This window comes from Marmota monax, unplaced genomic scaffold, assembly GCF_021218885.2.
Source record: "Marmota monax isolate L192 unplaced genomic scaffold, Marmota_monax_Labrador192_F-V1.1 WCK01_AAM20220418_F8-fsc00417, whole genome shotgun sequence".
Taxonomy (NCBI): Eukaryota; Metazoa; Chordata; class Mammalia; order Rodentia; family Sciuridae; genus Marmota; species Marmota monax.
In genome coordinates, this window is record NW_026693442.1 from 1 (window position 1) to 126,785 (window position 126,785).

The window sequence follows — 126,785 nt, forward strand, 5'->3', positions numbered from 1 at the left end:
ATTGCCAATTTTTTAAAAAATATGTATTTCCTAGCTCTCTCCACCAAAAGAGCCTAGAAGTAATGATACCTCAGCAACAATGAACAGCTGTGGTGTTCAGACTCTCATTTCTAAATACCAATTTTCACCAGAAAAAACTAGTCTCCCTGGAAAAACAGCTGACTCCAGGTGAGGGGTAAAGGAAAGCACAGGTGCTTCTGGAATAGTCTGTGCCAAAAAGCAAGGAAGCATTCAAAGACTGATTAGAGACATGCCAAAAAGATATGAGAGTCAGCTGAATGGGGACCCACAGTCCAAAAATGAAATAATTTGGACATCAAAATGATTGGTAACAATGAGGGGGCTGGGGATATAGCTCAGGTGGAAAAGTGCTTGCCTCAAATGCACAAGGCCCTGGGTTCAATCCCCAGTATTGCAAAAAAAAAAGGATGATAACAATTAAATCATAACACACTGGATTTTTTAAAATCCATGAATTTTTGTCCATCAAGTGGGCTTCTTTGTAAGTATTAAAAAAATAATAAAATATTTTTAAAAATCCATGAATTTATAGTGACATCAAGGAGGCAGAAAGGGGGGCTGGGTGTGGCTCAGTGGTAGAGTGCTTGCCTAGCATGCATGAGGCACTGGGTTCGATCCTCAGCACCACATAAATGTAAAATAAAGACATTGTGTCCACCTAAAAAAACTTAAAAAATAAATATTTTTTTTAAAAAAAAGGCAAAAAGGGAAATTCTTCTTCATAAGAGAATGCCAGCAGATAATTGTAGAATGAATGATATAATTACAAAATCACCATTTTACAATCAGCACTGTAAGAATTCATTAAGGCAAGGCTCATCGATGGGTGCTGATATCACTGGGCAATTGTTTCTTGGGGAATGGCATATTCCTATGAGCTCACAGTATCACCCCACAAATTACCTAATAATTACAAAGAGGAAAAGGTAACGACAATGGGGAGATCTGGAGGATACATTTACAATGTGATTAATCTAACCTGTCACCGGCAATTCGACATTATGTGTTTCCTGAGGTGATGCAATGGGAAGTCACATCAGCATCAATGCAACAGTTTTGCTAAAAATGTTTGAGATAAATCTACTAATAAAAGCCTGGAATGTGGGGCATTCCATAAGAAAACGACCTTTTCTTCTTCAAAAACGTCCATGTCATGAAAAACAAAAAAGAAAAATGAAATGACTGTTGTAGATTAAAAGAGATTATAATCTACAGAAACAGGACAATCGAGGCAATGTATGTACGTGAACCGGATGTCTGTGCAAGGCAGAGGTGGGGAAGCCGCTATGCAGACACCTGTGGAACTGGGGAAACCCGAGCACTGACTGCACATTAGCTGACAATATGAAATCAAAATTAAATTCTTGGGTGTGATAATAATATTCTACTGAAACCAAATTTAAGAATATAAACATACGGATACTCATACGCAAAATCTGCACATACATATAATCCCAAAATGCTGTTTTAGAAGGCAGGTTGAGGATGATTTTTTTTCCCCTTCCTTGTATTTTCAGGATTTATCTATAATAAATACATATTGCTTGTTAACTATAAAATCAACTTAAGTTACATTTTAAAAATTTGCTTTCTTTTCCATAATCTTTTATATTTTAAATTATATCATGTATGGGTATTTGTTAGTAAAATAACAGAAACATGTTAAAGGTAAAATAAAAGTTAGAAAATATAGCTGAAATATATTTGATAAACAATAGGAAAAAGTCCACTACATAAGAATCTTTTAGGAGCATGTCAAAATTTTAAACATGGTTATTTCTAGCAAATAGGACTATAGGAGACTATGTAACATATATTTTTGTTGCTTTTTACAAACATATGTAATAACACTATTTTAAATAAATTACTCTAAGATATTAACAAGAAATAGATTAAAACTCCAAGCAAAACAGGCAAATAAGCAACCAAAAAAGAAAAAGAGATCATTTTATAATATAATTTTCAAACTTGCTAATGCTGAAGTAAATTAAAATGATATATTATTAATTGTATAAGAATCTGACAACGATGGAAGAGGCAGGAGCGACCTGGTGCCTTTATTCACTACTATACAAAAATTGGCAGAAACTTTCTAAAGAGCAAAGTAGGAAAAACATCTTTCAATTTTCCACTTCTTCATGACTACAATTTAAAATTTATCCTAAGGACCAATCAGAATTAGGTTTAAACATTAATGGGTAATATAGTTCATAACAGTTGTACTTATAATAGTGGCTAAAAAATTATAAGCCACTGCCAGGTGCGGTGGTGCACGCCTGTGATCCCAGTAACTCGGGAGGTTGAGACAGGAGGATCATAAGTTCAAGGCCAGCTTCAACAACTTAGTGAGACCCTGCCTCAGAAGAAAACATTAAAAAAGGGTTGGGGATATAGCTCAGTAGTAAAGTACAGATGGGTCCAATCCCCTATACAAAAAAAAGATTAATTTAAAAAACAATTAAATATAATTGTTTATAATTAAATATATAATTTTTAAAAAATTTAAAAATACGTGTGTGTGTGTGTGTGTGTGTGTATACAATAAAGGTATTGTGTCCATCCACAACTAAAAAAACATAGATTAAAAAAACAGATCTTGGGCTGGGGATAGAGCTCAGTTGATAGAGTGCTTGCCTCACATGTACAAGCCCTGAGTTCAATTCCCAGCACCATAAAAATATATAGCACATCCTAAATATTTTTATTAATGCTTAAAACAACGTGCATTTACATTTGAATTACCGGGAAGAAATGCAATGCTGTCAGTGACTCTGAGTGATGAAGCTATGGGTCACTTTTAGCCTCTCTTTTATTTTTTGTGTTTCCAAAGTGTTTTTCAATTAAAAGTAAAACAAAACATTATTTTGAAACCTTCCACAGCCATTGTCACAGATCTGTACTCCCATGGCCGATGACAAAGCACTCCTCTATCTGACTCTGCAGAGGGTGGTTCTCCTCGCTTAGGAAAGTCCATGGCCGTGGGCGGAATGCAACCTGTCCCCTGCCCTGCCTTCGTCCCACTCTGCTCCAGCAGGATCCACGGCCTGCACACTCTGTAGCCACCTGCCAGGGCAGCGTGGTCCTCTGGAAGCCACCCACATCCACCATGCCTCTCCCACACCTAAGGCGAGTGTGCCAAAAACACCTCTGACTCATCAGGAACCTGAACAACAAACACACTCCCTGGAATGTCCAGGCAATTAAGCACAAATGTCATTAAAGAGAATCACTATTAAATAAACGCAGTGAGTGACACACAGCAGCCACATGGCAGAACAAGGCCTTCCTCAAGCAACTTCCTGATTTGACAGCAGCATGTGTCACGAGGTCTATGATATCTAAAAATTGATGATGGTTTTAACACAGGCGGAAAACAGCTAGGAAAATGCACCATCCCATGCATCATCCCCCCAAATGGGAATGAGGAGTGAGTGCTTTTCTCTCAGCCACCAGGAGAGCCCTTTTCCACACAGCTACCTGTAGTCCTAACACAGCTCCGCTGTCACGACAAACTTGTTGTTGCCCCTTCAGAAGCCCCTACAACCTAAGTGTCCCCTCAAACTTACTTTTGAGGTTGAACTGTCTAAGGTTTCGTGACTCGAAATGAAGAGAACACTGTCCTCCCAGGGAAGCCTGTTGCCAGCTCCTGCCACCTGTGTCTACCTGCCTCTTTCACATGCTAAGCCACAGCAGAAGGTCCATCAGTTCCCAGAGCTGAGAAAGCACTAGACAATACCTGGGATACTAGACAAGTATATTAAAGCCACTTCCCTAAGGGCAGTTTCCGTGGACAACCTTCCATATGTGTTGGAATCCTCCCCTTTCTGCACAGTCCCCTGCAAAAGAAACAAACCCAGGCCCCAGAAGCTGCAAAACAGCAAGTAAAGACAAGTCGGAGAAGGGAGGAAGGAATGCCTACGTAGGTGGGGGAGCAGTGCCACCTCCAACCCCTTGGCAAAGTGGGCAGTGGTGTCGTAGAACTCCAGCAGTTTGGTGAGCTCCAGCTCGGGTCCCGCTCTCTCCACGCCAGCGCTGAGGCAGATAGGCAGGGAGGGCACCAAGGCCCCCAGGGTCTGGATCAGCAGCACTGTCACAACCTCATGAGGGTTCTTGAAAACCTGCAGTGGGAAACAGGCAGCTGTGTCAGCTCACGCCACCAACAGGACAGAGTTCTTAAAGAAGCTGTTTTCTGGATCACTCGAAGAAATCCCCTTAATAGGTAAAAAGTGACTAGTCAAGAGCTACAAGCCCAAAGGTCCCCTCATTGCAGAGTGAACGTGCTCAGAAAGCACAGCAAATCTGCAGGACCTGGAAGGCGTCCAGAATGATGGGACAATGTCCTGTCCTGTCTACTGCTGCCCACCCCCCCAGTGCCTTCCTATTTACAAATTTACTAAATGCTTTCCTGCGGTGTTTAGATGGTACCAGAAACTGACTGGAGGGAGGGCTATGAAGGTGCCAAAGGAGAAATGGCTTTGGGGCAGGGGTGGGGGCACCAGTGAAAGAAAAGCAATCCACTGAATCACAACTGGAAGGATCTTTATGCAGATTCAGTCTGGCTGCAGCCTCTCCTTGACACTGATCTTGATGGATTCTCTTAAGGACCACAAGGAAGAGTGTACCTAGACCCGTTAAAATTATTCATTGATAGTCTTTTCTCTCTCATTATATGTACTTTAGATTTCTTGGGAAATTTTTGAATAATGTACATAGTTCACTTAGAAGGGGGTTCTCTCTATACCACAGGGCTGGTTAAGTACTTTTTTGTTAAAACATAACCTAGATATATACAAACATGAGATGATACAAGAACTTTTTTTTAGGAAAATCCAAGGCCAAAAAAAGTACAAATTTAAAACTATAAACCCAAAAGAATTCCAAATTTCACTACAAAATACTCTGAGATAAATGAAAATGAAAAGAACAAAACAAAACTTACAGGATGCAGCAAAAGCAATACTAAGAGGCCTGCAGAGCTGCAGGTGTGTATGATTAGAAAAAGAAAAATCTCACATGCATGACCTAAGCGCTCACATTAAAGAACTAGGGGGGAAAAGATCAAATTAAACCCAAGGTTAGCAGAAGAAAATAATATGGATTAAAGTAGAGATAAATAAGAGGATAGAAAATCAACAAAAGTAAAGTCTATTACACCAGAAATTGCAAGGTGTTTTTGCAAAAATTAAAAAAAAAAACTGCTTTTACCTGGACTGATTAAGAAAAAAAGAGAAAGAACTTAAATTACTAAAATCAGATATAAAATTAAGGCATTGTACCAATTTTACAGAAATAAAAAAGATTATAAGGGAATTCTGTGAACAACTGTATGCCAACAAACTGAATGAAATGGACATATTCCTAGAACACAACCCACCAAAACTGGCTCAGGAAGAGAGAACTGGAATCCTCCTCTACCTATAGTAAGGACATTGAATCAATAATCAAAACCTCCCCTCAAAAAAACATCAGAATCAGGAGCTGGGGATGTGGCTCAAGCGGTAGCGCGCTTGCCTGGCATGCGTGCGGCCCGGGTTCGATCCTCAGCACCAAGTACAAACAGAGATGTTGTGTCCGCCCAAAACTTAAAAAATAAATAAATAAATATTAAAAATTCTCTCTCTCTCTCTCTTTAAAAAAAAAAAGATCAGAGATGACTTCACTGGTGACTTCTACAAAATATACAAGAAGAATTAAGGCCAACCCTTCTAAAACACTTGGAATAAAACTGAAGAAGAGAGAATATGCTATGGTCTGAACTGTGTTCCCCTGAAATTTGTACGTGAAGTCCCAATCCCAATACCTTGAATGTGACTATATTTGCAGCAAGACCTTTAAAAAGGTAGCAAAGGGGAGCTGGGGTTGTGGCTCAGTGGTACAGTGCTCACCTAGCACATGTGAGGCACTGAGTTCAAACCTCAGCACCACATAAAAATGAAATCAAGATATTATGTTCACCCACAACTAAAAAAAAACATTAAAAAACAAAGGTAGGGCTGGGGATGTGGCTCAAGCAGTAGCACGCTCGCCTGGCATGCGTGCGGCCCGGGTTCGATCCTCAGCACCACATACAAAGAAAGATGTTGTGTCCGCCCAAAACTGAAAAATAAATAAATAAATATTTATCTCTCTCTCTTAAAAAAAAAAAAAGTTAGCAAAGGTACTATGATGTAATCTGGGTGAGCTCTAATCCCCTATGACTGGTGTTCTGATTCAAAGAAAAGATCAGGACAACAAACACATATGGAGTAAGGACACAGGGAGAAAATGGCCTTCTGCAAGTCTGCAAGGAGACTTCTGAAGAAGCAATCCTTATCTTGGACTCCAAGACTTTAAGAATTTTGAGGAGATTAATTTCTGTTGCTTAAACTTGCCAGTCCAAGATACTCCCTTACAACTAACACAGAACACTTCCTAACTCATTCTGTGTGGTCAGCATCACCCCAATATGAAAAGCAGATAGAAACTGTTGGGAAAACATATAATGGCAGCAGCACTCCAGAGAAAAACCCCAACATGGTGCCTAACAACCCTCTTTCTCCTCTTTTTTCTTTCACTGGCGCGAAACGTTCCCGCCGGCGCCAATGTTCAAATCCTGCGGGTGGGAAACCTTAGCCCCAATAAGAATTAACTTCTTGGGCTCCGGAACTGACATATGGAAGAGCTTGCCAATAAACGGGTGACCTCAGCCCTGCTACCTCTCCTTAGACCTATATAAACCCACAGCCTTTTGTAATAAAGCGGAACCTCTCCGGTGATCTGTGTCATGTGGTGTCTCCCATTCGTAGTGTGGTGCGGCGTCTTACAGAAACACTGCAAGAAAACCACAGACCAATATCCCTTGTAAATGTATAAGCAAAAATCCTCAACAAAGTACTAGAAACTGAGTTCAGCAGCACACTAAAAGGAGTAAGCACCGTCGTGAAGTGAGATTTACTCCTGGAATGCAAGAACAGTTCAATGTAAAAAATTAATCAATTTAATATATCATGCCAACAGAATGAGGGGAAAATACATATGACCACCTCAATTAATGCAGAAAATCCATTTAACAAAATACCCTTTCATGACAAAACATACAACAAACTAGGGATAGAAGGAAACTTCTTCCAGATGCTAGGGCCATAGGTGAAAACCCAGCTCACATCAGACTCAATGGTGAAAGACTGAACGCTTTTCCTTCTAAGTTCAGGAACAAGTCAAAGAAGCCTACTTTTGCCACTCTATCCAACATAGTACCGGAAATTCTCGCCAGAGCAACTGGAAAAGAACAAGAACAAGAAATAAAAGGAGTCCAAATTGAAAACAGAGTGATCTCTGTTTACAGATGACATGGTTTTATGTGTAGAAAATCCAAAATAATCCACAAAATACTGTTAAGAGTTAAAATTCAGCTATGTTGCAGGTAATAATATCAACACACAAAATCAGTTGTCTGTCAACACACTAACAATGAACAATCTGAAAAGGAAATTAATAAAACAAGTCCATCTGCAATAGCATCAAAAAGAACCAAGTATTTAGGAATAAACTTAACCAAAAAGCTGAACAACTATACACTGAAAACTACAAAACAGCAAGAAATGAAAGAAGACAAATATGTGAAGACATCCCATGTTCATGAATCTGAAGACCTAGTGTTCTTAAGATGTCAACACAACCAAAGTCACCTTCAGATGGAATGCAAGCACTGATCAAAACACCAATAGTATTTTTTTTTTTTGAGGAATAGAAAAATCCATTCAAAAATTCATTTGAATGCATGGGTTTGGATTTATGTAGGCTTGTCCCTGGGCCTCTCATAGTGTCCCATGCCAGGGCAAACTATGCCCCCAAACCGTTGCCTGGCCTCTGTGTCTACAGGCTGCTGGCACTGAAGTGGGTCGCACAGTGCATAAAGGAACAGCAACAAAGACAACTCATCTGGAAGCTCAAGGTACCCCAAGTAATCAAAATCGTCTTGAAAAAGGAGAGCAAAGCTGAAAGACTCGCCCTGTTTAGTTTCATGAAGAAAGGGGAATATTATGGTCTGAACTGTGTCCCCCTAAAATTTATAAGTAAAGTCCTAATCCCAATACCTCAGGTGTGGCTGAAAACTTTTTCAAAAGTATAATGATAGCATAAGGACAGACACAGACCAGTGGACTAGAACAGAAAGCCCAGAAGCAGACCCAGACATCTAAGGCCAATTGATTTAAACCTGGGTGCCAAGGCCATTTCATAGGAAAAGCACAATCATGGCAACAAACGGTTCTCAGAAAACTGGATGTCCGCATGCAAAAGAACAAGGCAGGCCCCGGATCTTACACTGTGTAAAAAGTTAACCTGAGAAGGATTAAAGATCCTTAGCAACTGGTTATAGGATGGCCATGCACATGGTCCAAAATATGTATATATTTTTTTAATTCTCAGAGAATTTACAAAACTGCAAAGAACATTTGTTTCCCTTGATACATCCTACATTAGACTCCACATAGTGCCACCCTGCTAGAGTCTGGGACAAAGAAATAGGGGGGAAGAAACAATCAAATCCAATAAATTATAAAATGACCAACTTGTGGCAGATGCTCCAATCTATATTTCCTGAGCCAGTCATCCAGCCATCTACTGGAAGTCACGGTTAGACTGACACTTGGGAACTTAAAAGCACCCATAATTAGAATCCATCATGTCCCCACTGAACTCCACAGGTGTTCCCTTCAACTTCCTACTTCGGTCAATAATGTCTCCACTCACCAGGATGAAAATCTCCCTTCTGACTTTCCTTTCTTTGAATCCCTTTATTGGTTACTAACAATTGTTTCAACGATTGTTCCTTCATCAACTTGAACAGCACCACATCATCCCTACCAGGCAAAGGCTGTCTGTCTCCCAACTCTCCTTAGTAATTCACCCTATGTATCACCACCAAATTCTTTTTTTGTGGAGTGGGGGTAGGGGTGGGGGGCAGTACCAGGGATTAAACTCAGGGGCACTGAGCCCCACCCCCAGCCCTATCTGGTATTTTATTTAGAGACAGGGTCTCACTGAGCTGCTTAGTGCCTCACTTTTGCTGAGGCTGACTTTGAACTCACGATCCTCCTGACTCAGGCTCCTGAGCCACTGGGATTATAGGCGTGCTCCACCACGCCCAGGTCCACCAAATTCTTTATTTTAAATTTACTTCAAAAGTTCTCTTATATTTCGTATTTTTAAATATTGCGAGACTTGCCCATTATTCATAGTTTGGTATTGTTACTCTTTTTATTGTAGCCGTCTGGTGGGTGTGTGCAGCATTATCCCACTGTCGTTTTAATTTGCATTTCCCTGATGACTAAGGGCACTGAGCACCTACTTGTGGGCTTACTGACCATTCATATCTCTTCCTTTGTGAAGTGTCTGTTCAAGTTTTTTGCCCATTTAAAAAACTGGGTTGTTTGCCTTTTTGTTTTTTAATTGTAGGAGTACTTTATATATTCTGGATATAAGTCTTTGTCAGATATGTTTGTAGATGTTTTCTTCCAGTCTATGACTTAAGCAGAGGTTCTAATTTTGATGAAACTTAATTCATCAGGTTTGGTTTGTTCTGGTCTGGTTTTTGCAGTGCTGGGGATCCAACCCAGGGCCTCACACATGCTACGCAAATGCCCTACCACTTAGCTACACCTCCAGCCCAGTTTTTCCATGTCTAGTTACTATTTTCTACAGCTAAGGGTCATCACTGAGCCCCCAAGTTCTAAGTCTGTAAACTTCTGTTGTTCTTTCGAAATGGCCACAGAATCTTTTTTGTCCAGTTACTTTAAAAAAGGGGAAACCTCTAAACACAAGGGGTTTAGGGGTCTTAATTGAAACATGCATTTTAAAAAAATGCCACTAGAGGTCTAGAACATGACTTCACATATCGACCAACCAATGAGAACTCTCTGGAATACAACCATAGTCTAACTTCACCCCCACCCCCAAGTCATTTAAGTAAGACCAGACTTATCAACTTGGGCCACAGAAAGATAGTCCAGCCCTGCCTTCACTACACACAAAAGCTAATTCAGGATGGACCACGGATCTAAATGTTAAAAGCTAAACAAACTCGTAGAAGAAAACATGGAAGAATATCCTTGAAACTTGAGGACTAGCAATGACTTCTTAGGATACAGAAAGCAACAACCATAAAAGAAAAAACAAAATGATAGGCTTCATCAAAATCGAAACTCCTACTCAGAGCTAGGATGTAGTTCGGTGATGGAGTGCTTGCTCAGTGCCTGCCCAGAACCTGCAAGGGCCTGAGTTTGATCCCCAGCATTGCAAAAAAAGTTTAAAAATTAAAAATAAAACCTCTGTTCGAGCCACAGACTGGAAGAAAATGTGCAAATGTCTACAAACATATCTGACAAAGGACTTGTGCCCAAAATATATAAAGAACTCCTACAACTAAATAATAAAAAGGCAAACAACCCAATGTTTCACATGGGCAAAGGACCTGAATAGACACTTCACAAAGGAAGACATCCAAATGGCCATGAAGCACAAGAATAGGTGCTTAGTGCCCTTAGTCATCAGGGAAATGCAAATTAAAACCACAATGGGACACTACTGCACACCCATCAGAATGGCTAAAATTAAGAAGACAGACAACACCCCATGTTAGCAAGCACAGGAAGCAATCAGAACTCTCACACTGTGTGGGAGTGCAATAAGGACAAGTATTTTAGAAAAAGGCCTGGCAGTTTCCTATAAATCCAAATATACACCTGCCCTATGATCTCAGAATTCCACTCCTAGGTGTTTACTCAGGAGATATGAAGACATGTGTCTTTAAAAAAAAACACTTATAGAACAATGTTCATAGCAGCTTTATTCATAGTAGTCCCAAACTAGAATGAGATCAAGTAGATCAAGTGTCCATCAATAAGAAAATGTGCAAACAAAACGATGTCTCAGTGGTAGAGCTCTTGCCTAGCATGTGTGAGGCACTGGGTTCAATTCTCAGCACTGCATATAAATAAATGAATAAAATAAAGGTTCATCAACATCTCAAAAAAATTTTTTTAAATGATGTCTATTCACATCATGTAACAGAATGTAACAGAATTCAGCAATAAAAGGGAACAAACTAGCAATACATACAAATGAGTAAGTCTCAAAAACCCACCAGATGAAAGAAACCTTGCCACAACAACAAAGATGCTTTGCCACAGGGTGTTTTCCATCTGCGGGAAATCCCACAGCAGGCTAAATTAATTTATATGGGGGGAACATGAGAGCAATAGCTGCCCGGGAAGAAGTATGAGAGAACTTTCTAGGTGGATGGTAATGATTCGTGTCTAGAAAGAGGATAAGGTCTCATCTATTTGCATTTGTTTGAACTAATCAAATGATATATTTAAGATCACTGCATTTCATAATTTTACTTCGAAAAAACACAAATACTTGAACTCTAGTTAATAATACACATGTGTACATATACATATACGTGTTCTTAAATGAATGTTATATCCCAACTTATTTTGAAATGAATCAAAAAATATTTGATGAGTAGACAGACGACGGATAGAAGGATAAATCTGTGACAAAGCAAACAGCAAAATGTTCACTGTCCAGCTGTGAGGTAGGTACACAGGTATTCACTGTAGAATTATTTCAGCCTTTTTATGTGTTGGGTATTTTTCATACTAAAATACTGGGGGAGGGCCAGGGGTGCAGTTCAGTTAGAGCACCTGCTTAGTATGTGCAAGGCCCTCAGTTTGATCCCCAGCAACAGGCGGGAAAAGGTTCATTTAAAACCTAGGGAAACAGAAATGTGGAGGAGACACACCTACAGACCCTGCGGCCTTGGCCTCACCTGCACTCTCCTGAGCTTCTGGAGATGAAAGCCCACCTCACATGCTCACATCCCGTAAAGAAAACGGGCCACAGGCCAAAGGTATAAATAAGCATAAACTTATGCCTTCAAAACTAACAGTGAGGACGAAGCAGAAGTCTGAGAAGCCCCAGTTCTTTCTCCTAGATGATTCACAGACGAGGAAGGGCATTTGTATGTACAGGCACGAGCCGTTTTTCTCCTGTGGTTTGAGAAGTGGTAGAAGAGGCCCGGACGGTAAACGGGTGTGAGCAGACAGACCTGCTGAAAACTCGTGATCACACAAAAACCACTGAGGTTCTTTTTCTCCTCAAAAAAACAAGCAAACAAAACCTGCCTAAGTTTGAATTAGGTTAGTTCAAGGAAGAAGAAGCCAGGATGGAGAAAAGGGCTTTAGCCATCCTCAACACCATGACCCTGTGCAGGGAATCTCTCCAGTACATTTGAGTTTATTCCACCAAATGACTGATGAACATCTAAAGAGCAATCCACAACTAATGACGAGAAAAATAATAAGCCACACCACCAATAAGCCCAGTCCGTCATCACCCCAAGTACTCAGGCTGCTCCCCTTCTAGAAGAGGGTCTGCTGCCCTCCTGGCCTGCGGACGAAGCAGTGACGCTCCATTCCCCTCCGTCTGGAAACGCCTAGAGACCTGGCGAGGGTAAGTGATGGGAAGCTTCCTCCTGAACCCTCTGTTTCATTGCCCCTGCTCAGAGGGTACCTTCAACACTATACTCTTCCTCTAACTCTTGATGTCTTGTGAGAGAAGGGAAAGTAACTGCAGGCCAGGTAAGCTTTACCTGAGGTTAAGATATAAACAGCCTGTTCACTCCACCACCGCCTGACTAGGGGCCTCCTGCTTTCAGATGTGAAGATAACGGCTTCCAGGAATTCCAAAGGCTCCCTAGCTGAACCACAGGCAACACTGTCACATTAGATTCCACTTAAGATACAGATAAGAGTGATAAGAAGAGCTTTAATGGAAACCTAAGGACTTCACTGCCCTGGGTTTCCAAGCCTATCTTTTAACCCCTTGGGTGATGGTGACAGATGGGGACATTTCCCGTGGGGCTCTGCAGCTGAGAGCAGGTGCTCCCAGCCAGTTACCCATTCCCCTAAAACCAAGTAAGCTGTTACCTGCGTGGCCCACTGGATTTGCGTGTGCCAAGCAGCGAGCAAGGCGTCATAGAGGCCGGTGAGCTGGCGGTCCAGGGGCAGGTCACTCTGGCACAGCTCTTGCCAGGCTGCCAAAAGCTGCACCTGCAGAGGCACAACAGAGAGGACCTTGCTGGGTGCACTAAATAAGCTGCCTGCTCCAACTGCCCTTCCCTTCCACCACCCCAGTGAGCACTGCTGCCTGCTGTCCCGAGCCAAGTGCCCACTGAATCCATTCTTTTTTTTTTCCTAAAAAGGCAGAAAACAAACAAAAACAGTAATCTCTTCTAATAATCATCCAAACTTGAATCTGTCACCTCCAAGTACCTCTCTCCTTTTACCCTGCCCCAAAGACATGCCAGGGTGCTCCACCCAGTGCGCTGCGCTCTTCAGAAGAGACCTTAGAGGTGGCTATGAGTTGGTGCTAAAGCTTCATGTCCTCTCCTTACTGCTTCAAGGACACAGGGGCTTGAACGACTGGGCTTCAAGGAATGGAGGTCAGCCCAGGAAGCTGCTGAGTGTTTTGGTAACCTAACTTCAACAACCACACAAAACTTAAAAAAGTCTTACAGTTTGCTGAAAGGCACAATAAAGCTTAAGACATGAATCTCCCTTAAGATACAAAAATGGGAATAAATTAAAACAATTTTTCAAGTCTGTTTGAATCCATCTAAATGAATCCAGCTGTAAATACAAAAGAGGATGAAAACTGATGAAATGTTTTCCAACTGGCAATTAGATGTGTCCATACGCTGGACCAAGAGTGCCCCCTACTGGTTAATGGAAAGAAAAACAGCCCTCAAGTCTAAAACTTGCTGTTGCCAGAGCTATGAGCACTCCACAATTGTAATGGTTTGCAGCTTCTTACCTTGTGACACTTGTAATAGTATGCAAGGAGCTGGGGCATCCGGTCAATTTCAGTAAAAATCTTCACAAACATTTTGGACTGATCTAAAGAACAACATAAAACACATATAAGACTGTTACGAGGTTTTCTGATATAGCCAAGAGAAATAATTCACTAGGTTAAATGTGGTTCTAGGGCTGGGGTTATAGTTCAGTGGTTGAGCGCCCGCCTAGCACGTGTGAGGCACTGGGTTTGATCCTCAACACCACATAAAAATAGAATAAATAAAATAAAAGTATTTTTAAAATGTGGCTTTATAACTAGTATTCAGAAGTTCCTAACTAGATAATGAATTAACTCATGCATGGGGATCATAAATATGAAAAATAAGTAATGTTAGGAGCAGAGTATGTTACCCAATAATCAGACACCACAAGCTCTGCTTGTTAAAGTCAACAAGCATCCCTGACAAGCATCACTAATAGAGCTGACATTATACATCAGCAAATCAATCAGCACATCTGAACAGTAAACTGAACTAGAATCAGGGTTGGCACCGGGCTGGGGGGCAAGCCTGGGGTATGAAATTTAAAGAAGCTATCACTCTCGGGGTTGTGCAAGCACACAACCACTTGCCTCACCTAGTCCTGGCCCTGATTTGAATCACAAACTGTTAGCGACAAGTACCTAAAATAACTGATAATTGACCTCATTTTGTAGGCAAGAAAACTGCAGCCCAGAGAGTTTTAGTGACTTGCAGGACTGCAAACTACAGCAGAGGTTGAAGTGCTGGCGTCCAATGTTCTGGCCTACAAAAGCAGCGATTTCATCTGACGTGTCAATCCAGTATTTATATGAACTGAAAAACATTGGGGAAGCAGGCCATCTGTCAGGTGCCAAGAACAAACCTAGCCCTTAACTGCCTCAGGGTCTCTGTACTTACTGTATCTAAGACGATCTTCTGGTTTCTCCTCAGCCAACCTAGACTAGGTTCCTCCTGAGTCCTGTCATGCCTTCCCTTCACAGAAATAATCTCAGTCTACACTTGTTTTATTTATTACTTACATAATATCTGTCTTTATCATCCACGAACACAAGCTCCAAGGAAAGCTGTAACATTTCCTATCTTGTTTCACTGTCCCCAGAAATTAGCACCACACACAGTAGACACTCAATAACTACACTAAGTTGAAGACTGTTGAAATAGCATTGTTTTTCAGCATTATCAGTAACATGTTCATGGAAGAAAAAGTGGAAAACAGAATAAGAAGAAAAATCTACTGATAATACCATCACACTCTGACATACTAACGTTTAGATGGACATTTAAACAACACTTTTAGGAAGCAACTGCTACAATGTGTGCCTTGTCTCAAGGTATAATCACAACTTTCAAAACATCTACCCTATAGAGTAGAATTTCTTTAAATGAATAATAAAGCAGAATTTGCCAAAACAGCAAATGGCACGTGCAGAAGTTATATCAAGATAGAGAAGATCAAATAGGAAACAGGAATTGAACCACAATCTAAACCAATTAGACCCGACAATCACAAACAGCAAAATATGTTCTTCCCAGTAAACAGGGAATATTCTCCAGGACAGACCATAAGTTAGACCATAAAATAAGTGCTAATAAATTTTAAAAGGTGGAAACCATGGAAATCATACAGCATCTTTTCTCATCACAACAGAAATAAATTAGAGATCAACAGTAGAGAGAGAATTAGAAAATTAAAAATATGTGAAAATTAAACAATAAGCTTTTAAACAGCAATTAGGTTAAAGAAGAAATTCTGAGGAAAATTAGAAAATGCTTGTAGACAGATGGAAATGAAAACACAATATACCAAATTTATGGGATGCAGTGAAAGCAACTACGCAAAGTAATTCATAGCTATAAACACACCCAAAAAGACCTCAGCTGGGATGTAGCTCAATGGTAAAGCACTTGCCCAGCACGCACAGGCCCTGGGTTCCACTCCCAGCACCACAAAATAATAACAAAAATGATAATGATAACAACAACAACCTAACTCTAAATCTTAAGAAGAAACAAGATAAACTAAAACCAAAGACAGCAAAAGGAAAGAAATAATAAAGATTAAAGCAGAAATAAATAAAATAGAGAATAAGAAACTAAAGAGAAAAATCAATGATTCTTTGAAAAGGAATCTTTGACAAATCTTTACTTAGATTCACTATGAAAAAGAGAAAGGACTTAAGACAACTAAAACCAGAAGTGAAAGAGAAAGCATTACTACCATTGCCACAGAAATAAAAAGGATCACACTGAGTACTTTGAATAATTATATATCAACACACTGAATAACCTAGATAAAATGGATGATTCTTTAAAAAATGAACTTTATAGAAATAGAAAAACTCTGTATAGACTTACAACTAATAAGAAGATTGAATCAGTGATCAGAAATCTCTTGAAAACAAAAAACTCAGGACTGGATGGTTTTCTAGGTGAATTCTTTTATACATTTAAAGAAGAATTAACACCAATTTTTTCAAGTTCTTCCAAAAAAATTACAGAGGAAGGAACACTTCGTAATTTATTTTGAGACTAGCACTACCATGATGCCAAAAATAGACAAAGAACTACAAGAAAACTATAGACCAATATCCCTGATAAATATTGACACAAAAATTCTCAATGAAATCCTGATAAACTAAATACAACATTAAAAGGATTATACAGGGCTGTGGTTGTAGCTCAGTGGGCTAGGGTTGGAGCTCAGTGGTTGAGTGCTTGCCTCACATGTGTGAGGCACTGGGCTCAATCCTAAGCACCACATAAAAAAAATAAATAAATGAAACAGAGATATTGTGTCCATCTACAACTAATTACATATTTTTTTTAAAAAAGGATTATACACCATGACCAAGTGGAATTTATTCCTGTGTGCCAGGATGGTTTAACAATGCAAGAATCAATAACTACTCCACAGTAACAAAATGAAGGGGGGGGGGTGATCTCCTTAATTGATGTAGACAAGGCATTTAACGCAATTCAATACTCTCTCATGTTAAAAAACACTCAACAGACTAGAAATAGAAGGAAACTACCTTAACATAATGAAAGCCATATACTTTCTCTTTTCAATTCATTACATTTTGGGGGCACTGAGGATCGAGCCCAGGGGCACTGTACCACCAAGATCACCCTGGGTTTACATTCCCATCCCTTTTTATTTTGATATAGGGTCTGGCTAAATTGCTGAGGCTAGTCTTGAACTTGTGATCCTCCTGCCTCAGTCTTCCAAGCAGCTGGGATTAGGTGTGTCACTGTGCCTGGCTGCCCATATAAATTTTTTTTAATTTTTTTTATTTTTTACTTTTTGGCAGACACAACATCTTTGTTTGTATGTGGTGCTGAGGATTGAACCCGGGCCGCACGCATGCCAGGAGAGAGCGCTACCGCTTGAGCCACATCCCCAGCCCCCATATAATTTTGTAAAGCTCATAGCTAACAAAATATTCAATGGTGAAGATTATTCCAAGTCTTTCCTCTAAAATTAGAAACAAGAAAAGGATGTCCACTTTCTCCAATGCTATTGAATGTATTAAGGAAAGTATTAATCAGAGAAATTAGCAAGGAAAATTAAAGTAATTCAAATAGGAAAAAAGAATTATCTCTGTTTGCAGGCAAAATCTTATATATAGAAAACCCTAAAGATTCTGCAAAAATCCTCTTAGAGCTGAGTACAGTAATGCACACTTGTAATCCCAGCTACTCAGGAGTCTGAGGTTGGGAGGATCACAGGTTTGAGGCCAGCCCAGGAAGCCTAGCGAGACTGTGTCTCAAAATAAAAATAAATAAAGAGGGCTGAGAACGTAGCTCAGCAGTAGGTAGTTCAACCCCCCAGTACCATTAAAAAAAAAAAAAATTCTATTAGAACTAATAAGTTTAGCAAAGCTGCAGGATGCAAAATCAAATCAATACACAAAACCCAGTTGTTTAAAAAAATCAGTTATTTTAATAATGAGCATTATTAAATATTTTTAAAATTTTAAAAAAATATTTTTTAAAAATTTCAGTTACACTAACATCAAAAAGAATAAAATACTTAGTAATAAACTTAACCAAATAGCTAAAAGACATACACTGAAAACTACAAAGCACTGCTGAAAGAAATTAAAGACACAAATAAACAGAGAGACATCTCATGTTTATGGTTCAGAAGACTTAATATCATTAAGATGTCAATACTAGTCAAAGTGATCTATAGGTTTAATGCAATTCCTTCCCAAATCTCAACAATTTTTGCAGAAACAAAAAATCTATCCTCAAATTTATATGAAATCTCAAGGGTCCCTGAATAATCAAATCATTCTGAAAACAAAATGAAAGTCTCATACTTCCTGACTTCAAAACTTACTAAGGGGCTGGGGTGGTGGCTCAGTGGCAGAATGCTCGCCTAGCATGTGCAAGGCCATGGTTTCGATCCTCAGCACCACATATAAATAAAGGTATTGTGTGCAGCTACAACTAAAAAATAAATATATTTTTTTAAAAAACTTACTATAAAGTTTCAACAATGAAAACAGTGTAGTTCTAACATAAGTACAGACATACAAACTATATGTCTTAATATAGTTTATATAAAGACTATATTCTGTGGATTCAGATTAACAGTGGAACCAGAAACAGACCCCCATATACATGGTCAAATGATTTTCAACAAGAGAGCCAAGATCAGTCAGGCACGGTGGCACATGCCTGTAACACCAGCAGCTTGGGAGGCTGAGGCAGGAGGATCACAAGTTCAAACAGCCTCGGCAAAAAGCGAGGCATTAAGCAATTCAGTGAGACCCTGTCTCTAAATAAAATACAAGAAAGGGCTGGGGATGTGGCTCACAATGGTTGTTAAGCGCCCGAGTTCAATCCCTGGTACCCTTGTGCCAAAAAAAAAAAAAAAAGAATGCCAAGATCATTCAAAGGAGAAAGGAAATTTTTTCAGCTCAGAAAATTGGATATCCATATGCAAAAGAAAAAAGATGGACTCTTACAAAAATAAGATATTCAGGAGGCTAAAGCAGGAGAATCCCAAGTTTGAGGCCTGTGTGAGCAACTGAGCCAGACCCTCAGACTTTAAAAATTATATATATATATAAAAGCAGAGGCTGGTAATATAACTCAATGGTAGAGCAACTTGCCTAGCAAGCACAAGGGCCTGGGTTCAGTCCCCAGGGCTGAGGAAAAGAACTAATCCCACAGAATGAGAGAAAATATCTGCAAATCATTATCTGATAAGGGAGACAGGGAAGGGCAGGAGGCAGAAAGAGGAATGTAAGTACAGGAGTAGGGGAATCAGATATTACTGCATGTATGAAGTTGACAGACTGGGAAAAATTTTCATCTTACTTTTTGAAGTTAAAAATCACAAGTAAAACTAAAATGAAGTTTTATATATACGTGTGTGTGTGTGTATATATATACATATATATATATATATATACACATACACATATGTATTTCAAATTGTCTTTGAGAAAAATTATAAAGAAATCATACAGCATAGAGAACAAAGGAAATGGAAAGAAACATACAAGCAAAAAATATAAAAATAGACACATAAAAGACTGGAAATTTCTGTTTTAAAAAAATAAAACCTAGATGGGATGAAAATTATTATTAAAAGACATACAAGGACTAGATTTAAAAACAAAATTTGGACTGGAGTGTGGCTCAGTGGTAGAGCACTTGCCTAGCATGTGTGAGGCCCTGGGTTTGATCCTCAGCACCACATAAAGATACATAATACAAAAGATCCATTGACAACTAAAAAATATATATATTAAGGAAAAAAAGCAAAATTCAACTATGTGTCATTTGTAATAGACAACTCTAAAATAAAACATCTCAGAAAGTCTGAAGATTATAAACAAGGCAAAGACAAACTAAAGCAAATAGAAACAAAAAGAAAGCAGAGCTCATGATATTTAATACCCAAGATGAACTGAGATAAAAATCATTCAATGGGGCCATGGCAATACTTAATAAAAATGCTATTTAAATATTAATAGAGCAAGAAGGAAAAACATGAAGGTTTTCCAAGGTGGCTTCCAAGAAGCCAACACAGTCATGATACCACAACCCAGCAAAGATATTCACTTATGGTATCTCAATAAAAAAAAATCTAAATAAGATTAACAAATATCTAGCAGTACATTTATACACATACACACACAGAGTAAACATGCAAGGTTTGTTCTTAAAATGCAAGAATGGAGTCATACTCGAAATGTTATTTATGATTTATCAAGTTAGTAGGTGAGTGGAAATAAAAATAACAAATTAATCTTGATAGATGCTGAAAAGGCACTTAATAAATTTGGTAATAATTTTTATTTTTTAAAAATTATCTAAGTGCTCACTTTGATAGTAGAATAAATAAATAAATCTTACCTAACATAATAGTGCCTTATTTCTGCCTCTGGAGTTACTACATAACCCAGGAACTACAGAGAAAAAGAGTCTCAGCTGGAAACAGAGGCACACAGTTCTCCAGAGCTGAACTGAAGGGACAGCAATTTGATAAGGCTTCACTACCCCGGAAGGGGGCCAGACATTCCAGGCCTTGCCTCTGGAGCCAAGCGTGGGGAGAAACTGCCTTCTAGGGGAGCAGTGTGACCATGGGCACAGGCGGCTAAGCTCACTCGTCCACACTGCTAATCAACTATCCAGAGGGCCATTCTCCAAGAGTTTTGTCCCAACTTGCCCTGGACAGTCCTGGTTTATGTTGTCCCAGATTAATTAGGAAAGCTCTCCCTTCAGTCATGAAAAAGTGTTCATCTGCAGCAACACAGATGACCCTGGAGGGCATCATGTTAAGTGAAATACACCAGGCAATGAAATACAAACAACGTATGACGACTTCTGTGTGTGGAATCTATGAAAGCTGAACTTAGTGAAGGAGAGCGGACTGGTAGCTGCCAGGGCAGGAGGTGGGGGAAATAGGGGATGTTGGTCAAAGGGTACACACTGTCAATAGATGAGTCAGTTCTGGGGATCTAATACACAGCATGGTGAATATACAGCTACTAACAATGTGCTGTGTAATTGAAATTTGCTAACAGTAAATCTTAAGTGTTCTCAGCACAGTAAGAAAAAGTAGTAACTATGTGTAGCAGTTTAGACATGGTGTCCCCCAAAAGCTCATGTGACACAATACAAGGTTTGGAGGAGAAATGATTGGGTTATATCTTTAACCTAATCCCTGATAGGGATTAACTGAATGGCAACTGAAGTGGTGGGTGTGGCTGGGAGGAGGTGGGACACTGGGGGCGTGGCTTTGGGGTATCTATTTTTCTCTGGCAAGTGGTCTCTCTCTCTGCTTTCTGATCACCATGTGAGCTGCTTCCCTCTACCATACTTTTGTTCCACCTGACCTCAAGCTTCCAGGAATGGAGCCGCCATCTATAGACTAAGACCTCTGAAACTGTGGACCTTCAAATCAACTTTTCCTCCTCTACAACTGTTCTGGTTGGGTCTTTTGGTCACAGCAGTGAAAAAGCTGACTAGAACATTATGTGAGGTGATGGATATACTACCTAGGTATCAAATCCTCATATTGCAATTCTACTAGAGAACTCAACTGCTGAAAAATAATATATCATCACAGTATTCTTGATAAGGGTCAAAACTTATTCCAATGTCACATTTAAGATTTGTACATTTCTCTAAATATAAACTTTATCCAATAATTATAATCTAATTTTGAACTGTACTTATTGATATGAATACTGAAGTATTTAGGACTGAAGTGTACTAATGTTTGCAACTTTGAAATGGCATCAGAAAGACTAAGATGGGTTGATGGATGGTAGGTAGACACGTGATAAAGCAAACTGCAGCATAACGCTAATGCTGGAATTCAGAGAGTATGTTCACGACATTTGTTTCAACTTTTCTGTATGTTTGAAAATTTCACATAAGATGTTCAAAACACATAAGCATCATAAGTTATAATTTAGTTCCCTTTTTTTCCCTTTGTAGTACTGGTTATTGAACCCAGGGCTTTACACATACTACCCAAGAGCTATACAACTGAGCTATACCCCTCACCCTTTTTTAAATTTATTTATTTTTTAGTACTGAGAATTTAACTCAGGGGTGCTTTACCACTGAGCTATATCCTCGGCCCTTTTAATTTTTTTTTTTTATTTGAGATAGGGTCTCACTAAGTTGCTGAGGCTGGCCTCAAACTTGTGATCCCCCTGCCTCACCTCTTGAGACATGTGCCATGGTGCGCAGCTACTTCCAGTCTTTTTTTTTTTTTTTTTAAGAGAGAGAGAGAGAGAGAGAGAGAAAGAGAGAGAGAGAGAGAGAATTTTTTAATATTTATTTTTTAGTTTTCAGCGGACACAACATCTTTGTTTGTATGTGGTCTGAGGATCGAACCCGGGCCGCACGCATGCCAGGCGAGCGCACTACCGCTTGAGCCACATCCCCAGCCCCATACTTCCAGTCTTATAATATGATCAACATCAAGACATTTTCAAGACTGAAGACTCAGACAGTCTTACCTTTATAAAGAAATGTGCCGACACAAGAAAGAGCCATACTCACCCACAGACTGAGAAGTGAATGCTGCTACAATCTGGGGACTGGCCAGGGCCTCCAGTCTGTTCTTCAAGGCCTCTAAGTGCACACATTTTTCTGAGTAGTCTGGTGTATCCACAAGCATTGTCAAGCTGTTCTGCATGCCGGTTAGCTTGGCAGAAATCACAGTGATGTCCTGTAAAAAAATGAGAATAGAGGGTATTTATTTTAAGACTCCAGCTACCTCAATTGGGATTGAATAAAATATAGGAAAAGGCAACTCTTAATATAATAAAATGGCCAATAAACATTATGTTCAACATTATTGGTACTCAAATAACTGCAAATTAAAACAAGAATGTGCCATTTTCCTCTAAAAAAACTGGGAAAGTATTTTTAAAAATTATGATAGCTATTGTTTGGTGAAGATGCAAAAAAAAAAAAAAAAAAAGACTCTCTGGTGTCATACATGTCTGCTGACTTACTCCAACAGCAACGTGACAAGAGTCTTAAAAATACTCACATCATTTAACTTGGTATTTTCTCTTCCAGAAATGATTATTTCTTTAAGGGATATAGAGATATTGCTGTATTATAATTAATGTGATTGTAGTGTTAAAATAACAAAGCCTAGAAGCAACATAAATCTTTTATTATAACAAATAAAATATAAATTATGGGTCACTCATAATGGTATGTGGAATACTGTACAGCCACCCAAAATTATGTTTTTGAAATGTACTAAATAAAGGTATTGTGTCCAGCTACAACTAAAAAATAAATATTAAAAAAAAATTTACAACTTACTATTAAATGAAATGAACACTATAAAAAAGTATATAGACACGAGTCCCAATTTTGTTTCATATACATCAATGTAATATATGTAATACATACATGTATATTAGTTATACACAGGTATAACTAAATGTACACAGTCATGACATCTGCATACATACAAAATACATACCTAAGTAAAAAAGTGTACAAACATGTATAAAAAATACCTAATAGGGGCTGGGGCTATAGCTCAGTGGTAGAGCGCTTGCATAGTATGGGTGAGGCACTGGGTTTGATCCTCAGACCACACATAAATAAATAAATGAATAAATAAAATAAAGTTATAAAAATTATTTTTAAAAAATCCTTTACAGACTTAAAAAGTATACTACTGTGGTCTAGAAATATGGAACATTTTCTTTTCTTCCTTGTGTATTGAATTTCTCAAATCTTGTAAGATACACATAAATGAGTTTTTTAATTAGAAAAATAATTAATTAAGAAAGTACTATGTGATAGTATTCCAGCACTCAATGAGCTAGGATGTATCAAACACTGTATCAGACATCTGAGACTCCCAGATGAGTAAGGTCACATTACAAAGATGTGCTCACAACTCGGTGGGATAGAAAGATTCTGATGCAACTTCAGAACAACGGCTCACGTGTTACAGGAGCAAACAGTTTTGCCTTGGAGAGTCAAGGAGCCATCGGGCAGAGCTGTGAAGGGTGGTGCTCTGACTGGACCTAGAGGGACGAGCGGAGGTCCACTCTGATGCAAAGAAAAGCAGAAGGACAGTTCAGGCAGAGAACTGAAGAGCGGAAGGAGATGGCACGTTGGTCTGGAACAGTCACAGCGTGGACAGACATGGAGAGGGCAGCCAGGGAAACGCTGAAAGGCAAGCCCCAACCTGTCCTGAAATAGGCTGCCTTGTTCAGGGCTCAGAATCTATCCAGAAGAGAATGGGAAATCACTGAAAGTTAAAATGCAGGGGAGGGGAGGGAGACAAGGAAATGGCAGGTGCCAATTTATGCTTTAGGATATCTCGTGGTCGCATGTGGAAGATAAATTAGTGTGGCAAAGAGACCAATGGACAGCTGTCGTAATGGTCCAGGAACAAATGATTAAAAGCATGACTAGAATCCCAGCAGAGATAAAAAGAACAGATATAACTGAACAGGAAAGAAGGAGCAGTTAAGGCTTCTGGCATTTCTAGGTTAAATGCTTGGATGCAAAATGGCCCCATTAACCAGGATGGGGGAACACAAGAAAGAGTGATGGTTTATGGCTTTGGATAAAAATAAACAATTCAGCATGGTGGTGCACCCCTGTAATCCCAACTACTCAGGGGACTAAGGCAGGAAGATCCTAAGTTCAAGGTCAGCCTGGTAACTTAAAAAGACCATGTCTCAAAATAAAAAATAAAAAGGGCTGGAGATGTAACTCCATGGTAGAGCACTGGCCTAGCATGCACGAGGCCCTGGGGTCTATGCCTAATTCTGAAAAAAAAATAAAAATAAAAACAGAATTCAGTTTTTGAAATGCCAAATGCTAAGGAGAGTCCAGCTGGTCTTGTGGGCAGTTAGTTTCAAGTATCAGGAGAGTAAAGGGCAGAAAAACAAGATGTATTTAAACTACTAATTGACATTAGTAGTTAAAATAGTAAACCACTAATGTCAATTATTACAACCAGAAACCTTATTTATTTATTTATTGTAGTCCTTGGGGACTGAGCCCCATGCACGTTAGGCAAGCACTCTACCACTCAGCCACATTTCCAGGCCTTTTTTTCCTTTTGAGACAGGGTCTAAGTTGTCCAGCTGGTCTCACACTTGCCATCCCCCTGGTCAGCCTCCAAGTAGCTGAACTGCAGCTGTGCGCACCATCCCTGGCGTGGGCATGCTGGCTGAGGCTTCTCCTCCACTCACTCTCCGTGACCAAGAGGCAAGGTGTGCAAAGTGTGTGGGGAGGGGAGAACTGAGAGCAGTTTCAGATTTTCCCTACAGGACGTCTGAACATTTCTGTCTGCCGCGAATGACATCCCTGGAGGTTGGGGATATTCTGATGAGAGGCTATCACATTTGCTTTCCCCAAATCTCAAGTTCCCGCCTAAATGAATTTCCAACATCTCCTAAATAAGACGCCTACTTGAGTCTTAAATGTCTCCTCAATATCGGCGCTCAGCGTGCTCCACTTGTCCGCTTCTTGAAGAGATTCAGCAGCAAGCTGCATCCTGGACTTCACCTGGTCGATTTCCACCAATACCTGAAAGGAAATGAAGCAAAATAAAGCAGGGATTCCTTTTCCTCTATCTTCCCCCAGTGACCTGAAGCATGAGTCTCGTGGCATGCTCCTTCTTCGGGTAGTTTCTGTACCCCAAAGCATCAGTCACCTAGTCGATTTTGCTCAGCGTGCTGGAGAGATACGTAAGAGGAAAGGACGAAGCTGGAAGGTGACTAGATGATGGCTAGAATTCTGAGTTCAGGCTGGCTTTTGGCAATGCTGTGCTGTCCAACACCCCCTGTGAGAGTGAACCCCTTCCAAAAACCAGAATCCCCACATAGGGCAGGAGCCGAAATACCTGCATCGACTGCGATGTGTCCTGTTCAAATTTTTTAATGTCTTCCTTGACAAGAATCATTTGTTCTTTTAGAAAAGATGCCTCCTGTTTAAGAGCTTCAACATCACGGAGCACTTTGGGCATGTTCTGAAGGGCCTGGTGACTTGTTTCTGTAGCACAAATCAAGGAAAGCAACAGGCACAAAAGGTAAAAATTGGAGCAATCACCAGTGAAAACTTTGAAATATGAGAGACAACAGAGAGAAAACGGCCTGAAGCAGTACAAATCACACAGCTTTTAGAGCCTGCGCCAAGTGTCAGGCAGGAGACAGGATGGGTGGGGAGGAGGACTTGGTAAGGTCCATGTCCTCCTCCTGCCTCAGTGTCCTAAGTATCTTGGATTACAGGCATGTGCCATCACGCCCAGTAACTTTTGGCAATTCTTAGGATAAGTAACACTTTCCTAGGTACCATGGCTGCCATATTGCAGACCCTGAAAACAAAGTGAGTCACATACTGAATCCAGGTATTTTTAAGTTTGAGGGATTATGAAGGTCAAGGGTGACCCTAGTTGACAAGCGGAGTCCATGGCAACCAGGGTCGCAGGAGATAAATAGTGGGGAGTCTCCAGTTAATCCAGTGGTTCTCAAACCTGAACCTGTTTCAGAATTACCCAGTTTCTCACTCAGTAGGTGTAGGGTAGGCCTGAGATCTGCATTCCTAATCCATCTTCAAACAACAATGCTGGCCCCAGGACCACACATAAGAACCATTAGCCTGCTCCTTCTGCTCCCCTTGTCAGACTGAGAAGGCAAACTGTACCCCTAGAACTATGGCACCAGAGTCTAGGTGGCCACTCTGTGGTCTACACAGGGGCGTGCCAAGAAGGAGCACATGACCAGTTTCTTCAGAAAGTCCTTTCAAAAATGGTGTCCTCCATGACCAGGGGATGGTGCTTTAACACTTAAATAATTGTATGACATAGTCAAAAGTATGATGATAAAGTAGCAATGCTGATTCATGGTCATTCCAAAATGTAGTCCACCGAGCACCAGTGTCAAAGGATATGGTTAAAATGCAGGTCTCGGAGCCACCAGCCAGAGATTTTTATTTAGAAGGTTTGGTTTGAGATCAAGGAACCTGTGTTTTATAATGAATATTCCAAGTATAGAATACAATTTGAAAATCTTTGCAGACTAAGATGTGTTATCTGGATTGGGAGGTCACCAGCAGAACCCTTTAGCCCTTGAAGAGCAATTCACGGGGGAATCAAGCAAAGGAGTCTACAGTCTCCTGCTCCACCTGTGCACTGAATGGAACCTTAACATTCTGATGACGTACTGTAGAAACCTGCTCATTCAACTCTGCCACAAAATAGCAATACTGACCCAAGTACAGGTCCAAGGCTGAGGGACCAGGGTCAGAACATGTAAAGGTTTCTTCAACTGACTCAACAGGGCTGACATGGCCCCAGTCACGTCTCCCATTGGCTAAATCTCAGTCACTCATCAGGTCCTGGCTGACCCCCGGTGAACCTCTTTTTCCCTCTCCTTAGCATCCCCCAATTTAGCTGATTCCTATATCTATCTTAAAAATATTTCTGACAGATGGTAGCGCACACCTGTCCCAGATACTTGGAAGGCTGAGGCAGGAAGAATACAAGTTTGAGGCCAGCCTCAACAACTTGAAGCTCTAAGCAAATTAGTGAGACTGTCTCAAAGCAAAATAAAAAAGGTCTGGGGATGTGGCTCAGTGGTTAAGTGTCCCTGGGTTCAATTCCTTGTACCAAAAACAAAAACAACAACAACAACAAAGAAAAAACTCTGTCTTTGGGGGAAGTGCTGGGGAGTGATATTGGGTAAATCATATTCTTATATGTGTGCATGTACAAATGTAAAACAATTCCATCATTATGTATAACTATAATGTACCAATAAAATATGTGGAAAGAGGAAAAAAACTCTCTCTTCCAGTGGTTGCCTCCCTCTTGAAGGGTCAGGGCATTTTCTGGAGTGACAGCAACATTCTATGTTTTGGGATCAGTTTAAGTTATAGTAGTTGAATACACTTGCCAAAACTTGGCAGACTCGTCGGATAAGAGCCATGCATCTCACCTATGTAAATTTTAGCTAAAAGAAAACGGTAAATAAATATTGAACTCTACTGTTTCGTGTTCCAACTGAAATTTCAAGAAATGAAACATACCAATATATATACCTACAACTGATTTTGAAATACACCAAAAAAAAAAAATTAGATGGATCAATGAATAGAGGGAATGGATCAATGGACAGATTGGTGGTGAAGCAGGAACAGTAAAATGTTAATTGTATAATCTAGATGGTGAGTTTATGGATGTCCACTTCACCATGGCTTAGTTCAAGAATCTGCTATAATCCTTCATTTTCTCTCCCTCTTATCCCCCATTCCAATCCATCAGCAAATTCTCCCCTTTCTTGCTCCTAAAAATATCCTGAAGTTCCTACTTCTCATGTTTACTGCCATTACCCGAGTTGGAGCCTCATTATCATCTCTCTTTCACAATCATGAACATTCAGTGGAAGGACCCAGCAATGTTTTTGTTTGTTGTTTGGTACCAGATTGAACCCAGGGGTGCTTAACCACTGATCCACATCCCCAGGTTTTTAATTTTTTTTTTTTTAATTTTGAGTCAGGGTCTCGATAATTTTGCTTAGGACCTTGCTAAGTGACTGAGCCTGGCTTTGAATTTGCAATCCTCCTGCCTCAGCCTCCCAAGCCACTGGAATTACAGGTGTGTGCCACCATGCCCAGCTGTTCAGGGGCTCTTTATCAGTGAGCTTCCTCCCCACAATTAAAAAGGCTCTCACAAATTTCCAAATATTCCCAAAGATGAGGGCAAAGTGGAAGAAAAGGTTTTGTAGTCCACTTTCCCACTTCCTTAACACATATAAAGTACTTAGAACGTCATGTGATATACCAAGTCCTCAAAGTGTCTGTTATTATACTATTATTCATGTCCTCCCTTTGCCCGACGAAGTTCTCATTCAAGGCCTACTGCAGGGAAAGCCCTTTATGATTCTCCCAGACAAGAGATAACTGCACTTTTCTGGCAGCTCTCAGGGCTCCAGGTTCTAGTCTCCTTAAAGCCACCCTTCATTAAAATTTAACTATTTACATATTTTCCCCACAGGCAGCAAGCTGCAGAGAGTTGACTTTTCCTCCCCAGGACCCATTTCTTGATACAAGACAGGAGATGCTCCCTAATTACTAAAAAAAAATGCAAAGTACAATAAAGAATCTGCACTGAAAGAAAACCTCTAGTTCCCTCTAGTTCCTTTCCTTAAACAATGAGCTTATCTATAAAACAAAGTTCTATTTACTATTCGGTTTCAGCGGAAGCGATTTGTTTGCTTTTTCCAACAAAGCCTAGCAGAGGGCTGGTGTGCAGAACTTACTGAATCAACACAGAGCAAAATAAAGTCAAACAGAGGAAGTATTTGACGTGGCTACTGATGGATATTATTTTTTATAACTAACTATCCCTTAAAAAATGGTTGAAGTTTCCATTCTGGCCAGCCTATCTTCCCCCATTAACATAAAGATCCATTAAAATATTATTTCATCCCGGCGGCTCTGGAGGCTGAGGCAGGAGGATAGTGAGTTCAATGCCAGCCTCAGCATATTAGCGAGACCCTAAGCAACTCGGTAAGACCCTGTCTCTAAATAAAACACACACACAAAAAGGGCTGGGGGTGTGGTTCAGCGGTTAGGCGCCCTTGGGTTCAATACCAGGTACCCCCAACAGCCCCCTAAAAAAAAAAGAAAACTAATGTGCAAAATTTGCAAGTGTTAAAGACAGTGCAGCACCAGGCTGAGGCTTCCTCCTGGATGCAGTCGGGTCTGCAGGGCTATTTACTGCCCAATCCGGGCACGGCCAGGGCACAGCCGGGCTCAGGGGAGGGGCCGGGGGGCCCTGCGGCACTTTCTACAAATTCCACTAATCCCAACTGATCCCAGAGGCAGATCTGAACTTACTGCTCTGACTTCTTGCTGGCTGACCTCACAATAAGCCTCATTCTTTTTGCAAAAACCGATGCCGTAGTATTGGCCTCTATGTGCCTATGTAGCGAGCCTTTGGGCTGGCATCATTAGGAACACCCTCCAGTGCCCCAGGGATAAGATTGCCTCTCTGCTCCCAAGATTCCAACAGTTGGTGTGTTGGGACAAAGGAGATTAAGTGCTCAGGAAATTGTCCCAGCTCCTTGGCCCTCCTCAGAGCCCCACCTCTCCCACCAGGTTCTGGTCAGGTTCTGAATTTGCCAGACACTGGGAGAATGGGAAGAGAGAAAAATCCCTTCCATCAGGTCTGTAGCTTCCAGAGCTTTCCTCTCCAGCCTGGGAATCTGTATGTGCAATGGTAGCTTCCACTGACACTCTGGGCTGTGAAGGCCTGGGGAACACTGGGACAGAGAGGACTAGGATGCTAGGCAAGAGGGTTGGGGCAGATGTCCTATTTTCATGGGTCAGAATCAGTCAAAAGGAACCAGGATCCAGACCTAGGCATTTTGAGGTGACGCCAAGGCAGGAGCTGATCAAAATTCTGCTTAGGGAAGTCCTGAGGCTAGGGGTTGCTCTGTCAGGACTTGTGTTCTGAGTCCCCATGGGTTCCTTGTAGCTGTAGGCTCTTGGATTCCTGCAGGAGCACTAGACATTGTGATGTGTAGTCTAATTTTAGGAGCCAGAGAAGACAATTGAATTCAATTTCTGGGTGCATAGGTGCAGCCTAAATCCTTTCCCAGACCTAATAGTACTCCCCTAGTTCAGAGACATGAAGACTCTGAGTACATAGGACCGACTGTGGACACGGCTGCAAGGGTCTGCGTGAGGACACGGAATTGTCACTCTGAGTACAAGAAAGCTGTGCTCCAGATGATGGTGCATACGTCCTTAGCTTGAAACTTGTCACAGCTGCCCTATGTGACAGCTTTGGAACACACAGACAGCTCCAGCACACCTGAACTAGACCTCCTGCAGTTTGGTCCCCCATTGGTTGAACCATGACTGTTTGAAAAGCAGTTCTTCTTTCTATTATAGGTGTGGGAAATTATTTCAGGTAATGCAGCAGCTGCTGGGCTGCATACCCCACTGTGAGGAAAAAGGGTCTAAAATAGTTCCTTTCCCCTAAAAATGGTTGGATCCCAAATCTACAGACTCAGAATCTGCATTGCAACAAGATCTCTCGGGTGACTGATATGCACTCTTGAGAAGGGCTGGCTAGGTGCAGCCTTTCCTGGATCCGGGCTGTTAACCTGGTGTACACCTGGGTGGGGGAGATATCCAAGTTGACCGAGTCAAAATGGCGTCCCTTGTGTCAACCCTAACAACAGAAACAGAGTAAATGCAGCTGGGAGATTTCGAAGGAAGCCTTCTTAGGCGTGTTTGCCTGGTAGTAACCACCACAGAAGACTCTGCCAGAACCTGAGACCTGACGAGGCCACCACAACCTCATTCGAAAAGTACTTCTGCCAGGATGCCTGCTCAGCCACCATCTGTGCCACCTCAGACTGGAGCTGTCCTTGTTATTAATCATTTGTGATCAAAGATTATTATTTCAAAATGTTTGATATAATCCTCATTTTGTATTTAAAAACTTCACCTTCCCTCAACCTCTTTGAATATGCTCATAGTTTGCCATGGTACAAGTACTCCCACTGCTATACTTTGTTATTCCCAAATAAATATTATTTTTCTTTTTTCTTTTTGGTACCAGGCATTGAACTCAGGGACACTTGACCACTGAGCAACATCCCCAATGTTATTTTGTATTTAGAGAGAGGGTTTCACTGAGTTACTTAGCAACTCGCTTTTGCTGAGGCTGACTTTGAACTCATGATCCTCCTGCCTCAGCTTCCTGAGCTGCTGGGATTACAGGTATGCGCCACCACACTGGCCCCTACAACAAAATCATTATTCTTTAAGTGTTGAGAGCCACAGCCCGAAGGGGCCCCAGCAAACTTCCAGCTGCCAGCTCATGATTGGCTAACAGCGGCCCCAGCAAACTTCTAGCTGCCAATTGATTGGCTCCTCTGTGGTGATGCTCATTGGGTTGTTTCCCCGCCCTTTCAGACCACGGAGCTGCTCATTGGGGGACTTTTTTTGGCTCTGCCCATGCAACCCACCCAATCGGCCTCAAGAGCAGGAGGAGTGGGGGAGGTTGAGAGGCTTGTGGGAAGCTGGTGGTGGCAGTTGGGCTCTGAAGGTTTTCCTGAAGAGCTGTGTTTTTTGGTGTGTGTGTTCTAAAAATAAAGTTCGTTTCTTTTTTTTTTTTTTTAAAGAGAGAGAGAGAGAGAGAATTTTAATATTTATTTTTTAGTTATCAGCGGATACAACATCTTTGTTTTGTATGTGGTGCTGAGGATTGAACCCGGGCCGCACGCATGCCAGGAAAGCACGCTACCGCTTGAGCCACATCCCCAGCCCTGTTCGTTTCTTTTGACAAGTGGCTCCTGAATTGTGCCCAGCCAGACTGCGGCATTTGAGAATCTTTCTGTCTCTGATTTCTATAAGATTGATACCTGTTTTGAATGATACTCTTCAATGTTCTCCATAAATTTAGGTGGTTGCTCCTTTCCCAGAAAGCACCTGAAGCCCAGACAGAAGGGCATCATCTAGGAACCCATCTGCATGGGTCCTTTCAGGTCAGCCTCACCATCAGGGGTTGGCTTGCAGGCACAGTTCCAATGCCACAACTATAATGTGAAAATTCAATTTTTTTTTCTCTTTTACTTCTAGATCCTCAAGCTAGGCAGGGTGACCAGAGGAAGGTAAAGAGAAGTCCTCCCCTCCAGGTCTCACACAGCAACAGTAACTGCATGTACAAGGGAAAGGATTTCCCCTATTTTAGGGTCTTTCAGGTGGAGTTACTTTCTGTTGGGTATACCAATCAACTCTGATGGCAAAGAAAGCTGCGCTGTATAGCACAAAGCTGGGATTAAAACAGAGCTCTACAGAGGGACTTCTTATCTATCTTGGTCACCCTAGGCAGCAGTCAGCTATGGAACTTTCCATTAGTCCGTAGAAGCCTAGGCTATTGGCCAAGGCCTAATCACTTGGACCAAAGCAATAATAAAAAGCCCATCCTACATATGGTAGTATACATTTTAAGGTAACGAGGATAAAAATGCCAGTGAACATGTGGAGGAAATTTAGAAACTGCCTCTCACTAGCCTCCCCAGCCCAGCTAGAGGCCTCCTCACCAATATATGTCTTAATTGTTCCGGAGCAGTTGTATCCTCTGGGATCACTCAGGCATTATGGATAGTGCGTAGTCCCAAAGAAAGTAACACATAGCAGCCCCATTTCAGCAATCTCACTGAGTTTGGGGTTCCTTCTTCTGAAACAATGCTTCTCAAATTCTAATGTGTAATGTGCATATGAATATATGGCAATCTTACTAACATTCTGATCCAGAACATCTGGTGGTGGAGTGCTTGCCTGGCGTGGGTGAGGCCCTGGGATTAATCCTCAGCACTGCATATAACTAACTAAATAAATACATAGATAAATAAATAAAAGATCCGTCAACAACTAAAAACATTAAAAAAAGAGAAGAAGGTCTGGATTTTGCCTTGAGATTCTGCAATTTAATGTCTCTCCCAGTGATGCAGATGCTGCTGGTTCACAGGCTACATTTTGAGTAGTGAGGCTCTACCAAGTGCCAAGGAATTTAGGGCTTTCAAAATATTAACTATACAGTCTGAGGTGAGGCCAGGCCTCAATTAGCCAAACCTAGAAAGATATTAACACTCCCAAGACAACTCACTGAATCCCAGCTGAGTGCCAGTGATTTTAGCCAGACCAAGCCTTGATTTAACCCTCCCTCATTTAAGGTCTTTAGTACACATTGCCATGCTTGTTCCCCAGGATCTGCCAATGCACACTGATGATGTGTGCAACTTTTTAATGTACAGACTACCTCCTTGCAGATGGCTTTTGCTTCTGCATCTGGGCTACTTGGGATCTAACTTCCTTGTGTGTGCTGGGGATTGAACCTGGGACCCTGGGCATGCTATGTGTGCACTCTACCATTGAGCTATACCCCCAGTCCCCAGGGTCTAACTCTTATTATGAGGTAAGGCTCTGAGTTCTGAGGAGGATCAATACCAGGTTATGAGACATCTGGCCTAAATGTAGAGTCATTCAGTCAATGGAAGGCCAGTCCCCTTAGGCACAAGTGTGGCTTCCTATTTAAAGATGTTCAGGGAACCAAAGTTCTCAGCATCTGCCCAAATGTCCTTATTCCAGGCCTCAAGGTCCCACTGCTTCCACATCAGTGTCCTTCCCTTGGAGTTAGTGACCTGGTATTGTCGTAAATTTAATTGACATAAAACTCAGCAGTATTTACATTCAGGTCCTTGGCTTAGTACTCAGCCCTATCTGCCCTGCAACTAGAGGAGATGAGGGGTTCCTTCAAGACTGACACCAAGGCATTCTGGTTCCATGGAAGTTCTCAGCTGGATAGTTGCACCTTTGATCTCAATTTGTTTTTCACTGGAATTGTTTCTTAGATCTCTCAGAAAAAGTTCAAGAATCTTTATAATTTATATTGTTGCCATAGAAACCAAATGTCGCAGTCACTTGAACTCCAAGAAACTTGCCTTCCATCTTCAGTTCATTCTGATGGTAATTGGTGTTATCTGATGCCACCACATAGGTGTGTAAACTGCTAACAAATGATGTAAAAGGAATCTACCAAAGTCATATAGACCTCTTCCTGGAGGGAAGAGGAGAGAAATTGGATGTGAAAGAAGGAAGTGGAATTCCATTTAAGATGCAATGTTTTATGACTTTTAATTTTTTAAAAAAGTTTGAAGCCAATATGAAAACAGCATTTATAAATTCTATATGGTAAAGATTTATTATGATATGATTGCATTTTCCATTTTTTTTTCAAATTTTGACATACTTCATTCCCAACACAGAACTATATAACATTATGATATTGAAGGGTTTATCCAAGGATTCAGGTTGATCGAAAAATGAGAAAGGAATTCATAAAACCACTACAACAAGTAAAATACACATAGCAAAATCACTTCAAAATTACTACATGGTACAGAACCCAAACTCATAAAAAGCAAAGGGTGTCTTTTTCTCCCTCTGGCACCTATTTGTATTTCCCAAAACACTTCCTAGTCTTTTAGGTATACTTCCAAAGACACTTAATGCATTCACAAGTGCAAACATATATCAATTCTATAAGCATAAGATGGATATTATTGGGAATGTTGCATGTTCACTATACAATATACCTTAAAGATGATCCCACATTAATACATATACAAATCCCCCTTTTATGGCTTCTTAGTATTGATTTGTCATAATCTATTAGGCACTCTGGGTAGTTATTTACTATTTTGCTACTTTCTGTTACTAGAAATCAAGTGAAATTCCATACTTCTCTACAGAAGTCATTTTACCCATATTTGAGTATCTATACAGAATACATTCCCAAAAGAGAAATTACTAGGTAAAGGGATATATACATTTAAATTTCTGACAACCACTGCCAGATTGTTCTCTACAGAAGTGGTATTAATTTCTAAAAAAATATGAAGATGCTTTTCTTCCTGTCAAGTAGTATGCTATCATACTTAATTATTTTGTCAATTGGTATTTCTGCCATCATGAATGACTGTCTCCATATGTTTAGGAACTATTCTAAATTCCTTTTCCACCTGTCATTTTCTTTGCCCATTTTTCTTTTCAGGATCTTAGAATTTTTCTCTTCCATTTATAGGAATATTTTTTGGTTTTGGGTGGTACTGGGGAATGGGACCCAGAGGCACTCTACCCCTGGGCTAGATTCCCCAGCCCTTTTAATTTTGAGACATAGTCTCACTGATTTTTCCAGGCTGGCCTTGAACCTGGGATCCTCCTGCCTCAGCTTTCTGAGTCACGGTGACTGCAGGCATGTACCACTGCCCCCAGCTTAAGAAGTTTAAAATCAACAAGGAATTAACTATTTGTGACACTTGCTGCTGATATTTTCCCAGTGCATTGCTTCTTGCACTTTTTAATGGTATTTTTTCCTACAAAGATAATTTTCTACTTGAAATAGTTATTATTTCCTATTCTAGTTTCTGGTGGGAGCCACAGACTTTTCCTATGCTGAAATTCTGGAGCAAGAGGTTAGTAATATATTCCAACTTAGCTGTAATTCATTCCATAATCACCTAAGTCCGTGTTTTCTTGTGAATGTGTCTGAAAAAAATATTTTTGGGGGGTACCAGGGATGGAACTCATGAGCACTTGACCACTGAGATGCATCTCCAGCACTATTTTGTATTTTATTTAGAGACAAGGTCTCATTGAGTTGCTTTGTGCCTCAATTTGGCTGAGGCTGACTTTGAACTCAAGATCCTCCTGTGTGAGCCTCCTGAGCTGCAGGGATTACAAGTGTGTGCCACTGCGCCTGGCTGTGTCTAAAATTCTTCAAAGTAAAGTTCTTAATATTGTAACTAGCTGCCAGAAATGAACCAATTGTAGCTTTAAGTTTATACTCTTACAATGAGAAATTTAGGTTTCCTTATTAGGAAATAAAAAGGTCTTACTATTCTTAATAGAAAATTAACTGAATTTTTTAGTTACTGTCTCTGAAAAAAAATGTGGATTTATTTGCCTTTAAATATTGGGAGAGTTTCCTAGAGACCCAGGACAAATGAGGGATTCACATTTTGTAGTAGTGGCCTTTCAAAAAATAAGGATATTAAATTTACTCTATAATTTCATTGGTTATTAAATTAAGTGGAAAACAAAATATAACCTTTGAGTTCAGTACATTCATTCCCCTTTAGTCTTCAATCATCTTAAACAAACAGTGCTTCCCTAGAGGACTGTGGCAATCTTTTCTTTCTTTTTTTTAAATTGTTTCTTTTTAGTTATACCGGCAGCAGAATTCATTTCGATTCTAGTTAGAATCCCATTGTTATGGAGGTGGGATTCACTGTGCTGCCTTTATATTTGTACATGGGAAATTATGTCAGATTCATTCCACTGTCTTTCCTTTTCCTGTCTTCCCTTATTTTCCCTCCATTCCACATTGCCTAATCCACTGAACTTCTATTCTTCTCCTAACCACCCCCCCTCTTATTGTGGATTTAGTTCCCACAAACCAGAGAACACATTCAACCTTTGATTTTTAGAGACTGGATTATTTCGCTTAGAACGAGAGTCTCCAGATCCATCCATTTGCTGGCAAGTGTCATAAAGTCATTCTTTTTTATAGCTGAGTAACACTCCATTGTGTATATATACCACGTTTTCTTTAACCACTCATCTATTGAAGGGCACCTAGGTTAATTTCATAGCTTAGCTACTGTGAATTGAGCTGCTGTAAACAGTGATGTGACGATCTTACCTTACGTACCAACAGACTTATGTTCACAGAATGCCCAAGAAAATATTGTTGTGCCCTTTGTCTTGTTTGGAGATACAGATGTTGCACGGGGAAAGGACCTGGCACTGGGACCTCGTCTCTTACCTACAGGTGTCCCAAGGGCTTTGCTTTCATGAGCCATGCTGCAGTGTTCGAAGATGGTGCCAATCTGGAGGGTAGAGGGAATGCCTAACTGTGAGAAGAAAGACTCAGCCTGACTCATGCACAGATTAAATTTATTTGGGACACAAGAGCTTTAGAAAGCAGTCACCCCACCATTGTAGATCTTCCAAGGATAGGGAATAGCCGAGCCTGGGATTCATGGATTCACAAGAAATCTTCTGGGCTGGTCACCAGGTACACTTGTCAATCTCCACTCACCTTTTGAGATTGGTAATCCTTTAAAATTAAATGGGATTCCTTTAAAATTAAAAGCCCCACATTATTATTTTTCTTCATCATTTTCTAATAACCTGTATGTCCATCCCGACTTCCTCATGCAAAGAATGGAAACTGAGGAATTGCTCCCAAATCCTGGACAGGCACCAGCAGAGGTTAAACAACCAGAATAATATTCTCAGGCTAGTAAGGCCTGGTAACTCCCTGGCTTTTGTTCCAATAAGTTGTGTTTCTGTAAGACAAACGGATACAAAGTAGCTGCCTTCCCAGTTTTGGCTGAATGGTGATTACATTCATTTTTTTTTCTTTTTATGTTTCCTCTTATTTCTGATGCAGGGGGGCAACTGAATCCAGTGTACTAGAAACCCAGCAGGGCCTCTGGCTGGGGAACCAGTGACAACATGGCTGCCAGAGCCACTCTTCTGAAACACAAGTTTGATCAGGACATTTCCTCTGCTTAGAAACTGCCGGCTGCTTAGCACTGACACTGTGGTAGGCATGCTCACCGCTCTTTGGACGAGGACTTGTTGTAGTGTCCCTCCCCACAACCTCCACCCCCACGGTGACATCTACCCATTACCATCATTTTTCCATCTTCCAGGAAAGCTCCTTTCTCCCACCAGCTGGACTGCCCTTCCATGTCTAGCAGATTATGTGCATCTTCAAGCTCTCGCTTCGATGTTCTCCACTCTCTAACGACTGCCCCACACACCCCCACACTCTTTGCTCCCACAGAACTTAGTAGAAATCTAAACAAAGCACCAGGTTGTGATACGGGTTTGTTCCCCAACGTGGTTTATGTTGGCCTTTTTATCTCAACTCCAGCCCATGCCTGCCTGACAGAGGAGGTACTCAAATACACTGGTGTTCCCATTTCTTCCCTTCTTCCTCCTAGGATCACCTATTTTCCTGGAAGAGTTAAGGTACTTCGGTTGGGGTAGAGGAAAGAGAGTGAGAAATCCTGGTTCATGTCCTTGTGAATCTAAGGTCACGGTTACTTGTCTCACTTGAGCTCCTTGGGGCTGTCATTGAATAGGGCTTCTCTTCTAGGACAGGGCTATAGATAATGCAACCAGGTTGTCTTTCTATCATTTGCTTCCAACTTCTCTCTCCTGGGGTCATGCAGACTTTTGAGAGCAGTGGACAAGGCGGCATCTGTCTGCCCTAGAAAAGCCCACCAGGAACTGGTCTGCCCGCATGGAGCCCTTGACTGGTTTATACTCACTTTGAAAACAGCGTCCTGGCAGGTATGACCACAGCCATTGCTGCAGCACTTCATTCCCCTGGGACATGAATCATCTCCTGTGCACCTTTCAACACAAATCCCATAGACTCCTTCAGGCACTTCAGGGCATTCTCCATAGTCTTGCAGTTCTGAAATGAACAATGGTGTTTTTGGAACCTGGAGCGGTCACTAGGACAGAGAGGAGAACTTATGCTGGAGGTCTGAAGCCCTCACCACAGGACTCCGGCTTCTTCCTTTCCTTCCTTGGTGCTCCTGGACCCCCTCAGATTCATCAGCACCACTGTCACTCTTAAGTCCTTATGCTCAGAGTCTAGCCCTTGAGAGAATGTTCTTGGAGCTCTAAAGCCTGCAGAGACTCAACAGGAAAGGAACCTGCACTGTCATCCTGGAAAACCTCTGTTGTAAGACAGCCACCTGCCTACCCTGCACAAATCTGCGTTCACCTCAGAGCAACTGCCCCTGGGAGTCACATCTAGGGTACATCTGCTAGTTAGGGAGACCCCTGCCCCATTCTCTACACCCAGCTTCTGTTGAACTCTACTCACTCTCATAAGGATGGGAAATGCAGGGTAATCTCTCCTACAGATCAAAGGAAATAAGTCTGATTCATGCAGTGGGCATGTGCCTGCCTCCCAGACTACCTCCAGGCTCCAGACTGGGCTCCCAGCCTTCTTGCCTCTCAACTGGTATCCCCTCAGCTCACCTTGGGAAGGAAAATAAGTCCGGGCACAGACCATGTCCATTCCCAGGGTGACAAAACCCACCAGGACCAAGACTGTGGCTGCCTTCATGTTGGCTTCTGCTAAGCCGCGAAGATACACAACAATTTATACTGTGCCACCTGAGAGGAAGGCTGTGAGGGAGGCAGCAGAGCAGGAAGTTCGAAAAAACACAAGGTCTCCAGGGAGTGCCCCCAGGGGATCTAGTTCCTTTGTTCACAAGAACTTTCAAATTAAAGTGTTGTTTCTTGGCAGGTGGAAATGCCAAACTTGAGATACTCAAGAACACATTTTAGCAGGTTGGCACTAGTTTTCCCGGTGACAGGAAATGGTAACAAAGAAATGAATGGTGTAATTTAGAATCTTCAGAGTGAGAACTTAAACTTTGAAACCAGGTGTGGACTGGAAGGCTGATCTGGGGCCTCCAGGAGGTCCAGTTATGTCAGAATGTGACCAGGATCCTCCTATTGAAGTCTGAATCTGGAGGGCCCCCCAAAAGCCAGATCTGGCCACTCTCCCCCTCAAAATAAACAGGAAAGGTAACAGTGAAAAGCGGGAAAGGAACATTAATAGATCCAGCAGCTCAGCACTGTCTTCACATTGTCTTTAAGTCTATAGCTCACGTGAGTCTATAGACTTAAAGAGAGTCCGATTTGGGCCCGAGTGGAAGGGATGCAACATTCAGCAGATGTGGCCAAACTGGGGTCAGGCTCCTTGTTATTTCAGTTCTGGTTCTGCGTCTTTATTGCTTGAGGACAGTTTCCACTTATTACTCAGGATGTTTATCTGTCACACCTGAGACCCAGGAAGGTCAATTCTGTTTCTATGAGATGATTGTTCCTGCTTAGCCGGGCAGCCCCATCTTGGGGTGATTTCCTGGCAGGTGTAGAAGGACAGCTACTGAAGACTTCCAAGGTGCCATGGCAGGGATCTGAAACAGGATGCTGTAAAAGGTGACAGTTGAATGTCCCTGGAAATCATGAATTGGTCTTGAAGGTTGGGGGGCGAGCTAGGTGAGGCAAATTTAGGGTTAACAAACCTGTATTGCTAGTTTTTAGATGAACAGTCCTTAGATGATTAACATGCCCTCATGAGGAGCTGATCAGGGATCTGGCCCAATATTTAGGGTAATGAAGGGGACAGATATTAAAAATGAAGGCAGAGATGCCAAGTTTTATCCTGTTTTTAGTTACTTATTGGATAGGTCTTCTCAATGAAGAATTGATGCTTTTAGCAAAAGGCAGCCTCTCTGAGTCCCTGTTATAAGAATTCGTCACGTTTCTGGGAAATGGGAAATGTGTGCTTTGAGATATTGACAAGCCCCAAGGCTGAGTTCACAAAGCAGGGCTGAGTGGAAAACAAGCCACCTGCTGAAGGAGTGACAGGAGGGAGTGAAGTCAACCCCTGAGGGGATGGATGCTCAAAGATCACAAGCTGGCTGGACCTTGCCGGTTGGTGTTCTCTGACCTACTGTGCCCTGTACTGAGAGGTTCCTACAGAGAGGGCTGCATAGGTAGCTACCAGGGGGCTGAGCTACAGGAGAATATAGAATGTCCCAGAAACCTGAGCAGCAAGCTTGTTCTTTCCTATCCCAATTATAGAATTTCAAAGAGCTGTAGAAATCCCTATGGTTGTGGGAGAAGGGAGTGAGTAAAGTTGGCTTTGTCCTTCGTGGTCAGAACTTGGACAAGTACTGATGACCACCAGTGGACATCCACTGTTGGAGCAGAGAAATACTAAGAAAACCAAAGGGAAGAGCTCTGAAGGCCACTTTTGAACCCCTACGCAAAGAAAAGGCCACCAACTCCAATTTTAAATCAAATTAAAGCAAGCTTATATTTGTGTATACAAAGAGAGATGATCAGCAGCTGTCTCTCCTAACACAGGCTAGAGACCAGCACCCCAGCTCTCCAGGAACAAGGTTTTGTAGCACAAAGTTGCAAAGCGGGTGTCTTGAGAACTTACAGCTAACAGGATTTTGACAAGCATAATACAAAGGCAGATAGAAGGTTAATGATCTACATGACATGATATTTCGAGGTAGAGAGTAAATTCAGATCCCAACATTAGAATTTATGAGGCACCACTGAGGTTTCAGAAAGGGTTGTTATTGAAAGGAAAGTGACCACAACACTTGTAGCGACCAAGAGATCTTTATTGCAGCAGTGTAACAGAGGAGAAAAGAGAGAAAGAGAAGTGTGGGGGTGGGCAGGGGAAGGCTTTTATAGCCCTTCTGCTGTGCTACCTAAATCTAACAGGGTCTCTGGGTTTGCAAGCTGCCTTGTTGGCACAAGGCGGGTTAAGTGTTCAGCCTTGAGCATGGGGGTGAAGCATTCAGCCTTGAGCAGAGGCTTGGGCATTTGGGCTTGAAGCAAACAGGTGATAAAGAACCAGACAGAGGGTTTGAGTGGCCAGGTCATCCTGCAGCTAACTTTGTTTGGCATGCCCTGTAGACCAGACTGTCCTTCACCTAACATTCCTCCCTTTTTGTTTTCTAAGTGACATGGGGGACTGCGTAAAATCCTCTAGCTACTTCCTGCTTAATGGTGGGCAGCATGGGACCTAGAAGGGAAAGTGGAAGAATGTTCGGGGGACAGGTCTGAGAAGACCAGGGCAGCCAGAAATAACACCCAGTGGCTATAGACAACTACTTTGGTAGGGGTAAAGTCCATAAAAGTTCCTTGAAGCCACAAGTTGTAGATGGCATCAAACCAGTCCTGGATGGAGGAGATTCTTGGTATCAGCCACTGGTCCTGTAGCAAGGACTCTAGGAAGTATTGGAGGTGGCTTGGTTGAATCCAGTAATGTTAAGGGTGACAGCCCGATTGCAGCCAGTGGAAAGACAATCAGCTTGACCCATAAACTGAGAGTGGGTGGTGTCATCCTGGTGCCATGTCGCTTGGATGTTAATGCGCCATCTGTGGTTGGGATGGAAACTTAAGGGAGATTAATGATTAGTAAAAGAAGACTAGGGTTGGTGAGAAATTTTGAGTTTGGTGGGCGTGGTGGAAGTCCAGGACTGGACATTTGTAACAGGTACCTTTTTAAGGTAGGAGAAATGGTACCAGAGAGTGTCTAAATGCTTGGTCACCATTGGGGTAGTAAGTATGAGTGTATGGGGTCCCGTCCAGGGAGGTTCCAACGATTGAGAATGCAGTTCCTGAAGTAAGACTGAGTCACCCAGTTGAAGAGGGTCCAATTCAGTTTGTGGTTGTGCTGGGATTGAGGCAATGAATGGTGCAGGAAGACACTGGTCTGCATGTTCCCTTAGGAGTTTGTGTAGAAGTGTGAGATAGGACAGGTAGGACACAAGGGGAGGAGGAGTGATTGGAAAGCTTTGGGTGGTTAAGAAAGGGCATCCATAGAATTGCTAAAAGGGGCTAAGGCCTGAGGGGGCCCTTGGGGCTGCCTGAATTCAGGTGAGGGCCAATGGTAGGAGATTGGGCCAGAAAAGCCTGAGTTCAATAGCAAGTTTAGTGAGATGATCCTTGAGAATGCTGTTAGGCCTGTCAACTTTACCCAAGGATTGGGGTTGGTATGGGATATGGAGCCTCCAAGTGATGTTGAGGCCTTTGGAGACTATTGAACAACCTGAGAAGTGAGGGCCGGACTGTTGTCTGACTGGATGGAGGCGGGAAGTCTGAATCTGGGAATGATCTGCTGGATGAGGATGGAGGTGACGGTGTCAGCAGTTTCCCTGGATGTAGGGGAGGCTTCTATCCAACCTGAAAAAGTATCAACCAAAGTAAGTAGGTAGCGAAGCCTTTTTGGGCCTAGGCATGTGAGTGAAGTTGATCTACCAGTCTTCGCCTGGCTAGTGGCTCCTCATCTGATGTGTGGGGAGTTTAGGTTTGTTGCTTCCTTGTGGGGATACTGTAGAGCAGACTGAACAAGCAGAGTGGACCTGCTGGAGAGTAGTTCTCATTCTTAGGAAGTGAAAGAGGGGTTGTAAAATCTGGAAAAGGGGCTAGAGAGGGTTTTAGGTAGGGGCAGAGTCTCTGGAGCTAGAGGAGTTGGTCATGAGTGGTAGGTCTCTGTCTTGGGCATCAGGGGCTGGTAGTTTTAAAGAAGTAGTTGTTTGACTGACTGGTTGGTGAATTTGTGTATCTGATCTTGCAGGAACTTCTGTAGTTAATTTAATAGACATGGTCCTATTAGGAGAAACATAAAGAGGACTAATAGGGGTCCTGTGAGGAGGAGGAGCCAAGGCCATACTTGATTGAACATTCCCCATGGAGCCGGTTGGCCTAGTTGCTGTCTCCTCTTTTCTAGCTGTTTTTGTCCTTCATTACTCCTAGGAATAACTGTGTTTTGGCTTAACTGTTTTTGGTAGGTGTTTAAGATCAAGCTGGTCAAAATTGACTTTGTTTCTATCTATTGTTAAGAGTCAGCCAAGTTCCCATAGGGGTCGCTCCTGGGGGAACTTGAGAGCAGCTTCTTAGTTCTGCTAGTGCCATTTGCGCTAAGATGGGTCCAGGTATTGCTTGACCATGTGGCTTCCCTTGGAAGCATCAGGGATGTCTCCCTTCTCCGATGACCCTCCTCTTCATAGCAAATGCACTGATTGGCTTTTCATTCTCCAGTGGTCTCATTAATCTCCCTGATCAGGAGGTTATGTGGCCCAGAGTTGCAAAGCTCTTTAGAGAAGTTCCCTGTTCCCTAGATTCAGACTGACTCAGAGGGCAAGAGCCAAATATTGTTTTCTAGGCCATTTTAATTTAAGTTTAAGTCTTGATCTTAAATATCCAGCAAAGTCAGTTTCACCTTAAATTAAGAGTATTGGGCTTTAGCTGAAGTCTGACCAACTTTGGAGTCATTCTGACATGTAGTAAGATGGGAGGCACAGCCTTATCTCAGGTAAGGTAGGGCTCTTTATAAATCTTAGGTAAAGTGTTCTAGTATTGAAGCTGATCTTTGTTTTTAAATATAATTTTATAAAGTTTACATATATTGTTGCTTGAGGTCACATGAATACTAGCTAACAAAATATATTACATTTAAATTGTATCCATTTTATAGAACTTTATATTAATCTTATTGATAACAGGTCCAGTTATAGAAAATTAAATGATATAAATAAATCTCCAATATGTTATTTTTATAAGCCTAAAATTACCATGCAACCTTTTGGAGAATACCAGCTTAATATAATGTTTTTTTTTTAAAAAAAGCTTTTATCTTAAAGACTTATATACCTGGAAAATATGAACACATTTAATATACAAAGAAAAGTAATAGTAACACAATTACATTGATGTTTTTATATTAATCAAGTTTAGCTCTTAAAGAAATAACATATTACAATATTGCAAAATAACAGTTGTTGTTTAACCATAGTTGTATAATCCTTAATTCCTTCAAGATTACTTGCTCAAAAAACTTACATATATAACCAACATACACAGACCTTCTTTATTATTTACTTAAACCTATGTAGCCAATGTACACAGGCCTTCTTTATCACTTGCTTAAACCCTCTTATTTACTTAATCACATAGACTCTCTTATCCAGAAACATCTTTTCCTTCTATTAAATCCATACTTAGAACCTTCTAATTTCTCTTTCTCATCTGTTAACTCCTTCTTTATTCACACTTTGAACCAATCCTTGTAAATTTCTGAATTTAGGCAAGTTATTCCATTTCAATAAGAGATATTTTGTTATTTGCAACACACAATTAATCACATCTGTTTACCCTTTCATGAAAACATAAACAATGTTTAAGTGTATAGAATTATACTGTTGTAGGGACGGACAAGGCAAGGCACCTAAGATAGCAGTGAAGATAGGGAAACAGTCTTATTTGGTCGCAGCCAGATTCAGAGGACACAGCTTCGTAATCAATTAATCCCCTGAACCCCAAGTTTAGGTAGTTCCAGAATTTTGCACCCAGCATTTAAACGGAGAGGCTCAGAAGTTCACAGTCTGCAGAAGTTCACAAAAAGCAGGGGTTTTTTTCCCTCTGTTCTGGGCAAGTTAACCCTTCAAGGATACCTGGGAAGGGGAGAACTTTTTCTTTTTCTTTCCTCCCCCTGCCAGCTGTTACCATGGAGCCCAGTTAGTAACTCCCTTATCTTAGAAATGTAGTCATCTCTGTGAAGCCCAGATCAAGGCCAGAGACCTTGTTTACATATTTTTGTGAAAAATTGGTAAGGGAGTGTCCAGCACCTGGAGTGCTGATTTTCCAGCCAGTGGCCAAGTAAAACAGGGCAATATGAAAAGAGGAAGTTTATCTACATTAAACTCTTTTGTAGAGATTCTTTTGCTGAAAGTCCTAAAATCAGCCATGGTGAAGATTTCTGGAGAAGGTCAGTGAAGACTTTTCTGTGGGCCTGGGTAGGGAGGGGGAAGAGGGGAAGGCGGCTGAGAGCAGCTTGGTGGATCTGAGAATGAGGAAGGAGATGTAAAAGAATAATGGGAAAGGGGTTTGGGAGTTTCCTAGCAAGGGAAACTTGAGCAGCAGAGCAGGTAGAGCAGAGGGGAAAATGGGAGTGAATATCCCCAAAAGCCTGTAAGGGACTTTAATTCTTAGTAACCTGTTTTCAGTGATGACAAAGCAAATTTAAAGGCCATTTTCACCAGATCTCTGATAGGGGTCCAAGGGCTCTCCTCAGCTTGTTTGAGCTTTTGGTTAGCTGGTAAGAGGACCTGGTGGGACCAGGTGTAGGCACTGACAGGAGAAGAGAGGAGTGAGTGAGTGGGTGGATTCCTTCAGTAACTGCTACCTCAGCAAGGGGGCAACGGTCTGAGGAAGGGTGGTGGTGTAGGTTTTTGATCTAGTACTTGGAGGGAGAAAGCAGGTTACTGAGGTGGGAGTGACAGCGGAGAGTCTGGGGCAGAAGGCTGAGGGTGAGGACCTATTCGAGCCAGGCGATAGGATGGAGGTTCATTAGCAGGGTCAAAAGTAGTGGATGAGTCCGGAGGAGGAGAAAGTTGGGATCGGTGGTTGGGGGAGTTGGTTTGCAAGCCAAAAGAATTTGTAGAGGTTTGCAAGAGGTGCAGAGAGCAGGATTGGATCGGAGCAAGAAGAAAGTGATCTCTACCCATTTTTTCGAATGCTCACAGTAATTGTAGAGATCCCTTAGAATGGAGGGATCTAGGGACCCAAAAGGGGGCTATTTGTTTTGGTTGTCTAAGGGATAAGTGGGTGCCACAGTCTGTCTGGGCACAAAATAACCGAGCCACCACAAAAACTTGTAGATTCCAACAGCAACTCTTTATTCCCGAACTCTCACCGACACTCTACACGCACGTTCTGGGAAAAATACGCTCCCTCCAATGGGCTCTGCATACCAATTCTCTCAGAACCCCATGAGAACTCAATGGGAACTGAGGCAGTAGGATATGCCCTAATCCCAGCAGGATCTGCCCTAAACCTGGAGCCACCCTATTCCAGCAGGAGCCACCCTAAACCCGGAGCCACCCTAATCCCTGAGCAGGGTCACCTTTCAACCCAAAAATGCCATGCGTCATTTCTACTTGGCTATGGCTCTCAGCAAGTGGGCCAGGCCTGGGTGCTATATTTGATCAATTTTTTGGGTTTGATGTCTGGTGTCAAGGAGAGGGTTTTGAGGTTATCTAAGAGGCATTGTAGGGGAGAGTCGACCGGCAGAGAGGACACATTTCCCATGTCGCAAAGGTAGTATAAGGAGGAGAAGAGGACGCAAACATAGTATAGGGGAGAAGGAAGGAGACACAAAGGTAGTATAAGGGAGAGGGAAGGAGATGCAAAGATAGTATAAGAGAGGAGGAGGAAACTGATTTATTGGCAAAAGGGGCGTCCCCACTAGAGCCAAAAATCAGGAGTGCTTTAGTGGCAGGTTCGAGCTGCAGAGATTGGTTGTCACCGAATCCTGATAGTCGAAGCTCTCGTCCTAGATGGAGCCGGAGCCATGGGAGACCTTGGTTACAGCTTTTCGGGACCCCTCCTGGAGAGGCCTGAGACTCCTAGGGCTGGAAAGAGAAGAAAGAGAGAGACAGGGGAAGAGGGAGGAAGGGAAGGGTAAGCATCTCTCTAGCGGCCGAGTCTTGAAGGTGAGGACTAGGACTTTATGAGAGCCACCAAAACCGTGAAGGTCTGGGTGGGGTGATGTTCAGTTCTCTTTCTTGTGTTCCTGGAGATTACACAGTCCTTTGAAGGAGACCTACAAAGCCTATGCTGGTAAACTACCAGCTGGGAAGGGAAGGGAATAATTTTGAACCCAGGAGTCTAATCTGCCCTAGGAAGGCATCTCTGAGGGCCACTGTGGCCTTGAAGGCTGTGGTGGGGTGCTCCCTCCCTGCAGGTGGGCAAAGAGGTTTGCCGGACAATCAACGGCCAAATCCTCCTGACACCACCATTGGGTTTAGGGCTCCAGGAAGCGGAAACTCACCAATCGAAGGCCGGTGGTGGATGGAGTTCTGGCTGTCGAGAAAATGGGTTCAGGCCGTCCGGTGAGTGGCACTTCTGAAGGAAGAGGGACCCAAAAGTGGGTTTAATCCCTCTCCCGGGTTTTGGCACCAATGAAAGAAAAGTGACCACAACACCCAGAGCAACCAAGAGATCTTTATTGCAGCAGTGCAACAGAGGAGAAAAGAAAGAAAAAAAGAGAGAGAGAGAGAGAGAGAGAGAGAGGGGAAGCACGTGCAAGAGAGAGACAGAGAAAGCAAGAGAGAGAGGCCCAGCAGGAGGGAGTTTTTATAGCCCAAATCTAATGGGGTCTCTGGGTCTGCAAGCTGCCTTGTTGGCACAAGGGGGGTTCAGTGTTCAGCCTTGAGCGGGGGTGGGGGGGTGGGGAAGTGTTCAGCCTTCAGCGGGGGCTTGGGCATTTGGACTTGAAGCAAACAGTTGATAAAGAACCAGACAGAGGGTTTGAGTGGCCAGGTCATCCTGCAGCTAACTTTGTTTGGCAAGCCCTGCAGACAGCTTACTCAGCCTGTCCTGCACCTAACACAACCCATCCTGAGAAAGTGTCTACTAGAACTAGTAGGTATTTAAGTTTGCAGACAGGTGGTATGTTGGTAAAAATCTAGCTGCCAGACGGCAGCTGGAGTGTGGCCCCATGCTTGATGTGTGGGGAACGTTCCTGGTTTTAAAGGGGTTTGAGGATTTGTTCTTTTACAGATGGAGCAATTAGAGGTTAGCTGTTGCAGAAAGTAAATATCCTTGGGGCTGAGTGTGAGAAATGAGCTTGTAAAAGCTTTGAGGCTTTGGGAGTTAGTGTGAAAGACGGAGTGGAGATAGGAGAGTGGAGATATCGGATTGACACTGGGGATTTGGGTTGGGGTATAACGGGTGCTAGGGTACAATATGGGGCAAGGGCTGCTAGTTGGGCTTCCTGATCAGCCCTTGAATTGCCTCTTGTGACAGGTGAAGAGTCATGTTGGTGTGAGCGACAGTGTGTGATCCCGATTTTAGTGGGAAGGAATGAGGCTCCAAGGAGATCAGTGATGAGCTTAGCATTGGTGACTGCGGAGCCCCTAGTTGTAAGGAGTCCTCTCTCTTGCCATATGGCAGAATGGGAGAGGATTATGTGATAAACATATTTAGAGTCTGTGTATAAATTTAGGGAATGGGCAGCTGCCAGGTGATGCCCTAGTGATGGCTGTTAATTCAGCTTGCTGGTTGGTGGTGTGAAGAGGTAGGGATTTTGCCACTATTGTAGAAAATTTTGTGCTGAGTGGGTCAGTCAGGGAGATAACAGAGTATCCTGCATACTGATGACCATCTAGTGTGAAGGCGCTGCCGTCAGTAAACCAAGTGTAAGTGGCATCAAGCAAAGGCCCTTCATGGATATGAGTGGGGCAGAGCATGGGAGGGAGGTGTTTCAGTTTTGGAAAGAAGTTTTGCCGCAGTCTGGCTGGGCACAATCAGGAGCCACTTGTCAAAAGAAACTAACTTTATTTTTAGAACCACACACGCCAAACAAAACAGCCTCTCAGGAAAAACCCTCAGAGCCTCAACTGCCACCACCGGCTTTCCACAAGCCTCTCTCTCCCCCCTAAGCTTCTCTCCACCTCCCACAATCCTCCTGCTCTTGAGGCCGATTGGCTGGGTCACGTGGGCGGAGCCAAAAAAGTCCCCCAATGAGCAGCTCCGTGGTCTGAAAGGGCAGGGACACAGCCCAATGAGCATCACCGCAGAGGAGCCAATCAGCTAGATGTTGCTGGGGCCGAGGAGCCAATCAGCTAGATGTTGCTGGGGCCGCTGTGAGCCAATCATCAGCCGGCAGCTGGAAGTTTGCTGGCAGCTGGAAGTTTGCTGGGGCCCCTTCGTCTGTGGCTCTCAACAAGTGGGGCAGGGAGGGAGGTGTTTCAGTTTTGGGAAGAAGAGTCGCTGGGTTTAGGGTTGAGCAAGCCCTAAATGAAACAGAGGGATCGTGGAGGAATGAGACCAGAAGGGAAAGGATGCGGCAGGGAGGAAGGGTCTTTAAGCTTTTGTAAGTGAGAAGATCCTCCAGAGTGTGAGGGGAAATGATAATAGTTTGTGCTCCGAAAGTCAGTTTCTTTGTCTCCTGTAGTAAAACGTGTGCCGCAGCTAGAGCACACAGGCATGGGGCCCACCCCCTAACAGTTGGATTTAGTTGTTTGGAAAGGTAAGCAACAGGAGCAAAGGTGGGCCCTTCATTTTGTTTGGCATGCCCTGCAGACAATTTATTCAGCCTGTTCTGCACCTAACAGTTATCTGGTCACGGGAGCCAGGATTTATGAGGCACCACTAAGATTTTTAGAGAGGGTTGTTATCTGGTCAGGGAAAGCCAAGCATGGGTGAGTTCAAGGCATGGGCAGGAATTCCAAACAAGTTTAGAAATCTAGTAATTTATAGTAAAACAGAAATGAACTTTTCATGACTTTGTGATGAGATGGCTCCCAATCCTAAAATGGAATTAGTCTGAGTTCATCACCATACCCAGCACCTCAGAAACTTCACAAGGGCAAAAGTTGCAAACACCTGGGCACTCCTCACCAGGGCACAAGGAGAGAGGCCCAAGCAGCTCAGCCCAGGATGGAGAGCAATGACCTCGGACAGCACAGAGGACAGCAAAGGGCAGGTCCAAATCCAAGCCCAAAGTGGCTGGTTGGATTTCAGTTGAAGAGGAGGTTGGCCTTGATGACAGTGACCAGGGCAGGACAGCCAAAGAACTTTCAGACTAACCCTCTGGGAACTGCTGGCCAGGGAAGCTCTCCCAGATCCCTCTCTCAAAGTGACCTAAGCATGACTGTTATAACTCAGCTAACATGATCTTTAAAAGCTCATTTTTTTACAACAAATACTGAATTAACTCTTAGGATCAACAAATGACATGGACATACAGAGTAATTTTGAGGAGGGCATCAACATTAGCAGTTTGTTGTGTGTTTTTCTAAGGCCCTTTCCCATGCCTTTACATGCACATATGTGCATATATAAGTATATGGGGATTTTTTTTGCAGAAATGAAGCTATATTTTATATATATTATTTTGCTTTATTCACTTAACAATATGTCTTGGAGAGCTTTCTAGGTTAGTATCTGTTTTTTTTTTTAAATTACTGCTATCTAAAAATTCTTTTATATGTATAGTTCATAATTTATTTAAACAATCTCCAATTCTTGCCCATTTTGTTAGATTCCAATAGTTTTTTTCCCTATCATAAACAATGCTGCAATGACCATATTTGTATATGGTTCTTGTTTATGTACATCAGTATTTCCCCAGAATAGATGGTGTGTACTATAGAATTAGAAGATATTGCCAAACTGTTCTCCAAAAGGTCTATACACTACTAACTTACACCTTCACCCCCAGGGAAGGAGAATGATTTCTCATACTCTGATCCAATACATTTGTTACTTTGTTTTGTTCAGGGCTGGTGGGTTCAGAGGAGCTTAGGGTGGGACAAAAGATATGGTGCCACAGACCTGACCTGGGAGGTAATAGCAGGACAAGTGACACAGCAGTCATCTATGACATGGGCCAGTGACCTAAAAGACTGAGATGCACCTCATCAGACACTAACCAAGGGTTGGGAACATCAGCAGGGAAGACCAGAGAAGGAAGAAGAATGGGAGATGGAAGATTCTCAGAGAAAAACATCAGGAAGCAACTGTGTTCATTTTGTTGGACAGATGAAATTTTCTGCCACCAAAATAAATGGTGACTGGGGAGTTGTGTTCAACTGGGGAAAAAAATGAAGTTACAGTTTTGCACATCAAAGACGGTGTCTATGAAATGCATAAGCCCCTCAAGAAACAGGCAGTTTTATGAAGCTTTCTTAGGATGTTTCTAGCAAGTCCTTGTTTTGAGAATTGAATAAAGAAAAGAAAAGGTAACATTTTAAAATCTCAAATTAGATTTGTCCCAGAGAAGGACAGGCAAGAATTTTGTAAATCCAAGCTTATGTTATGGTTTAGATATTAGGTGTCTCTCAAAAGCTCATGTGTGAGACAATGCAAGAAGGTTTACAGGAGAAATAATTGGGTTAGGAGAGCCTTAACCCAATGAGTGAGTTAATCCCCTGATGGGATTAACAGGGTAGAAAATGAAGGTAGGTAGGATGTGCTGGAGGAGGTGGGTTCACTGGGGGCGGGCATTAGAGTAGATAGTTTATATCTGGCAAGTGGAGTCTCTTTGCTTGCTGATCATCATGTGAGGGGCTTCTCTCCACCTCACTCTTCTGCCATGATGTTGACCTCGAGGCCCAAGGAACGGAACCGGCTGTCCATGGACTGAGACATCTGAAACCGTGAGCTCCCAAATAAACTTTTCCTCCTCTAAAATTGTTCTTGTCAGGTCTTTTAGTCACAGCAGCAAAAACCGCTAACTAAAACAAATGTACGTCAACATCAACTCTAAAAACCAATCAAAGGCCCTATTGTTCCAGTTCCTGACACTTTTTAAAGGCCATTGAACCTCAAAATGAGTTCATGAAAGAGCCAAAGCCATCAATCAGTTAGTTGTTGCTTCTGGGAAGTAAAACTGGATAATTTGAGTGATGAGACTAGGAGGTAGGCTTAATTTTGTTGAATATCTTTTTATGCCTTTGCGTTTTATATAATGTCCACTGTTCAAAAATTCTTAATTTTAAGACCATGGAGTAGATGACATCAAATGACTTGGTGAGTGTTTAGTCTGTTGGGAATTCCAACAGTTCATCAACCAGTGAATCTGCAGATCTCAGAATCATAGATGCAACAGCCTCCTCCACTGACAGCCTAAAAAATTCAAGGATTTGTTCTTTTCAACAAATAATGGGGAAGAAGAGGACAAGGTCTTCCAGCCTCCCAAATCAAGGAGATACAGAAAGGCAGGATGGGAGGGGGAGGGGCTTAACAGTCCCAAGGTCAACACTTAGGAAGGCTGTAGAAAAGAAGAGCTAGTTTAAATCTAATTGACCTGAAGAGATCACAACTGAGAAGGATAAGACCAAGCCAGTGTCTCCACACTACAGATCCACCTCTTGACCTCTCAGAGCCTTAGTTTTCTCCTCTTTAAAATGGGAATCGTATCGACTCAAGTTTTTGCAAGGGTTAAAGAAGTCTATATACTAAAACTCATGTGTAGTATGGTGCCTGTGACATTAAAGTGTTTGTTTAATGCTTACCCCAATTCTTCCAGCCCCGTATAGAAGGAAGAAAGACCCGTGAAGGAGATGAACTCGGAGTCACTATAAGTAACTAGGCCCTTTTTGATAAGCACAGGAGGCACATGCATCCTGAGATTTAGAAGGAGTTAATGCAACCCAAAGGAAGGATTTTCCTATCCTTTTCCCAGTTGGGAGGATTTTCATAGAAAGGGAGGGTCCCCCAGATGATCCCATTACTATTAAACCTAGTTCCCTGAGGGAGAAAAAAAAAAGATTTTCTCTTTTCTTCTGAATTTATATGTTTTACACACGTATCATATATATAAAAAATGAAAGTATTTAAACAGGACAAAAATGTAGTCACAATATTCTCTCTCCATTTCTACACATTTTGCTATTTTCCCCAGGAGGAGTTTGGAAAGGTGAACAGGTGGGGACAAGTGGAAAAGAGGGTGAAGGTAAGTCCTTCAGGTCTGTGGAGGGTTGGTGTGAATGCAGCTCAGGACTGTGTGACAAGGTTGCTGGTCTCAATCACCAGGAAGAACTGTGGGTTTTTTGTTTTTTTTTTTTGTTTGTTTTTAAACCATCTTCACTTAAACTTCCTTTCTTAGTCCCTGCTTAGCTCCTGGCCCCCCAGAGAAAAATGCCCATGTCAATGGGAACATTATAGAAGGTTCTAAGCTGGGGTGGGATAAGGAGAGAAGCATAGAAAGTTTATATGCATAAGGAAACCGGCTTCCTCCCATCTAGAGAGTGAAACGTGAAAGGAAGGCACTGCAAGAGAATAGAGACCCAGGCCTGGTGTCTAGAGCTTGCTCCATAAACTCCCTTTGTCACTGAAGTCCTAGGGCAAAGGTCCCTGCTCCAGGGATTCCATCAGGCCAGGCTTGGCCACTCATCTCAATATGCCAATCAAAGAGATGAGCAGTGGTGAAGGGTAAGAAAGGAGCTGTAATCAGTGTGTCCATTCTGGGAAGAACAAAGATCTGTCTTTAAATGGCTGACAGAAGCTGTAAGATGGTATAGAAAAGGAGAACAAAGATAAGGGTTGGGGACTTGAATGGCTGTGGGGTTTGCATAGCTAGCAGAGCAGGTCATCTTGGTCTTGCTGGGGTCTGGTTGATTGTTATTGCAGAACTGGTCTCAAACTCTGGGAAGGTCATCATTACTTAAGGGCATGATTCTGTTCCCCTCACAATATGATTGCCTCCTGCCTAGGGTGCAGCCTCGATTCTGTCAGGGGGTGATTGATTGTTCCTGCTTGGGAGGGGCAGTCTCATCAGGGGTTGGTCTGTTCTGTCCGGCTGGTCATCGCTTGGTGGTAGATTTGATCCCTTATAAAGATGCTTATCAATGAGGTCTGTTGTTCCTAGAACCCAAGGGAACTGAAGAAGAAAATGACTCAGAAAAGAAGAGGCGAATGGAGTCAGAGAGGGACAAAATGGAGTTGGTTTGGTCAGTGACTGGACCCTCCTTCACCTTCGCTTGTCCTGCCTCATTTCTTCTGGCTCTGCCCCCCATCCAGAAACCAGGAGAAACTGCAGTTGAAAAATCAAGTAAGCAGATACCAACTCTCTGACCGTAGGGTAAGAAAAGGAAGTAGTGTGGCAAGAGGAGAAAGGAAAAAACACGGTTTCACATTGTGCAACCCACAAAGTCCCACATTGCCCCATGGCCAGAGTTCCACACTGTCATTTGCAACTCCTGGGTGAAGCCTTTCCTCACGAGACCGTGCGGGCTTCCTGCAGTATTTCTCATGGTCTTGCTCCTATGGAGTTGACCTCCCTCTGACTTGTCCAGGGATAGGCAGATGTGGGGAAAAGGACTTCACCTCGAGAGAGGAGAGCCAGATTCTGCTCCTACCCCAGCTCTCACTGATGATGAAACCACAGCAGGTCAAGGGACTCTTCCAGCTAGAAATCTAGGACCCCTGGAGGGCCATACTAGTCTCCAGAGGAAGCACACTTCCTGGGAGTCTTGTACCCTTGGTGAAGCCTCAGCTCTCACGCTCAGCTGCTGAAGCAGAGCCTCTGCTTGAGATGCCCAACTTTGTTATGGTCCATCACTCACTCGAGGTGTCTCCTTGGGGAAGTCTGACATCCTTTCTAGAATCTTCCATTCCTTTCTGCACTGACTCTTCAGTCAGTGATTGTTTCCGTTTTCTATGACTGCTGTAACGAATGGCCACAAACCACCCGTCTTAAAACAACGCACGTTTGGTCTCTTAAGTTTCTGGGGTTAGAAATCCAAAATCATTTTCACTGGGCTGTACTTCTCCTGGAGGCTCTATGGGAGAAAACTTTTTTTGCTCTCTTCCTTTTCCAGCTTCTAGAGCTGCTGCCTCACATCCCTTGGTTCATAGACTCTCTCCATCTTCAAAGCCAGCAGATAACATTTTTGCTTCAGTTGTCACATTCCCAACCCCTCTTCTATTGTCATATGTCATCCTGCATACTTGATAAGGACACATGGCAAGATTTAGGGTCTGGTCAGATAATCCAAGATAATTTCTTCATCTCAGGATCCTTAAGGAAAGAGCCTATCTGCAAAGTCCCTTTTGCCATGTAAGGTAGTGCCCACAGGTTCTGGGGATTAGGATGTGGACACCTTGAGGGACATTGCTCAGCCTATTACAGTGACATGCACCTTGTTTCAGGCCTGGGGATCGTCCATTCTCTCCCATTCCATCCCCTCAGAATAGAGTTGGGTATCTTTCTCCAAATTTATACTCTAACCTTCTAGGCCACCCCAACTCTCCCTCTATTCACTTCCCTTGAGACTATTCCAGGATGGTTTCACATCCAATGGAACTTTCTGTGATGACAGATAATTCTATATTTGCGCTGTCCAACCCGATAGCTACCATTGCATGTGGCTATTGAGCCCTTGAATGTGATTTTGTGTGACAGAGAAACTGAATTTTAAAATTTATTTCATTTAATTAAATTTAATTGAAATTTAAATAGCCACTCTGGCTAATAGCTAACATATCAGAGAGCTCAGATCTAGACAAATAAAAACAGAAGGTAAAGCCAAGAGGGTCCTTTGCTGCTAGCCTCTCCTCACACCTGCTTCAGATCCACTGTGCTCTGACCCTCCTTCTCCTGGTTCCTGCAGAATCTGAAGAGGTTTCCCCAGGGGCTCTTGAGTGATAGGGTGACAGAGGGCAGAATGGGACTGTGTCTACTAACCCAGAGAAGTAAACAGCCCTGTTTCTGCTTTTTCACAGAGCTAAGAACACTCAAATTATTTTCAAGGTAGTCCCTTCCTTATCTACCTTACTCAATGGTCACCCTTTTGGGGACCACAGAAATGTCTCACTAGGAAAGGTGCACAAGAAAGGGTACTAACCTGAGAACTGACACTGGCTGGAGTTCTGCTCTGTTGACTGGCCTTTGGCAAGTTACTTCCTAGCCCTTGGCCCTTAGTTTTCATAAGCTGAGAGGGTTGGACCACATGGTCTAAGGGTTCCTCTCAGCTTTAACAGACTGTGTCCCACAGATCAGGGTTTATTGTGTACATAATTCCACTTCATATCCATATTCTCTTTGACCCATATGGTATTAAGTTCTAATTAAGCATTATTAAATACCCATGACTTTAAGTCACTCCCATAGCACTTCACAACCGAACCAGACACATATTCTTTTGTCTTCATGATGCCACTTCACATTGGCTTTGGATTCCAGAGTGTTGTTCCTTGAACTGATCTGATAATCCTCATGACAAGGACAGACACTGAGGCTCAGAGAGGGAGGGAGAGAATCTTCCACAGACCAGGTCCCATGATGGGCACTTTGTACATTGTCTTACAACAGCCCAGGGAAATATTATTCCCCATTTCCCAGGCAGGAAAATGGAGATCCAGTAAGGCAAAATGATTTTCCCAATGTTTTGTTGAGAATAAGATGATGAAGTTGCTTTTCTGATTCTGATCGACTTCTCTTCCCCTACAGTGTGCTGCTGCCCCTGTCCACAATTTCCCCGTGGGTTGTTAAACTCATAACCCTGAGCATCACAGCTGTCCTTTGGGGTCATCCTTCCATGGTGCTCCCAGAGCTGACCTCAGCAAGTCACTCTCCCCTCTCTGTGCCTCTCTTTATTCACTTGTAAAACAGAGGACAACAGAGCCTTAGACTTAGTAATTGTTAAAGACTTCATAAAGGCTCAGACTGAATTATTTTTTGAAACTACAGTTTGTCCCAACTAATAGTACCAGGCAATCCCCTTCACACCACAAATCAAATCAAAACTCACAAAGCAACTGCTTATTTTTTTTAAAAAAAGTTTTATTATGAAAATTCATGGAATCAACTGTATCATCCATGTATCCACAATAGCAGAGAAGTGACGGTGGACCGTCCCCATAGGGGACATATGTCCTTAAATAATAGAAATAACTCTACATACAATAACAAAGCATCCAGTACAGATTAAATTAAGAGAAGGGAGGGACAGGGGTTCCTGAGAGGAGTCAGGAGCATGGAGAATAAGGTGCATCTTGCTGAGAGGTGCTGGGGCTCAGGTGACCTTCCCTGAAGACATCCTGCCCCTGAGACTGAAGCAGCTCAGTTCAGTTCCAGGTCATCCATGTACTCCTGGACCCAGGACTCACTGGGGTTGGCACAGACTTGCCTGCCCTTCTTGGTTTGGAATCTGTAGAACAAAGAGTGGACACATTAGAGTCCTGTGGGACCATTAAGGACATCTGATAATACACCCCCCCCTTGTCTGTGGTAGGAATCTTTCTCTACTTGACCATGGCTCACATTAGGCATCTCCATTCCACTCACATTAGGCATGTGAGTGGAATGGATCTCTCTAGAATGATGCTGGAACCATATTTCTATAACTTCCACCCACTGGACTTATCTGTGGCCTCAAGGATTTCCCAGATTAGGAACCAGTTGATTTTGCAATCAATGCGGTTATATCTTTGCTTTTCCTAGCAATGACTTTTCCATGTTTTTCTGGTCTTCTTCAAGAAATCTGCTTCTATCTCATGGTATTGATTTTTCCTGACTTTCTGGCCTCTGGATAGGTTTTTCCCCAGGAAGCACTTTCTTGTCCTTTGTCTGTCACCCAGCCACTTCCAGGACTCAAAAAGTGACCTCATGACCTGCTTACTCACTGCCCTTGACAGAGCATCAGCCATGAGAACCACTTCCTCCTGCTTGATCACCTCCTGCCCCAAATGGCTCCCTTTTTGCCTCCCCTCACCCTTGCCTCCCAGAGCAGCCCAGGGATTGATACTCACACCACAGCAGGCTGGGAGCAGAGGCTGCTGGTCTCAAAGTAATCGATCACAAAGTTGCGTGGAAGCTTCCGCAGGGCGTAAGAGAAACAGCAGGCAGTGGGAGGGTCTGAACCCACTGGAAGGAAAGGTCCATGTGAGATCAAAGCTTGAAACTACCCAGGAGCTATTCATTTTTCGATCCTACTTCTGGATCTGCATTGAACTTCCCTGGGGAGCTATCATAATCCCAATTATGGTCCAATATATTTATGCCCACCCACACAGAATGGGACTGTTATTCTAAACAGAATCCTGAGCAAAGGTAAGAAAGAATTCTAGCGGATTGGGACTGGATTGAGTCTCAGAATGTGTCTTATTCCCTTTGTCTTACAGATGGGGAAACCAAGGCATAGAGAGGGACAGGCTTAAACCAGTAGTCAGAGACAGAGCCTGTTCAGCTGTCTGACTTCTACCCCATCCTTTTCTGTGCTGGCTGTTAATTCTTAAGAAAATAGGAGCTTAAATATCATTGGCTGTCTACTAGACTCTACCTTTAATAGCAGGCCTTTTGGAAATTTTCCTAGTTCCCTTTCAACCCCTCCACAGCTCCTACCTTGACCCTAGAAGAAACAGTGGACTTACTTGGTGCAGAGAGTGCTGGAGAGCAGAAGGCAGCCACAAGCACAAGGAGAGGGAGGACAATCCCACAGAGCTTCATGGTGTTGGTGGAGGAGAGGTTTGCCTAGGGCTGAGACTGCAGAGCTCAGAAGCGTCAGAACCTGGCTGTGTCCTGTGCTGATTTGAGTTGCAAACCCCTTTTTATAGGGACTCTGAGGGCTGGAACGGAGGTGGAGGTACAGAAAAGAAATGGAATTTCCAGGGTAGAGATGATGTCATGGCACCAGTAAAGAAACCAAACCTAGCTAAGAGTGAAGAGTTCCTCACAGCTTCTCTTCCCCAGGGCTATGTCATCACGGAATAAAAGAGTTGAAGGGGAAAAGAAGTGGGCTGTGCCCTAGAGGGAAATGGTACACCAGAGATAGAGACCGAGACTGGAGAGAGCTGAAACCAGAGAGGAAGGATGACACATTGACACTTGCTAGAAAGGGTTCAAGGACAAAAAAAAAAAAAAAAAAAAAGGGCTGCTCTGGGTGGTTTGCCCCTGCAGAAGCTGTTCACATCAGTCTTTCCAGGTTGGCAGTGGTCTGCAGAGCAGACATAGGGTGTGAGCACAGAGAGAAACCATTGTCTCCCCCACCCCACCATGGGTTCTTCCACACATATCTGATCAGAACTTCATTCAGCAAAGGGGTCAGTTAGCCAGTCGTAGAACAAGGAGGGAATGAAAGAGAAACCAAGATTTCGGGGTATTTTCTTGGACAAATAAGAGAAAGAAAGCAGTAAGAATTAAGTTTGAAAGACCCAGGCAAAGACTGTGCCAGTGTATGTATAGGATGGGCGACCTAGCAATGTTTACCTGTGTGACAGACAGACTATGTAACCTAGGCATTCCCGGTCCATAGGGAATGCCTCTTGTCCCTGTCAACCCTGGCTGGCTTCACAATGCTGGAGACCTGTACAGAAGAAGCTTACCAAGGGCAGCGATGCAGAGATGCACAGAACATGGCAAATGATGGGAATTTGGATGAGTGGACAGAGATCTCACTCACCCTTAGCTCAACTACTCTGACCCACCTGCTCGCCCCTAGCACACCATTGCCCTCTGCTCTGCTCTGAGAAAGTCAAAAGACAGAGCCCAGCCCCCTGGATGCTTTTGATTATGGCACAGGAGCAGCATCCTGGGGCACTTCAGGGTCATTTGATAAAGTACAAGGTCATTTACTTTATCATTCTCTCCACCCTCTCCCCTCCAAAATTGCACTTAACTCTTTCCCTCTGTGTTTTCTGTGCTTGCCCTTTTATTTTTGGGATGGAGCTTGCCTCAAGTGTCAGAACACTTGGTTTTCAAAATGAAGTCTGCAAGACAGTGAGCTGGTTGGAGCAGCTTGTCTGTGACTGCTGCACTCCAACCACTGAACCCAATAGCCTCATTCTTTCTAAAGCGAAAGTGGACCTTCCTACCTGCCACAGTCTGCCCTTTGGCTGTTAAGGGCACAGGTAGTGACTTCTGGGGACATTACATTCTGGACATGTTACATTTCTGAGGGAAGCATCAAGCCTCACTGGGCTTTGGTGGGTCTGAGAATATGTTCAATCTTCCTTATGAAACATCTTTCTTTAATGAATGCTTTTATGCTTGTTTATAGCCTCTTTCCAAGCAGGTCACAGGGAATACTTGAGCAAAAGAAGAAACTAATTCTGTAAAGTGTTTACAGAATTATATTTCTTGCTATGTGACAGTCTGGGTCAGATGTTGGGGGTTCATGATGGTGGGTTCAAGAAAGTCCAAAAAAGGTAAAGCTTTAATTTCTTTTTAAAAAATATTTATTTTAGTTTATTTTTCTTTTATAGGAAATATACATGGCCACTGTATAAAAATTAGAAAATATAGGAAAGTATAAATAAAAATTTAAATTATGCTATCATTCTTTACCCAATTTTATATTTTACTATTAGTATGTAATATTCCTTCTTGAATTAGCATATTATTGTTACTTAATATTCTTCCATGTTATTAAAAACCCAAACATGAATCAAAGATAGCATTAATGAAGGTGTGAAATTCCATTGTATGGATGTGCCAACATTTACATTTAACTATTCTACTGTTTAGGTTGGTCCATTCAAATTGTTCAAGACTTTTCTCTAAGTTGAGCTGAGACTTAAATAAATGTGTACAATTTTCATATGTTGATTTAAAAATTTTCTTTAAAATTTTTGAAAATTAAAAAGTATTTCAATGATAATGATAAAAGCAGCTAGCATTTATGACAGCACTTACTATGAGCTGGTTATTTTTTTAAAATATATATATTTATTTTTTAGTTGTAGTTGGACACAATGCCCTTATTTATTTATTTTTATGTGGTGCTGAGAATTGAACCCAAGGCCTCAAACGTACTAGGTGAGTGCTCTACCACTGAGCCACGACCCCAGCCCCTGAGCTGGTAAAATTCTAAGCACCAACATTAATGTATTTAACCCTCACCGTGAACCTCTACGGTAAGTATTTTATCCCCTTTTACACGTGGGATGCTGAAGCATAGTGAAGTAAGTAACCAAATAAAGAGCACACAGCTGACAGACAGATTTGGAAATAAAACCAAGCAAATGTGGCTCTAGAGACTAAATAAATCAGAAAGGGAAATGTGCTTTATTATAAATTTAAAAGCCAACCAGCCAAAGTCCTGTGATTATGATGTAGAATGTCTTTCGGTTTTGCATTTCATAAACAAATGTTTTATTTTTGAGCAATAGAATCCATGGACTTCCCTTTTTTTTTCCTTTAGAAAATTTGGGGAATTGAATAGCAATTTTTCATATTTGTTCTAAATTTTAACCCCTGTGGCTGCCACAGGATGTGCCCATGCATAGCTAGCTGACTCTGCCTGTGGTTTGCACCAAGGGGAAACTGCTTTGTCAAGTTGACACCTCATTCATTAACAGTGGGGGAAGAGACGCTTTTAAGGAAACACAGGTAGCTCAGAGGGACTGGAGTCTTGGTCATCAGGAAGTCTGAAGGAGGCAAGCTGCGGGCCAAAGAAGGCAGTGGGCATCAGGAGTCAGGTCACAGAGAAGCTTCCAGTTCATGCTGGACACAAGGCAAAGTATTTGAAAAATGTTAACAGAAGGAGACAGAGACTGATTTGCACTTTGGCAAAAATCACATTGGATGCTGTGGGATCGAATAAACAAAGAGGAGAAAGTGAAAAGAAAAACCAGTTGCTTAGACAGGAACATGGTCATAGTGAGAAAGGAGGGCCTAACCTCAGACTGCAGCAGTGTGGGGATGGTGACAGGTGGATGCACCTAATTTCAAATACAGACTAGAGCTGGAGATTGAGCAGATGTAGGAGATGCAGGGAGTACGGGTGGGGAGTACGGGTGGGGAGGTCAAGGGCAACTCCCAGTTTTCTGGCTTGGAAACTCAATAGGAAAGGATGCTTTCTACTGGGTAGAAAACACAGGAGACAAGGGAAGGAACAAAATCCAATACCAAGATATGTGCCCCGAGGTACTGCTCACACACACAAAGTGGAGAAAATGACAAGGACTCAAGACAGGAAATAAAGGACTGACTCCTCAAAGAAGGGCTTCATGATAGGATGTTGACTATTGAACACCTGAGCAATCTTGGGTGTTCCCCCAAAGAGCCAGACCTGACACTGTGGCCTTTCTCAGCCTTCCCTTCCCATTAGTATTTCAACTCTGTAATGACAGGACTGGACATATATTGTTAGTTGATAGTCAAATCTGTGATTTATTCTTTTACCAAATATTTATCAAGCTGTACTGTGTTCTGGGCATTATGGTTATGTTTGGAGATACATTGGTAATAATTCAGTCAGGGAAATATCAAACTGGTCATTTCCATCTGTGTAACTGCAGGCAAATCATTTTAAACCTGGGAACATCAATTTGTCACCAAGGAATTTTCTAAGACTCTTCCAATTCAGCCATAACTCAGAGCTTCCTTTCTTTACTCATTCAACATGTGTATCAAGCACATACTCTGCGCACAAGAATGTTATGTTCCAACCCAAGTCCAAATACATGGCAAAGGGCTACTTCCTGGCTTGGGGACTGACATGGAAAATCTTACCAATATATAAACACATGGAATCATATATTCAACCATCACTTTTATCGAAGACAAGACTGTGAGGAATGGAAACTAGATAGAGATTCTTCCTGTAATCATTATGTGCTAGGATTGGTTTAGCTAGGAACAATCAATAAGACATGGTCTGAATTCGGTTGAAAATCAACAGGAGGATGTCATCTAAATTTTTGAAATAGAGCTTACATACATGACTAATCATACACTGGTGAGTGCTGTAATCCTGGAAGTAGATAATGCCCATTATCAGAAACATGGTTGATTCAGCAGTTTCCACTTCCTCTTCTCACCCTCCCCAGCTCATAGATGCCAATCTCTCAGAAACTTAATCATGAGTATGAATGTGATTCCGCCCTGGACCGATGGCTGGCAGGGAGGATGGGCTAAGTCGAGCGCATCCTCTATGATGTTGTTTCTAGTGAAAAAAGGGACAGTGACTCCTTTTTTGGAATTAATAGCAATTTGGGGAAATACTGGGTTTGCCGCCTTCCCAGTGAAATCTCCATTGCCCGTGATCTTCGCTTCACCTCCCTCGCTACCTGCATTAGCATCACAGGAAAGGAGGGTAGAAACAGAGCCCAGAGCCCATGTGTTTTTAAAAATGTGACTCTAAAGACACTGAGGAAAGACAGAATTCCTGAGGTGTGGTCTTTCTCTGCTTAGGTGGGCTGTCTTCTTCTGTTCTCTGGCTCTGACAGAGCAAGTCTGATTCCTTTGGGGAAGAATTCAGGGACCCTTCCTGGTTGGGCTCCAGTTGAGCTTCGTTATACATTCCCTGCACATCTTGCCGCCCCATCAGACTCTGCCCTTAGAGCTCAGGAGCCCTCAGTGTCACACCTGTGACTTTGTATCATTGGAACCTCCACCTCCCATCCCATCTGTGCATGTTCAAATCCTGAAGAGTTTTCAAGATCCAACCAAAACTCCATCCTTTTCATGAAAACTTCACCTGTCTTCCCCTGGAGGTTCATTTCTCCCTCCTCATAACATTTATTTCCTCTTCTAAGAGTTCTGGCGCTTTCTTTTTTCTTCTTCTTCTCCCCCCACCCTTTGGTACCAGGGATTGAACCCGGGGGACGCTTTACCACTGAGCCACATCCCTAGCCATTTTTTATATTTTAATTTTGAGTCAGGGTCTCATTAAGTTGCTTAGGGCTAAGTTGCTGAGGCTGGCCTTGAATTTGTGATCCTTCTGCTTCAGCCTCCCCAGCCGCTGAGACTACAGGTGTGCACCACTATACCCAGTCTAACACTTTTTGCTAGTGCTGTGAGTACCTCTCGTGTATCTACCTGCTCCTACCAGACTGGGAGCATCTAAGGATAAAGGCTATTAAAAAGAACTCAACCCATTTCTCATAAAAGATGATATGTGCTTTTGAATTATAAAAGAATAAAGAATGAAAAAGAAAGAACATAGGTTTGGCTGAGAGGGAAGACTCTTTTATACATCACTCTTTTTTGCATTGAGAGGAATATAAAAAGAAAACTGCTTCAAGTTTGGTGATGTTTATCACAGTTTGGTGAGTATCACACAGGATGCTGCAAACTGTTCAGAGAAATGAGAAACCAAGACTGAGTTTTAGCAAAGGTCCTAGGACAGAAATGTCAGTATATTTATCAAAATTTATGTTAAATTGAACAATTAATGACGCCTCCACTTTTCAACCAGACATTTAAACGTTTTTAAAGCAAAATTTGGGGCTGACAAGCAGGTAATCCAGTCTTACTGAAGAAAATGAGAAAAATCTGGACAAAGAAAAACAAAAGCCAAGAAAATTAAATACCATAGGCCCATCACACAAATATAAGCATTATTAACTCTTTAGACTTTTAATTCCAAGATTTTTAAAAAAATTTTTCCGTACTAGGGGTAGGCACAAAATTACAGATACATTCCCATATATTCATACAATTTTTCATGAACATTTGTACAATTTTGTTTATCTTGCTCTTTAACACTGATGTTATATTTAGACCCCTTCGCTCAGTTTTAGGGCTTAATAATAAACAATCCAGTAAACCCGTCATAACTTACTTAATCATTTCCTCATAGAGGAAAATTAGAAATGATGCTGGTTCTTTTTTTTTTTTTTTTGATGATACCTCCATATCTGGCTTGTTTCTGTAGAACTCTTTCCTAGAAACACTTTTTCTTGGTAAGTGGGCATAAATATTTTTAGGCTTCTGACATACTGACACCCACACCTAAAGGAACTTCATAATTCACAACTAGAGTTTCTGACAGAGTCCCCTAGTCATTCTATGACTGTTCAATAAGTGGACAAATGAAACGTGACACCACACTTTCCATTCCACAAGCTGGGGATTCCTTAATTCAGGTCCAGGATTTGGGGGGTGGGGTGTTGCTGCTATCCACATGTCAACCCCATATGGTTACAGAGACTGAGAAAGCACTGAGTTTTAGTTCTATAGAAAGGAACAGCACTGGAGGGGTCATCTATAATAAGTTCTTATGAGAAGGGACCAGCTAACAGCAGCTCTGGGCAGACGCACACCCGTCTCCTCCTTCTCACCATCTCCCTAAAAACAACCAGAGCAGGTCATGAGCCTAGAGCTGAGACCTACAGCTCAGAGATGCTATTCTTAGATATCATGAGTTCCTGTGGTCACCAAGGACCCCAAGTTGTGTAACATCATGACAACATTGCTATGCTTAAAAATTTCCCCATGCACCCCCAGATTCCACTTCCCCAGCCGCCAGGGCTGCCTATAAAGAGAAGGGCAGATGGCTTCAGATGGCAGAAGGACACAGGCAGCAGGGAGGACCCAGGCCCTTCTTGGATCTGCTCATACTTGAGACCACACACTGTCATCCACTGAACATCATGCAGGTCTCCACGGCTGCTCTTGCTGTCCTCCTCTGCACCATGGCTCTCTGCGACCAGGTCCTCTCTGCACCATGTGAGTCCACCCTATTGTGGCGGGTGTCCCCACTCTCTGGCCCTGGGGAGACCACATCAATCTCTTCTTGTCTCCAGAACCCAGGAGAAAAGAGAAAACTTCTTAAAGGGCTACAAAGCACCTTGAGCTTTCTCTTAAGGACTTTTCACCTTTACAAGGGATCTTAGCTCTCCTAGTCCCCAGTCCTGAGAGTCAGGGTTGGGGCAGGGAAAAGTGGAGCCCTAAACCACTGAGTTTGCAAGAGGCAGAATCCAGACCTGGGTACTTCCTTCCCAGTGATGTGGTCGATTCCCCGCTCACTCCAGGGCTCCCAGGAGCTCTGCCCACTGGATCTTGAGATAGATGTACCAGACCTCTCTTTTTGCTGGGTGTGACTTCTTGTACCAATCAAAATTCCCTGAAGGAAGAGAGGAGAATAGTCTGTTTGGTCTGAATCACACAGACAAAGAGAGCCCGCAGTAAAGAGTGAGGAAGCAAGGAGAACAGAGACAGTAGGAAGACAGAGACATGAGGTTTCTAGGCAGAAATGCCCAAATGCCTTCCCGAGGCCAGTCTCCAGTCCCCACTCTGTGCAGGGCTCTTCCTCAGCCTGAGGTTGTGACATCTGGTGGCCTTTCCTTTTGGATGATGACCTGGACTCATTCTGTCCCTTTTTCCACAGTTGGTGCGGACACCCCGACGGCCTGCTGCTTCTCCTACGTGGCCCGGCAGATTCAACGCAAATTCATAGCGGACTACTTTGAGACCAGCAGCCAGTGCTCCCAGCCAGGTGTCATGTAAGTGCCACATCCCCTGCCCACCCTTGAGCACAGCCCCACACGGGCAGAGACAGGCCAGGAGAGCAACCATAGACAGGCCATGTATATAGGCTTCAGCTCTTAAATGTGACCTGACTTGGTTGGGAAGGTGGAACCCCAAACTCAGAGAGGAGGGACAGAAGAACGAGGTGGCAGGGTACCCTGAGACACTCTTGAGTTGGTGGGAGAGACTCTCTGGAGTAACATAAGCAGAGCCTCTCTGAGCTGCCCAGGGCAGGGGGTGGGATGGAGGGACCACCGTGGGCCCCAGATACCCTGTAGGATTCCTCAGTGTTTGATCCTCTGCTTCTCCCCACAGCTTCCTAACCAAGAGAGGCCGGCAGGTGTGTGCTGACCCCAATGAGAACTGGGTCCAGGAATACGTCACTGACCTGGAGCTGAATGCCTGAGTGGCCTGGAGACAGCAAGGAACCCAGTGACATCCATGGGCCCTGTGGGGAGCAGGGGCCTGAGTCTTGGAAGCATCCCTGTGACTCCATAGCTACCTCTCCTGTGGCTGGTTGTTGCTGAACAGCCTCACTCTGAACTTAGATTTTATTTATTTGTTTATTTTATTTAATTTTTATAATTTATTTTTATATTCATTTCATTTTGTAACTGTTCCAAAAGATCCCAGGACAAATTCTTTGCCACTCATGCCCTCCAGCTTTGCTCACACTGTTTGGTGACAATCGAGTGGCTGTCATGGGCTTGTTCTAGGCAGACATGGTATCAAAGCCACCAAACTGACAGATATGTAGTGGGTCCTTTTGTACTGACCAACACATAGCGGCTCCTTTGGCTCTGAGCTGTGTCCAGCCTGGTGAAATAATAAAGATGCACTTTTTAAAAGAAAACTGGTATGGAGTTTGCTTTTGTTTGTCAAGAAAATCAGATTCACTGGTTAAGAGGAATAAGGGCAAATAATAGGAAGATGTGACATGGAGGGACTTGGGGGAGAAGAACAGGGCTACTGCAGTTATTCCACTCTACACCAGAGGTACAGTTCTGGAATATTCCAAGCTACAAACATTTTATGATTCCTAATGTACCTGGTCTAGGAAAATTCCCTTCATGAATGGGTACCATAAGCAAAACCAACCTAATGGTTTTATCACCAAAGCGAAAGTACAAATAACCTGTATGGGAGCCGACTTCATGGAGCAGCTATGCCTTTGAGTTAGTAGAAGAGTCAGGCATCAGAGGGCTCACTCTCTGGATGGAAAATGGCCCTGATCATGGGGGAGGTATGGGTTTATTTATTTTTTTTTTAATTTTATTTTTTAAATACACAACAGTGGAATGCATTATAAATCTTATTACACATATGGAGCACAATTTTCATATCTTTGTATATAAAGTATGTTCACGCCTATTCCTGTCTTTATACATGTACTTTGGGCTTTTTTTACATTACAATTTTTATTACACATATATACCACAATTTTTCATATCTCTGTCTATAAATTATGTTGACACCCAATTCATGTCTTCATACATGTACTTTGGATAAAGATGTCCTTCACATTCCACCATCCTTGCTAATGTTACCCTGCCCCCTCCCTTTCCCTCCCTCACCTCTTCCCTATCTAGAATTCATCTATTCCTCCCATGTTTCCCCTCCCTACCCCACTATGGGTCAGCCTCCTTAAATCACAGAAAATATTCGGCATTTGTTCTTTTTGGGATTGGCTTACTTCACTTAGCATTATCTTCTCCAATGCCATCCATTTACCTGCAAATGCCATGATTTTATTCTCTTTTGGTGCTGAGTAAAATTCCATTGTGTATATATACCACATTTTTTAATCCTTTCATCCACTGAAGGGCATCTAGGTTGGCTTCACAGTTTAGCTATTGTGAATTGGGCTGCTCTAAACATTGATGTGGCTGTGTCCCTATAGTATGCTGTTTTTAAGTCCTTTGGGTATAGTTCAAGGAGAGGGATAGCTGGGTCAAATGGTGGTTCCATTCCCAGATTTCCAAGGAATCTTTCCATATTGGCTGCACCAATTTGCAATCCCACCAGCGAAGTATGAGTGTACCTTTTTCCCCACATCCTGGCCAACACTTATTGTTGTTTGTCTTCATAATAGCTGCCATTCTGACTGCAGTGAGATGATATCTTAGAGTAGTTTTGATTTGCATTTCTCTGATTGCTAGAGATGACGAGTATTTTTTTCATTTATTTGTTGATTCATTGTATATCCTCTTCTGAGAAGTGTCTGTTCAGGTCCTTGGCCCATTTGTTGATTGGGTTATTTGTTTTTTCGGTGCTTAGCTTTTTGAGTTCTTTATATACCTTAGAGATTAATGCTCTCTCTGATGTGTGAGGGGTAAAGATTTGATCCCAAGAAGTACGCTCCCTGTTCACCTCACAGATTGTTTCTTTTGCTGAGAAGAAACTTTTTAGTTTGATTCCATCCCATTTATTGATTCTTGGTTTTAATTCTTGTGCTATAGGAGTCTTATTAAGGAAGTTGGGGCCTAATCCCACATGATGAAGATTAGGGCCTACTTTTTCTTCTATTAGACACAGAGTCTCTGGTTTAATTTCTAGGTCCTTGATTCATTTTGAGTTAAGTTTTTTGCATGGTGAGAAATAGGGGTTTAGTTTCATTTTCTTGCATATGGATTTCCAGTTTTCCCAGCACCATTTGTTGAAGATGCTATCTATTCTCCAGTGCATGTTTTTGGCACCTTTGTCTAATATAAGATAATTGTGATTTTGTGCGTTAGTTTCTTTGTCCTCTATTCTTTACCATTGGGTCTACCAGTCTGTTTTGGTGCCAGTACCATGCTGTTTTTGTTATTATTGCTCTGTTTTACAGTTTAAGTTCTGTATAGCGATGCCACCTGCTTCACTCTTCCTGCTGAGGATTGCTTTGGCTATTCTGGGTCTCTTATTTTTCCAATTGAATTTCATGATTGCTTTTTCTATTTCTATGAGGAATGCCATTGGGATTTTGATTGGAGTTGCATTAAATCTGTATAGTGCTTTTGGTATTATGGTCATTTTGATAATATTAATTCTGCCTATCCAAGAGCAAGGTAGATCTTTCCATCTTCTAAGGTCTTGTCTGATTTCTCTCTTTAGGGTTCTACAATTTTGACTGAATAGATCTTTCACTTCTTTGATTAAGTTGATACCCAAATATTGTATTTCTTTTTTGAGGTTATTGTGAATGGGGTAGTTTTCTTCATTTCCTTCTCAGAGGCTTTGCCACTGATACACAGATATGCCTTTGATTTATGGGTGTTGATTTTATATCCTGCTACTTTGCTGAATTCATTTACTAGTTCTAGAAGTTTTCTGGTGGAGTTTTTTGGGTCTTCTAGTATAGAATCATATCGTCAGCAAATAGGGCTAATTTAAGTTCTTTTATTTTTCCCTATACATAACCCTTTGATTTCTTTCGTCGGTCTAATTGTTCTGGCCAGTGTTTCAAGCACTAGGTTGAATAGAAGTGGTAAAAGAGGGCATCCCTGTCTTGTTCCAGTTTTTAGAGGGAATGCCTTCAATTATTCTCCATTTACAATGATGTTAGTGTGAGGCTTAGTGTAGGTAGATCGCCTTTACGACATTAAGATATGTTCCTGTTATCCCTAGTTTTTTTAGTGTTTTGAACATAAAGAGGTGCTGTCTCTTGTCAAACGCTTTTTCTATGTCTATTGAGATGATCATATGATTCTTATGTTTAAGTCGAGGTACGGGTTTATATAGGTTACACACTGGGAGATAACTTAACCATTGAAGATTTATCAGAACATATCAGTTTGGACATTCAGGAAACAGGTTGTGAGAATTTGAAATTTGTATTTACTGGGCAAGGATGGAGGGTCCAGAGTTCAGCATTCAGCACTTATCTCCTTCCCTCCAGGATCTATTGTATTGTCACAGGGAAAAGATCTGTTTGGGAAAGATCAATGTTTTCGATTCTTTCCAGATTCTGTAATTTTAAGCTTGGGGGAGATCTCCTTCCCAGGCATTGTCTTGTCACTGGTAAAGGATATATTGGGAAAGTATCAATGACATCAATATGATGTCTTCCTCCTCCCTCCCTCCTGTCAGGCCACCCTTTTTGAGGGTTGTCATTTCCATATACTTCCGATACCATTAGGCAGAGTATTCTGTAGTGATTACTTACGATAAATAAAGCTGTGTTAATAAGGAATTGCTAACGTTTTTGAGGCTTACTCAAATCTATGTGCTTTTTGTATACATCATTCATTCAATCCTATTAATGCAATAAGATAGCTTACGTAATACTATTAACATCCCATTTGACAGAAAAGTAAATCTGGGCTTGAGAAGGGTAAGCAACTTGTCCAAGATCACACTGCATGTAGATGGCACAACTGAGTTCCCAAACTAGACCTTCATTTAACTACATACTATGTGCTATTAAACACTGCCCAAGTGATTTCCCCAGGTGTGATCTACCTATACTCAAATCACAGGCAACAGTTCAAAAGCCACTCCCACCAGAATGCTCTGGATGGAACCTGAGAACTGATGTTTTTATCAAGTTTACCAGGAGTGCTGCATGCAGGTTAGTGGCTAAGAACACTGACTTAGGTAACAGGATTCAGCACTCCTTCCAAATGTGGTGTATATCTGCATAGGGTAATAGGTGTATCATATATTATTTCTCAAAAAACCATACTCCACAACATAAATGGCTAATGTTGGTGGGGAGTGGGTGTGGAAATCAGGCTCTATGTGGAGCAGAACTCTGTTCATAGGTTTGCTATGAAAGGTAAGTTATTTAACAGGTGGATTACTTGGGTTGCAGTTATAAGTACAAGAAATATACACTGAGCTAGTATCCTTTCTTCAGAAGAAGGGGACATTCAAAAGATATGTAGAAATCAAACCTATATTAATTTTTATGAGCCACAATTATTTCATCTCCCAAATAATCTGATTTTTGTATCCAAATTGTTTAGAAGCCAGGCATGGTGGTGCACGCCTGTAATTCCAGCACCTTAGGAAGCTGAGGCAGGAGGATCACAAGTTCAAAGCCAGATTCAGCAATGGCGAGGCAATAAGGAATTCAGTGAGACCCTGTCTCTAAATAAAATACAAAATAGGGCTGGGGATATGGCTCAGTGACACAGTGCCCCTGAACTAAATCCCTGGTATAAAAAAAAATTGTGTAGAATCGTAGTAATCAAACACTTTGAGGTTTATTTAAACACTACTACTTAGCAAATACTAAACCACACATACTAGGGTTGGGGATGCAGCTCTGTAGTAGAGCTCTTGCCTAGTATGACTGAGGCCTTGGAGTCAATCCCCAGTACTACAAAGAAACAAACCAATCATTAAAAAAACAAACAAAAACTGCTGTTTGACCTGATTCCATTTTCAGGAATCTATTTTATAGAAACACTGCCAAAGAATAGGAATATGTAGACACAGGATTTTTTTTTTTTTACAGTATGGCTAGTTTAAAAAAAAAAAAGGAAAACATCAGGAGGGGATTAAAAAAGGGGGGGGGGAATCAAGATGTCCATCCATGGAATATTCTACTCCGAATTCTGCACACACCTCTGTCTATGCAGTGTGTCCATCCTATTAAGTGTAAGTGTAAAAGGTGTGCCCACTTACTCTGCTGTATGCATATACACTCTACGTATATGATACAGAACTATACATGTTAGTTTTGTTTTTAATCCTAAAAATTCTTATATACATATATATTTATATAGTAAATATTCAAAAAGATGGACATCAAATAGTTAACTGTAGTTGCTAGAGGAAAATTACAAATGATGCTGGGTCTTTTTTGTTTGATGATACCACCATATCTGACTTGTTTCTGTAGAACTCTTTCCTAGAAACACTTTTTCTTGGTTAGTGGGCATAAATACTTTTAGGCTTCTGACATATTGTCAGCCACACCTAAAGGAACTTCATAATTCACAACTAGAGTTTGTGACAGAGTCCCCTAGTCATTCTATGACTGTTCAATGAATGGACAAATGAAACGTGACATCAAACTTTCCATTCCTCTAGCCGGGGATTCCTTATTTCAGGTCCAGGATTTGGGGGTGGGGATGTTGCTGCCATCCACATGTCAACCCCACGTGGTTAAAGAGACTGAGAAAGCACTGAGTTTCAGTTCTGTAGAAAGGAACGGCACTGAAGAGGTCATCCATAAATAAGTTCTTATGAGAAGGGACCAGCTAATAGCAGCTTTGAGCAGAAACACAACCGTCTCCTCTCTCTCACAGGGAAACCATTTCTCCCCCAAAAAACAGAGCAAGTCATGAGTCTAGAGCTGAGACCTACAGCTCAGAGATGCTATTCTTAGATATCCTGAGTACCTGTGGTCACCAAGGACCCCAAATTGTGTAACATCATGACAACATTGCTATACTTAAAAATTTCCCCATGCACCCCCAGATTCCACTTCCCTACCCACCAGGGCTGCCTGTAAAGAGTAGGGCAGATGGCTTCACATGCCAGAAGGACACAGGCAGCAGGGAGGACCCAGGCCCTTCTTGGATCTGCTCATACTTGAGACCACACACTGTCATCCACTGAACATCATGCAGGTCTCCACGGCTGCTCTTGCTGTCCTCCTCTGCACCATGGCTCTCTGCAAACAGGTCCTCTCCGCACCATGTGAGTCCACCCTATTGTGGCGGATGTCCCCACCCTCTGGCCCTGGGGAGACCACATCAATCTCTTCTTGTGGTCTCCAGAACCCAGGAGAAAAGAGAAAACTTCTCAAAGGGCTACAAATCACCTTGAGCTTTCTCTTAAGAACTTATCACCTTTACAAGGGATCTTAGCTCTCCTAGTCCCCAGTCCTGAGAGTCAGGGTTGGGGCAGGGAAAAGTGGAGCCCTAAACCACTGAGTTTGCAAGAGGCAGAATCCAGACCTGGGTACTTCCTTCCCAGTGATATGGTCGATTCCCCAGCTCACTCCAGGCTTCCCCAGGAGCTCTGCCCACTGGATCTTAAGATAGATGTCCCAGACCTTTCTTTTTGCTGAGGTGTGACATCTTGAACCAAACAGAATTCCCTGAAGGAAGAGAGGAGAATAGTCTGCTTGGTTTTCTGAATCACACAAAGAAGAGTCAGGAAGCAAGGAGAACAGAGACAGTAGGAAGACAGAGACATGAGGTTTCTAGGCAGAAATGCCCAAATGCCTTCCTGAGGCTGGTCTCCAGTCCCCACCCTGCGTAGGGCTCTTCCTGAGCCTCTGAGGATGTGGCAGCTGGTGGCCTTTCCTTCTGGATGATGATCTGGACTCATTCTGTCCCTTTCTCCAAAGTGGGTGCGGACACCCCGACGGCCTGCTGCTTCTCCTACGTGTCCCGGGAGAGTCAACGCAAATTCACAGAGGACTATTTAGAGACCAGCAGCCAGTGCTCCCAGCCAGGTGTCATGTAAGTGACACTTCCCCTGCCCACCCTGTGGACAGCCCCATACGGGCAGAGACAGGCCAGGAGAGCAACCCTAGACAGGCCACGTATATAGGATTCAGCTCTTAAATGTGACCTGACTTGGTCGGGAAGGTGGGACCCCAAACTCAGAGAGAAGGGACAGAAGATCGAGGTGGCAGGGTACCCTGGGACACTCTTGAGTTGGTGAGAGAGACTCTCTGGAGTAACATAAGCAGATCTTCTCTGAGCTGCCCAGGGCAGGGGGTGGGATGGAGGGACCACCGTGGGCCCCAGATCCCCTGTTGATTCCTCAGTGTTTGATCCTCTGCTTCTCCCCACAGCTTCCTAACCAAGAGAGGCCGGCAGGTGTGTGCTGACCCCAATGAGAACTGGGTCCAGGAATACGTCACTGACCTGGAGCTGAATGCCTGAGTGGCCTGGAGACAGCAAGGAACCCAGTGACCTCTGTGGGCCCTGTGGGGAGCAGGGGCCTGAGTCTTGGAAGCATCCCTGTGACTCCATAGCTACCTCTCCTGTGGCTGGTTGTTGCTGAACAGCCTCACTCTGAACTTAGATTTTATTTATTTATATTATTTAATTTTTATAATTTATTTTTATTTTCATTTCATTTTGTGACTGTTCCAAAATATCCAAGGACAAATTCTTTGTCACTCATCCCCTCCCACTTTGTTCACACTGGTGACAGCCGAGTGGCTGTCATGGGCTTGTTCTAGGCAGACATGGTATCAAAGCCACCAAACTGACAGATATGGAGTGGGTCCTTTTGCACTGACCGACACATAGTGGCTCCTTTGGCTCTGAGCTGTGTCCAGCCTGTGAAATAATAAAGATGCACTTTTAAAAGAAAACTGGCATGGAGTTTGCTTTTGTTTGTCCAGTAAAATCAGAATCACTGGTTAAGAGGAATAAGGGCAAATAATAGGAAGGTGTGACATGGAGGGACTTGAGGGAGAAGAACAGAGCTACTGTAGTTACTCCACTCTACACCGGAGGTGCAGTTCTGGAATATTCCAAGCTACAAACATTTTATGATTCTTAATGTACCTGCTCTAGGAAAATTTCCTTCTTGAATGGATACCATAAGCAAAATCAACCAAATGGTTTTAGCACCAAAGTGAAAGTACAAATAACCTGTATGGGAGCCAACTTCATGGACCAGCTATGCCTTTTATTTAGTAGAAGAGTCAGGCATCAGAGGGCTCACTCCCTGGATGGAAAATGGCCCTGATCATGGGGGAGGTACGGGTTTATATAGGTTACACACTGTGAGATGAGTTAACCATTGAAGACTTTATCAGAACATATCAGTTTGGACATTCATTAAACAGGTGTGTGCATTTGAAATTTGTATTTACTGGGAAGGATGGAGGGTGCAGAGTTCAGCATTCAGCACTTGTCCCTTTCCCTCCAGGATCTATTGTACTGTCACTGGGAAAAGATTTATTTGGGGAAGGATCAATATTTTGGATTCTTCCCAGAGATTCTCATTTTAGGCTTGGGGGAGATCTCCTTCCCAGGGATTGTCTGGTCACTGGGAAAGGATGTATTGGGAAAGGATCAATGACATCAATGTGATGGCTTCCTCCTCCCTCCCTCCTGTCCAGCCACCCTGTTTTCAGGGTTGTCTTTTCCATATCCTTCAGATACCATTAGGCAGAGTATTCTCTACTGATTGCTTATGATAAATAAAGCTTTGTTAATAAGAAATTGCTAATGTTTTTGAGTCTTTCTCAAATCTATGTGCTTTTTATATATATATTCCATTCAATCCTACTAATGCAATAAGATAGCTTAAGTAGTACTATTAACATCCCATTTGACAGAAAAGTAAATCTGGGCTTGAGAAGGGTCAGAAAGTTGTCCAAGATCACACTGCATGTAGATGGCACAACTGAGTTCCCAAACTAGACCTTCATTTAACTACATACTGTGTGCTATTAAACACTGCCCAAGTGATTTCCCCAGGTGTGATCTACCTATACTCAAATCACAGGCAACAGTTCAAAAGCCACTCCCACCAGAATGCTCTGGATGGAACCTGAGAACTGATGTTTTTATCAAGTTTACCAGGAGTGCTGCATGCAGGTTAGTGGCTAAGAACTCTGACTTAGGTAACAGGATACACCACTCCTTCCCAAATGTGGTGTATATCTGTATGGGGTTATAGGTATAGCATACATTATTTCTCTAAAAACCATACTCCACAAAATAAATGGCTAATGTTGGTGGGGGAGAGGTGTAAATGAGTTTCTATGTGGAGGAAAACTATATTTATACATTTGCTGTGAAAGGTAAGTTATTTAACAGAGGGATTACTTGGGTTGCAGTTGTAAGTACAAGAAATACACACTGAGCTCGGGTCCTTTTTCAGAAGAAGGGGACATTCAAAAGATGTGTAAAAATCAAACCTGTATTAATTTTTATGAGCCACAATTATTTCATGTTCCAAATAATCTGATTTTTGTATCCAAATTGTTTAGAAGTCAGGCATGGTGGCACACGCCTGTAATTCCAGCACCTTAGGAAGCTGAGGTAGGACAATCACAAGTTCAAAGCCAGACTCAGCAATGGCAAGGCACTAATCAACTCAGTGAGACCCTGTCTATAAATAAAATAAAAAATAGGGCTGGGGATGTGGCTCAGTGACAGAGTGCCCCTGAGTTCAATCCCTGGTATAAAAAAAATTGTGTAGAATCGTAGTAATCAAACACTTTGAAGTTTATTTAAACACTACTACTTAGCAAATACTAAACCACACATACTAGGGTTGGGGATGCAGCTCTGTGGTAGAGCTTTTGCATAGCATGACTGAGGCCTTGGAGTGAATCCTCAGTACTACAAAGAAACAAACTCAACAAACAAAAAAACAAACAAAAACTGCTGTTTGACCTGATTCCATTTTCAGGAATCTATTTTATAGAAACACTGCCAAAGAATAGGAATATGTAGACACAAGGATTTTTTTTTTTACAGTATGGCTAGTTTAAAAAAACAAAAAAGGAAAACATCAGGAGGGGATTAAAAAAGGGGGGGGGAATTAAGATGTCCATCCATGGAATATTCTGCTGCGAATTCTGCACACACCTCTGTCTATGCGTGTGTCCATCCTATTAAGTGTAAGTGTAAAAGGTGTGCCCACTTACTCTGCTGTATGCATATACACTCTACGTATATGATACAGAACTATACATGTTAGTTTTGTTTTTAATCCTAAAAATTCTTATATACATATATATTTATATAGTAAATATTCAAAAAGATGGACATCAAATAGTTAACTGTAGTTGCTAGAGGAAAATTACAAATGATGCTGGGTCTTTTTTGTTTGATGATACCACCATATCTGACTTGTTTCTGTAGAACTCTTTCCTAGAAACACTTTTTCTTGGTTAGTGGGCATAAATACTTTTAGGCTTCTGACATATTGACAGCCACACCTAAAGGAACTTCATAAATCACAAATAGAGTTTGTGACAGAGTCCCCTAGTCATTCTATGACTGTTCAATGAATGGACAAATGAAACGTGACATCAAACTTTCCATTCCTCTAGCCGGGGATTCCTTATTTCAGGTCCAGGATTTGGGGGTGGGGATGTTGCTGTCATCCACATGTCAACCCCACGTGGTTACAGAGACTGAGAAAGCACTGAGTTTCAGTTCTGTAGAAAGGAATGGCACTGAAGAGGTCATCCATAAATAAGTTCTTATGAGAAGGGACCAGCTGATAGTAGCTTTGAGCAGAAACACACCCGTCTCCTCTCTCTCACAGGGAAACGATTTCCCCCCCCAAAAAACAGAGCAAGTCATGAGTCTAGAGTTGAGACCTACAGCTCAGAGATGCTATTCTTAGATATCCTGAGTACCTGTGGTCACCAAGGACCCCAAATTGTGTAACATCACAACAACATTGCTATACTTAAAAATTTCCCCATGCAACCTCAGATTCCACTTTCCCACCCTCCAGGGCTGCCTGTAAAGAGAAGGGCAGATGGCTTCACATGCCAGAAGGACACAGGCAGCAGGGAGGACCCAGGCCCTTCTTGGATCTGCTCATACTTGAGACCACACTCCATCATCCACTGAACATCATGCAGGTCTCCACGGCTGCTCTTGCTGTCCTCCTCTGCACCATGGCTCTCTGCAAACAGGTCCTCTCCGCACCATGTGAGTCCACCCTATTGTGGCGGAAGTCCCCACTCTCTGGCCCTGGGGAGACCACATCAATCTCTTCTTGTGGTCTCCAGAACCCAGGAGAAAAGAGAAAACTTCTCAAAGGGCTGCAAATCACTTTGAGCTTTCTCTTAAGGACTTTTCATCTTTACAAGGGATCTTAGCTCTCCTAGTCCCCAGTCCTGAGAGTCAGGGTTGGGGCATGAAAAAATGGAGCCCTAAACCACTGAGTTTGCAAGAGGCAGAATCCAGACCTGGGTACTTCCTTCCCAGTGATGTGGTCGATTCCCCAGCTCACTCCAGGCTTCCCCAGGAGCTCTGCCCACTGGATCTTAAGATAGATGTCCTAGACCTTTCTTTTTGCTGAGGTGTGACATCTTGAACCAAACAGAATTCCCTGAAGGAAGAGAGGAGAATAGTCTGCTTGGTTTTCTGAATCACACAAAGAAGAGTCAGGAAGCAAGGAGAACAGAGACAGTAGGAAGACAGAGACATGAGGTTTCTTTTTTTTTTTCTTTATTTTTATTTATTTATTTATTTATTTTTTAATTTATTTTTTTTGTTGGTTGTTCAAAACATTATAAAGCTATTGACATATCATATTTCATACAATAGATTCAAGTTGGTTATGAACTCCCAATTTTACCCCAAATACAGATTGCAGAATCACGTCGGTTACACATCCACATTTTTACATAATGCCCTATTAGTAACTGTTGTATTCTGCTACCTTTACTATCCTCTACTATCCCCCCTCCCTCCCCTCCCATCTTCTCTCACTACCCCATCCACTGTAATTCATTTCTCTCCTTGTTTATTTTCCCATTCCCCTCACAACCTCTTATATGTAATTTTGTATAACAATGAGGGTCTCCCTCCATTACCATGCAATTTCCCTTTCTCTCCCTTTCCATCCCACCACATGTATCTGTTTAATGTTAATCTTTTCTTCCTGCTCTTCCTCCCTGCTCTGTTCTTAGTTGACATGAGGTTTCTAGGCAGAAATGCCCAAATGCCTTCCCGAGGCCTGGTCTGCAGTCCCCACCCTGCGTAGGGCTCTTCCTCAGCCTCTGAGGATGTGGCAGCTGGTGGCCTTTCCTTCTGGATGATGATCTGGACTCATTCTGTCCCTTTCTCCAAAGTGGGTGCAGACTCCCCGATGGCCTGTTACTTCTCCTACGTGGCCCGGGAGATTCAACGCAAATTCATAGAGGACTATTTTGAGACCAGCAGCCAGTGCTCCCAGCCAGGTGTCATGTAAGTGTCCTTCTCCTGCCCAACCTTGAGGACCGCCCCACACGGGCAGAGACAGGCCAGGAGAGCAACCCTAGACAGGCCCAGTCTTGTGGGGCCTGTCCCGTATATAGGATTCAGCTCTTAAATGTGACCTGACTTGGTCGGGAAGGTGGGACCCCAAACTCAGAGAGAAGGGACAAGAAGAAGGAGGTGGCAGGGTACCTGAGATACTCTTGAGTTGGTGGAGAGACCCTCTGGAGTAACATAGGCAGAGCTTCTCTGAGCTGCCCAGGGCAGGGGGTGGAATGGAGGGACCACCGTGGGCCCCAGATCCCCTGTAGGATTCCTCAGTGTTTGATCCTCTGCTTCTCCCCACAGCTTCCTAACCAAGAGAGGCTGGCAGGTATGTGCTGACCCCAATGAGAACTGCGTCCAGGAATACGTCACTGACCTGGAGCTGCATGCCTGAGTGGCCTGGAGACAGCAAGGAACCCAGTGACCTCCGTGGGCTCTGTGGGGAAAAGGGGCCTGAGTCTTGGAAGCATCTCTGTGACTCCATAGCTACCTCTCCTATGGCTGGTTGTTGCTGAACAGCCTCACTCTGAACTTAGATTTTATTTATTTATATTATTTAATTTTTATAATTTATTTTTATTTTCATTTCTTTTTGTGACTGTTCCAAAAGATCCCAGGACAAATTCTTTGCCACTCATGCCCTCCCGCTTTGCTCACACTGTTTGGTGACAATTGAGTGGCTGTCATGGGCTTCTTCTAGGCAGACATGGTATCAAAGCCACCAAACTGAGAGATATGGAGTGAGTCCTTTTGTACTGACCGACACCTAGAGGCTCCTTTGGCTCTGAGCTGTGTCCAGCCTGTGAAATAATAAAGATGCATTTTTAAAAAGAAAACTGGTGTGGAGTTTGCTTTTGTTTGTCCATAAGATCAGAATTACCTGTTAAGAGGAATAAAGGCAAATAATAGGAAGATGTGACATGGAGGGACTTGGGGGAGAAGAACAGAGCTACTGCAGTTACTCCATGAGAAATGCAGTTCTGGAATATTCCAAGCTACAAACATTTTATGATTCTTAATGTACCTGGTCTAGGAAAATTCCCTTCTTGAATGGGTACCATAAGCAAAAACAAACTAATGGTTTTAGTGCCAAAGTGATAGTACAAATAACCGGTATGGGAGCCGACTTCATGGACCAGCTATGCCTTTTAGTTAGTAGAATAGTCAGGCATCAGAGGGCTCACTCCCTGGATGGAAAATGGCCCTGATCATGGGGGAGGTATGGGTTTATTTTTTTATTGATTTTATTTTTTTAAATACACAACAGTGGAATGCATTACATTTCTTATTACACATATAGAGCACAATTTTTCATATCTTAGTATATAAAGTATGTTCTCGCCTATTCATGTCTTTATACATGTACTTTGGGTTTTTTTGAATTACAATTTTTATTATACATATGTACCACAATTTTCATATCTGTGTATATAAAGTATGTTGACACCCAATTCGTCTCTTCATACATGTACTTTGGATAATGATGTCCATCATATTCTACCGTCTTGCTAATCCCCTGCCTCCTCCCTTTCCCTCCCACCCTTCTTCCCTATCTAGAGTCCATCTATACCTCCCATGTTCTACCTCCCTACCCCACTATGAGTCAGCTTCCTTATATCAGAAAAAATATTCAGCTTTTGTTTTTTGGGGATTGGCTTACTTCACTTAGCATTATCTTCTCCAAAGCCATCCATTTACCTGCAAATGCCATGATTTTATTCTCTTTTAGTCCTGAGTAATATTCCATTGTGTATATATACCACATTACTTTTATCCATTCATCCACTGAAGGGCATCTAGGTTGGGTCCACAGTTTAGCTATTGTCAGAACCCGATGACAATCTGTAATTCCTGTTACAGCAGAGATGCTTAAGAAGACTCATGCACACACACACATCCAGTAGAAAATGAGCACAGTCTTTACTTTTTTCTCTCCTTCTTTTATACAGCGTTGTTAATTAAAATAAGGGAAAAGAAAAAACCTCCTTTCAGCAGCTTAATCCTTACAAGCATGAATAAACATTCTCAGGAAACCTTTGTTTATGGTCACAGTGCTCCGTATTTCTTATCAATTAACTTGTGGTTAGTTATTCCCAGCACACACACACACAAACACACACACACACACACACACACACACACACACACACACATATATATATATATATATATATATATATATATATATAAATTTTACACTTGGCAGAACATTCTTTTCTCGTATCTTCTTAAGACAGCAACAAGGACACAGTTCAAAGAGTTCATACTTTCTCACAGAACTCCTTATTTTGCTAAGCACAGCAAAACTTAACTGTTTGTATGCGTGAGCACACAGTTCCCCCTTAAATAACAATGACGGCGATTGCACCTGTCTTAGGTTGTGAACCATACTGCAACATTCTTACCCATCATGGAGGACTTCCATTGATGGAAAATGAAAGCCTCTGTCTTAGGTTGGTATGCACAATGATTCATATTACGGGTACGAGATAAGAGACAAGTAATCATACAACGACCAATGACACAAACAAGTATAGACATGCCAAGTATCAAAATCACACATATCATTAATTCTTTTAACCAGGAAATATTAGGAAGTCAAGATGTTAACCATGACAATATGTCTTCATTTCCTTCATATTGTCTGATATTATCAATCATTTCTTTCAAATGATGAATTTCTGTATCAATAGGAACACTGTTATCAGTCGGATTAAAGCAACACATATTTTTTACTTGAATACATTTTTTATGGTGTAACAATAGTAAATAATCTATAGCAGCTCTATTATCCAAAACTTCTTGTCATAAAACCTGCTGTTCTTCATTCAACAAGGCTAGAGCAGTAGATGTTCGATTAATGTTTTTTGCCATTACACATGCCAATTTCATAGCTGTCTTATAAGCTCTACTGCCAATCCAGTGATCCCCACAAGGGAAAAGGTCAATGCATCAAACTCTGCTTTGGATAATAAGTTTATATCATCCTTACAGTTTGATGTTAGCATAGCCATTCTTCGTAAGCGACAAGAAGGATGTTCAGGAAGCAAATCACCAATGGAGGGAAGGAAAACTGTGAGACAATTAAGACAGCAACATGTTCCATGAGTCATATTTGCTGGTATATAGTTGAATGTATAAGTTCCACAGGAAAAAAAACAGCCTCTTGGAAGTGGCACATGTCCATAACTTAAAGGAACCGCAAAGGAATTATTACATGCAAAGGAAGGTCCCATAGATCTACATTTAGTTGCACAATTGTGAAACTCAGCGCAGGTGTCATTATCTGTTACAATAACAGTAGTGGTTATAACTTGAACTGCATTTTGGAGTAGGCGATAAGAAAGGGTGCCCCAATTAGAATAATCAGCATAAGTAATAGTTTTATCAAAATTGGAGAAAAAAGTCATATTTTTAATTTCTTCTGCTGGATGACAGACAGGTAGTAAACAGGAACCCAATACTGCTCCCAGATGGACATCTTGTTTTAGGCAGATATTATTAGTCCCTTCCAATGGAGCCAATCTCAGCCATACATTGGTATGATTGAAAGAGGCAACTTCCACAGCTCCGAAAAGGAGAAAAAAGAATTAGGGACAGCATCTATAAAATATATAACAAACCAAAGAGGTAAAAGCCTTCATGATGTAGTTTCAGAAGAGTCAAACCGTATCAAACGAGAAGAAATCCATCAAGGTCCAGGATCATTTTGCGGAAAAACACAGGCAGCTCCTTTTCCCCACATTAATACAGGATCAGGACCCATCCATGGTCCTGTTAAAACATCTTTCCATCTTACAAGTGGATGGGCTGTTTGTCCCTTAGCATACCATAAGTGATCTGTAGCTTTCAGTTTTGTAGCTGGGTCTACAGTTAAAAAATTTAAAATAAATAATACATGTGCTAAACGAGAGGGGGGACTGCCACTACTCCCCGCTTTTGTTTTTGACAGATATGCTTTAAGAGTTTTATGAGCTCATTCTACTATACCTTGTCCTTGAGGGTTATAAGGAATACCTTTCGTGTGTTTTACATCATAAGTGTGAAGAAATCTTGCAAATGATGTACTAGTATATGCTGGTCCATTATCTGTTTTAATATGTTTAGGGAGACCCATAATAGAAAAAGCTTCCATACAGTGAGCAATTACATCTTTGACCTTTTCCCCTGAATGAGGAGAAGCATAAATGAAATGAGAGTAAGTATCTATAGACACATGAACATACGCTAATTTGCCAAAAGAAGGATAATGAGTAATATCCATTTGCCATAAATGACCCGGTAAAAGGCCTCTAGGATTAATGCCAAAATTAGGAGAGTGTATCCGTGCAGAGCAGAGGGAGCAATCATGAATAATTTGAGAAGCTGCTTCACGAGAAATTTTACAATGATGAGCTAAAGAAGAAGAATGAAGGTGAAGTTGAGAATGTAAAGTTTGGGGATCCACAGATAGAAAAGCAGACATTTTGGAGGCTAAATCAGCAGCAGCATTTTTCTCACTAAGTGGTCCTTGTAGAGTTGAATGACCTCTTATATGTTGAATAAAAAGTTTGTGAGTTATTTTCCATAAGAGCACTTGTATTGTTTGAAATAATGAAAAGGCAGCCGAAGTGGCTGGAATCTGGGCAGCCGTTTCAAGATGTGGAATTGCATTAGCAACATATTTGCTGTCAGTATAAATATTTAAAGATACATTGGAAAATGTTTGAAGTACAACTTGTTCAGCAAATAATTCTACCAATTGAGCAGAAGTAAATGTTGTAGGTATAGTGAGTTCTAGTTTCTGATGAGGTCACATGAACATTAGCTAACACCATATGATATCACATTTAAAACATGAATTAAAGAAAGGTTGAAAATTTTTAACCATTTGTGGAAAGGTAGCAAAATACTTGGTGCTTTACAATATTAACCTTTACATAGATTAGGCTTTCATTAACTTAAAAATACATTCTAAATTGTTTTCCAACGTAAAAAGTAATATAAAACTTTACATATCTTATTGATAACATGTAAATAAATCCCCAATATGTTTTTAATGCTTAAAATTACCATACAACCTTAGAACACCAGCTTGATATAATGCTCTTTTAAAGCTTCTACCTTACAGACTTGTATACCTGGAAGATATGAGCACATTAATAGCATCACAATTACATTGATGTTTTTATATTAACCAAGTTTAGCTTTTAAAAAAATGACAGTATAATGCTCTAAAATAACAGTTCTTATTTAACCAGTTGTTTAATTTTTATGGTTGCTTGTTCTAGAAAAAAATAAAACTTAATAAACACAATGTTATGGGTAAACTTATGTTTTAAGAGATTTTTTTGTCTTTTAACACATGACTGATTGTAAAAACTAACTTATACAGACCTTAGTAAATCAATCAGATATCTAACAAAAGTACTTATGAATGAGTAATCCCATATTAAATTTACTTTACTTATTTTATCAAAATATTAGATAAGTATATTGAACAGTGTTAGTCATTTTTTGAAGGAAAAGTCCTAAAACCAAGGCATATTAGACATTTTATAGACATTAATATTTTATTAGTTTTTTTAACACCTAGAAAAACTTGTAAGTTTAAATTTAAAGACATTTATTTTTATCTGTTTATCCAATTTGAATTGAATCTTTTTAATTACCTGAATTAAAGATCTTTGGATCCATTTTTAAAATTTTTATGAGCGCTCCTTATATATGTTAATTTGTATATCATATATATGATATACGGACATATGTACATATAGACATACAACACATAACACAACTGTGCACACATAACACAATAGTAAAGGCCTTATGGCCTTTCACAGGTAAAATCTCTATTGCAATGTTTTAAAAACTCCACAGTTGGTCAAAATAGAACTGATCAGAAAAACATTAACATAGGTCTGTAGGATCAAAAACATGAGCTCAAAAAAAAAAAAAACAGAATCTAAGAAAAAGCAAGAGTCCTAGAAAAAAATGACCGGCAGGTAATTAGTAAATACCATACAATTTACTTTTTGGTTTAGTCTAGTTTGAGTTCAGGTAAAAGACACCTTTACTCCTTTTTCCTTGGGCCTCAGATCAGTCTCCTACTGAGCTCACAGGCTTCTTTCATTTGCATTTTAACAGTTCTGACTGAGGTCTGGAAGGAGCAGGGAAAACTATTATTCTGAGCAGACACCCCATGCCTAAGGCATTTTAACTATAAGTCATAATTTTCAGGTTCGGATGTTGAAAATTATGATACAAGTTTAAGACACAATTTACAAAATTTTGTATCTTTACATCTTGTTTTGTCAACAGATACCATACTATGATTTACTATCCTTGTCCAAATTAATGCACTGGTACACACAGTAACATTTTTTCAGGCTACCCAATTTAAAAATTGGTGAAAAAACTGAATGATCGGGAAGTTACTTGCCAACTTGGAAGTAGAGTTCTTTAGTTTTTCATCCTAAGTATTTAAGTTCTCTGGCATGAATTATCTGAAATCATAAACGAAACAATTACCTAAACCCAACTTTTAACTGCAAGATTGTGTAATGCTTCAAAAACCCATTCAGGGGCTGGGGATGTGGCTCAAGTGGTGGCGTGCTCGCCTGGCATGCGTGCGGCCCGAGTTCGATCCTCAGCACCACATACAACAAAGATGTTGTGTCCGCCGAGAACTAAAGAATAGATATTAAAAAATTCTCTCTCTCTCTCTCTCTCACTCTCTCTCTCTCTCTCAAAAAAAACCCCATTCAGATTGTTACAATAAAACATCATCTTTTAGACACACATTTAGCCAAGATAATTCCCAAGAAACAATTTATAATATCAACACATTATTGCACATGTCTTAAAGGGCCAGAAACAAACAAAGACACAGGACAGACAGACAGAAAGGAGCTCCAGACTATGGCTGACAGACAGAAACCTTTAAAACAGAACAGATAAGAGAAAAATCTCCCCAAGTTTTCAACTCCCATTTAATTATGACTCCTACACCAGTGACACCATAGATGTCCCCACAAGGGACTAGATGTTTTCACAGAGGGGCAATCAGAAATGTAAAATCAAGGGTCTCGGCGACTTTACTGCGTTTAGTGTCCCCTTTTTCTTTCTCTCTTTTTCTTTTCTTTTTTTTTTTAAGTAGACAGAGGTAGCATAATCCTCACAGTGCAGGGAAGGAAGGCGGGAGTTCCCCAAAGCAAAAAAAGGGCTTCGGCAGCTGCTGGGAGTCCCGCAGTCCCTCCTTTTACTTACAAGATTAGCTCCTCTTTTGTAGGTGGTGGATCCTCTGTTTTTAATTTAGAAGCATCATAAATGGAGGCCTCATCATCTGAGGAATCACTTTCACTCACTGAAACTACTGATTCCCTGTCCTGAACCTCCATCCAAGTTCCCCGCGTCTGCTGTAAAAATTCACGCACTTTTACATCTGGAGGTAAAAGTGCATCTTTCACCAACTTCCACAAAGAAAAAGTAGCTACAGGTAAACTGTCCAGGCTCTTTTCCCTTAAATATTTTTGCAAATCTTGTTTTGCATGTTCCCAATCAGGAACCATTAAATTCCCTGAGTGCAAAAACCAAGGAGATGCAGTTTCAATAGCAAGCATAAAAGCAGAAGCTGTTTTTCTATAAATTACAATTCCTTACTCCTTAAGCAAAGCCATAATTGTCTGTTGCATTTGACTTCTTGAGATTTATGATCCCATGGTACCTCTCCACTTCACTTACCTTTTCCAGTAAGGGGACTCTCTGATGCCCACCCAGGGACGACACCTGTCAGAACCCGCGGACAATCTGTAATCCCTGTTATAAGCAGAGATGCTTAAAAAAAGACACACGCACACACACACATCCAGTAGAAAATGAGCACCGTCTTTACTTTTTTCTCTCCTTCTTTTATACAGCATTGTTTATTAAAACAAGGGAAAAGAAAAAAACCTCCTTTCGGCAGCTTAATCCTTACAAGCATGGATAAACATTTTCAGGAAAACTTTGTTTATGATCACAGTGCTCCGTATTTCTTATCAATTAACTTGTGGTTAGTTATTCCCAGCAAACACACACACACACACACACGTATATATATTATACTAGGCAGAACATTCTTTTATCTTCTTAAGACAGCAACAAGGACACAGTTCAAAGAGTTCATACTTTCTCACAGAATTCCTTGTTTTGCTAAGTACAGCAAAACTTGACTGTTTGTGTACGTGAGCACACAAGCTATTGTGAATTGTGCTGCTCTAAACATTGATGTGGGTATGTCCCTATAGTATGCTGTTTTTAAGTCCTTTGAGTATAGTCCAAGGAGAGGATTAGCTGCATCAAATGGTGGTTCCATTCCCAGATTTCCAAGGAATCTTCATACTGCTTTCCATATTGGCTGCACCAATTTGCAGTCCCACCAGCGATGTATGAGTGTACCTTTATCCCCACATCCTGGCCAACACTTATTGTTGTTTGTCTTCATAATAGCTGCCATTCTGACTGCAGTGAGATGATATCTTAGAGTAGTTTTGATTTGCATTTCTCTGATTGCTAGAGATGATGAGTATTTTTTCATACATTTGTTGAGTGATTGTATATCCTCTTCTGAGAAGTGTCTGTTCAGGTCCTTGGCCCATTTGTTGATTGGGTTATTTGTTTTTTCGGTGCTTAGCTTTTTGAGTTCTTTATATACCCTAGACATTAGTGCTCTATCTGATGTGTGAAGGGTAAAAATTTGCTCCCAGGATGTATGCTCCCTGTTCACCTCACAGATTGTTTCTTTTGCTGAGAAGAAACGTTTTAGTTTGATTCCATCCCATTTATTGATTCTTGGTTTTAATTCTTGCCCTATAGGAGTCTTATTAAGGAAGTTGGGGCCTAATTCCACATGATGAAGATTAGGGCCTACTTTTTCTTCTTTTAGACGCAGAGTCTCTGGTTTAATTCCTAGGTCCTTGATCCATTTTGAGTTAAGTTTTGTGCATGGTGAGAAATAGGGGTTTAATTTCATTTTGTTGTATACGGATTTCCAGTTTTCCCAGCACCATTTGTTGAAGAGGCTAACTTTTCTCCAGTGCATGTTTTTGGCACCTTTGTCTAATATAAGATAATTGTAATTTTGTGGGTTAGTCTCTGTGACCTCTATTCTGTACCATTAGTCTACAGTCTGTTTTGGTGACAATACCATGCTGTTTTTGTTTCTGTTGCTCTGTAGTATAGTTTAAGGTCTGGTATAGTGATGCCACTTGCTTCATTCTTCCTGCTAGGGATTGCTTTGGCTATTCTGGGTCTCTTATTTTTCCAGATGAATTTCATGTTTGCTTTTTCTATTTCTATGAGGAATGCCATTGGGATTTTCATCGGAATTGCATTAAATCTGTATAGTGCTTTTGGAAGTATGGTCATTTTGATAATATTAATTCTGCTTATAAATAAGAGCAAGGTAGATCTTTCCAACTTCTAAGGTCTTCTTTCATTTCTCTCTTTAGGGTTCTGTAGTTTTCATTGTATAGATCTTTCACCTCTTTCGTGGATTCCCAGATATCTTTTTTTTTTTTTGAGGTTATTATGAATGGGGTAGTTTTCTTCATTTCCTTCTCAGAGGTTTGTCACTGATATATAGAAATGTGTTTGATTTATGTGTGTTGATTTTATATCCTGCTACTTTGCTGAACTCATTTACTAGTTCTAGAAGTTTTCTGGTGAAGTTTTTGGGTTTTCTAGGTATAGAATCATATCGTCAGCAACTAGGGCTAATTTAAGTTCTTCTTTTCCTATTCATATTCCTTTGATTTCTTTTGTCTAATTACTCTGGCCAGTGTTTCAAAAAAATATGTTGAACAGAAGTGGTAAAAGAGGACATCCCTGTCTTGTTCCAGTTTTTAGAGGGAATGCCTTCAGTTTTTCTTTGTTTAGAATGATGTTGGCCTAAGGCTTAGCATAGATAGCCTTTATGATGTTGAGATGTTCCTGTTATCCCTAGTTTTTCTAATGTTTTGAACATAAAGGAGTGCTGTTTTTTGTCAAATGCTTTTTCTGCGTCTATTGAGATGATCATATGATTCTTATCTTTAAGTCGAGTTACAGGTTTATATAGGTTACACACTGGCAGATGACAACCACTGAAGATTTTATCAGAACATATCAGTTTGGACATCCAGGAAACAGGTTATGAGAATTTGAAATTTGTATTTACTGGGCAAGGATGGAGGGTCCAGAGTTCAGCATTCAGCACTTATCTCTTTCCCTCCAGGATCTATTGTACTGTCACAGGGAAAAGATCTATTTGGGGAAGGATCAATGTTTTGGATTCTTCCCAGAGACTGTCATTTTAGGCTTGGGGGATATCTCCTTCCCAGGAATTGTCTTGTCACTTAGAAAGGATGTATTGGGAAAGGATCAATGTCATCAATGTGATGGCTTCCTCCTCCCTCCCTCCTGTCAGGCCACACTATTTTGAGGATTGTCATTTCCATATCCTTCAGATACCATTAGGCAGAGTATTCTGTAGTGATTACTTATGATAAATAAAGCTGTGTTAATAAGAAATTGCTAAAATTTTTTAGGCTTATTCAAATCTATGTGCTTTTTATATCATCATCCATTGAATCCTACTAATGCAATAATATAGCTTATGTAGTACTATTAACATCCCATTTAACAGAAAAGTAAATCTCGGCTTGGAAGGTTAAGCAACTTGTCCAAGATCACACTGCATGTAGATGGCACAACTGAGTTCCCAAACTAGACCTTCATTTAACTACATACTATGTGCTATTAAACATTGCCCAAGTGATTTCCCCAGGTGTGATCTACCTATACTCAAATCACAAGCAACAGTTCAAAAGTCACTCCCACCAGAATGCTCTGGATGGAACCTGAGAACTGATGTTTTCATCAAGTTTACCAGGAGTGCTGCATGCAGGTTATTGGCTAAGAACACTGACTTAGGTAACAGGATTCACCACTCCTTCCGAAATGTGATGTATATCTGCATGGGGTAATAGGTGTACCATACATTATTTCTCTAAAAACCATACTCCACAAAATAAATGGCTAATGTTGGTGGGGAGTGGGTGTGGAAATCAGGCTCTATGTGGAACAGAACTCTGTTCATAGGTTTGCTATGAAAGTTAAGTTACTTAACAGGTGGATTACTTGGGTCGCAGTTATAAGTATAAGAATATACACTGAGCTAGGGTCCTTTCTTCAGAAGAAGGGGACATTCAAAACATGTGTAAAAATCAAACATGTATTAATTTTTATGAGCCACAATTATTTCATCTTCAAAATAATCTGATTTTTTTGTATCTAAAATTGTTTAGAATCCTGGCATGGTGGCACATACCTGTAATTCCAGCATCTTAGGAAGCTGAGGCAGAAGGATCACAAGTACAAAGCCAGACTCAGCAATGGCAAGGCACTAAGCAACTCAGTGAGACCCTGTCTCTAAATAGGGCTGGCAATGTGGCTCAGTGACAGAGTGCCCCTGAGTTCAATCCCTGGTATAAAAAAAAATTGTATAGAACCATAGCAATCAAACACTTTGAGGTTTATTTAAACACTACTATTTAGCAAATACTAAACCACACATACTAGGGTTGGGGATGCAGCTCTGTGGTAGAGCTCTTGCCTAGCATGACTGAGGCCTTGGAGTCAATCCCCAGTACTACAAAGAAACAAACCAACAAACAAAAAAACAAACCAAAACTGCTGTTTGACCTGATTCCATTTTCAGGAATATTTTATAGAAAAACTGCCAAAGAATAGGAATATATAGACACAAGGATTTTTTTTATAGTATGTCTAGTTTAAAAAAAAAAGGAAAACATCAGGAGGGGATTAAAGACAAAGGGAATTAAGATCCCATCACATGGATTATTCTGCTCCGAATTCTGCACACACCTCTGTCTATGCAGTGTGTCCATGCTATTCAGTGTAAAAGGTGTACCCACTTACATCTACTGTATGCATATGCACTCTACATATCTGATACAGAAATATACATGTTATTTTTGTTTTTAATCCTAAAAATTCTTATATACATATATATTTATAAAGGTAAATATTCAAAAAAGATGGACATCAAAGAGTTAACTGCAGTTGCTAGAGGAAAATTACAAGTGATGCTGGGTCTTTTAGGTTGATGATACCACCATATCTGGCTTGTTTCTGTAGAACTCGTTCCTAGAAACACTTTTTCTTGATTAGTGGGTATAAATATTTTTAGGCTTCTGACATATTGACACCCACACCTAAAGGAACTTCATAATTCACAACTAGAGTTTGTGACACAGTCCCCTAGTCATTCTATGACTGTTCAATGAATGGACAAATGAAACGTGACATCACACTTTCCATTCCTCTAGCCGGGGATTCCTTAATTCAGGTCCAGGATTTGAGGGTGGGGGTATTGCTGCCATCCACATGCCAACCCCATATGGTTGCAGAGACTGAGAAAGCACTGAGTTTCAGTTCTGTAGAAAGGAACGGCACTGGAGAAGTCATCCATAAATAAGTTCTTATGAGAAGGGACCAGCTAATAGCAGCTTTGAGCAGAAACACACCCGTCTCCTCTCTCTCAAAGGGAAACCATTTACCCCCCAAAAAACAGAGCAAGTCATGAGTCTAGAGCTGAGACCTACAGCTCAGAGATGCTATTCTTGGATATCCTCAGTTCCTGTGGTCACCAAGGACCCTAAGTTGTGTAACATCATGGCAATATTGCTATACTTAAAAATTTCCCCCTGCACCCCCAGATTCCACTTCCCCACCCCCAGGGCTGCCTATAAAGAGAAGGGCAGATGGCTTCTAATGCCAGAAGGACACAGGCAGCAGGGAGGACCCAGGCCCTTCTTGGATCTGCTCATACTTGAGACCACACTCCATCATCCACTGAACATCATGCAGGTCTCCACGGCTGCTCTTGCTGTCCTCCTCTGCACCATGGCTCTCTGCAAACAGGTCTTCTCTGCACCATGTGAGTCCACCCTATTGTGGCGGATGTCCCCACTCTCTGGCCCTGGGGAGACCACATCAATCTCTTCTTGTGGTCTCCAGAACCCAGGAGAAAAGAGAAAACTTCTTAAAGGGCTACAAATCACCTTGAGCTTTCTCTTAAGGACTTTTCACCTTTACAAGGGATCTTAGCTCTCCTAGTCCCCAGTTCTGAGAGTCAGGGTTGGGGCAGGGCAAAATGGAGCCCTAAACCACTGAGTTTGCAAGAGGCAGAATCCAGACCTGGGTACTTCCTTCCTAGTGATGTGGTCAATTCCCCAGCTCACTCCAGGCTTCCCCAGGAGCTCTGCCCAATGGATCCTAAGATAGATGTCCCACACCTCTCTTTTTGCTGAGGTGTGACATCTTGAACCAAACAGAATTCCATGAAGGAAGGGAGGAGAATAGGCTGCTTGGTTTTCTGAGTCACACAGACAAAGAAGAGTCAGAAATCAAGGAGAACAGAGACAGAAGGAAGACAGAGACATGAGGTTTCTAGGCAGAAATGCCCAAATGCCTTCCCGAGGACTGGTCTCCAGTCCCCACCCTGCGCAGGGCTCTTCCTGAGCCTCTGAGGATGTGGCAGCTGGTGGCCTTTCCTTCTGGCCTCATTCTGTCCCTTTCTCCACAGTTGGTGCAGACACCCCGACGGCCTGCTGCTTCTCCTACGTGGCCCGGCAGATTCAACGCAAATTCATAGAGGACTATTTTGAGACCAGCAGCCAGTGCTTGTCGTGACCCCTTGCCCGCAAGGAAGACGCAACTCAGGAATCTTCTTTCAGCAGTTTATTCAGGCCCTTGATATTTCTTCTTCTTTTTTCTCTCGGATGCCCCTCCCAGCCTTAATAAAGCATCTCAAGCCCCAATGCGAAGCTGCTATGTGGAGCTTTCTCATAGGGTGGTGAAAAACCATGCGCCAACTCTCCCAAATAAGGAGTTGTTTGTCACAGACCACAGCGGAGCCAGCGCCATCTTGTAATGGCGACCATAGTCTGCAGAAATGGCAGAAGCGGCTCACCACATTTCCCCCTTTCTGTTTTCTTAAAACAATACAGGCGAGAGTAGAGGTCCTATCCCACTGTGCAGAAGTGGCTGCATAGTATGGCTCAGTCCTAAGGAGGGCCCTTCCCCAGATCTGAGGCCATATCAGCCGACGCCTTTTTTCGTGGGGCGGGGTATGGACGCGTCTAACCCGCATGCAATAGGACATGCTCTCCTTGAGGTGCACGTCAAGGATCACTCAAGTGCAGTGCCTTGCCTCGCATCCTGTATCGTGACGATGGTGGATGAAGGGGGATAGCTGAGGCTGAACTGTGGCTGTTTATAATGACAAACAAGTTGACAGCACCCTGAAAGAAAGGCACGGACTTTAAGGCAATAGAAAAGCACTAGTGTGGAAACCCATCTGCGTGCAATGGCAGTGAGACCGGCAGAGTGCAAAGGCTTTCCAACACTAAGAGAATAACAAGGAAAGTCATGTCGATCCCAGTGCAATGTTATAATAACTTGGGGTGTAACGACCATGTCAAAGGTTTACTGTTTAAGATGTGCAAGCCAGACTTGAGGTGAGTTGCCATTTTCTAAAGCTGCAAGAGCTTGTATGATCATAGCCTTATCGTGAGCACTGCGGGCCTTAAGGCGATAGAGAAACCACAAACAGAGGAACATACCGAAGCAACACATTGCACCAAAAATGCCTACCCCCACCCACTCTTTGAAGAAGGAAAAAGCAGAAGATATCCAATCGGTGAATTGACCCAAAGTCACGGGATCGACACGGGTACTGTTCAAAACAGCAATCTGAGTTAGTTGAGACTGGATCAAGTTTTCTGCTTCCATGGACCAGGTTCCGGATAGATATTCCCCGATGATGCGGGAGGCATTTCTGGAATCATTAAATCTGACAGAGGTTATGCATAAATGTGCACGTTGGTCAACACAACCCAAAAGCACCAAGTCAGCCAATTCTTCTACCTGAGCTTGGAGTAAATCTATTCTTTGGTTGGCAGCTAAAATCCCTGACAAAATATGTTGATTAATTGTATTTTGGGATTCAAGTATGGTGGAAGTTTGTTGAACAACTTGATTAATGGTGGCAGCAGTTTGTACTTGACTGGCCATGGCTATTTCGGCCGTAACCGCTGGAGCAGCAGACACTGCCACAGCTGTCACTATAGCTGCCATAATTCCAAAATCCCTGCGGACTCTAAGTAGCTCAACAATGGGGAATTTATCTGGGTCCGCAGTGACTGGGATTGGGACAAAAGTTGGAATTTTCATAACCACTGCTACAGTCCAAGAACCATTCCAACACTCAGATAAGAGACAGGTAACATTAGAACAATCCAGCATCCCCGACGAGGTGTCATTAGCCAAAAGGAGCAAGAACGGGGATTGGACACAGACCATTGCAGGGGGCAATGTGGCATTATATAGCAGAGAGTTGAACGAAACAGATGTAAGTCTATTACCTCGTTCATTCTCCCTAACAGTGCCAGAAACATTAGCCAGCCAGCTTTTGGCTCCCAGCAATTGAGCCAATGCAGAAATATCGGCTGAAGCCCCCTTCTCATTGGAAATCAGCCATTGAAACCAGGACCAACCTACTCCTGTAGAGGAGTTGGCACTGTTGTTAAAGTTATAAACATGCCTCTTAAGAGAGGGGGAAAGGGAGAAACCTTTAGCAATTTGATGTTTCTCCCAAGAATGATCCTGACAAGGCGTAAATGTTGGGGGGAAACCAAGATTAGGGGTACAGTAAGGGGAGGCCTTGAAATGAGTGGCATTGTAAGTATTATTAGAAGAAGGAGGCACTGGGATTAGTACCTTGGAGATAATAGCCAAGGTAGTTATGTTTAAAGCAGAGCTATTTGCGGGGGTCCCTGAGCCTGATTGCTTCCCCAAAACTACTTGGCTCAGTACGGCACTGATAATGCTCCCTGAGACCTGACTGGACCACAATGGGTCCTCCCAGTTAGTCAAATTTTTGGTCTTAAGGCTGATGCAATTAGCGTTTCCAAGGCTGAAACAAAAAACTCCTGTGAGATTAACTTGAGATTGATTAAAAATGTTCTCCATGTCCCCTCTAGGAGAGGCACAGGGAGCAGACATCTCACATGAGGTAGAGAAAAGAGTGGGGAGGACACTAGAATTACCATGAACCGGCATCGGCATTGGCCAAGCCCGTGCCACTGCCCACCACTGCATTGGTGTCGTCTGTGCCATCGGCACCAGCACCAGAACCAGAGCACGCAGCAGAGTGAAGATCCTCATCACGGGATTGCTGTGGTATCTCTTGTTGCTGGTCGGTTGATGTCAAGACTCTTCTTGTCAGGCGTTCAGGGACCCACAACGGTTCCGTGCGATCCTGGGGAAAAACACATACAGATCCTCGCGCCCATGTCAGCACGGGGTCGGGGCCGTTCCATTGGCCCGTAAGAACATCCTTCCACTTAACATAGCCAATCACAGAGGGCTGAGGGGACACATGTCTATCGGCCGCAGAGCGACCATGAATATCCAAATTGAAAAAATTAATGGTAAAGAGAGCTAAGGACAGGCGTTCTTTAGGAGTGTGTTCAGCTTTTATTTCCCCTTTTTGTTTTTGTAAAGTTTCCTTTAAGGTGCAATGAGCACGTTCAACAATGCCTTGTCCTTGAGGATTGTAAGGCAGACCATGAGTAAGTTGCACTCCCATGATAGAACAAAAGGATGTAAATTGTCTGCCAGTATAAGCAGGTCCATTATCAGTCTTAAGGGATGCAGGAGCACCCCATGTTTCCCATGTTTTTAGGCAATGAGTAATAACATTATGTGCCTTTTCTCCCTATAAAGCAGAAGCATGAATAACTCCAGAGCACGTATCAACAGAAACATGCACATACTTGAGGTTACCAAAGTCAGGTATGTGTGTCATATCCATTTGCCAGACAACCAATGGCTTCAATCCCCATGGGTTCACTCCATAATTAGGGGGATGAAGAAATGTGACACAATGGGGACATTGTAATACTATCTGACGAGCATCCGCTCTTGACATGGAAAAACGCCTGCGCAGCATTAAAGCATTAACATGGAAATTCTGGTGAAATAATTTAGCCCCCTCTAAGGAGGAAGCCAAGCATATCAACTGACCTCTAGTGGCTGAGTCCGCACAGGCATTACCCTGTGATAACGGACCAGGAAGAGAGGTGTGAGCCTGGATGTGCATTGGATAAAAAGGAGCAGTGCGGCTACAGATAAGCTGTTGAAGCTGATTAAAGTAAGCAGATACATTATGGGCATTACTAATAGCTCCCACGGCCTCCAGGACTTTTAGTGCTTGTACCACATAGATGGAGTCCGAAATAAGATTAAAAGGAAAAGAACACTGTTTAAAAACCTCAATAACAATTTGCAGTTCCACCCATTGTGGATTTCCAGGAGCAAATTGATGCTGAACAGGGGGAGAATCATTAATTACATAAGCTCCCATTCCAGACTTGGAACCATCAGTAAAAATATTAACAGCCCCCGGAATTGGATTGGGTGAAGTTACCTTAGGGAAAATGATGGGATGTTCTTTAACAAAATGGAGTAATGGATGGGAAGAGTAATGATTATCAATATCCCCTTGAAACGAGCAACATAGAATAGCCCAGTTGTCTAGAGTAGCACACAAAACGTTAAGTTGAGCTTTAGTATAGGGTATAATAAGAGAAGAAGGTGATTGTCCGAAAAATTGAATGCTTTGTTGAATCCCTTTAAGTGCTAACGCTGCAACAGCATCAGGATAGTATTCTAAGGATTTTCCTGGGGATACATGTGGGTGGATCCATAGTAAAGGCCCATCTTGCCACAGTACTCCAGTAGGCTGCCGCATAGTGGCAAGCACACATAACTGGAAAGGTTTATCACTCTGGAGCTTGCATAGAGTAGCATGTTGTATAGCTTCTTCTACTGTTATAAGGGTCGCTCTAGCCTCTTTGGTGAGGCTATGAGGAGAAGCAAGATCTGGATCACCCTTAAGGGTAGCATACAAAGGCTGGAGCACACCATTAGGAATATGTAAATATCCCCTTATCCAATTAATATCTCCCAGCAGTTTTTGAAAATCATTTAGAGTTTGGAGATCCTGAGTTCTTATGGTGATTTTTTGTGGTTTTAATTTGTCATACCCAATTATTGCTCCCAAATACTCAATAGAATTCCCCGTTTGAACCTTTTCAGGTGTGATATGTAGCCCATATTGAGCTAACAGCTTTACTAATTCTTTATAGGCCTCATTAACTGTCTGCTCTAACTTAGCGGCCAATAACACATCATCCATATAATGAATGAACTTGATGGAGGAATACTTATGTCTGAGAGGTGCGAGTGCCTTTCCCACATACATCTGGCACATGGTGGGACTATTAGCCATTCCCTGCGGCAACACTACCCACTCAAACCTAAGATCTGGTTCCTCGTGGTTACACGAGGGAAGGGTGAAGCAAAATGCTGTGAGTCTTTAGGATGCAAAGGAATAGAAAAGAAACAGTCTTTAATGTCAATAGCAATAATATGCCAGCCCTGAGGAACAGAGGAGAGCAGAGGCAGCCCTCTTTGAATGGGCTCCATAAGTTGCATTTGAGCATTAACTGCTCGTAAATCATGCAGTAGGCGCCATTTTCCTGATTTTTTCTTAATAACAAATATGGGAGTATTCCATGGAGAAGTAGAAGGTTGGATGTGACCCAAGTCAAGTTGTTCTTTGACTAGATCATGGGCTGCTGCCAATTTAACCGAGGGAAGAGGCCACTGAGGCACCCAAACAGGCTCCTCGGTGAGCCATGTTATGGGTATTTGAGCCCCAGTGGCCCCTAGGAAAAACCCAGACCAAATCTGTTAAGCTTTTGATGACCTTGCACAGGATGCCTATGCCCCTGTAGGTGTTTTCCTAGTCCTAGACCTGGCCTATACCCCATATTTTGCATAATTTTTTGAGACACTGGGGAATAGTCATTACTAAGAGTGAACCCCATGTCTTTCATCAGATCACGGCCCCATAAAGAGATAGGTAAATCAAGTACATAAGGCTGAAAGGTGCCATTGTGTCCTTCCGGGTCCTTCCAAGATAGATGTCTACAGCTGATTTGAGGGGCTTGGGCATATCCAAGTCCTCTCAGGGATTGATCAGAAGTCTGCACTGGCCATCCCTTAGACCAGTCCTTAAGGGCTATGATACTATGGTCTGCTCCTGTATCTAGCAATCCCACAATAGATTTACCTTCTATGCTTAATTCCAAAGTGGGGCGATTGCTCATATCTAGTGACAAATAGGCACAATTCCCTCCGGTGGTACCAATCTCACTTCCCGTCCATGACCTTGAGTCAGCAGGGAAGTGATTATGTAAGCTAGGCAAAATTAGTAATTGAGCAATCCGATCCCCTGGGGAGATAGACACAATGCCCCTTGGAGCCTCCACCATAACCTTTACTGCCCCTACAGTATCAGGGCTAATGACTCCGGGAAAGACATGAAGACCTTGTAAGATAGAGGATGCACGTCCAATTAGCAAACCTACAGTGCCAGGTGGTAAAGGCCCTTTGAACTCAGTTTCCACCAATTGGACTCCCATCTTAGGTGTTAATACGAGTCTGGAGGTGGAACAGAGGTCCAATCCCGCGGCACCTGTAGTGGCTCTCCGCGTCTCATGGGATGGCGCAGAGATGGCCATGTCTCGGGTTCGGGTGTGACATTCTCCACTGCCCCATATATTTGTGGGCCCTGGGGTCGGGGGCCCCTTCGGCCGTTTTTTGGCCCAGCTGAAATAGGCTGTCCATGGATGTCCCTCACTGATCTACACTCTTTTGCCCAATGCTTCCCCTTTTTACATTTTGGACACAGCCCCGGTTGACGAAGGCCATTGGAAGGGCCACCATGAGGAGGTCCAGTAAAATTGTCTTTTTTGGGACATTCACGTCTGAAATGACCGGGTTGACCACAATGGAAGCATGTTCCGGCACCAGGACTGCCCCCTTTTGCAATCCGAAGGACAGCAGCTGCAAGACCTGCGTTAGTTAAAGGTCCTCCAATCTCTCTACACACTTTCATCCATGCTTCTATGCCCTTATTTTTATAAGGAGTGATTGCCGCTTTACATTCCTTGGTGCATTGCTCAAAGACCAGTTGCCTGATAAGGGGCATGGCTCTATCAGGATCCCCAAAAATCTTTCCAGCGGCATCCACCATCCTTGCTACAAAATCTGAAAAGGGTTCTGTAGGGCCTTGTAGAATCTTGGTCAAATTACCAGACACCTCTCCTCTATTTGGAAGCGACTTCCATGCCCGAATGCAAATGTTGTTAATTTGATCATATGCCTCAAGAGGAAATCCTGTCTATTGATTTGCAAATCTACCCTGCCCCAAAAGCATATCCTTGTCCCAATGGGGGTGTCCCGCCGCATGGTTTTGGGCGGCCTGCTCTATTGCACCCTCTAGCATAAATGCTCTCCAGTCCAAATATTTACCTGGGGAAACACAAGCCCGAACAAGGCTAGCCCAATCAGAGGGAGTCATGCAGTATCTAGACAGACTCTCCACCTGAGTTAGTGTGAAGGCGGCATCCACCCCATAAGTGTGCACAGACTCTGCCAGGGTCTTCACAATTTTAAAATCTAAGGGTTCATGGAATCTTCCCCTATTGTCATCCTGGAAAACTGGATAAGCAAGACCCATCTCAGCGTTAATAGCCCTCCATGTTTGGGCATGGAAAGCTCTCCCCGAAACACCCCCACCATACGGCGGTGGATCCGGGGGATCGCTTTTCTTGAGCCCCTGTTTATTTCTGTTCCCTTCTCCTATAGCTAAACTCTCTAGCTGAAGAGACAGCCTCTTGAGCTCTTCCTCCTCATCCTCCTCTTCCTCTGACCCACTTTCACATGGGGGTGTGCACAGCGTACTTAGATCTGGATACAATCGTCTCCTCCCCTGTTTCACGCTCCGAACACTCCCATCCTCCTGAGGCACCTCACTTCCTGCCGTCTCCAATTTCTCCTCATGTAATTGCTCTAGAACTTCCTGTCCTTTAGTAAGTGCTTCCTGACATCTGCCATCTGTAAGGCAACTACGGACCATTTTCCAAAGGGGTATCACCCCACCCTCTAATATGCCCTGCTCAGAAGCAAAGTCAAGATCTTTGCCTAATTTATCCCAACTAGGTACAGTAAGGCTGCCCGAAGATGCAAACCACAGTGCAGTGATATCTATCTTCTGTAAAAATCTCTGTAAAGTACTATGTTTCACTTGCAGGCCCTTGGAACGTAACAGGCCATCTAGGGCCAGGAGAAGCGGACTTGAAGATGCGGCACCCATGACACAACAACAAAAGAAGCACAAAAAACAAAAGCGAAATGACACAACAAAAGAAACACAGAAAACAAAAGCGAAAGTAGAAGCGAAAGTACACAGTGCAGCTGCAATAAAATGTAATGCTCTCTCTTTCTTTACAGAGGAGCTGCCCCGCTTTGGTCGCGGATCCCACTTACCTGGGACTAACCCCGCTTTGATCGCGGATCCCACTTATTGGGACTAACCGGTGCACCACCCCTGACTGCTGAAAGTTCTGGTTCCCGGGTTTCGGCACCACTTGTCGCGACCCCTTGCCCGCAAGGAAGACGCAACTCAGGAATCTTCTTTCAGCAGTTTATTCAGGCCCTTGATATTTCTTCTTCTTTTTTCTCTCGGATGCCCCTCCCAGCCTTAATAAAGCATCTCAAGCCCCAATGCAAAGCTGCTATGTGGAGCTTTCTCACAGGGTGGTGAAAAACCATGCGCCAACTCTCCCAAATAAGGAGTTGTTTGTCACAGACCACAGCGGAGCCAGCGCCATCTTGTAATGGTGACCATAGTCTGCAGAAACGGCAGAAGCGGCTCACCACAAGTGTTCCCAGCCAGGTGTCATGTAAGTGCCACTTCCCCTGCCCACCCTTGAGGACAGCCACACACTGGCAGAGACAGGCCAGGAGAGCAACCCTAGACAGGCCATGTATATAGGCTTCAGCTCTTAAATGTGACCTGACTTGGTCGGGAAGGTGGGACCCTAAACTCAGAGAGGAGGGACAAGAAGAACGAGGTGGCAGGGTACCCTGAGACACTCCTGAGTTGGTGAGAGAGACTCCCTGGAGTAACATAAGCAGAGCCTCTCTGAGCTGCCCAGGGCAGGGGTGGGATGGAGGGACCACCGTGGGCCCCAGATCCCCTGTAGGATTCCTCAGTGTTTGATCCTCTGCTTCTCCCCACAGCTTCCTAACCAAGAGAGGCCGGCAGGTATGTGCTGACCCCAATGAGAACTGGGTCCAGGAATACGTCACTGACCTGGAGCTGAATGCCTGAATGGCCTGGAGGCAGCAAGGAACCCAGTGACCTCCGTGGGCCCTGTGGGGAGCAGGGGCCTGAGTCTTGGAAGCATCCCTGTGACTCCATAGCTACCTCTCCTATGGCTGGTTGTTGCTGAACAGCCTCACTCTGAACTTAGATATTATTTATTTGTATTATTTAATTTTTATAATTTATTTTTATTTTCATTTCATTTTGTAACTGTTCCAAAAGATCCCAGGACAAATTCTTTGCCACTGATGCCCTCCCGCTTTGCTCACACTGTTTGGTGACAATCCAGTGGCTGTCATGGGCTTGTTCTGGGCAGACATGGTATCAAAGCCACCAAACTGAGAGATATGGAGTGGGTCCTTTTGCACTGACCAACACATAGCGGCTCCTTTGGCTCTGAGCTGTGTCCAGCCTGGTGAAATAATAAAGATGCACTTTTTAAAAGAAAACTGGCATGGAGTTTGCTTTTGTTTGTCAAGAAAATCAGAATCACTGGTTAAGAGGAATAAGGGCAAATAATAGGAAGATGTGACATGGAGCGACTTGGGGGAGAAGAACAGGGCTACTGCATTTACTCCACTCTACACGGGAGGTGCAATTCTGGAATATTCCAAGCTACAAACATTTTATGATTCCTAATGTACTTCATCTAGAAAAATTCCCTTCTTGAATGGGTACCATAAGCAAAAACAACCTAATGGTTTTATCACCAAAGTGAAAGTACAAACCGGCATGGGAGCCAACTTCATGGACCAGCTTTGCCTTTTAGTTAGTAGAAGAGTCAGGCATCAGAGGGCTCACTCTCTGGATGGAAAATCGCCCTGATCATGGGGGAGGTATGGGTTTATTTATTTTTTATTTAATTTTATTTTTTAAATACACAACAGTGGAATGCATTATAAATCTTATTACACATATGGAGCACAATTTTCATATCTTTGTATATAAAGTATGTTCATGCCTATTCATGTCTTTATACATGTACTTTGGGCTTTTTTTACATTACAATTTTTATTACACATATATACCACAATTTTTCATATCTCTGTCTATAAATTATGTTGACACCCAATTCATGTCTTCATACATGTACTTTGGATAAAGATGTCCTTCACATTCCACCATCCTTGCTAATCCCCTGCCCCCTCCCTTTCCCTCCCTCCCCTCTTCCCTATCTAGAATTCATCTATTCCTCCCATGTTTCCCCTCCCTACCCCACTATGGGTCAGCCTCCTTAAATCACAGAAAATATTCGGCATTTGTTTTTTTGGGGATTGGCTTACTTCACTTAGCATTATCTTCTCCAATGCCATCCATTTACCTGCAAATGCCATGATTTTATTCTCTTTTGGTGCTGAGTAAAATTCCATTGTGTATATATACCACATTTTTTAATCCTTTCATCCACTGAAGGGCATCTAGGTTGGCTTCACAGTTTAGCTATTGTGAATTGGGCTGCTCTAAACATTGATGTGGTTGTGTCCCTATAGTATGCTATTTTTAAGTCCTTTGGGTATAGTTCAAGGAGAGGGATAGCTGGGTCAAATGGTGGTTCCATTCCCAGATTTCCAAGGAATCTTTCCATATTGGCTGCACCAATTTGCAGTCCCACCAGCGATGTATAAGTGTACCTTTTTCCCCACATCCTGGCCAACACTTATTGTTGTTTGTCTTCATAATAGCTGCCATTCTGACTGCAGTGAGATGATATCTTAGAGTAGTTTTGATTTGCATTTCTCTGATTGCTAGAGATGACGAGTATTTTTTTCATTTATTTGTTGATTCATTGTATATCCTCTTCTGAGAAGTGTCTGTTCAGGTCCTTGGCCCATTTGTTGATTGGGTTATTTGTTTTTTCGGTGCTTAGCTTTTTGAGTTCTTTATATACCTTAGAGATTAATGCTCTCTCTGATGTGTGAGGGGTAAAGATTTGATCCCAAGAAGTACGCTCCCTGTTCACCTCACAGATTGTTTCTTTTGCTGAGAAGAAACTTTTTAGTTTGATTCCATCCCATTTATTGATTCTTGGTTTTAATTCTTGTGCTATAGGAGTCTTATTAAGGAAGTTGGGGCCTAATCCCACATGATGAAGATTAGGGCCTACTTTTTCTTCTATTAGACACAGAGTCTCTGGTTTAATTTCTAGGTCCTTGATTCATTTTGAGTTAAGTTTTTTGCATGGTGAGAAATAGGGGTTTAGTTTCATTTTCTTGCATATGGATTTCCAGTTTTCCCAGCACCATTTGTTGAAGATGCTATCTATTCTCCCGTGCATGTTTTTGGCATCTTTGTCTAATATAAGATAATTGTGATTTTGTGCATTAGTTTTTTTGTCCTCTATATGTACCACTGGTCAACCAGTCTGTTTTGGTGCCAGTACCATGCTGTTTTTGTTACTATTGCTCTGTAATACAGTTTAAGTTCTGGTATAGCGATGCCACCTGCTTCACTCTTCCTGCTGAGGATTGCTTTGGCTATTCTGGGTCTCTTATTCTTCCAGATGAATTCCATGATTGCTTTCTCTATTTTTATGAGGAATGCCATTGGGATTTTGATCGGAGTTGCATTAAAATCTGTATAGTGCTTTTGGTAGTATGGTCATTTTGATAATATTAATTCTGCCTATCCAAGAGCAAGGTAGATTTTTCCATCTTCTAAGGTCTTCCTTGATTTCTCTCTTTAGGGTTCTACAGTTTTCATTGTATAGATCTTTCACTTCTTTGATTAAGTTGATACCCAAATATTGTATTTCTTTTTTGAGGTTATTGTGAATGGGGTAGTTTTCTTCATTTCCTTCTCAGAGGCTTTGCCACTGATATACAGAAATGCCTTTGATTTATGGGTGTTGATTTTATATCCTGCTACTTTGCTGAATTCATTTACTAGTTCTAGAAGTTTTCTGGTGGAGTTTTTTTGGTCTTCTAGTATAGAATCATATGGTCAGCAAATAGGGCTAATTTAAGTTCTTTTTTTTTTTCCTATACATAACTCTTTGATTTCTTTCGTCTGTCTAATTTTTCTGGCCAGTGTTTCAAGAACTAGGTTGAACAGAAGTGATAAAAGAGGGCATCCCTGTCTTGTTCCAGTTTTTAGAGGGAATGCCTTCAATTATTCTCCATTTACAATGTTAGCGTGAGGCTTAGCATAGGTAGATCGCCTTTACGACATTGAGATATGTTCCTGTTATCCCTAGTTTTTCTAGTGTTTTGAACATAAAGAGGTGCTGTTTTTGTCAAACTCTTGTCTGCATCTATTGAGATGATCATATGATTCTTATGTTTAAGTCGAGGTACGGGTTTCTAGGTTACACACTGGGAGATAACTTAACCATTGAAGATTTATCAGAACATATCAGTTTGGACATTCAGGAAACAGGTTATGAGAATTTGAAATTTGTATTTACTGGGCAAGGATGGAGGGTCCAGAGTTCAGCATTCAGCACTTATCTCTTTCCCTCCAGGATCTATTGCATTGTCAATGGGAAAAGATCTATTTGGGGAAGGATCAATGTTTTGGATTCTTCCCAGAGACTGTCAATTTAGGCTTGGGGGAGATCTCCTTCTCAGGGATTGTCTTGTCACTGGGAAAGGATGTATTGGGAAAGGATCAATGTATCAATGTGATGGCTTCCTCGTCCCTCTCTCCTGTCAGGCCACACTGTTTTGAGGGTTGTCATTTCCATATCCTTCAGATACCATTAGGCAGAGTATTCTGTAGAGTTTACTTATGATAAATAAAGCTGTGTGTTACTCAAATCTATGTGATATATATATATATATATATATATATATATATATATCATTCATTCAATCCTACTAATGCAATAATATAGCTTACATAGTACTATTACATACACATTTGACAGAAAAGTAAATCTGGGCTCAAGAATAGTAAGCAACTTGTCCAAGATCACACTGCATGTAGATGGCACAACTGAGTTCCCAAACTAGACCTTCATTTAACTACACACTATGTGCTATTAAACACTGGCCAAGTGATTTCCCCAGGTGTGATCTACCTATACTCAAATCAAAAGCAACAGTTCAAAAGCCACTCCCACCAGAATGCTCTGGATGGAACCTGAGAACTGATGTTTTCATCATGTTTACCAGGAGTGCTGTTTGCAGGTTAGTGGCTAAGAACACTGACTTAGGTAACAGGATTCAGCACTCCTTCCAAATGTGGTGTATATCTGCGTGGGGTAATAGGTGTACCATACATTATTTCTCTAAAAACCATACTTTACAAAATAAATGGCTAATGTTGGTGGGGAGTAGGTGTGGAAATCAGGCTCTATGTGGAGCAGAACTATATTTGTAGGTTTGCTATGAAAGGTAAGTTATTTAACAGGTAGATTACTTGGGTTGCAGTTATAAGTACAAGAAATATACACTGAGCTGGGTCCTTTCTTCAGAAGAAGGGGACATTCAAAACATGTGTAGAAATCAAACATGTATTAATTTTTATGAGCCACAATTATTTCATCTTCCAAATAAACTGATTTTTTTATCCAAAATTGTTTAGAAGCCTGGCATGGTGGCACACGCCTGTAATAGCAGCGTCTTAGGAATCTGAGGCAGGTTGATCACAAGTTCAAAGCCAGACTCAGCAATGGCAAGGCACTAAGCAACTCAGTGAGACCCTGTCTATTATTATTCTAAATAAAATGAAAATAGGGCTGGGGATATGGCTCAGTGACACAGTGCCCCTGAACTCAATCCCTGGTATAAAAAAAAAATGTGTAGAATCGTAGTAATCAAACACCTTGAGGTTTATTTAAACACTATATTTAGCAAATACTAAACCACACATACTAGGGTTGGGGATGCAGCTCTGTGGTAGAGCTCTTGCCTAGCATGACTGAGGCCTTGGTGTCAATCCCCAGTACTACAAAGAAACAAACCAACAAATAAAAAAACAAACAAAAACTGCTGTTTGACCTGATTCCATTTTCAGGAATCTATTTTATAGAAACACTGCCAAAGAATACGAATATGTAGACACATGGATTTTTTTAAAAAAAAATATGGCTAGTTAAAAAAAAAAGGAAAACATCAGTAGGGGTTAAAAAAAAAGGGAATTAAGATGCCCATCCATGGAATATTCTGCTGCGAATTCTGTACACACCTCTGTCTATGCAGTGTGTTTATCATATTAAGTGTAAAAGGTGTACCCACTTACATCTACTGTATGCATATACACTCTACGTATATGATATACAACTGTACATGTTATTTTTGTTTTTAATCCTAAAAATTCTTATATACATATATATTTATATAGGTAAATATTCAAAAAGATGGACATCAAATAGTTAACTGTAGTTTCTAGAGTAAAATTATAAATGATGCTGGGAAATGAAAAAAAAAATTCTGGGAACATACCTTCCCAAAATTAAAACATAAAAGAATAAAAACAAAAACAAACAAACAAAAAAAAGAAATGATGCTGGGTCTTTTTTGTTTGAAGATACCTCCATATCTGGCTTGTTTATGTAGAACTCTTTCCTAGAAACACTTTTTCTTGGTTAGTGGGCATAAATATTTTTAGGCTTCTGACACACCCACACCTAAAGGAACTTCTTAATTCACAACTAGAGTTTGTGACAGAGTCCCCTAGTCATTCTATGACTGTTCAATGAATGGACAAATGAAACGTGACATCAAACTTTCCATTTCTCTAGCCTGGGATTCCTTAATTCAGTACCAGGATTTGGGGGGTGTGGTGTTGCTGCCATCCACCTGTCAACCTCAATGGTTACGGAGACTGAGAAAGCACTGAGTTTCAGTTCTGTAGAAAGGAACAGCACTGGAGAGGTCATCCATAAATAAGTTCTTATGAGAAGGGACCAGCTAATAGCAACTCTGAGTAGACGCACACAAGTCTCCTCCCTCTCACAGGGAAACCATTTCCCCCCCAAAAAACAGAGCAAGTCATGAGTCTAGAGCTGAGACCTACCGCTCAGAGATGCTATTCTTAGATATCCTGAGTTCCTGTGGTCACCAAGGACCCTAAGTTGTGTAACATCATGACAATATTGCTATACTTAAAAATTTCCCCATGCACCCCCAGATTCCACTTCCCCACCCGCCAGGGCTGCCTATAAAGAGAAGGGCAGATGGCTTCTAATGCCAGAAGGACACAGGCAGCAGGGAGGACCCAGGCCCTTCTTGGATCTGCTCATACTTGAGACCACACACTGTCATCCACTGAACATCATGCAGGTCTCCACGGCTGCTCTTGCTGTCCTCCTCTGCACCATGTCTCTCTGCGACCAGGTCTTCTCTGCACCATGTGAGTCCACCCTATTGTGGCAGACGTCCCCACTCTCTGGCCCTGGGGAGACCACATCAATCTCTTCTTGTGGTCTCCAGAACCCAGGAGAAAAGAGAAAACTTCTTAAAGGGCTACAAAGCACCTTGAGCTTTCTCTTAAGGACTTTTCACCTTTACAAGGGATCTTAGCTCTCCTAGTCCCCAGTCCTGAGAGTCAGGGTTGGGGCAGGAGTTCCTTCTTTCTATAGATAGGGGAAAATAATGGAGCCTAAACCTCTGAGTTTGCAAGAGGCAGAATCCAGACCTGGGTACTTCCTTCCCAGTGATGTGGTCGATTCCCCAGCTCACTCCGGGGCTCCCAGGAGCTCTGCCCACTGGATCTTGAGATAGATGTCCCAGACCTCTCTTTTTGCTGGGTGTGACATCTTGAACCAATCAAAATTCCCTGAAGGAAGAGAGGAGAATAGTCTGTTTGGTCTGAATCACACAGACAAAGAGAGCCCGCAGTAAAGAGTGAGGAAGCAAGGAGAACAGAGACAGTAGGAAGACAGAGACATGAGGTTTCTAGGCAGAAATGCCCAAATGCCTTCCCGAGGCCGGTCTCCAGTCCCCACTCTGTTCAGGGCTCTTCTTCAGCCTGAGGTTGTGACAGCTGGTGGCCTTTCCTTTTGGATGATGACCTGGACTCATTCTGTCCCTTTCTCCACAGTGGGTGCAGACACCCCAACGGCCTGCTGCTTCTCCTACGTGGCCCGGCAGATTCAACGCAAATTCATAGCGGACTACTTTGAGACCAGCAGCCAGTGCTCCCAGCCAGGTGTCATGTAAGTGCCACTTCCCCTGCCCACCCTTGAGGACAGCCACACACTGGCAGAGACAGGCCAGGAGAGCAACCCTAGACAGGCCATGTATATAGGCTTCAGCTCTTAAATGTGACCTGACTTGGTCGGGAAGGTGGGACCCCCAACTCAGAGAGGAGGGACAGAAGAACGAGGTGGCAGGGTACCCTGAGACACTCCTGAGTTGGTGAGAGAGACTCCCTGGAGTAACATAAGCAGAGCCTCTCTGAGCTGCCCAGGGCAGGGGGTGGGATGGAGGGACCACCGTGGGCCCCAGATCCCCTGTAGGATTCCTCAGTGTTTGATCCTCTGCTTCTCCCCACAGCTTCCTAACCAAGAGAGGCCGGCAGGTATGTGCTGACCCCAATGAGAACTGGGTCCAGGAATACGTCACTGACCTGGAGCTGAATGCCTGAATGGCCTGGAGGCAGCAAGGAACCCAGTGACCTCCGTGGGCCCTGTGGGGAGCAGGGGCCTGAGTCTTGGAAGCATCCCTGTGACTCCATAGCTACCTCTCCTATGGCTGGTTGTTTCTGAACAGCCTCACTCTGAACTTAGATTTTATTTATTTATATTATTTTAGTTTTATAATTTATTTTTATATTCGTTTCATTTTCTGACTGTTTGTTCCAAAAGATCCCAAGACAAATTCTTTGCCACTCATCCCCTCCAGCTTTGCTCACACTGTTTGGTGACAATCGAGTGGCTGTCATGGGCTTGTTCTAGGAAGACATGGTATCCAAGCCACCAAACTGGCAGATATGGAGTGGGTCCTTTTGCACTGACCGACACACAGTGGCTCCTTGGCTCTGAGCTGTGTCCAGCCTGGTGAAATAATAAAGATGCACGTTTTAAAAGAAAACTGGTATGGAGTTTGCTTTTGTTTGTCCAGAAAAATCAGAATTACTGGTTAAGAGGAATAAGGGCAAATAATAGGAAGGTGTGACATGGAAGGACTTGGGGGGAGAAGAACAGGGCTACTGCAGTTACTCCACTCTACACCGGAGGTGCAGTTCTGGAATATTCCAAGCTACAAACATTTTGTGATTCTTAATGTACCTGCTCTAGGAAAATTCCCTTCTTGAATGGATACCATAAACAAAATCAACCAAAATGATTTTTAGCACCAAAGTGAAAGTACAAATAACCTGTATGGGAGCCAACTTCATGGACCAGCTATGCCTTTTAGTTAGTAGAAGAGTCAGGCATCAGAGGACTCACTCCCTGGATGGAAAATGGCCCTCATCACAGGGGAGGTATGGGTTTATATAGGTTATACACTGGGAGATGAGTTAACCATTGAAGACTTTATCAGAACCTATCAGTTTGGACATTCAGGAAACAGGTTATGAGAATTTGAAATTCGTATTTACTAAGGCAAGGATGGAGGGTCCAGAGTTCAGCACTTATCTCTTTCCCTCCAGGATCTATTTTACTGTCACTGAGAAAAGATCTATTTGGGGAAGGATCAATGTTTTGGATTCTTCCCAGAGACTGTCATTTTAGGCTTGGGGGGGATATCTCCTTCCCAGGGATTTTCTTGTCACTGGGAAAGGATGTATTGGGAAAGGATCAATGTCATCAATGTGATGGCTTCCTCCTCCCTCCCTCCTGTCAGTCCACACTGTTTTGAGGGTTGTCATTTCCATATCCTTCAGTTACCATTAGGCAGAGTATTCTGTAGTGATTACTTATGATAAAGCTGTGTTAATAAGAAATTGCTAATGTTTTTGAGGCTTATTCAAATCTATGTGAGATATATATATATATATATATATATATATATATATATATATATATATATATCATTCATTCAATCCTACTAATGCAATAATATAGCTTACATAGTACTATTAACATGCCCATTTGACAGAAAAGTAAATCTGGGCTCGAGAAGGGTAAGCAACTTTTCCAAGATCACACTGCATGTAGATGGCACAACTGAGTTCCCAAACTAGACCTTCATTTAACTACATACTGTGTGCTATTAAACACTGCCCAAGTGATTTCCCCAGGTGTGATCTACCTATACTCACATCACATGCAAAAGTTCAAAAGCTACTCCCACCAGAATGCTCTGGATGGAACCTGAGAACTGATGTTTTCATCAAGTTTACCAGGAGTGCTGCATGCAGGTTAGTGGCTAAGAAAACTGACTTAGGTAGTAGGATTCACCACTCCTTCCCAAATGTGGTGTATAATTGCATGGGGGTAATAGGTATACCATATATTATTTCTCTAAAAACCATACTCCACAAAATAAATGGCTAATGTTGTTAGGGGAGAGATGGAAATCAGGCTCTATGTGGAGAAGAACTATGTTTATAGGTTTGCTATAAAAGGTAAGTTATTTAACAGATGAATTACTTTGGTTACAGTTATAAGTACAAGAAATATACACTGAGCTAGGGTCGTTTTTTCAGAAGGGGAAATTCAAAAGATGTGTAAAAATCAAATATATATTAATTTTTATAAGTCACAATTATTTCATTTTCAAAATAATCTGATTTTTGAATCTAAAATTGTTTAGAAGCCAGGCTTGGTAACACATGCCTGTAATTCCAGCATCTTGGGAGTCTGAGCCAGAACTCTGTTTATAGGTTTGCTATGAAAGGTAAGTTATTTAACAGGTGGATTGCTTGGGTTGCAGTTATAAGTACAAGAAATATACACTGAGCTAGGGTCCTTTCTTCAGAAGAAGGGGACATTCAAAAGATGTGTAGAAATCAAACCTGTATTAATTTTTATTAGCCACAATTATTTCATCTCCCAAATAATCTGATTTTTTTATCCAAAATTGTTTAGAAGCCTGGCATGGTGGCACACGCCTGCAATTCCAGCGTCTTAGGAAGCTGAGGCAGGAGGATCACAAGTTCAAAGCCAGACTCAGCAATGGCGAAGCACTAAGGAATTCAGTGAGACCCTGTCTCTAAATAAAACACAAAATAGGGCTAGTGATGTGGCTCAGTGACAGAGTGCCTCTGAGTTCAGTCCCTGGTATAACAAAAATTATTTAGAATCATAGTAATCAAACACTTTGAGGTTTAATAAAACACTACTACTTAGCAAATATTAAAACATACATACTAGGGTTGGGAATGCAGCTCTGTGGTAGAGCTCTTGCCTAGCATGACTGAGGCCTTGGGTTCAATCCCCAGCACTACAAAGAAAGAAACCAACAAACAAAAAAACAAACAAAAACTGCTGTTTTTCCTGATTCCATTTTCAGGAATCTATTTTATAGAAACACTGCCAAAGAATAGGAATAGGTAGACACAAGGATATATTTTTTTTTTTTTTTTTTGCATCATGGCTAGTTTTTTTTAAAAAAAAAAAAAGGAAACATCAGTAGGGGATTAAAAAAGAAGGGAATTAAGATGCCCATCCATGGAATATTCTGCTATCAATTCTGCACACACCTCTGTCTATGCAGTGTGTCCATCATATTAAGTATAAAAGGTGTACCCACTTACATCTACCGTATGCATATACACTCTACGTATATGAAACAGAACTATACATGTTATTTTTGCTTTTATCTTAAAAATTCATATATATATATATATATATATATATATATGTAAATATTTGGATAAGATGCACATCAAATAGCTAACTATAATTGCTTAGAGTACATTTTTTCTAAATTTTTATTTATTTTTCAATAAGTTGGATTGCTTATCTCTCTGGTCTCACCTTATCCTCCCATCTGATGTGTGCTAGTCCCTCTGTTGGAGCCACCCACTCTCTGGTTGGAATCCTGAGTTGACACCAAGAGGACAGAGCTCACCTGGCTTATGGAGATTTGATGCCATGATGGCTTTTATATAATGAGAATGAGGACAAAAGCACTGTCTTATGATGGAGGCTTTCGTTTCTCTTCTCTCTCTCTCTCTCTCTCTCACACACACACACACATTTCACAGTCCCCTTCCATTATGAGGGGTCCACTCTCCTACACCATTATCATCTGCACTCCTGGTAAGTGTGGAGTTGCTGTCAGCAGAACAGGAGGTATAGCATTTGTTCCCATGGACACAGTGAAGGTGTCACCTTCTTTCAGAAAAAAAAAATAGAGTCATACAAAATCTCTGAATGCACTGAACTATTTCTCAAGGTCCAGAAACTCATGACTGCATGAGAAGTTTAGCAGTGTCCAACATTCCCTAAAGTCAGGTGTTGTGTACAGAGTATACAGAATGAAGACCCCGGATAGGGCAAAAGGAGCAGGGAACTGCACAGGGAGGGAACCAGTTCCTCAGACTTTCAGAGTCGACTCGACTGAGATCCCTGGTCAGCTGCACAGGCACCTTGGAAGCTCTCCTCCCTGGGGGAATGTCCCCCATGGAGACATCAGAGATGTGCATTGAGGGGGAACCTGCTTCCTGGGGGCTGTTTACTTCCTGTGGGGGGTGGGTGATTAGGAGCCTGGGGTTTTCCTTAGTTGTTGAGCAATCAATGACTGTTTGGGGCTGGACTAGTGGTTTGTTTGGCAATGTGATTTCCTTTCAGTGATAATAGGCTTCTACTGTATTTGCTTCTGATCCATCCATGAGCTAGGTAACTGCAAGCAGAGGGGTAGTCCAGTCATAGGTCTGGCATTTTAGCCCGGATTGGGAATGTGCATGTTCTAGCACAGAGCCCAGTCCTGTAGTCGCCACTATCTCCCAGCCCCTGGGGAGAGCTTTGGAGCTCCATCCTGAGCCCTGTAGAGCCACATCTCACTCTTCCCCATATGGAGTGTGGGACTGTATATGGAGGTGATGAATATTTGACCTGAAGCCCAAAGTTACATCCTTCTTGTACCTTTATCAAGAGTTAATTGTCTATTTTAAGTAAGGAAGAGAATTATTCCACAGAAAAGGGTGAGAAGTGAGTCAGGTCTGCAGTTGGACCCCAGGTGTATCCCCTACGTCTCTCACCTCCTTGGGTCTGCTCAGAGAAACTTTATCTTAGACTAGAAAATTCTGTATGTAGAGCCCTGCAAGATGCCAGGTTACTGGGTTCTCAGTCAACAGATTGTAAAGGCCGGTGTCAGAAAAGCTGAATTATTTTCCTTTTCTGATTTCAGATGAGCCCGTTTCAAAGTAATCTAAACTCTAGCTTAAAGAACCTTATTTGTGAATGTAAGAAGTAGCTATTAAATTCCAAAATTTAGAATCTTCCCTAAAAAATTCCTTAATGCTGCAGCCTTGGTATTTGGCACAGGGCCTCAGCACCAAAATATGACAGGTCACAATTCAACCAGCAGCTTCAATGCCACAGAATGATGGTAGTTCTCAAAAAGTAGTGTCCGGACAGCAGCATGCCCATCCCCTAAGGAATATACTAGAAAAGCAAGTTCTAAGTTCCCTTCCAGACTTCAGGGAGTGTGCCCCAACAATGTATAGTTTCTAAAAAGCCTCCAGGTTGTTCTGATGCACCCTAAAGTTTCAAAGCCACTCCTGTTTGATGACCTCCTATTTTCCATTCCACCTTTCAGCCGGAGCCTGTGACTTTTAACAGAGCCAGTATCTCTGAACAGGTCCAGGTCTCTGCGTATCTTAGAGCACTGACAGTTTCAAGGAGGAACACAAACAAGTACATCTAATTCAAAGGTTTTATAAGGAGAGTAACTAAGAACAGAGTAGGGAGGAAGAGCATGAGAAGAAGATTAACATTAAACAGGGATGAGAGGTGGGAGGGAAAGGGAGAGAGAAGGGAAATTGCATGGAAATGGAAGGAGACCCTCAGGGTTATACAAAAGTACATACAAGAGGAAGTGAGGGGAAAGGGAAAAATAATACAAGGGGGAGAAATGAATGACAGTAGAGGGGGTAGAGAGAGAAGAGGGGAGGGGAGGGGAGGGGAGGGGGGATAGTAGAGGATAGGAAAGGCAGCAGAATACAACAGACACTAGTATGGCAATATGTAAATCAATGGAAGTGTAACTGATGTGATTCTGCAATCTGTATACAGGGTAAAAATGGGAGTTCATAACCCACTTGAATCAAAGTGTGAAATATGATATATCAAGAACTATGTAATGTTTTGAACAACCAACAATAAAAATTAATTTAAAAAAAAGTTTTGATTAAATAAACCTTGTGGCCTCAAGACTGAAGGGTACAGATATGGCTCTGGCCCCAAGCAAGGGGGCATGCAGCAGCCCCATGGGATCCCACAGTTTCTGTTGTCTTCTCTTTCTGGGTCTCCCTTTGTGCTCTCGGTAGCTCAGTTGTGCTGTGGCTGGGGTGCTAAGGGATCAAAGAAAACACCTGGAGGTGGAGTGTGAGACAGAAGGTTTACTGAAAAATGCTTACAGGGCAGGGCCAGTGGTGACAGGCTAGACAGATAACACCTCTGTCCCACATGGTGTTTTGCTAAATAGCGTCTCCATCCCTCATAATGCTGCACCAGAAAGTCCAGTGACAATAGACTGGACAGATAGTACCTCTGTCCCTGACAGTGTTTCACAAGAAAACAGTTCCTTTGCCCCTCACAACACCTTGTCCAGTGGCAGCCAGCTGGCAGAGAGGCACTTACCCTCTCCACCATGCCCTCAATTCCATACCAGTTACCACAGGGAAAGAGAATTTGTAAGTCAGACCACAGAAGCAGTAGACATCATTAGCTTAGCTTACTTTGTCTCTTATATGACCAGCATCAGAAGGATACGCTGGAATGCATGCAAGAAAACAGCTTCCACAGATACTACTGGTGTGCCTTGTTTGCAATATATGTGAGGAAGTCTTTGTCCTTCAAGATAGAATTTATCCGGACCTTCCAGTCTGGGCCTGGTCTTATTGTTCCCTTAACTTGGTTAGGTTCTTGACAATGGAAAGGGGCATTTCAGGGACATGGTATCTTACCATTTTTTTCCTTCAATTATAATAATCCTTCCATGTCAGAGTCCCAGAGTGGCTGCTAGCACTTATCAGTGTTACGTGAATCATGAAGAATTGTTCTTTCAACATCTCTAGTAATTAGAGAAATGCAAATCAAAACTACTCTGAGATTTTATCTCATGCCAGACAGAATGGCAGTTATCAAGAATACAGACAATAAATATTGGCAAGGATGTGGGGAAAGGCACAGTCATACATTGCTGGTGGGACTGTAAATTGGTGCAACCAATCTGGAAAACAGTATGGAGATTCCTTAGAAAACTTGGAATGGAACCACCATTTGACCCAGCTATCCCAATCCTTGGTCTACACTCAAAGGACTTAAAATCAGCATACTACAGTGATGCAGCCACATCAATGTTCATAGCAGCTCAATTCACAATAGCTAAACTATGGAAGCAACCTAGATGCCCTTCAATAGATGAATGGGTAAAGAAAATGTGGTATATATACACAATGGAATATTACTCAGCATTAAAAGAGAATAAAATCATGGCATTTGCAGGGAAATGGATGGAGTGGGAGAATATCATGCTAAGTGAAGTAAGCAAATCCCCCCAAATCAAAGGCCAAATGTTCTCTCTAATAAGTGGATGCTGATCCATAATGGGGAGCGGGGGAGGCATGGGAAAAATGGAGGAACTTTGATTGGGCAAAGAGGAGGGAGGTTGAGGAGGCTGCATGGGGGGTAGGGAAGATGGTGGAATGAGATGAACAACATTACCCTAGGTACTTGTTTGACTGCACATAGGGTGTGATGCTACTTCATGTACAAACAAGGAAATAATTGTCTTTTTTTTTTTTTGGTGCTGGGGATCAAACCCAGGGCTTTGTGCATGTAATGCAAGCATTCTACCAACTGAGCTATATCCCAAGCCCACAACCAGAGAAATGAAAAGTTGTGCTGCAATTGTGTACAATGAATCAAAATGCATTCTGCTGTCATATATACCTAATTAGAATGAATGAATGAATGAATAAATAAATAAATAAATAAATAAATAAATAAATAAATAAATAAAAGGGAAAAGTGAGTCCATGTTCCTGTTACAAAAAAGCATTTAGGTTCTTTCAGATTTGACTGACTTAGCAACCCAGTTCCTAACCAATCACTGTGGTTATGAAGATGAGTTTTATAGCTTTGCTTAAGTTAATCAGGGCACATACTTGGATCTGTGGGTTGAGTGAATGTCACAAAAACTTAAAGTTTGAGAATTATTAGGGAGTGAAGTGTGGTTTTCTGGTATTAATAAAGATGGAGAATAGATTCAGGTCAGGAAAAACACATCTTCACTATTGATTTTTTTTTTCTTGAGCTATGAAGGGTGGCAACACTTTGTGAGGAACAATTCTTCTCCTTCACTGTCTTGATTAAAAATGGTTAGTCCTCCAACCACCTGAATTCTTGGTTTTTAAGGAAGCTAACTCATATATTTTCTTTTGCCCCCATAAATATATATGACCCAAATCTGAGCTAAACAGACACTAAGCTCTTCATGATATCAAGGCCACCACCAGGAAGCAGGGCTTCACACCCGCTCTAGAGCATATCAAGTGGGGCAGAACTGGCCACCCACCTCCTCCATCCACACAGAAGGTGGGAGGGGGAAATGAGGGGATGCTTAAAACAAGGATTCATCAGTACAGATCAACCATGTTGAGGAAGAAAGAGGAGTCCTTCAGTATTAGATAGGCAAAGGGGCAGCTAAGAGGGGACACAGCACACCTGCAGCTTTGATTCCCCCTCATTCCTGGGACCAACATCTACAGAAGATATTTTGTGGGATTGAACATATCCCCAGATCCTGGGTGGGTCTTGATTAAAATAATCCAATTTACATCTTGGGTTTTTAAAACATATCATTAAAAGCTATGCATTTCTCATGTCATAAAGGCTGCCTAATAGTCAATCAAGTGAAAATATAATTTTCCTAGCCATTTTTATCTTGCAACTGATTTAAATCACATCTAATTTTAAATAGCTGTAAATATGCTGGAGATCAAATGTTCTTAAGCATAAGACTTCTTTCCATAGGAAACTGATTCTAGACATGGACTTTCTTGGTCAAAGGCTAAAAATATTTTGGCATTCCTTATGCATATTAACACCCAAATTGAATACATATTTATATCCTTTGGTGAGTGCACACTGGGGTCCTTGATGAATCTCTCTTCAAGAAGCAGATGTCTGGGTGTCCTCTGCGGTGCTCAAGGAGGCCGAGCTCTGTTCCTCCAAACCCCATTGGTCAGACCTGCTCACATCTTAGCATTTCTCCAGGACCGACCTACCCCAGGATGGACTGGAACACAGCACATTCACCTGTCACCAAACCGCCATTCTGGTTCCAAGGCTGCACCTCTTCACTGGACTAGCGAGAGGGCTGTCAGTGTTTTGCTCCTGGGCCTGCTTCCAGCTGCATATTTGAATCCTTGCTCTGCAATGGACTACTCCTTGGCTGCAGTCCTCACTCTTCATAGTCACTGGGGCCTTGGACAAGTTGTCACTGACTATGTTCATGGGGATGCATCGCAGAAAGCTGCCAAGGCAGGCCTTTTGGCACTCTCAGCTTTAACCTTTGCTGGACTTTGTTATTCCAACTATCATGATGTGGGCATCTGCAAAGCTGTTGCCATGCTGTGGAAGCTTTGACCTTTTTGACTTGAGAATTGATTGTGTGCCTCTGCCTCTGCTCTGTCATTCAACTCACAATAAGGAGGAAATAACAGAAAGTTCATTGGTGGGCAAACCTTCTTCTAATCACATGGTTATTTTAGAATTTAATTGTTGAGGAAGAGGTTTGAGAGGAAATGTGTTCAAGAAATTATGAGACCCAGTTCTGCATTCTAGTGAGTTAATGGGGTTGTCTTCAAGTTCATGAGATTCACAGTATGATTAAACTTTACATATGAGCTTTTGCTTTTGTCGGTCTCTTAAAGAGAATTTAGCTTTATTATTATCAGTATATGATCATTTCTGCATTTGTCTTGGAAATAATGGACAAAGGGAAAGACTGTTAATTCATGACTTTGCAAAAAATTAGATGGTGTTTATTTTTGGAAACTTCTCTGTCTGTCCAGTTGATACCAGCTACTGATGGTTTTATGTCCAAGGGAAACTTTATAGGAGATGCTAAAATCTCAAATTACAGATTTCTGTATCCTAGGAAGGAAAGATTGGAAAGCTTCTGAATATAGAGATGCTCAATTTAGAGAAGAAGTCTTCCTTGTAGACATATCAGAATATTACAAATTCCAAACAGATGTAATTCTCCAATCTGTTTTACTTGTCCTAAAATAAATCTGTCCACAAATATAAAACTAATAAATTACTTTCCCACTGTGGGAATTGGTAATAAGAAAATATATTCCATGAAAAGAAATTTAAAAAAAATAAATAAAATGTTGTATAATAAAAATGTATTCTACTCTTTAAAAAAAAAAAAAAGAAGAAGCAGATGACTGAAAGCTGGCTGTACTCCCCTCACTCCCACTGTCCGGGCTTCATAATGCAGCTCTGCCCACCTGGGTGTGGTTACATTTGGCTCATGTTGCCCAGGACTATGGCATCGCAGCACGTTCACATCTGTGCAGTTAGAACAACTGTTGACTAGCACAGAAGTTTCTGCTCTGCCAGGGGAAACTATGACTACTGAGCTTTAGTGAGAAGGAATGAGCTAAGTGTGGTCCTGGGATGACACCAATATCTCACCTCTTCTCGATGGGGAAACCACTTCCCCATAAACAGCCCCAAAGCAAGTGAGCACTTGAACTGTTCTTGCAAATACCGTGGTCCCTGTGGTTACCCAAGACCCTCCTTGCATGTGCAAGTCAACAAGACATCACTGTGCTTAATAACTTCCTCTACTGCCACCCCTGTCTCCATTACCCTGTGGCCCAGGGCTTATCTATTAAAAGAAGAGGACACGGCTCTTGGACCACAAGAGGAGGCTGGCAACAGAGTGCCCGGCCCCACCTCATTCTTCCTGCACTCTTGAGCCCTGGATGTCCTCTTTACTTATCATCCCCTCTGTTCCAGGGTCCCCTCCCATGAGTCTACCTTTTGTAGTTCCCCCACTGTCTGGCTTGGGTCAGATGTGACCAAGCGGATGGATGTCCTCAAGGGAAACAGAACTTCCCAAGGAATTTTCAAAATGCCCTGGGTTTTCTGTTCAGGCATCTTTTTTTTTTCCTTTCTTTCTTTCTTTTCCAAAAACTTTCTATATTCTCTATACCTCAGGGTAGGGTTGGGTCTTGCCCTATCAGGGAAATGGGAAAATGGAACAAGTTTCAAGAAGAGGCAGAATCCAGCTACACTTTCTTCCCAGGGATCAGCTGAGTCACCAACTCACCCTGGTTCCCATTCACAGAAGATTTACAAAGTGGATCTCTTGCTGGAAAAACAAATCTCTTTTTAAAGTTCCCCCAGTAGAGCTGGAATGAGAGGCGGACTGCTGAATTAGTGGTGTTTTCTGCAGTGGGAGATAGAGACCAACCCTAGATGAAAGCAGAAAAAGAAGTAGAGGTGGAAAACGGTGACCCAAGAATCCTCCAGCTTCCTTCCAGTTCCCCTCACCTCCAGTTCCTTACCCCTGAAGAGTGCCATCTTCGCCTCCTTTCTTCTGACTTTATCACTGGTCAGAAGTAACTGGCTTATTTGCTCCAATGGAAAATGACTCGGGCTCTGCCTGCCACCTTCCCTCAGAGTTGGCTCAGGGTCCCAAGCATCTGCTGCTTTTGCTTTGATCTCCCAGCTGATCTCCAGCAAATGGGTAGGTGACTATTATGAAACCAACAGACAGTGCCAAATAAGAGGAGGTCCTCCTACCCATTTCTGCAAAGAGGCAGGATATGCAGGGATGGTGCCCACAGGAGTGGAGTGGGAGCAGCCTCTAAAGGCATCAGTAGGTGGATGAAGGCCATCCTGGGGCACCCTGACCATTGAGATCCCCAACTTTTGATGCAGAACTCAGGGAAAGACCATCAAATTGTCTTCTGGTCTGGCCTGGGACCTATAGGGAGTGAGGGAGGAGGTGCCTCTCTGGCAGAGGGAAGAAAGGAGGATGTCAGAGGAGGAAAAGCTGCCTGAAGGAACCCCCCAAGTCATTCTAGAAAGGTCTAGGGATCCTAGGTTGGGGAAATAATCCTGAGAAAGGTGGACCAAACCTGAGCTTAGCTTCCTAAGGCAGAGGGGCTGTAGAGGGGTGTGAGATCTGGAACTCCCTCTCTCAATTTTTATAACTCTATCTCTCTCCACTTCTCTCTTCACCAAAGAGGCTGGAGGTCGGTGTCAACTTCAACAAGTCAAGTATGTCACTGATCTCAGAACAAAATTCCTGAGTGATTTAGAAGTGACAAGAAACCTGTTGTATCTATGGGTAGATTGGGGAGCAGGGACCTGAGCGAGCCCTGAGACTCTTCCTTCAGCTCCTGAACCCACCTCTACTATGGGCTGGTTGCCATCTTGGACTCTTAACATAACTGTTGGTTTATTCAGCCTCATTAAAGTTTGCAATGCTTTTATGTGTTCTTTACTCTCTGACTCCACAATGCTCTCCACACACCGCCCTCCCCGCAGCCCCGTCAATCACCCAGTGGTTGACACATACTAGCAGTGTAAGGGAATAGTTGTTTGTCTTCTTCTAAAAAAAAAAAAAAAACTTTGTTCCAAAACCATCAACCAACAAATATTTATAGAATGTTATTTACCAGTTCTGTATTCATCTACATGAAACAGTAATGAAAAATATTGCAAACAAACCAGTCTTAAAATTTTGGTGGTTCCACTGTTCCTGTTTTGGTGGTAAAACTAGAAACTCTGGTTGGAAAAATGGTGGGGTTTGGGGGAGTAGGAAAATCTGAAGGGGGATGTCAGCAGAAAGGAAATGATTATAACTATAAGCCTCATATTCTAGAAAGTTCAACATAAAACACTATTTTATTGAACAAAAAAAAGACTTTTTTAAAAGGATTTTTTTAGTCAGAAGTTTTGAAGAGCAATGACACAGTTTTCAGCAATTTTTAAACTTTAAGTCTTCCATAAGACTATCTTATTTCTAGGAATCTATTTCAAGAAGCACTCTCTGGAAACACAAATATATATACACCTGTATTTATAAAGTTGTAGAACACATTTGTTCTTTGTAGCTTTATTTGTAAAAATAACCAAGGGAAAAAAATATTCTTCCAAAGAGGAATAGTTTCAAATAGGACTCATGGTATAACAATACAACAAATGAAATCACTGAAAACAATAAAGTACCATTGATGTAAATATATTGAGATGAAAAGTGTCCATGGTATTAATAAAAACAACTATATATAGAACACACAGTCTGTAAGTGTAACTCTAACTAGACAAACTACATTCTCATATATCTATTATAGATTTCCTCTGGCAAATATGACTTTTAAGAAATGGAGATCTCCACTTCTCATTTCCATCCTTTTATCTTTGACTTTCATTAAGTATGAGTATGCAATTTTTTATTCAAAATATTTTAGGAGTTTATTGAGTTTAAAAAGTTAAAAGCTAAGAGGTTTTTCAAGATGGCAGAAGAGACAAGGTCATTTCCCTGGCCGCTCCATGGCATAAAACCAAGAAAGCAGACAGGCAGCTTCTCAAAATAAAAGGCTGGTGGAGGGGGGCTTTTCTGGGAATTAATTCTGGACATTCAAAGCAGGTCAGGGATTCAGGTGGCTGAACATAATAAAATAAGGACAAAAATCTGTCAGGGGCTAGAAGGAAATTCTCCTTCAAAGAATAGCCTGACACAAGAAACAGCCCCCTGGGAGACATCCTGCCTGGGAGACACCCTGCAGCCATCTATCTCCCTGAGACATCCTGCAGCCACCTATTTTCCTGAAACATCCTGCGGTTATCTCATCTTGTGCAGACATCCAGCAACTGCCGATAAGAGAGCTTCCCCATCCCCAGCATACAAATACCCCTGTGTGAACAATAAAAGTTTGCAGCTTGATCAGAACTCCTGTCTTGCTGTCATCCTTCTGTGTCTCTTGTCCCTTCATTCCTCCCCATCTAGGTTCACTGCCCATGTTGATGTGTCCTGCCGGTCAGGACAAAAATCCCTGGTGCCACTGTCACCACTGGCAGTGGTAGTGTCTGCTGGAGTGGTCCCCCTCCCCCACAAACAAAGTGGAGGGATAAGGGAATTAAAGGAACCCACGTTTTTAGGAGGTGTGTCTGAGTATAGAGAGATCAGAGGTCAAAGACACTGCCTTACCAACCTGAAAGCCAGGCTGCGCAATGTCCTTGTGTGGGAAAGAAGCCACCATCTCTCCTGGCCATTGTGGAGGATGGAGGAAGGAACCATTTTGCAGCCATGCACAAGGTCAGCAGTGGGGGAGCTGATTCCTGGCAAACCCAATCTTGGCCTGAAATACAGGCCTGGCAAACCCACATTGCATGACATAGAGTGTGCCTAAGTGACCAGGAGAAAACCGAACATGGAGAAGGGTTTTCATAGGAGAATATAGGTCATGGAAACTCACTTGGCTCCCTATCTCCCCCTCCAGTCTGGACACTTGCAGGACCAGCTGGGAGAGATGCGCCAGGCCAGGAATTTGAAAGGGCAGGGGTGGGAGTGCTTGAGTTTGGAGACTAACCCGACAGACCAGGACATGTGGGGTCCATGGGTGATGGAGGGACTAAGGATTGGCTCCTCTACTGCATGAGTGGAACCCAGGGGAAACCTCTGGGGTGCAATCTCCCAGCATAAACCAGCAACTCCTGGGTCCTAAGGTGCACTGATTTACAGTCTTCAGAAAAGTCACCATTCAGTAAAAAACCTGGAGACTACCTAAGCCTAAACCCCACCTCTAGGAGCTCCACCTACAGGATTTCCTCTCACACTTTAGCAACCCCACCCTGAGGGTGGAGCAGGCATTACACTCCAGCCCATCCCACCAAACACTGCTGAGTAGGGAAGCCGAGAAGCTTTTGAACTCAAGTGGAAAAAAGTTCTTTAACTTTTCAACTTTTCATCAAGATTTTTTTCCTTTATTCTTTACTTTGTTGAATTGTGACATGAATGGTTCATGAACACTTATATGTATTCATTTTTTTTCTTTTTTCTTGTTTCTAACATTTAAAAAAATTGTTTTAGTTGCAATTGGACACAATACCTTTATTTTATTTTTTATGTGGTACTGAGGATTGAACCCTTGCTATGCAAGTGCTCTACTGCTGAGCCAAAACCCCAGCCCCTCTAATATTTTTTGAAGGCAATTATTTTTCATGAATCAGTATTTTGAGGACTAGGATGTTTGATTAGTATATTTTGGTTTTGTTTGTATTCTTTTATTTTTAACTTTTTATTTTACATATTTTTTTCTCTCACCTGTTTTCCTTGATTCTCTTTTTCTCTTTTTTTCTGCTAATAGCCAATCTTTACTGTGATTTCACTCTTCCATTAATTTTTTACTTCTATTTTCTCTTCTCCCTCATAATCATCACATCCTACATCAGTTCTGTTCTCTCCCTAGTCACCATTTGAAATTCTAAACAATTTTTGCAAACTCATTGTTTTTACTGTAGGCAATTACTAATCACATCATTTCTGTTTATTGTGACAATTAACATTGTAGACACCATAGCAGGATCTATTTGGTTTTAAGCCATATATTTTTTGCATTGGTTCTGGAAACCTTCAGGGACATTATAAATCCACAGGGTAGAAACTCTATTGCCTCAGATCCATACTGTTAGATGGGTAGACACACAAACAACATGAAAAAAAAAAACAAAGGGAAAAAACTGCCCAAACAAACCAAAATACTTCAATAACAGAATCCATCAACACCACAGTGGCAGAAATGTCAAAGAAGGAGTTTAGAATGTTCACAGTTAAACTGATCTGAGAGGTAAACAATGTAAGGAGTGAAACCAGAAAGAAAATACAGGAAGCAAAATATCACTTCAATAAAGAGATAGAGATACTTAAAAAAAAGTCAAGCAGAGATCCTTGAAATGAAAGAATCAATAAAACAAATTTAAAATTCAATTAAAAGTATCACCAACCTACCCCCAACACCCAGGTGGGGAGTCCCCTCTACCATGGAGACCATGATAGAAGGATTCCCCTCTACCATGGAGACCATGGAGAAAGGATGTTAAGACACCATGAACAAAACTTCCAAGAAATATGGGATAACATGAAAAGATCAAATATAAGATTTATCAGGATAGATGGAGGCTCAGAGATACAAACCAAAGGAATTGTGTGTGCAATTTTTTCAATGAAATAATATCATAAAGTTTTACAAACCTTAAGAATGAAATGGAAAAATCAAATAAGGAGGCTGATAGGACCCCAAATATACAAAATTACAACAGACCCACACATTATTATGAAAATACCTAGGATACAGAATAAGGATAAAATTTTAAAGCCTGCCATAGGAAAATGAAAGGTCACATTTAGAGGGAAACCAGTCTGGATCTCAGCTGATTTTTCAACCCAGATCCTCAAAGCAGAGATCTTGGAGTACTATATACCAAGCTCTGAAAGAAAATGGATGCCAGCAAAGAATACTATACCCAGGAAAATTAAGTTTCAGAATTGACAATGAAATAAAAATCTTCCACAATAAACAAAAGTCAAAAGAATTCACAATTACAAAGCCTGCACTACAAAACATACTTAATATTTCATGAAGAAGAAATGAAAATAAAAATGAACACCAGCAAAGGGAGAAACTACACTAGAGAGAATAGTCAATCAAAGGAGAAACTAAGTCAAATTAAAAGCCAGAAACAAATCAAAATGACAGGGAATAAAAATCATTTCTCAATAATAATTTTGAATATAAATGGCCTAAACTTATCAGTCAAAAGATATAAACTGGCAGATTGGATTAAAAAAAACAAGACCCAATATGCTGTGTCCAAGAGATTCATGTCATAGCCAAAGACATCCACAGACTGAAGGTAAAAGGATGGAAAAAACATATCATTTACATGGATTCCATAAACAAGCAGAGGTTTCTATCTTTGTATCAGATGCAATGGACTTCAAGCCAAAATTAATCAGAAGGGACAAAGAAGGTCATTTCATACTGCTTAAGGGAATTATACATCAATAAGACAAAACAATCATAAATATTTGTGCCCCAAACAATGGAAGATCTATGTACATCAAACAAACCCTTATCAATTTCAAGAAGCAAATAGACCACCACACAATAATACTGGGTGACTTTAACATGCTTCTCTCATCACTGAATAGATTCTCCAAACAAAAACTAAATAAAGAAGCTATAGAACTCAAAACTACAATTAATCATTTAAACTTAACAGACATATATAGACTATTTCATCTGTTAATTACTGAATACATTTTCTTCTAAGCAGCACATGTATCCTTCTCTAAAATAGATCATATCTTAGGCCACAAAGCAACTCTTAGCAAATACAAAAAAATATAGAGATAATACCTTGCATTCTATCAGATCATAATGGGATGAAATTAGAAATCAATGATTTTTAAAAAAAATAGAAGCTACTCTAACACCTGGAGACTAAATAATATGCTATTGAATGAACAGTAGATAGCTAAAGAGAGCAGGGGTGAAATAGAAATATTTACAGGTAAATGAAAATAGCAATACAACATATCAAAATATCTGGGATACTATGAAGGTAGTTCTAAGAGGAAAGTTCATTGCATTGAGCTCATTCATTAAAGAAATAGAAGTCATCAAATAAATAACCTAATATCACATCTCAAAGCCATAGCAAAAGAAGAACAAATCAAT

General features: G+C 42.0%; 8 protein-coding genes and 1 non-coding gene across 9 annotated transcripts; 6 read left to right on the forward strand and 3 right to left on the reverse strand.

The window, feature by feature from the left end:
- Positions 1-9: 9 nt before the first annotated feature.
- LOC124101512 (conserved oligomeric Golgi complex subunit 7-like) lies at positions 10-37,173 on the reverse strand. Its single transcript, XM_046457522.2, has 7 exons — positions 37,158-37,173; positions 25,779-25,927; positions 25,346-25,462; positions 22,445-22,613; positions 13,882-13,964; positions 12,996-13,118; positions 10-4,139 (listed from the first exon to the last, which is right to left on the reverse strand). The coding sequence occupies exons 2-7, from the start codon at positions 25,899-25,901 to the stop codon at positions 3,747-3,749; spliced, it is 1,008 nt and encodes a 335-aa protein (XP_046313478.1). The 5' UTR covers positions 25,902-25,927; positions 37,158-37,173; the 3' UTR covers positions 10-3,746.
- Positions 7,779-7,911, forward strand: LOC124101526 (small nucleolar RNA SNORA42/SNORA80 family). Its single transcript, XR_006854634.1, has one exon. It is a non-coding gene; the product is annotated as a small nucleolar RNA SNORA42/SNORA80 family (small nucleolar RNA).
- A 221-nt stretch (positions 37,174-37,394) lies between the features above and the next one.
- LOC124101511 (WAP four-disulfide core domain protein 18-like) lies at positions 37,395-39,677 on the reverse strand. Its single transcript, XM_046457521.2, has 3 exons — positions 39,524-39,677; positions 38,800-38,948; positions 37,395-37,574 (listed from the first exon to the last, which is right to left on the reverse strand). Exons 1-3 carry the CDS (start codon positions 39,609-39,611, stop codon positions 37,542-37,544), a joined length of 270 nt encoding a protein of 89 aa, XP_046313477.1. The 5' UTR covers positions 39,612-39,677; the 3' UTR covers positions 37,395-37,541.
- A 17,703-nt stretch (positions 39,678-57,380) lies between these two features.
- Positions 57,381-59,380, reverse strand: LOC124101513 (C-C motif chemokine 4). The gene is made up of 3 exons (XM_046457523.2): positions 58,964-59,380; positions 58,343-58,457; positions 57,381-57,741 (listed from the first exon to the last, which is right to left on the reverse strand). The coding sequence occupies exons 1-3, from the start codon at positions 59,037-59,039 to the stop codon at positions 57,654-57,656; spliced, it is 279 nt and encodes a 92-aa protein (XP_046313479.1). The 5' UTR covers positions 59,040-59,380; the 3' UTR covers positions 57,381-57,653.
- A 13,876-nt stretch (positions 59,381-73,256) lies between these two features.
- Positions 73,257-75,031, forward strand: LOC124101514 (C-C motif chemokine 3-like 1). Its single transcript, XM_046457524.2, has 3 exons — positions 73,257-73,415; positions 74,071-74,185; positions 74,524-75,031. Exons 1-3 carry the CDS (start codon positions 73,340-73,342, stop codon positions 74,612-74,614), a joined length of 282 nt encoding a protein of 93 aa, XP_046313480.1. The 5' UTR covers positions 73,257-73,339; the 3' UTR covers positions 74,615-75,031.
- Positions 75,032-78,221: 3,190 nt separating this feature from the next.
- Positions 78,222-80,494, forward strand: LOC131424661 (C-C motif chemokine 3-like 1). Its single transcript, XM_058583388.1, has 3 exons — positions 78,222-78,367; positions 79,516-79,630; positions 79,988-80,494. The coding sequence occupies exons 1-3, from the start codon at positions 78,292-78,294 to the stop codon at positions 80,076-80,078; spliced, it is 282 nt and encodes a 93-aa protein (XP_058439371.1). The 5' UTR covers positions 78,222-78,291; the 3' UTR covers positions 80,079-80,494.
- Positions 80,495-92,493: 11,999 nt separating this feature from the next.
- Positions 92,494-102,211, forward strand: LOC124101507 (C-C motif chemokine 3-like). The gene is made up of 3 exons (XM_058583393.1): positions 92,494-92,645; positions 93,294-93,396; positions 101,927-102,211. The coding sequence occupies exons 1-3, from the start codon at positions 92,570-92,572 to the stop codon at positions 102,015-102,017; spliced, it is 270 nt and encodes an 89-aa protein (XP_058439376.1). The 5' UTR covers positions 92,494-92,569; the 3' UTR covers positions 102,018-102,211.
- A 5,892-nt stretch (positions 102,212-108,103) lies between these two features.
- LOC124101515 (C-C motif chemokine 3-like 1) lies at positions 108,104-110,603 on the forward strand. Its single transcript, XM_046457526.2, has 3 exons — positions 108,104-108,305; positions 108,996-109,110; positions 109,451-110,603. The coding sequence occupies exons 1-3, from the start codon at positions 108,140-108,142 to the stop codon at positions 109,539-109,541; spliced, it is 372 nt and encodes a 123-aa protein (XP_046313482.1). The 5' UTR covers positions 108,104-108,139; the 3' UTR covers positions 109,542-110,603.
- Positions 110,604-118,173: 7,570 nt separating this feature from the next.
- Positions 118,174-119,365, forward strand: LOC124101490 (succinate dehydrogenase [ubiquinone] cytochrome b small subunit, mitochondrial-like). Its single transcript, XM_046457501.2, has one exon. It carries the CDS (start codon positions 118,174-118,176, stop codon positions 118,660-118,662), a length of 489 nt encoding a protein of 162 aa, XP_046313457.1. The 3' UTR covers positions 118,663-119,365.
- Positions 119,366-126,785: the final 7,420 nt, after the last annotated feature.

What these genes read in the sequence shown, in the direction of transcription:
- LOC124101515 (XM_046457526.2), top strand. Translation starts at nt 108,140, where the DNA reads ATGCCAGAAGGACACAGGCAGCAGGGAGGACCCAGGCCCTTCTTGGAT. An exon ending in CCAGGTCTTCTCTGCACCAT is followed by an intron (nt 108,306 to 108,995) that starts GTGAGTCCACCC and finishes CTTTCTCCACAG; the next exon opens with TGGGTGCAGACACCCCAACG. An exon ending in TGCTCCCAGCCAGGTGTCAT is followed by an intron (nt 109,111 to 109,450) that starts GTAAGTGCCACT and finishes TTCTCCCCACAG; the next exon opens with CTTCCTAACCAAGAGAGGCC.
- LOC124101513 (XM_046457523.2), bottom strand. Translation starts at nt 59,039, where the DNA reads ATGAAGCTCTGTGGGATTGTCCTCCCTCTCCTTGTGCTTGTGGCTGCC. An exon ending in TCCAGCACTCTCTGCACCAA is followed by an intron (nt 58,458 to 58,963) that starts GTAAGTCCACTG and finishes CTTTCCTTCCAG; the next exon opens with TGGGTTCAGACCCTCCCACT. An exon ending in TGCTCCCAGCCTGCTGTGGT is followed by an intron (nt 57,742 to 58,342) that starts GTGAGTATCAAT and finishes TTTGTTCTACAG; the next exon opens with ATTCCAAACCAAGAAGGGCA.
- LOC131424661 (XM_058583388.1), top strand. Translation starts at nt 78,292, where the DNA reads ATGCAGGTCTCCACGGCTGCTCTTGCTGTCCTCCTCTGCACCATGGCT. An exon ending in ACAGGTCCTCTCCGCACCAT is followed by an intron (nt 78,368 to 79,515) that starts GTGAGTCCACCC and finishes CTTTCTCCAAAG; the next exon opens with TGGGTGCAGACTCCCCGATG. An exon ending in TGCTCCCAGCCAGGTGTCAT is followed by an intron (nt 79,631 to 79,987) that starts GTAAGTGTCCTT and finishes TTCTCCCCACAG; the next exon opens with CTTCCTAACCAAGAGAGGCT.
- LOC124101514 (XM_046457524.2), top strand. Translation starts at nt 73,340, where the DNA reads ATGCAGGTCTCCACGGCTGCTCTTGCTGTCCTCCTCTGCACCATGGCT. An exon ending in ACAGGTCCTCTCCGCACCAT is followed by an intron (nt 73,416 to 74,070) that starts GTGAGTCCACCC and finishes CTTTCTCCAAAG; the next exon opens with TGGGTGCGGACACCCCGACG. An exon ending in TGCTCCCAGCCAGGTGTCAT is followed by an intron (nt 74,186 to 74,523) that starts GTAAGTGACACT and finishes TTCTCCCCACAG; the next exon opens with CTTCCTAACCAAGAGAGGCC.
- LOC124101511 (XM_046457521.2), bottom strand. Translation starts at nt 39,611, where the DNA reads ATGAAGGCAGCCACAGTCTTGGTCCTGGTGGGTTTTGTCACCCTGGGA. An exon ending in GACTTATTTTCCTTCCCAAG is followed by an intron (nt 38,949 to 39,523) that starts GTGAGCTGAGGG and finishes TGTTCATTTCAG; the next exon opens with AACTGCAAGACTATGGAGAA. An exon ending in GCCAGGACGCTGTTTTCAAA is followed by an intron (nt 37,575 to 38,799) that starts GTGAGTATAAAC and finishes TTAATTTTAAAG; the next exon opens with GATTACCAATCTCAAAAGGT.
- LOC124101490 (XM_046457501.2), top strand. Translation starts at nt 118,174, where the DNA reads ATGAATCTCTCTTCAAGAAGCAGATGTCTGGGTGTCCTCTGCGGTGCT.
- LOC124101512 (XM_046457522.2), bottom strand. Translation starts at nt 25,901, where the DNA reads ATGCCCAAAGTGCTCCGTGATGTTGAAGCTCTTAAACAGGAGGCATCT. An exon ending in ACACATCGCAGTCGATGCAG is followed by an intron (nt 25,463 to 25,778) that starts GTATTTCGGCTC and finishes ATTTCCTTTCAG; the next exon opens with GTATTGGTGGAAATCGACCA. An exon ending in AGGAGACATTTAAGACTCAA is followed by an intron (nt 22,614 to 25,345) that starts GTAGGCGTCTTA and finishes ATTTTTTTACAG; the next exon opens with GACATCACTGTGATTTCTGC.
- LOC124101507 (XM_058583393.1), top strand. Translation starts at nt 92,570, where the DNA reads ATGCAGGTCTCCACGGCTGCTCTTGCTGTCCTCCTCTGCACCATGGCT. An exon ending in ACAGGTCTTCTCTGCACCAT is followed by an intron (nt 92,646 to 93,293) that starts GTGAGTCCACCC and finishes CTTTCTCCACAG; the next exon opens with TTGGTGCAGACACCCCGACG. An exon ending in ACCAGCAGCCAGTGCTTGTC is followed by an intron (nt 93,397 to 101,926) that starts GTGACCCCTTGC and finishes TTCTCCCCACAG; the next exon opens with CTTCCTAACCAAGAGAGGCC.